At 44.0% G+C, this 144,179-nt stretch overlaps 1 protein-coding gene across 1 annotated transcript; it reads right to left on the reverse strand.

Annotated features, from left to right (window-relative positions):
* Positions 1-25,467: 25,467 nt before the first annotated feature.
* LOC137375659 (uncharacterized) lies at positions 25,468-73,801 on the reverse strand. The gene is made up of 8 exons (XM_068043047.1): positions 73,701-73,801; positions 62,075-62,407; positions 51,661-51,927; positions 41,940-42,293; positions 41,589-41,861; positions 38,278-38,616; positions 27,741-27,844; positions 25,468-26,984 (listed from the first exon to the last, which is right to left on the reverse strand). The coding sequence occupies exons 1-8, from the start codon at positions 73,759-73,761 to the stop codon at positions 26,928-26,930; spliced, it is 1,788 nt and encodes a 595-aa protein (XP_067899148.1). The 5' UTR covers positions 73,762-73,801; the 3' UTR covers positions 25,468-26,927.
* Positions 73,802-144,179: the final 70,378 nt, after the last annotated feature.

Genomic DNA, 144,179 nt, shown 5'->3' on the forward strand with positions numbered 1-144,179 from the left:
CCAAATCATCATGGGCAGAACTGCACAAGCATTGCTGTGGTGAGCATCTCATTTATTTTGGGGGGGGAGGGAATAATTCAGGTTGTTTTTCACAATCAAATTCAGTAGTACCATTGCTCATATGGATTGAGTTCTGCTCACAAATACCTTGCTGCCACCACATTATGTCTTGCGGTTCCCAGAGCTCCAAAATAATCACACTTCTCAACACATGTACTGGAGCTTGCACCTCTTACACTTTACACAGCTCTGTATGTGTGGCAGAATGATACAATGTGTTTTGGTACTGTCAAGCTTACAAGAACTGCAACAACGAAAAAATACAGTATCAAACTTGAGGTCTAATAATGTGACTCTACCTTTTTAAAAAGTGAACAATATGTTCCAAAATGGCCATGAGAAGTTAAAGACAAGGCCTTTGTATATTCAAACTGTCTGACAGAGATAAAGGAATACCTTTTGAGCTGGGAGGAGTCAATTACACCCATCCTGAAGCATTCCTGAATTGAATGGGTTCTTCGGAAACAAAGAAGTTGTGAAGACTCCTCAGATACTGAAGCAGTCCATGTAGAAATGCAGCAAGACCTGGACAATATCCAGGCTTGGGCTGATAAGTGGCGAGTAACATTCACGCCATTCAAATGCCAGGCAATGACCATCTCCAACAAGAGAGAATCTAACCATCTCCCCTTGACATTCAATGGCATTACCATCGCTGAATCCCCCACTATCAACATCCTAGGAGCTACCATTGACCAGAAACTGAACTGGAGTAGCCATATAAATACCGTGGCTACAAGAGCAGGTCAGAGGCTAGGAATCCTGCGGCAAGTAACTCACCTCCTGACTCCCCAAAGCCTGTCCACCATCTACAAGGCACAAGTCAGGAATGTGATGGAATACTCTCCACTTGCCTGGATGGGTGCAGCTCCAACAACACTCAAGAAGCTCGACACCATCCAGGACAAAGCAGCCCGCTTGATTGGCACCCCATCTACAAACATTCACTCCCTTCACCACCAACACACAATGGCAGCAGTGTGTACCATCTACAAGATGCACTGCAGCAATGCACCAAGGCTCCTCAGACAGCACCTTCCAAACCCACGACCTCTACCAACTGGAAGGACAAGTGCAGCAAATACATGGGAACACCACCACCTGCAAGTTCCCCTCCAAGACACACACCATCCTGACCTGGAACTATAGCGCCGTTCCTTCACTGTCGCTGGGTCAAAATCCTGAAACTCCCTTCCTAACAGCACTGTGGGTATACCTACCTCAAATGGACTGCAGCGGTTCAAGAAGGCAGCTCACCACCACCTTCTCAAGGGCAATTAGGGATGGGCAATAAATGCTGGTGTGGCCAGTGACGCCCACATCCCATGAAGGAATTTTTAAAAAAGAGGACATGAGTAGGCTACAAAGGGATATAGGTAGACTAAGGAGTATAATGTGGGAAAATGTGAATTTGTCCATTTTAGCAGGAAGAATAAAAAAGAAGCATATTATCTAAATTGTGAGAGATTGCAGAGTTCTGAAATGCAGAGGGATCTGGGTGCCCTAGCGCACGAGTCACAAAAGGTTAGCATGTAGGTACAGCAAGTAATTAGGAAAGTTGATAGAATTTTTTTTTAATTCATTCATGGGATGTGGGCATTATTGGCTAGGCCAGCATTTATTGCCCATCCCTAATTACCCTTGAGAAGGTGGTGGTGAGCTGCCTTCTTGAACCGCTGCAGTCCATGTGAGGTAGGTACACCCAGAGTGCTATTAGGAAATGAGTTCCAGGATCTTGACCCAGCGACAGTGAAGGAACGGCGACATAGTTCCAAGTCAGGATGGTGTGTGACTTGGAGGGGAACTTGCTGGTGGTGGTGTTCCCATGCATTTGCTGTCCTTGTCCTTCTAGTTGCAAGAGGTGGCGGGTTTGGAAGGTGATGTCAAAGGAGCCTTGGTGCATTGCATCTTGTACGTGGTACACAGTGCTTCCACTGTGCGTCGGTGGTGGAGGGAGTGAATGTTTGTAGATGGGTTGCCAATCAAGCGGGCTGCTTGCTCCTGGATGGTCGAGCTTCTTGAGTGTTGTTGGAGCTGCACCCATCCAGGCAAGTGGAGATTTTTCCATCACACTCCTGACATGGGCCTTGAAGATGGTGGACAGGCTTTGGGGAGTCAGGAGGTGAGTTATTCGCCGCAGGATTCCAAGCCTCTGACATGCTCTTGTAACCACAGTATTTGTATTGCTACTCTAGTTCAGATTCTGGTCAATGGTAACCCCCCAGGATGTTGATAGTGGGGGAGCCAGCTATCACAATGCCATTGAATGTCAGGGGAGATGGTTCGATTCTCTCTTGCTGGAAATGGTCATTGCCTGGCACCTGTGCAGCATGAATGTTACTTGCCACCTATCAGCCCAAGCTTCGATATTGTCTCGGTCTTGTTAACTTTCTACACAGACTCCTTCAGTATCTGAGGAGTCGCAAATGGTGCTGAACATTGTATAATCATCAGCAAACATCCCTACTTCTGACCTTATGTTTAAGACAGGTCATTGATGAAGCAGCTGAAGATGATTGGGCCTAGGACACTACTCTGAGAAACTCCTGAAGTGATGTTCTGGAGCTGTGAACAACCGCAACCAACCACCAACAACCACCACTATCTTCCTTTGAGCTAGTAATGACTCCAATCAGTGGAGAGTTTTCTTCCCGATTCCCATTGACTTCAGTTTTGCTACGGCTTGATGCCATACTCGGTCAAATACTGCATTGTTGTCAAGGGCAGTCACTCTCACTCTCACCTCACCTCTTGAGTTCGGCTCTTTTGTCCATGTTTGAACCAAGGCTGGAATGAGGTCAGTGCTGAGTGGCCCTGGCGGAACCCAAATTGAGCGTCAGCATTACTGTTAAGCAAGTGCCGCTTGACCTGTTGCTTGACTAATCTGTGGGATAGCTGTCACAACTTTGGCACAAGCCCCCAGATGTTAGTAAGGAGGACTTCACAGGGTGACAGGGCTGGGTTTGCCCTTGTCGTTTCCGGTGCCTTGGTCGATGCTGTGAGGTTCGTCTGGTTTCATTTTGTTTTATTGACTTTGTAGCAGTTAGGTACATCTGAGTGGCTTGCTAGGCATTTTCAGAGGGCATTTAAGAGTCAACCACATTGCTGTGGGTCTGGAGTCACATGTAGGCCAGACCAGCAGATTTCCTTCCCTGAAGAACATTAGTGAACCAGATGGGTTTTTACAACAATCAACAATGGATTCATGGCCATCATTAGACTATTTTTTAATTCCAGATTTATTAATTGAATTCAAATTCCACCTTCTGCTGTGGTGAGATAAGAACCCATGTCCCCAGAGAAATACCCTGTGTCTCTGGGTTTCTAGTCCAGTAGCAATACCACTACGCCCCTGTTTCCCCTGATTATTGTAAGGGGAAATGAATATAAAAGTAGGAAGGTTATGCTTCAAGTATACAGGGCATTGGTGAGACCACATCTGGAGTACTGTAAACAGTATTGGTCTCTTTATTTAAGCAAGGATGTAAATGTATTGGAAGCAGTTGAGAGAAGGTTTACTGGACTCATACCTGGAATGGGGGATTGTCTTATAAGGAAAGGTTGGACAGACTAGGCTTGTATCCACTGGAGTTTAGAAGAGTAAGAGGCAACTTGATTGAAACATGTAAGATCCTGAGAGGCCTTGACAGGATGGATGTGGAAAGGATGTTTCCTCTTGTGAGAGAATCTAGAACTAGGGGTCACAGTTGAAAATGAACCATTTAAGACAGAGATGAGGAGAATTTATTTCTCTCAGAGGGTCATGAGTCTTTGGAGCTCTCTTCCCCAAAAGGCCGTGGAAGCAAAGTTTTGAATATTTTTAAAGCAGAGGTAGATAGATTCTTGATAATCGAGAGGGTGAAACGTTATTGGGAGTAAGCAGGAATGTGGAGTTGAGGTTACAATCAGATCAGCCATGATCTTATTGAATGGCGGAGCAGGCTTAAGGGGCCGAGTGACCTACTCCTGCTCCCAATTTGTCTGTTCATATGCTCGTATGTAAGGTATAATGTGGAAACATCATAACTGGATTATTCTCATCCTGAATTTATCAAGAGACACTTTTGAATTGAATGGTTTCTTCTGAAACAAAGACAATGTGAAGAAACCACATCTTAGGTCAGTGTTGGTCACCACAGGGAGGGAGATCCACATCTCCCAGCAGAGACAAACCATTTGTGGTCTTAAAGGTAGCATCCTGAAGAGAAAGAGAGAGAGAGAGACACCCAGAAAGAAGCATCACCAATAAGCTTGTTTCCAGCTAAGGGACTGGGAGAAATCCAGCAAGTCAGAAGGGAAGTGACCTGCTGTAAAATTCTATCTCTTTACTGATGCAACAGTGAATGAGAAGTGATCCACTATCTTCAACTGAGCTTTTCAACCAATAGAGAAACCTACAAACACCTCAGGCCTGCAACCAATGAGATTTTGACTTCTGAGAGAATTCAACAGGATTACTATGATATCGAAAACTATCCCACTTGAAACCACTTACCCCTTTTCCTCCCTATCATTCTCTCCTTGTGTGTGTGTGTGCGCGAGTGAATGCATGAGTGGATGTGGTTGTGACAATTTCAGGATAAGGCATATTTTTCAATAAATAATTAATCTTCTGTTTTAAACCTACAAAAACACCTGTTGCTGCCTATTTATTTGACAAAGAAAACACAAAGGGATTAAACACTAATAACAAAAAAACACTTGCTGCTTTCAGGTGGGAGTTGAACAGTGGGAACCACTCACACCCCTCACCATGTGACCGTAACAGTACACAGACTGTAGTGCAGTAGTGGTTGATGTGGTATTGTGGTTATATATGTATACATACACATAAACAATATCGATCCTAAATCATTTTGGGATAATTTAACAATGTAACAGAAGGGTATTCCAGAGCTTGGGGACAAGGCAATGGAAGGCACAGCCACCAATGGTGGAATGATTAAAATCAGGGATGCTTGAGGCCAGAATTAGCGGAGTGCAGATATCTTGGAGGGTTTTGGGGCTGGAGGAGATTACAGAGATAGTGAGGACAGGGCCATGGAGGCATTTGAAAATAAGGAAGAGAATTTTAAAATCACAATGTTGGTTGATTAGGAGCCAATGTAGGTCAGTGAGCACAGGGGTGATAGGGGAATGGGACTTGGTACGAGTTGAGACATGGTGTTACAGAGGGACAAATAGGTGGTCTCAATGATGGCACAAATATGAGGTCAGAGGCTCATCCTAGGGTCAAATGTGACACCAAGGTTGTCAAAAGACTGGTTTAATCACAAATAGTTGCCTGGGAGAGAGATGGAGTCAGTTGCTAGAGAACAGAGTATGGAGCAGGGACCAAAAACAATGGCTTCAGTGTTCCCAATATTTAATTGGAGGAAATTTCTGCTCATTCAGTACTGGATGTCAGATAAGCAACAGTGAAGGAGTCGAGAGATGTTAGGTACAGTGGTTAGGTACAGCATACATATAAAATCTGACAATGTGCTTTCAAATAATGTCACCGAGCAGCTGCATGCAGATCAGAATTAGGAGGGAGCCAAGGATAGATCCTTGGGGGACACCAGAGGTAATGACATTGGAGTAGGAAGAGAAGCCATTGCAAGTAATTCTCTGGCTATGATTAATTAGATAAGAATGGAACCAGTGAGACCAGTCCCACCCAGCTGTCGGAGAGTGGACAGGTCTTGGAGGAGGATGGTGTGGTCAACCATGTCAAAGGCTGCAGCCAGTCGAGAAGGATGAGGAGGGAAAGTTTACCTTTGTAAGAGTCACATAGGATGTCATTTGTGGCTTTGATAAGGGCTGTTTTGGTCCTGAGGCAGGGGCACAAACCTCATTTGAGGAATTCAAAGATGGAGGTCCTGGAAAGATGGCAATGGATTCGGGAGGCGACAACACAGTCAAAGACTTTGGAGAGGAAAAGGAGGTTGGAAATGGGACAGCTTGAAAGGGCATTGGTGTTAAGTGTTAGTTTTGTGAGGAGAGGGGTGATGATGGCAGATTTAAAGGAGAGAGGGACAACACCTGAAGAGAAAGAAACATTTATAGTATCGATGATTTTTAAATGTGAAATTACAAATCACACATATCATACCAACTCTGGAACACAAAATACATTTTTTTTTCAGATCTTTAAAGTTTTGCACAAAATCATCATGAATTTCTTTAACTGGTCCTGACTTTGGTCACATGACTAACCGATTGCAGTAAATGGTTATCTTTGTGTCACAGTTTTAGATGAACCACATCTACATCCTTCCACCATCCGCCCAATGCCAAAATGTGGTTCACCTCAAACTGTGACCGTAGATAAACATCTACTGCTTTGGGTTACTAACAAGACCAAAGTCAAAAGCAGTTAGGCAAACCCATGAAAATGCCATTATTTTCCAACACTTTCACTACTGATTTTTCTGCAAGAAATTTTTAACTAAATTAAGCATCACTTATTAGTGAAACAACTGAATTGCCAACAGAATTTTGAAGGACAATGAAAACCTCAAACAGAACCAAAGCATCACTTGGGAAACCAGAAAAACCAAATTGAGTTCAAGATGAATCATTTTATTTTGACCAGGCAACCAGCAAGAAATCTTAAAATATGTAAAACAGCAGATGGCAGTCATTGAATTGTAAAAATCCTCCTTTTGGAGTTTTATGAAAAAGATGAAAACTTGTTTTGTCTAAAGAGGAACAGGGTGCAACAGAAAAACTGATTTGAAAGAGTAAAAGATCAGAAAGTACATCTTTCAGCAATGTGTTCAGTGACTCAAACCACATTTAAACAAATCCTTTAAAAAGATTATGATTGCAGTAAGATTGCCCACCTTGTTGGAAGAGACTGGTGAAGAAGTCCAGAGACAAATCAGCAAAGCTCCCAGCACAGAGAAACACAACAAACTGAAGTTCTCAGTCATTAAGTCGCACAAAGTAATTGACGTCGTCTCTTGTGAAAGTAACACAGGTGAGCTTCCTCTTCCTATTCAGCTCAGGGTTCAGACATCATTAACGTTGTGCACGTTCGACCTGAGACAGAAAATGGCTCAAAATAGAAACCACAGGGTAGCTCAAAATGGCAACTTAACAGGAACAAAAAAACATGTTGTGTTGGGCAAAAGGATCAGTTTTGGGATCTGTTAATTGACATTTCCTGGAGCACCTCAAATGCCAGAGCCTGGAGTTAATCAGAGAATCTATTGTTTTATCCTAAAAGGATTGTTAAACCATGAAGTACCAGGGTCAATATACTGGAGTTCCAGCTCCACTGCAGAATTGAGACAGAGTGGGACTCCTTGCTGCCTCTGACCATGAACACTGACACAATCCCAAATCCCAGGGATGGGTTCATTAGCATGTTTCGGTGATTGTATCACAGCCGTAAGGTTAATCAGTGATGCCCCTGATCCACTCCAGGACAAAGGATCGGGAGACGACCACTCCAGATAACAGAAGATGAGAGAGAGCAAACCAGGAACAATATAACCGGATTCTGAAGTACTTATATCTTACAGCTAAAAATTTATGAAACACTGAGTGGAATCCTTTCTACACCACTGAGCACAGCTTTGCAAAAGATTTTATTGCCTTTGTAAGATTCCAAAGATGAGCAACAAAAATAATTCTGCAGATTCAGGGTGTGAATTTGGTTTTCCCCGCGCTGCTGGAGATGGCGCTGTCAGAACATAGGAGCAGGAGTAGGCCATTCAGCCCATCGAACCGGCTCTGCCATTCAATACGATCATGGCTGATCATCCACTTCAATGCCTTTTTCCCACACTATACCCATACCCCTTTATGTCATTGGTATTTAGAAATTGATCAATCTCTGTTTTAAACATACTCAATGACTGAGCTTCCACAGCCCTCTGGGGTAGAGAATTCCAAAGATTCACAACCCTCTGTGTAAAAAATTTCTCCTCATCTCTGTCCTCAGTGGCTTCCCCCTTATTTTGAAATTGTGCCCCCGGTTCTAAAATCCCCAACCAGAGGAAGCATCTTACCTGCATCTACCCTGTCTGATCCTTTAAGTATTTTGTAGGTTTCAATGAGATCACCTCTCATTCCTCGAAACTCTAGAGAATACAGGCTCAGTTTCCCCAATCTCTCTTCATAGGACAGTCCCGACATGTCGGGAACAAGTCTGATGAACCTTTGTTGCACTCCCTCTTCGGCAATAATATCCTTGCTAAGGTATGGAGACCAAAACTGCAAATAGTTCTCCAGGTGCAGTCTAACCAAGGATCTATACAATTGAAGCAAGATTTCACTACACCTGTACTCAAATCCTCTTGCGACAAAGGCTAACATACCATTAGCCTTCCTAATTTCTTGCTGCACCTGCATGTTAGCTTTCAGTGACTTATTGACAAGGGCATCCAGGTCCCTCTGTACATCTATACTTTCTAATCTCTTACTATTTAAGAAATACGCTGCACAACTATTCCTCCTACCATAGTGGATAACCTCACATTTTTCCACATAATATTCCATCTGCCATGTTCTTGCCCACTGTTCAAATCCCCTTGAAGCCACTTTGCATCTTTCTCACAACACACATTCCCACTTAGTTTTGTGTCATCTGCAAACTTGGAAATATTACATTTGGTCCCCACATCCAAATCATTTGTATATATTGTGAACAGCTAGGGCCAAGTACTGACCCTTGCAGTACCCAACTAGTCACAGCTTGCCAATGCTAGAATGACCCATTTATTCCTACTCTCTGTTTTCTGCCTGTTAACCAATCCTCAATCCATGCCAGTATATTACCTCCTATCCCATGTGCTTTAATTTTGCTAACTAACCTCCTGTGGGGGACTTTATCAAAAGCCTTCAGAAAATCCAAGGATACTATGCCACTGACTCCCCTTATTCTATTAGTAGCATCCTCAAAAATCTCCAACAGGTTCGTCAAACATGATTCATAAATCCATGTTGATGATGCCAATCAGATCATTATTATCCAAGTGTCCATTTATCACATCCTTTTGTCATAAGAGTTTTGCTGCTATAAAAACTGGGAGGTCTATGTGCCTTTAAGACCTATTTTTATTTTCTGAATGTTGTCATTTGGTATTTGGAGTGCAAGCTGTAAACTTGTATCCAAACAACTAGAAACGTTTATGACTATCGTGTGACTTCTGTTAAAAAATACCTGTTAGTTTCAGTTCTGCAGTGAAACAGAACAGAGAGAGAGCTGTGATAAACAAAAACAAGAAATGCTGGAAATACCCAGCAGGTCTGGCAGCATCTGTGGAGAGAGAAGTAGAGCTAATGTTTCAGGTCAATGACCCTTCTTCAGAACTGTTCTGAGAGGAAGAGACCCATAGAAAAGAGGAATTGCTACACTCTGTCGAGAACACTGCTTTGGAGAAAGGGAGTCTGTATTTATACCAACATAAGAATTAGGAGCAGGAGTGTTTCGGGTGTGGCAAGTTGCAGTTGCCTCCAGTCAAGAGTCCCTGCCTGAAGAATAAGTTCTGTGGAGAAGGCTTCTTTACTGAGAGTAAGACCTGTTGATTTTGTGTTGTTGGAAGTTTCTGAACTCTCAAAAATGTTTCTACTGTTTGAATGCTACTTTAAAATTTAAATAGACCTGTTGCTACAACCTGTTTCTGAAAAAGATCTGTGTGTACTTGCTGCAGACGAATTGCCTTGACCACCCACCCATCACAGACTTTTTATGAAATTTGCCTGGAGAGACTTCAAGTAGCATCTGACTATTCGACTCTGGGACACCGCACTAAACCAGAAATAACCCACCAGAAGTTACAACCCAGTTATTTTATTATCCTAAAGAAAATGTTATAAAGTCAAATTCTTTTCCCTGGTTAACCGTTGGTAATTGAACGTATGTGTATGCATGAGAGTTAGGAAGATTAGGAGTTATGAAATCTTTTCAAACATATAGATTCATCTCATTATCATTTAAAACTTGGTTTATTAATAAATAGTTAATGTTATTGTTGTTTAAAGAAACCTGCTTCAGCGTGCTTTATTCTGGGAATAAATAAAGTGTTCAATTTGGCTATTTTTCCAGTAGGAGGGAAACTTTACTGATATGCTGTGACCTGTGCAATAGAAGCAGTAAATTAACAGTGCATTACTCCTGCCTAGAAGAGTGTCTGCAGAGACTCATCGACAGGTTTGCGGCTGCCTGCAATGAATTTGGCCTAACCATCAGCCTCAAGAAAACGAACATCATGGGACAGGACATCAGAAATGCCCCATCTATCAATATCGGCGACCACACTCTGGATGTGGTTCAAGTGTTCACCTACCTAGGCTCATCTATCACCAGTAACCTGTCTCCGATGCAGAATTAAACAAGCGCATGGTAAAGGCTTCCTCTGCTATGTCCAGACTGGCCAATAAAGTGTGGGAAAATGGCGCACTGACACAGAACACAAAAGTCCAAGTGTATCAAGCCTGTGTCCTCAGTACTTTGCTCTACGGCAGCGAGGCCTGGACAACGTATGTCAGCCAAGAGCGACGTCTCAATTCATTCCATCTTCGCTGCCTCCGGAGAATACTTGGCATCAGGTGGCAGGACCGTATCTCCAACACAGAAGTCCTCGAGGCGGCCAACATCCCCAGCATATACACCTTACTAAACCAGCGGCGCCTGAGATGGCTTGGCCATGTGAGCCGCATGGAAGATGGCAGGATCCCCAAGTACACATTGTAGAGCGAGCTCGTCACTGGTACCAGACCCACCGGCCGTCCATGGCTCTACTTTAAAGACGTCTGCAAATGCGACATGACGTCCTGTGACATTGACCACAAGTCGTGGGAGTCGGTTGCCAGCGATCGCCAGAGCTGGCGGGCAACCATAATGGTGGGGCTAAAGTGTGGCGAGTCGAAGAGACTTAGCAGTTGGCAGGAAAAAAGACAGAAGCGCCAGGAGAGAGCCAACTGTGTAACAGCCCCGACAACCAATTTTATCTGCAGCACCTGTGGACGAGTCTGTCACTCTAGAATTGGCCTTTATAGCCACTCCAGGCGCTGCTGCACAAACCACTGACTACCTCCAGGCGCTTACCCATTGTCTCTCGAGACAAGGAGGCCAAAGAAGAAGAAGAAGAAGACTCCTGCCTAGATTCCAACATTTTCCCTAGTACTAATGTAGGGCTACCAGGTCTGTAATTCCCTGCTTTCTCTCTCCCTCCCTTCTTAAACAGTGGGGTGACATTTGCTACCTTCCAATCTGCAGGTATCATTCCAGAATCTATAGAATTTTGGAAGATGATCACCAATGCATCCATCAGCTCCATAGCTACCTCTTTCAACAATCTGGGATGTAGAATATCAGGTCCTGAGGACTTATCAACCTTCAGCCACATTAATTTATCCAACACAACCTTCTTACTAATACTAATTTCCTTCAATTCCTCATTCTCCCTAATGCCTTGAATCTCCAATTCTGGGAGATTTCATGTATCTTCCTCAGACATAAAGTAATCATTTAGTTTCTCAGCCATTTCCCTATCCTCCATTATAAATACGGACTCTGCCTGTAATAGACCCACATTTGTCTTAGCTAAACATTTCCTTTTAACGTACTTATAGAAGATTTTACAGTCCATTTTTATGTTTTTTGCTAGTTTACATTCATATTCTATTATCCCTTTCTTTATCAGTTTCTTGCTTCTCCTTCGCTGTATTCGAAAAACCTCTTAATCCTCAGGTTTACTACTATTTCTGGCAACTTTATAGGCCTTTTCTTTTAATATTATACAATCCTTAACTTCCTTTGTTAGTTACAGTTGACTGCCTTTTCTTTTGGGGTTTTTATGCCTTGAAGGAATGTATAGTTGCTGTAAACTATGTAATATTTCTTTAAAGACTATCTATTGCCTATGGACTCACAGAATCACAGAATAATACAGTGCAGAAGAGGCCCTTCGGCCCATCGAGTCTGCACCGATGCATTAAAGACACCTGACCTGTCTACCTAATCCCATTTACCAGCGTTTGGCCCATAGCCTTGAATGTTATGACATGCCAAGTGCTCATCCAGGTACTTTTTAAAGGAAGTGAGGCAACCCGCCTCTACCACCCTCCCAGGAAGTGCATTCCACCCTCTGGGTAAAAAAATTCTTCCTCAAATCCCCCTTAAACCTCCTGCCCCTCACCTTAAACTTGTGTCCCCTCGTAACTGACCCTTCAACTAAGGGGAACAGCTGCTCCCTATCCACCCTGTCCATTCCCCTCATAATCTTGTACACCTCGATCAGGTCACCCCTCAGTCTTCTCTGCTCCAGCAAAAACAACCCAAGCCTATCCAACGTCACTTCATAGCTTAAATGTTCCATCCCAGACAACATCCTGGTGAATCGCCTCTGCACCCCCTCCAGTGCAATCACATCCTTCCTATAATGTGGCGACCAGAATTGCACAAAGTATTCCAGCTGTGGCCTTACCAAAGTTCTATACAACTCCAACATGACCTCCCTGCTTTTGTAATCTATGCCTCGATTGATAAAGGCAATTGTCCCATATGCCTTTTTCACCACCCTATTAACCTGCCCTTCTGCCTTCAGAGATCGATGGATGAACACGCCAAGGTCCCTTTGTTCCTCAGAACTTCCCAGTGTCAGGCCATTCATTGAATACTTCCATGTCACATTACTCCTTCCAAAGTGTATCACCTCACACTTTTCAGGGTTAAATTCCATCTGCCACATTTCTGCCCATTTGACCATCCCGTTTATATTTTTCTGTAACCCAAGACACTCAACCTCACTGTTAACCACTTGGCCAATCTTTGTGTCATCCGCAAACTTACTGATCCTACCCCCCACATAGTCATCTATGTCGTTTACATAAATGACAAAAATAGGGGACCCAGCACAGATCCCTGTGGTACTGGACACTGGCTTCAAGTCACTAAAACAGCCATCTGTCATCACTCTCTACCTCCTACAGCTAAGCCAATTTTGAATCCACCTTATCAAGTTTCCCTGTATCCCATGTGCATTTGCTTTCCTGATAAGTCTCCCATGTGGGACCTTGTCAAAGGCTTTGCTGAAATCCATGTAAACTACATTAACTGCACTACACTCATCTACACACCTGGTCACATGCTCAAAAAATTCAATCAAATTTGTTCGGCATGACCTCCCTCTGACAAAGCCATGCTGACTATTCCTAATCAAATTCTGCCTCTCCAAGTGGAGATAGATTTTCTCCTTCAGAATTTTCTCCAATAGTTTCCCTACCACTGACGTAAGATTCACTGGTCTGTCGTTCCATGGCTTATCTCGACAACCTTTCTTAAATAGTGGGACCACATTCGCTGTTCTCCAGTCCTCTGGCACCTCCCCCGTGGCCAGAGAGAAATTAAAAATTTGGGTCAGAGCCCCTGCAATCTCCACCCTCACCTCCCACGGCATCCTGGCATACAAATCGTCCGGACCTGGAGATTTGTCCACTTTTAAGCCTGCCAAAACCTCCAATACCTTGTCGCTCCCTATGGCAATTTGCTCAAGAACCTCAAAGTCACTCTCTCTGGGTTCCATATCTACATCCTCATTCTCTTGGGTGAAGACAGATGTGAAGTATTCGTTCAAGACCCTACCAATGTCCTCTGGCTCCCCCCACAGATTTCCCCCTTGGTCCCTAATGGATCCTACTCTTTCCCTGGTTATCCTCTTCCCATTGATATACTTATAGAATATCTTGGGATTTTCCCTACTTTTACCAGCCAGAACTTTCTCATATGCCCTCTTTGCTCTCCTAATTGCTTTCTTAAGCTCCATCCTACACTTTCTGTACTCCACTAATGCTTCCCTTGATTTGCTCTCCTTGTATTTGCTAAAAGCCTCTCTTTTCCTTCTGTTATACCTTTTAATGTATTTTCCCAATCCACCTCAGCCAATTTGCCCGTCATACCTTCAGAATTTCCTTTGTTCAAATTTAACACCCTGGCTTCAGATTGAACTACTTCACTTTGTATAGTTCTGTCACCGCACTATGGGAAGGATGTGATTGCACAGGAGAAGGTGCAGAGGAGATTCACCAGGATGTTGCCTGGGCTGGAGCATTTCAGCTACGTAGAGAGACTGGATAGACTAGGGTTGTTTTCCTTAGAGCAGAGAAAGCTGAGGGGGGGCCTGATTGAGGTGTACAAAATTATGAGGGGCATAGATAGGATACTTAGGAAGAAACATTTTCTCTTAGCGGAGGGGTCAATAACCAGGGGGCATGGATTTAAGGTCAGGGGCAGGAGGTTTAGAGGGGATTTGAGGAAACATTTTTTCACCCAGAGGGTGATTGGAATCTGGAACACACTGCCTGAAGAGGTGGTAGAGGTAGGAACCCTCACAACATTTAAGAAGTATTTAGATGAGCACTTGAAATGCCATAGCATACAGGGCTATGGGTCAAGTGCTGAAAGATGGGATTAGAATAGATAGGTGCTTGATGGCCGACACAGACACGATGGGCCGAAGGACCTGTTTCTGTGCTGTATAACTCTATAACTCTATGACTGAGTGAAATGACGACCATCTACCAAATTTGGACCAGGCAGGTGCATTGGATGAATTTGCGCATTACTCCATAAATATCAAGTGTTTAGCTGCAAGATAGGCCTTGCACCATGGCAATTGAAAGAACCATTCAACAAGCTGCAGTGAGGTGCTTTTAATTTACTTTTGCTTAACCTGAGTTTGTGGAAGCACTGTGCTGTGTTGTTGTAGTTCACAGAATTTTTACAGCGCAGAAGGCGGCATTTGGCCCATTGCATCTACACTGGATTTCTGAATGAGCAATTCACTTAGTGCCATTCTCCGAGTAACCCTGAACATTCTTTCTTTCATATAACAGTCAAATTCCCTTTTGAATGCTTTAATTGAACCTACCTCCACCACAATCTCAGGCAGTGTATTCCAGACCTTAACCTGTCATTGCTTTAAAACGTTTTTCCTCATGTCACTTTTGCTTCTTTTACCAATTACTTTAAATCTGTGCCTTCTCGTTCACAATCCTTTCATAAGTGGGAACAGCTTTTCCCTCGCTAACCTGTCCAGACCCCTCATAATTTTCAATACCTCTATCAAATCACATCTCAGCCTTCTTTTCTCCAAGGAAAAAAGTCCTAACTTCTACAATCTATCTTCATAACTGAAGGTCCTCATCCCTGGAAACATTCTTGTGAATCTTTTCAGCACTCTCTCCAATGTCCTCACAACTTTCCTAAAGTGTGGCACCCAGAAATGGATGTAGTACTTCAGCTGAGGCAGAACTATTGCCTCATACAAGTTCAATGTAACTTCCTTTCTCTTGTACTCTCTGCCCCTAATAATAAAGTCCAGGATACTATAAGCTTTATTAACTGCTTTCTCAATCTGCCCTTCCATATTCAATGATTTATGCACATATACACCCAGGTCCCTCAACTCCTGAGTTGGACCTTTTATTTTATATTGTCTCTCCATGTTCTTCCTATCAAAATGAATCACTTCACCTTTCTCTGCATTGAACTTCATCTGCCACCTGCCCAGCCTTCCATCCACCATCTTGTCTATACCCTTTTGATTGTTTTGTTTAATTTAAATTCCATCAAGTGTTCTAGTAGGATTTGAATCTGTGTCCCAAGGGCATTAGTGTGGGCCTCTGCATTGCTAGTTCAGTGATGTTACCACTATGCCACCATCTCCCTTTAGTGCGATCAGAGATAGAGCAGGTCAGGGTAACCGTGTCTCCCTCAGTCACTGCATCAGATGGTTCAGCTGTGACTGTGGAAGCAAGAAAATCATTTACATTTTAAACAATGACTTGACCATTGAAAACAATGGCAACATTCTGTCTCCTACCTTGAATAGTTTAATGTCACAAGTTTATGTAATCCCACAGAACCTTCTACATTCAGTTTTCTGAATATATATCATTAATACATCATCATAACAAAATGTAATAAAAATAAAAAGAGACATAATGTTTAATTCCATGTTACAGAAAATAAATACTTTAAATATCCTTGCAACTCCTGGTCAACAGGGGGATTATCAGGGTGGACAGCAGCTATGAGATAGGAACTGGGCAGGATTGACAGTTCTCCACCCTCTGGTGACATTGGATACTTCATTCAGTCAATAGTTCATCGTTACCTTTCCCTGAACTGTACTTCCACCTTTGAACCATCCTGTGCCTTCCTTTCAAGGATAACAGTTAAGTAATACTCAATGGATAGTCAAGAGTAAAGTACATTTTCATAATGGAACTTACCTAAAGTATTAAATCTCATATGTCTGTGAATCTTGATAAAATAGCAACTCTCATCACCATTACAAAAAATGACTGTGCACCCGGTATTCACGGTAAAATTTAAATAGAGCATTTGGACAATAAATTAGAATTATATAGAATTTATAGTACAGAAATAGGCCATTTGGCCCAAGCTGTGTCTGCTGGCCACCTATTCAAGCTAGGTGGGGGCAGATGCACTAACCTCCTAAGCTCCACCCACCTCAAGAAACCACACAATAGGGAGAAAACATATCTGGCTTCTGTTAATTGTATATTGATTGTGTTTAATTGTATGCAGGTGGTGGGCATTAACTGGTGATTTACCTGATGTCCTATAAATAGACACAGATTGCAACTGTAGTTGTTGGGTTAGGAGGTGTATGCTTGTACTATGTAACTGTAAATAACTACAAGAGTGTGTAAAGATTAACTCGAGTCTATCCTTCACCAACCAACTTTTTGGAACATAACACGATAGCAAAGAATGGTATTACAGCAGAAGACAGAAATAGAACAGCAAGAATAGGCAAATGAATCCCAGGAATTCCCACAGAACAGTTAATAGGTGCTTCCGATGTGACTTGAAGTACCATTATGTGATGAACTGCCCAAGGTGGAGAGGCAGGGTCCTCAAAATAACACATGATAAAAATAATTTGTTTCAAAAAAGTATGAAAATAAGGATGAATCTCTACAAAGTGTACTGTTTTAGTCCTGTGATGAATGTTTCAATCAAGAACTTGTTAACTGTGCAATGCTGGATAGTGCTTGCGCTTCAACAATATGTCAAATAGTTTGATGAAATGTTCTCTTGATTCACAAAGTAGTGAGAATCAATGCACAAGTAAGGACTATAAAAGAAGTACTTGCTTTAGATTTGGTAATGAATATTGTTATGAGGGTTTCCTTTTTTTGTTAAAACTTGAGAATCTTGAAGAAAGTGAACTTTGGGTGTTTTTTTTAAAAGAAGGTTTGGACTGAGTGTGGAACTGTAAACAGTTACTGGAAGGCAACTGTTTTCCAAGAACGCATCTGGGTGTTGTGTTTTGACCTGAAGGGATGATTGCAGAGAAGTGACAAGCCAAGATTTATAGATGGCACAGGACTTGCTTCTGGAAAAGCTTTGGTTTCATTTTGAACTGTTAAAAAAAAAGCCAGTTGGTGTTTGGCCTGAAACAGAAGAAGTTGGCTTATTGACCTGCTAGGAAAACAGAAAAGATTCAGCCAGCCCATCTTTCTGTTGAGAAGAAATTCTGCATCTTTGAAGAAGTCTTATATTGAATGTATGAAACTAAAACCTTGTTGCTGCATTTCCTGCTGTAAGACTTTTTGGAGCCTTTGTAGCTGCATCTCTTGGAAAGTCTGCCCAAACTGACCTTCAACATCCCTTGCAAGGAACTGTTCTGGGAAGATCCTAGTGACAGCCACCTATTCACATTTGGGAAACCTCACCAAAACGAATGACTTCCTTCCATCCCTTTTTTTTCCCCTTCTATTTCTTTGTAACAGCTGTAAACGAAAATCCCTTTATTTTTCCTCAGCTAAGCAGTTTGTATGTATGTGTTTGTGCATGAGGGCGAGGATAAGTACGGACTTTAATATTTCAGTTTGTGTGCATGTTTACTTCCTTATTGGTAAAAACTTGATTTATAATAAACGGATAATTTTGCAGTTTATTAAAGAAACCTGGTTGGCGTGCCTTATTCTGGGTAAAATTAGAGTATCTGATTGTTTTGATAAGTGGAAAAATTTAAATGTATGTTGTGACCTGTGGAGAAGTGGGACTAAATTATCAGTGCACTCCTCCATCCTTGGTCCTTACACAATGAGGTCACTAAAGAGATTTGTAATTCCATGTAAAATAGTTGGAGTAAGCCATTTTACAAGTGCTGATGCAGTCTCTGGTGAGATACAGTGGCCAGTGGCTACTTCTAGCATCCAAGAGCACCAGGAAAAGGCTGGGGCAGACCGAGCAGGAGAAGATGGGGTGACTCCTTCATGGGAATATATATCAAACAACAGAGAAGTTACATTTGTGCAGGGTGACACTTTTCAGAGAGAAGAGTTTCTGAAATCGCCCAAAGAGGAAGCAGATGCAGAAGGCAAACTGTGGGAAATAAATAAATTCATCTGAGGCCTGAATGATGCTTCCAGGGTGAGATTTGTTTTGCTGAAAATCAGATGTGTTCAACTAAAAGCAGATCTCCCAGTGTTTTATTGCTTTCATAAAGGAAAATTTTCAGGCATCTTCTTGATGCATGTTGATGATTTCTTCTGGGGTGATACTGCAGAATTTGACTAATGTGCTATGGATAAGAATACCGTGGAATTTAAAATTGGGAGTCAAGCTTGTGGGCTTTAAATACATTGGTTTAGATAACCTTAAATCAACAAGCCTCTTTAGAGAAGGTTACTTCCATCTCAGTTAGTCATACTGGGCCCTCACAGAAAAATTATGTTATATGTAGAGACAGAGAAATTGTGACTGTAGGAACATAGGAGCAGGAGTAGGCCATTCAGCCTATCATGCCTATTCCACCAATCAATACGATCATGACTGATCATCCACTTCAATAACTTTTTCCCAAACTATCCTCATATCCCTTTATGCCATTTGTATTTAGAAATCTGGCAATCTCTGCTTTAAACTTACTCAATGACTGCTCTGGGGTAGAGAATTCCAAAGATTCACAGCTCTCTATCTAAATAAATTTCGACTCATGTCTGTCCTAAGTGGCTTCCCCCTTATTTTGAAATTGTGTCCCCTGGTTTGAGACTCCCCAACCAGGGGAAACATCATACATGCATGTACCCTGTCTATCCCTTTAAGTATTTTGTAGGTTTCAATGAGATCACTTCTCATTCTTTGAAACTCTAAAGAATACAGGCCCAGTTTTCCCAATATCTCTTCAAAGGACAGTTCCCGCCATCCTGGGAACAAGTCTGGTAAACCTTTGTTGCACTCCCTCTATGACAATAATATCCTTGCTAAGGTAAGGGGACCAAAACTGCACACAGTACTCCAGGTATGGTCTAATCAAGGTGCTATAGAATTGAAGCAAGACTTCCCTACTCCTGTATTCAAATCCTCTTACGGTGAAGGCTAACATACAATTAGTCTTCCTAATTACTTGCTTCAAGCTTAATTGATCAGTTGAACAAATTGGGCACTCAGACTAGACCAGATGTTAGCTTTGATCTGTGGAAGTTAAGTACTATGATGAAACAACCTAGATTCAAGAAGCTTTTAGGGCTGAATGAAACAGTAAAAAATAAATTTGGTAAAATGCTTACTTTAGGTTCTACCCTTGGATGACATGAAACGAGTCATTTTTAGCAATGCTTCATGATGGGTATTTCAGTGCCGCTGATTTCATAAGATTTCTGATAAGTGAAAATGGGAAGTGCTTCAGTTTAGGAAGCCAAGAAAATAAAAAGGTTATTAAAAGTACTTTGGCTGCTGAAACACTAGCCAGAATTCTACTTTCGTCGGACGGGAGCCGTCCACTGACTGAAAAGTCGGCGGTGATCCTGCCTCTGCCTGGCCTGGGGATCCAGACTGCATTTTACGGTCGCCAGGCCCTTAATTACTCTGAGGCAGGACTTTCACCTCATTGAGGCAGGAACTCCTGCCTAATGGAGCTGCCAGCTAATCAGCCGGCCGGCAGCACTTAGTCCCAGCAGTGCCACCAGGAATGGTGGCCATTACTGGGACTGCGACCCAGCATCAACAAGAAGAGGAAGGATAGCCTGGGGCAAGGTAAGATTTTGGGTCTTGCTGGGGCCAATTAGTCATGCCCTGGTGAGGTAAGGGTGGTTGATTGGGGGACAGGGTGCACGTTGGGTGGTTGGGCGTGGTTGGGGCTTCGGGGGCAGCACTCCATTAGGTGCAGGGTGCCTAATCATGAGGGCTCCCTACCCCTTCCAGGCCATCAGAAAGTTGCCTGCTTTTGTCAGGTTTCTTTTCTCAGGCCTGGGGTGCTTGACTGGCCAAAGGTAAAATCCCTGTGGCAGTGAGCGGAGGCCCTTAAGGGGCTGTTAACTAGCCACTTACGGGCCTTGATTGGCCTTGGGCAGGCATGCTGGTTTTCACCCCCGCTGCCCCACGTAAAATGGCAGCAGAGATGGGAGCCAGTCAGGAAGGGCCCTTCGAGCCTCCCGCTCCATTTGCACCCCCCCCCGCCACCGACCCCGCCACCATCCCGATCTTTGTTAGGGAGGGGCTATAAAATTCCGGCCACTGGCTCTTGTGGAGGCAATGGATATGGGATTCTATTTGTCAAATATTTCAAGAGCGATTCTGTATGATTGGCATACTGAATATAATATATCTATTCAATGTTATGTCCATAACCGTTAATTATGGGATAATGTACTCTCCAAGAGACGTGTGAGTGAGAAAAGGATACAATTGACCTTGGTGGCTTGAAACAAATGTTGGAAAGAAAATCTCAAAAATTAAATGGGTGGATGCAAGTGATTTCTTTACAAAAAGAAATGCACGTAGGAAAAAGATTCTTAGAGTTCCGGGAGGAAGAGCATCTCACAATGTCTTGGCCTGTACAGAATATGGAGGTTTCTGACTAATTTGTTTTGAAATTTTGGTTGTACATGTAAACCTCAATTTTTATTTAAAGAGAGAAGGGAATCAGTTAATTGCAGGTTAATGGCCTGCCCGTCCCAGGCCAATTGAGGCCTGTAACTAGCCAATTAACTGCCACTTAAGGGCCTCCTCCCACCCTCGCTGGTATTTTACCAGCAGCAGTCGGGCACTTCAGCAGCTGAGGAGGCCGCCTAGTAATACCTGGTGGCCTCCTTGCAGATTGGGGGTGACCCTCATGATCGGACACCTGTGCCCCACGAAGGGCCCACCCAGCAGCACAGGCCGCCCTGTTAAAATTACCTTCCCTGCCCTGCTCGCCAACCCACAGGTCCCTCCCCAGCCCCTTGCCAGAGCAAAGATGATTCTCTCCCATTCCCACTGACCTGCTCCAAGGTCAGCGTCCATCATGGCTTCTCTCGCTGTGTGCAGTCCCAGCAGTGACCACCACTCCCAGTGACACTGCTGGAACTGAAGAGCTACTGGTCCTCTGATTGGCTGGCTGCTCTCAGAGGCGGGACATCCTGCCTCAGAGGAGCAGAAATCTCAACCAAAGCCAATTAAGGGCCTGGGCTGCGCAAAAAGGCAATTAAGGATGGGCAATGAATGGTGGCCTAGCCAGCAAAACCCACATCCCATGAACAAATAATTTTTTAAAAAGCAGCAGCACTTCCAGGCCCGGCAGAGGTGGGCTCGCCCACAACTTTTCAGCCAGTGGGTGGAGCCACTGCCTTAATTTTAAATTCCGGCCTGTGGTTGTTGGGTTAGGAGGTGTATGCTTGTAATGTGTAACTCTGTAAATAAATGTAAAATATTTAAAGATTGGCACCAGTTCTATCCTTCACCAACCAGCTTTCTGGAGTGTAACAGCTTCCCCATAAGTGAATTTATGCTACTCATCTTAACTACTCCATTTGGTAGCAAGGTCCACATCCTAACCATTCTCTAGGTAAAGAAGTTTCTCCAGAATTCCTTAGAGCATTTATTAGTGACTCGTTTATAATAATGACCCCAAATTTTGAACTCTCCCACAAATGGAAACATCTTCTACCCTATCGAGTGCCTTCATAATTTTAAAGAACTCAGTTGGGTCACCCCTTGCTGCATGAAAGAAAAGATATAAAGATGGATAAATTAATAGGTAGATTGGGAAAAGCAATGAGAAATTGGATGACAGTTTTCATTTGATTAAATTGTTCCATTGTTGTAATTTGAAAAGTGAATTCCCACATCTTGTTGAAAGGAGCTTGGATATGGAAATAAAGACCTTTCCTCCTTTCCTCTTCGAATCATATAGAATCATCGAATGGTTGCAGCACAGAAGGAGGCCATTTGGCCCATTTTGTCTGTGCCAACCTCTGCAAGAGCAACTCACTTAATTCCACTCCCCCGGCTTTTGCCTATGGCCTGCAAATATTTCCTCTTCTGATAATTATCCAATTCTCTTTGAAGGAACCTATTGAATCTGCTTCCATCACACTCTTAGGCAGTGCATTCCAGATAGTGTGTAAGTAATTTCATTGAACACTGTAATAAAGTAAAACAATATTGTTGAGGTTTTTTTTTAATCTGTTCAGCATCTGCATTACAGCAGTGACTACACTTCAAAAAGTGCTTCATTGGATGTAAAGCACTTTGAGACATCCAGTGGTCATAGATCATGCAAATCTTTTTCTTTTTTTTTGACTGTAACATATTTGACTTTCTATTAGTTCGTGGAATAAAGTTTGTATCAGGCTTGTTAAACTTCTTGACGCCATTAGCTTTTACAAATGGTTTCAGAGATCCGATTTTACTGAACTGTTGCTCTAAGCTTTCTCTCAGGGGTTCTGCCCCCCCATAATGTATTTTCGTAGTAAATAGTGCTACTTTTGACATTGCTTTCTGTAGTATCACACCACATCCTGAAATGAAGTGTGGTGGTTAACCACAGCATATTTCTCTTTCACATAGGTATCCTTCTCAGCTAACAAGTCTTAGATGTTCCTTACAAGGAGGTTGCTTTATCTGCAGTAAATCTACATTCAGGTTGTGACAGAAATCAACTCTTCATGTTCTGCTTGTCAGGTTTATTTCTAAGTCATCTTGGCCTACAGTTTTAGGAACAAACCTGATAAAAGGGATGTGAAGGAGAAGGGCAATTGACCCACAAAAGTGGGATGTCCCGATTAAATTTGGACATTTGAGTAGAATGCACAGCAAAGTGGAACCACATTTATCGCTTTATCAAGGAAGTAGTAGGAATAACCTTGTCATTGATTGAGAGTATGGAGAAGCTGTGAGAACTTGCAAGATCAAATGAGTGGCCAATGAAATGGCTAGTTGCAATTCAGGGAGGATAGGAATGTCGGAAATTGAAAGGCGAGGAAGTCTGCGAGAGATTAAGTGAATTTTCAACATAAATTGGTGATTATTGTTTCATTGTATGGACCTAGAAAAATGAGCAAGTGGGTGGGAGGTGCTGGGTTCAACCCTTCAATTGATTGGGGAGGTCTGAAGCAGTCTTGATGTTGGGCTTTGGGCTCATTTTTATGAAATGTGTGAGCTGCGGAGAGTAAGAGGCTGCTCTCCTGGTGAAGTGGCTTTGAAGATCGGGCCTCTGCGATATGACAGGTTGCCCCCAGGTAAGTGAAGAAGAGAAACGATGGTGGAGTGTGGATCGAGGGCTGGCAGTGGGGGTCATGTCAATGGGTGTTGGGTCAGGGGATAGTTAGTAGCAGATAGGGGGAGATTGGCCCTTAGGCTAGGGTGTGGGGGTGTGGAGTGCTGCGGGGCTGGAGGTAGCAGCAATCTGGGTGGGAGGGCAGGGGCAATTAGTTGCCTGGTCAGGGGACGTCATGCTGATTGGTGATGGGGGACAGTGGAAATTGATGCAGATCAGGAACAGTGATGCCATTCAGGGAAAGCAATGGCAATTGGGACTGAAGGAATAGCCCGTCTTCTTTTAATATGAAGAGTTGTGGCATTCGGAAATTGAGAATAGGCCCTGCAAAATGCATCATGGGCTCCTGCCTCTAGCGCAACCATATTATCCAGAACAGCGAGCGGTTCAATTCTGGCTGGAAATGTGGTCTTGCTTCCTGACCGCCATTTTGGAGCAGTAGGCCAAAAACCAGGTGCTGCACAGCTGCAATTCCAAACCATGATTTGTTATCAGTAAATGGACGACAACAATAGATATATTTATATTTCAATAATAGTAAAACTTGATCAATTTGACTTATCCTATTAAAGATGTATTTCCTGCTGTCCAAACAATAATGTCTAGTGATAATTACCATGTGTTGGATTACTGCCAATCGCACCCATTACTATTTTTGTTATTCACATGTAAATTGTTGTTTTTGCTGTTTGATGCCTTTAAGCAAGAAATTTTAGTAATCCTGGATTCGAGATCGGAGACAAGTATTCCACCCTCCTCTTTAACCAGTCATCTTGACCAATGCTTTCCTCTCAGGTTAATCTCACCAATCTCCACCCCATTCTGCTCAACCTTCCCACCACCAGCATCCCATACCCTGCCGGTAGATTAGCAATCACAGGTCAGATCTGTATTTCCTTCCCTGAGGCTATGATGATCTCACTAACATCCTGGCACTGAGCAGAAACATGGTAAATGGACAGGAACCACGGCACCCTAACAAAAGCTTTTGCACCTGACTGCACGTTACACCCTGTAACTACAGTAGTAGTGGTATGCAGCTCATTTCTAAGTAACAACTTGGCCTTCTTCTCCACTACTCCATCTCCTTCTCCTCCAATCAGCATCCAGGCCCTTCCAGCATTGTGTCTTTCATTTAAAAGCTTAAATATTTATTGTGCTCTCCCATATCAATTGCCAACTTTGATTCAGAGATGTCCTCCCATCTCACTTCCTCTGCACTGAGTGTCTCCTCCTTTACTATGACTGCCATCACAAAGTCTGCCTATTTCCACCTCCCTCACATCATTGATGCCACCTCTGCCTCATCCATGCCTTTGTTACCTCTAGAATTAACTATTTCAGTGCACTCCTGGCCAGCCTAGAATTCATGCTTGGAATTCCTTCTCTAAATCCCTCCACTTCTCCATCTCTTTTGAAACACATTTCTTTGAGAAAGAGTTTGGCCACCCCTCTTTGTTGCACTTTGGAAGGTTTCTCTATTTGAACATTGTTATATAAACATAAGTTTTTTTGGTATTGCTGATAAACTCATCAAACTAGTGTGGAAACCTCAATCAATTATTTCTGATCTAAATCTCACCAAAGTGAGTAGATGTTTCGGTGATCACAGAAGGTTTTCACAGAGAATAATCTCTGATTTTTGCAGATGTTATCATATACTGGGCTGGATTTGAAGCTCTTTATCAAATACACAGATCCATGGCCTTAGATATATTTTCATGACTGGCTAGGAGACTAGAATTCAAAACAAAAGGTACTCTTCATTAGAGTGCAGCTCAATGAGAAACCGCATCCCATTCCATTCCAAACCAATCTCTTTATTACAATGGATAATAACTACAGTTAGCAAACAAATGACTAGCAAGACTTTTAAAATTTGTTCCAAACATAAATTCATCATGAAAAGTTGTTAAACAAAACCTGATAATATTACCAAAGCTGTAAAATGAAAAGGAAGATGAGGAGAAATTTCTTCACCTAGAGAGTGGTGAGCCTGTGGAATTCACTACCACAGAAAGCAGTTGAGGCCAAAACATTGTACATTTTCAAGAAGGAGTTAGATATAGCTCTTGAGTCTAAAGGGATCAAAGGGTATGGGGCGAAAGCAAGAACAGGCTACTGAGTTGGATGATCAGCCACGATCATAATGAATGGCAGAGCAGGCTCGAAGGGCTGAATGGCCTAGTCCTGCTCCTATTTTCTATGTTTCTATGTTTCTATGAAAGAATTTGCATTGATACAGTGCCTTTCAGAATATCCCAAAGGGCTCCACAGCCAATTTAGAAGTGGTGTCATTTTTGTTATGCAAGAGATGCAGCAACCAATTTGCTCACAGAAAGGTCCCACAAGCAACAATGAGATAAAAGACCAGATTATCTTCTTTTTTAGTGATGTTTGTTGAGGGATAGATATTGGCCAGAACACAAGGAAAAACCTCCCTGCTCTTGCTCAAAATACTGCCAGGAGATTGTTTACAGCAAACAGGGCCTCATCAACATATCAATAGTTACATTTTGTAGCAAATGTTTGAGGGGAGATTTTCCTTGGACTGTTCTGAGGAGCACTGTGTGGTGGGAATTTCAGACAGTCAGACCGGTTCATTTTTGGGCGACACTCCAATTAAAGTGATAGTCACAACAACCAGGTGGCTGCAGTGCCCTTGGGCACCAACCCAGGAAAATCTCCCCTTTGTTCTTTTTGGGATCTTCACCATCACAAATATTGATGAACAAGCACCTTCTCCCGAGCCTCATTCTGCGATCAGATGGCAGGTGGCGCAGGAGGGCCCCAAGGAAATTGGCCACAGTTTATTCCCTGTCTCTATTCAACTGCTTAGTACAGAGTCCAGTTAAGATGAGAACACATATGAAGATAATTTAAACTTTCACCAATACTGCAAATGGGAAATGTCAAAACGATCTTCCATTATACATATCATCCGATCTTCATTTTCATGGACAGTTCAGTCTGAGATCAGCCATTTTACACCATCTGCGAAAGGTAAAATCATCCCCACTGTGTGAGTTAGCACAGGTACAAATCCCACCACTTCAAACTGAACAAGCACCTACACCACTGGATCATCCTGAATCTCTGGAGTGCAAGTTAATACTTAAGAAATAAAATAAGAGATACATAAATGAGTAATTATTGAAATCAACACCTCAGAATACACAGATTTCATTCTACACACTATTCAAGCCATAGAGGAAATGTGGCAAAATAAATCCAGAATAGAAATAACCAAATTTACAATCTATTTGCAAAGTTTCCAAGTTGGACCAATCAGATTTCCAGCGACTGCAGGTTTCTGAACAGCATCAGAGTTCAGCTCTGTAACGCAGCAGCTTCTTATGAATCACTTGTTTCATTTCCTGTCACCTCGTGTAGATTCCGACAGTTTGATATCTGGCAAGAGGCAAGAAACGTGGTTTAAGTGAACAGTTCATCCTTCACTAACAAACGCTGGACCAGAATTGATCGATAAAGAGGATTCAATAAATGTTAATTCACTGAGCAAATTAATCTGGGCTGCATTCAGCATACAAATAAATAAACATTAATGAAATATCAATATTGGACTTAATATAAAAAACGAATAACTGCAGATGCTAGGAAATCAGAAGATGGTGGAAGCACTGAGAGGGTCAGTCAATATCTGTGGAGAGAGAACAGGTGAGTGAACATTTCCAATGAGGAGCCTTTGTCAGAACAACACAGGAAACACTAACTCATTTCCTCTCTTCACTGTTGTTGCCTGAGCTGTTGAACATTTCCAACATTTTCTGTTGTTATTTTGTATATTGGGCTCCTTGTCTGAACTGGATAGTAATGCCTGTGGAGTAATAATCAGGGCAACACAGAGATTTCCCCAATTCTTCCCACCACCACCACCACCATCATCAGCATCTTGTGGAAAGTGGGAGTAGGAAAGGTTTCATCATTCAAATCAGAAAACAAACTCTATCAATAAGATTTCACAGAATTGTAGCAGCAGTGGGCTTCAAACATATTATTGACACTCTAATTTCCAATATTTAAATTTAATACTACAGATCAAAGGCTTTAAAATGGTGCAAATCAGCTTTATAAATGTCAAGTGACATCTGTGCACTGGTTACTGATTTACTAAATGCAGAAAAAGATGTATTTTGAAATGCTTACTCTACTCAGTCCCCTCAAGTAGCAAATTAGTCCAATAGCAACGCTCAGCTTAACAAACAAGTATGCGGAAAGTGCCAGGATCCAAGTGTCCAGAAATGGTCTCACTGTGAAAGACAAAGTTCACATTTTCAGTTACCATCTCCATCGCATTTAGTATTTAACACTCACATCAGTCATTCTGAGGCCACCATATTGAGCTGATACAGTGCTCGGGTCGGGCGGTCTCTTGAGTACTGCTTTGAGTTCTCATCGTCAGAAAAGAAGAAAAGACACCCAATCCCTGGAAGTGGTGCAGACCTGGTTCACAGGGCTGATCTCTGGTGTCAGAGGATTGTGTGATGAGGAAATCTGAGAAGCTGCACTCATCTCAATATCCTGTTCCATTAAACCATGCAACAATAATTTCTAAGATTTACCTACCTGCGTTCACTAGAATTTAACTACAAGTATATATCGGAGCCGATAATATGATCGCATTGCCCCCCTCCCCAAGATAAATTGGGCCTAGAGTCTTGAGCCAGGGGTGCTCAGCACTTAACACTCTTACCAAAGCTTTCCCTCCACTTTTGTACTTGAGGTGCTAATCCATTTAAAAGAACATCTCAGGCAAAATGTTGTACCCTTTGAATAGGACGTGATGCAATGCCAGCATGAATCAGTATGTTGATCTGTCATTTGTGGGGCTTGAGTTTGAACAGTCTGGTAGGATAACAATATCCTTTTGCTTGCAACATATTATAGAATCCTACAGTACAAAGTAGGCCTGTGGCCTGTCATATCATTCTTTTGAAAGAGCTGTCCTATTAATCCCACTTCCTGTTCTTTCCCTACAGTCCGCATTTTTTTTCCTATTAATACATGTATCTAATCCTCGTTCGAAAGTTACTTTTGAAGTTCCTTCCATCACACTTTCAGGAATTTCATTCCAGATCAGAACTCACTGCATAAAATAAATTCTCCTCATCTCCCCTCTGATGTTAAACTATCTTCTAATGGGCATGGATCCACAACACAAAAAAGTGCAATAAGATGCAAGTTGACACTCTCCCAAGGAACCACAGACTGGATGTATGTTTTCTTATATTCTTGGGGTATGGGCATCATTAACAAGGCCAGCATATTTGTCGCCGAATGCTTGTTGCTTATGAGAAAATGGTGGTGAGCCACCTTCTTGAGCTGCTGCATTCCATGTGGTGAAGATACTCAAATTGAAATTGAAGTGTCATATGGATGGAGTAGCAAATGTTCCAATGAAGTTGACTAAAGGCACGCTTTTGGAACAGAGTGGAGGGAGCTATACTCTGTCCAAACCCCAAACTCTGCTTTTTCTGAACTGGTCTTTATGGACATGTGTGCTTGAAATGAAAAAGAAGTATTCATAATCTTGAGGGGCCTGGACAGAGTAGATGGACGGAAACTGCTCCCATTCCTGAAAGGATTGAGAACAAGTGGGCACAGATAGAACATAGAACATAGAACATAGAACATACAGCACAGAACAGGCCCTTCGGCCCACAATGTTGTGCCGATCCTTTGTCCTCTGTCAAGGACAATTTAATCTATACCCCATCATTCTCCTTTATCCATATACCTATCCAAAAGCCTTTTGAAAGTCCCTAAAGTTTCTGACTCAACAACTTCCCCGGGCAAGGCATTCCATGCCTCGACCACTCTCTGGGTAAAGAACCTTCCCCTGACATCCCCCTTATATCTCCCACCCTTCACCTTAAATTTATGACCCCTTGTAACGCTTTGCTCCACCCGGGGAAAAAGTTTCTGACTGTCTACCCTATCTATTCCCCTGATCATCTTATAAACCTCTATCATGTCACCCCTCATCCTTCTCCTTTCTAATGAGAAGAGGCCTAGAATGTTCAGCCTTTCCTCGTAAGACTTATTCTCCATTCCAGGCAACATCCTGGTAAATCTCCTCTGCACCCTCTCCAAGGCTTCCACATCCTTCCTAAAATGAGGCGACCAGAACTGCACACAGTACTCCAAATGAGGCCTTACCAAGGTCCTGTACAGCTGCATCATCACCTCACGGCTCTTAAATTCAATCCCTCTGCTAATGAACGCTAACACCCCATATGCCTTCTTCACAGCCCTATCCACTTGAGTTGCAACTTTCAATGATCTATGCACATAGACCCCAAGGTCTCTCTGCTCCTCCACATGCCCAAGAACCCTACCGTTAACCCAGTATTTTGCATTCATGTTTGTCCTTCCAAAATGGACGACCTCACACTTTTCAGGGTTAAACTCCATCTGCCACTTTTCAGCCCAGCACTGCAACCTATCCAAGTCCCTTTGCAGACGACAATAGCCCTCCTCGGTATCCACAACTCCACCAACCTTTGTATCATCTGCAAATTTACTGACCCACCCTTCGACTTCCTCATCCAAGTCGTTAATAAAAATCACAAACAGGAGAGGACCCAGAACTGATCCCTGCGGCACGCCACTGGTAACTGGGCTCCAGGCTGAGTATTTACCATCTAAGACCACTCTCTGCCTTCTATCAGTTAGCCAATTCTTAATCCAACTGGCCACATTCCCCACTATCCCATGCCTCCTGACTTTCTCCATAAGTCTACCATGGGGGACCTTATCAAATGCCTTACTAAAATCCATGTACACCACATCCACTGGTTTACCCTCATCCACTTGCTTGGTCACCTGCTCAAAGAATTCAATCAGGCTTGTGAGGCAAGACCTACCCCTCACAAAACCGTGCTGACTGTCCCGAATCAAGCAGTGTCTTTCCAGATGCTCAGAAATCCTATCCCTCAGCACCTTTTCCATCAACTTGCCTACCACCGAAGTAAGACTAACTGGCCTGTAATTCCCAGGGTTGTTCCTATTCCCTTTCTTGAACAGGGGCACAACATTTGCCACCCTCCAATCACCTGGTACCACCCCCGTCAGCAGAGAAGATGAAAAGATCATTGCCAGCGGCTCTGCAATTTCATCCCTTGCTTCCCATAACATCCTTGGATATACCCCGTCAGGCCCGGGAGACTTGTCTATCTTCAAGTTATTCAAAAACCCCAACACATCTTCCCTCCTAACGAGCACTTCCTCGAGCTTACCAGTCTGTTTCACACCGTCCTCTTCAGTAATACACCCCTTCTCATTCGTAAATACCGAAGAGAAGTACTCATTCAAAACCTCACTTATCTCTTCCGGCTCAACACACAGTCTCCCGCTATTGTCCTTGACCGGACCTACGGTCCCCCTAGTCATCCTCATATTTCTGACATACGCGTAAAAGGCCTTGGGGTTTTCTTTTATCCTATCCGCCAAGCATTTTTCATGCCCTCTCTTAGCTCTCCTAATCCCTTTCTTCAGATCCTTCCTGGCCATCTTGTATCCCTCCAGAGCTATGCCTGTGCCCTTTTTCCTCAACTTTATATACGCATCCTTCTTCTTCCTAACAAGACTCTCAACCTCTCTTGTCAACCACGGTTCCCTCACATGACCATCCCTTCCCTGTCTGACAGGGACATGCTTATCAATGGCCCCTACTATCTGCTCCTTGAAAAAGTTCCACATTTCGACCGTGCCCTTCCCTGCCAGCATATGCTCCCAACTTATGCTCCTCAGTTCCTGCCTGACAGCATCATATCTACCCTTCCCCCAATTGTAAACCTTGCCCTGTTGCACATACCTATCCCTCTCCATTACCACAGTGAATGCTACAGAATTGTGATCACTATCTCCAAAGTGCTCGCCCACCAACAGCTCTATCACTTGCCCTGGTTCATTACCTAGTACCAAATCCAATATTGCCTCCCCTCTGGTCGGGCAGTCTACATACTGAGTCAGAAAAGCTTCCTGGACATACTGCACAAACACTACCCCATCCAAACTATTCGATCTAAAGAGTTGCCAATCAATATTTGGGAAGTTGAAATCCCCCATAATTACTACCCTGTGACTTCTGCTCCTTTCCAAAATCTGTTTCCCAATCTGCTCTTCCACCTCCCTGCTGCTATTGGGGGGCCTATAGAAAACTCCCATCAAGGTGACTGCTCCTTTCCTGTTCCTGACCTCAACCCACAGTGCCTCAGTCGGCAGATCCTCCTCGAAAATTCTTTCAGCAGTTGTTACACTATTTCTAACTAACAATGCCACCCCCCCACCTCTTTTACCACCATTCCTAATCTTATGAAAACATCTATAACCAGGTACCTCCAAAAACCATTCCTCCCCCTCACCTATCCACGTTTCAGTGATGGCCACAACATCGTAGTCCCAAGTGCCCATCCACGCCTTCAATTCACTCACCTTATTCCTGATGCTTCTTGCGTTGAAGTATACGCACTTTAACCCTTCTCCGTGCCCATCTGTCCTCTGCGACAGTGCTACCTTCCCCAATACCTCACTACACTCTTTGTCTTTCTGAGTGGACCCACTGGTCCCTGGATTACAAGTCCGGTTCCCATCCCCCTCCCAAACTAGTTTAAACCCTCCCGAACAGTACTAGCAAACCTCCCTCCCAGGATATTGGTGCCCCTCTGGTTCAGATGCAGCCCGTCCTGTTTGAACAGATCCCATCTTCCCCAGAATGCAGTCCAATTATCCAAGAACTGGAAGCCCTCCCTCCTACACCATTCCTGCAGCCACGTGTTCAGCTGTGCTCTCTCCCTATTCCTAGCCTCACTATCACGTGGCGCCGGCAACAAACCAGAGATAACAACTCTGTCCGTCCGAGCTTTCAGCTTCCAGCCTAACTCCCTAAACTCACTTCTAACATCTGTGCCACCCTTCCTTCCTACGTCGTTGGTGCCAATGTGCACCACGACCTCTGGCTGCTCCCCCTCCCCTTTAAGGATCCTGAAGACGCGATCACAAACATCACGGACCCTGGCACCAGGGAGGCAACAAACCATCCGTGCGTCTCGCCTGCGCCCACAGAACCGCCTGTCCGTACTCCTCACCATCGAGTCCCCGATGACTAGTGCTCTCCCATTCTCCCTCCTTCCCTTCTGAGCCACAGTGCAGGACCCCGTGCCAGAGGCCCGGTCACTGCAGCCTGCCCCCGATAGGCCGTCCCCCCCAACAGTATCTAAAACTGTATACTTGTTGTTGAGGGGAACGACCACAGGAGATCCCTGCACTGACCTCTTCCCACCTCTAACTGTTACCCAGCTGCCTTTGATTTGTGGAGTAACGACCTCCTTTTAAAGTAAAGTAAAGTAAAGTAAAGTAATTGGTAAAAGGAGCAAAAACAACATGACGAAAAACTTTTTCCTGCAGCAAGTGGTTAAGGTCTGGAATGCACTGCTTGAGAGTGTGGTGGAGACAGGTTCAACTGAAGCATTCAAAGGAGAATTAGACAGTTATCTGAAAAGGAAGAATGTGCAGGGTTACGGGGAGAAGGTGAGGGAGTGGCACTAGGTGAAATGCTCATTAGGAGTGTTATGAACAGGTGAGGAAGGTGTCTAGGGGCCCCTCTCAGCCTTTACCTGGTCTTACCGTAACAGTGTTTAATTTTAAGCACACTGTGTTTTTAGCTCCCCTTGGTGAATCCTTGTTCACTGCTTTCCAATCATAAGGAAAGAAACCAGCACAAACAGGTTTTCTTAGGTTTAAAGAAGAAAGGTTGAAATGTATTAAACTTAAATAACTCTAAATCGGTTAACACCTATGGATACACGACCCGCCCACACTAGCATGCATACGCGTTGCACACATGCAAATAGAGAAAGAGCAGAAGAAAAATAAAGTGGAAAAAGTTAGAGGCAATATCTGAAGAGTTTTTGTTACGGTTCTTTGAGCTCACTGTAGAGTCCTTGATTGTAGGTAGATCTTGCTTTTCATTGGGGTCCAGTATTCTTCTTAAACCTTGTTCACTGTAGGAGACTTTTCTCTCTTGGGATTCATGTGTCTTCAGTGGATTCAGAGGCTTGTGAGAAAGAGATGGGAGCAGACAAGAGAGATCTTCTATGTCCAGGAGTAAACAGTCTTTCTGAGTTCAAACTCTATGGCTAGTTCAAAAAAACCCTGGAACAGCCTGTTAGTCATGTGATAAGCTGGTTCAACCAGTCCTGGCCCCTGTGGATTGCATCATCCCAACAGGCCCTGGAATGCACTTTCCCACCTGGTGATCACATCCATTGTGGGGTGAATGTGTCAGAGAATAGTCCTTTGGCTACATAAGCACCATCTGTTAGTATGCAAATGTTTTTCCAGCCAAGGCTGATCTGTTCAACAAGTTATTTCCTCGTTCCAGCAACAGTTCCAAATCAACATTCATATGTCAAAACCAATGTGCCTCAGTCTTGGCAGGTGGGGGTCTGCATGACACCTCCACACTCAGCGGAATGAAATGTGATTTGAGAAAAGCGCATTTCATTAAAAGGGTCGAGAGAAAATATAAGATACAGAAAAAACATGCATTGCTCTCATTCATTCCCATTCATTCATAAATCCTAAAACTTATTACAGCCTGTCTTTTCTTGGTGCCAGTGCTACTTTAATTGCCCCCTTTTTGTCATCCCAATAAACATGTGGTTTTGTGGGGAAGTTTTTCTTCAGTTTGCCCATTTCCATGGCTGCCTTGAGATGGTTAGGTTTAGCCCTGAGTTGGAATTTTTTTTTCAGGAGAGTCAGTAGTGGGCGGGTCTATCCTGAACCCTCTTTCAGTGCTTTGCTGAGTCATGCAAAGGCTTTTGACTTCAGGGGACTAACAGACCATAAGCATATTAAAGCTGAGACAGTGCTGGTGATAAAGATTTAGGAACCTGTTTCAAGGTGTCGTGGAGATAAGTTATGATGTCCTTATTCTGATATGTTTGCTGGACTGTTTGTGTCAATTAAAGCAGGAAACTTAGCTGGTAGCTGAAAGGGAGCTGAATGTTTTTTAGCCTACAATAGAATTGTTTCAGCTGTTCTATCATGGAAAACAACAAATGGGAAAGCTGAACCACATTTCTGTATTATACCATAGCATTGTCAGCCGTGACTCAATTGGTAGCACTCTGTTAGAAGCCCCACTCCAGAGACATTGTACACATAATCTAGGTTGACACTGGGCAGTGCGGTACTGAGGGAGTGCTGCATTAGCAGGTTTCCTGTCTTTGAGATGAAATGTTAAACAGAAGACTTCTCTGGTGGATGTAAAAGATTCAATGGGATGGGCAACAAATCCTGGCCTTGACAGCGATGCCCATATCCCACGAAAGAATAAAAACAAGGTACAATCTGAAGAGCAGCAGCTGAGTTCTTCCTGGTGCCCTGAGCAATATTTATACCTCATCCATCAATAAAATCAGATTATCGGGTCAGTATTTCATTCTTCTTTGAAGAACTTCACTGTGTGCACATTGCCTTTTCCTACGTTACAACAGTCACAACATTTCAAAGGTCCTTCTTTGTCTGGAAAGCATTAGGAATAGGCTAAGGTCATGAAAAGTGTTTCTTTATATATCTAGAATGTGAACACACATTCACTACAGACACAAAATACTAATATACAGATCGATATTGTTCAAGAAAAATATTGGAATTATTAATGAAGTAATAGAGGTTTCATGGCATCAGGTCAAATATGGGCAAGGAAATCTCCTGTTGTCTACCACCTACTGCCCTCCCTCAGCTGATGAATCAGTACTCCGCCACATTGAACACCACTTGGAAGAAGCACTGGGTGTAGGAAGGGCACAGAATGTACTCTTGGTGGAGAACTTCAATGTCCATCACCAAGAGTGGCTCAGTAGCACCACGGTTGACTGAATTGGCTGATTGCTAAAGGGCATATCTGCCAGACTGGTCCTGTGACATGTGGTGAGAGAAACAACAAGAGGGAAACACCTACCCTCACCAATTTACCCATCGCAGATGCATCTGTCCATGACAGTATTGGTAGGAGTGACCATCGCATAGTCCTTGTGGAGACAAAGTCCTGTCTTCACACTAAGGATACTCTCCATTGCGTTGTGTGGCACTACCTCCATGCTAAATGGGATAGATTCAGAACAGATTTAGCAGCTCAAAACTCAGCATCCATGAGGTGCTATGGGCCATAAGCAGCAGCAGAATTGCATTCAACCACAATCTGTAACCTCATGGTCCAGCATATCCCATGCTCTATCATTACCATCAAGCCAGGGGATCAACCCTGGTTTAATGAGGAGTGCAGGAGGGCATGCCAGGCTAGCACTAGGCATACCAAAAAATGAGGTGCAAACCTGGTGAAGCTACAAAACAGATATGCATGCATACTAAACAGCAGAAGCAGCGTGCGATAGACAGAGCAAGGCAATCCTATGACCAACAGATCAGATAAAAGGTTTACAGTTCTGCCACATCTAGTCATGAATGGTGGTGGATAATTAAATAACTAACCAGAGGAGAAGGCTCCACAAACATCCTCATCCTCAATGATGGCAGAGTCCAGCACATTAGTGCAAAAGACAAGACTAAAACGTTCGCAACATTCTTCAGCCAGAAGTGCCATGTGGGTGATCCACCCCGGCCTCCTCCTAAGGTTCCCATGATCACAGTTACCAGTCTTTGGCCAATTTGATTAATTTTACATGATATCAAGAAACAGCTGAAGGCACTGGATACTGCAAAGGCTATGGGCCCTGACAATATCCTGGCTATAGTGCTGAAGAAGTCTGCTGCAGAACTAGCCATGCCCCTAGCCAAGGTGTTCCAGTACAGCTACAACACTGACATGTACACGACAATGTGAAAAATTGCCCGGGTATCTCCTGCCCACAAAAAGCATGACAAATCCAATCCGGTCACTTACCGTCCCATTCAGTCTGCTCCTGATCATCAGCAAAGTGATGGAAGGGGTTGTCGACAGTGCTATCAACGACACTCATTCAGCAATAACCTGCTCACTGACGCTCAGTTTGCGTTCCGCCAGGGCCACTCAGCTCCTGACCTCATTACTGTCTTGGTTCAAACATGGACAAAAGAGCTGAACTCAAGAGGTGAGGTGAGAGTGACTGCCCTTGACATCAAGGCAGTATTTGACTGAGTGTAGCATCAAGGAGCCCTAGCAAAATTGAAGTCAATGGGAATTGGGGGAAAACTCTCCATTGGTTGGAGTCATACCTAGCACCAAGGAAGATGTTTGTGGTTGTTGGAGGCCAATCATCTCAGTCCCCAGGACATCACTGCAGAAGTTCCTCTGGTTAGTGTCCTAGGCCCAACCATCTTTAACTGCTCCATCAATGACCTTCCCTCTTGTGTAACTGAGTTCTCAACTCAAATGTACCAAACACTCTGAGGATTTATGGTAAGTTCAATGAAGGGTTCTTTATTACAAAATAACAGAATTACAGGAGCACTCTAAGATGCCTTGCTGACTCTTGACCAACACTGCTCCAACTACTATATCACATGTTGGCTTCATAGCTTCCTGTGATGCTGTATACTAAACTATTTATGTATTCAACAGTATGCTAACTAATACTCAAGCAGTTAAAGCAATATCACAACACCCTCCATCATAAGATCAGAAGTAGGGATGTTTGCCGATGATTGCACAGTGTTCAGTACCATTTGTAACTCCTCAGATACCAAAACAGTCCATTTCTGCATGCAAAAAAGACCTGGACAACATTCAGGCTGATAAGTGGCAAGTAATATTTGCACCACACAAGTGCCAGGCAATGACCATCTCCAACAAGAGAGAATCTAACCATCTCCCCTTGACGTTCAATGGCATTACCATCACTGAATCCCCCACCATCAGCATTCTGGGTGTTATCATTGACCAGAAGCTTAACTGGACCAGACATATAAATACTGTGGCTACAAGAACAGGTCAGAGGCTGGGAATTCTGAGGTAACTCACCTCCTGATTTCCCAAAGCCTGTCCACCATCTACAAGGCACAAATTAGAAGTGTGTTGGAGTACTGTCCACTTGCCAGGACGCAGCAACTCCAACAACACTCAAGTAGCTCATCCAGGACAAAGAAGCCCACTTGATCGGCACCCCAACAACCACCTTAAACATTCACTCCCTCCACTGCCAGCGCACAGTGACAGCAGTGTGTACCATATACAAAATGCACTGCAGCAACTTGCCAAGGCTCCTTCAACAGCATTTTCCAAACCTGCAACCTCCACCACCTAGAAGGATAAGTCATCAGATGCATGGGAACACCACCACCTGCAAATTCCCCTTCAAGCCACACACCATCCTGCCTTGGAATTATAATCACGTTCCTTCACAGTCACTGGGTCAAAATCCTGGAACTTCCTTCCTAACAGCACTGTGGGTGTACCCATACCACATGGACTGCACCGGTTCAAGACGACAGCTCAGCACCATCTTCTCAATGGTAATTAGAAATGGTTAATAAATGCTAGCCTTGCCAGTGATGCTCACATCCGAGGGGAAAAAATGCATCTAGTTCTATTTTGCAGGCAATAAATTAGTGTGCACACCATGCTACACTATTGGCTGTTTTTAATGAGAGCTGTGCATTGGATGGTACAACTGTTGAATCATTACATCTTTGGAACAACTATCATAATTGTATCTGTAGTAACACTTGTTGCTCTCACCTTTGATCGCAAACACTTCGTACTCTTTTAGGATTGTTTTATTGGGCTGTGTCTGTCGGCAGCTGAACAATCCTGCTAGCTCAAATCCGGGTTTTGTAATCCTCAGATTATGAGTACCATTGACCTGATCCACCTTGTCGTAAATGCTTTGTGTATCATTGTGCTCCTTGCTCCATTGTACCTTCCATCCTGTGCCATCTCTGTGGAAAATACCCAACTGCTTTGTGGTTTGTTGTCCAGAATGTGGTTTCCATTCCCAGATGACAGGGCTGTTTCCAGGATTGACTGACCCATTTAATATGAGGTCACTAGTGTTATCTAAAAAATAGACAGAATCTTCTGCAAGAAATAAACATAAAATAAATATTTTGAAAATCAAACAGCAGCTCAATAATCAAATGAGTTCAAAACTGTATGTAATCAATCTATGGGAGCCACAGTGGCGCAGTGGTTAGCACCGCAGCCTCACAGCTCTAGTGACGCGGGTTCGATTCTGGGTACTGTCTGTGCGGAGTTTGCAAATTCTTCCTGTGTCTGCGTGGGTTTCCGCCGAGTGCTCCAGTTTCCTCCCACCTCCAAAGACTTGCAGGTTGATAGGTAAATTGGCCATTATAAATTGCCCCTAGTGTAGGTAGGTGGTAGGAGAATGGTAGGGATGTGGTAGAAAACATGGGGTTAATGTAAGATTAGTATAAATGGGTGGTTGTTGGTCGGCACAGACTCGGTGGGCCGAAGGGCCTGTTTCAGTGCTGTATCTCTAAATAAATACAATTTGCAGTTAAATTTTTAATTCATTCAAAAGAGCACAGGAGTTATCACATTGTTGTTTGTGGAAGCTTGCTATACACAAATTGGCTCCTGCATTTCTTAATTAAATAATAACAACAAGTTATATTTATATAGCGCCTTTAATGTAATAAAGTATCCCAAGGTGCTTTACAAGAGCATTATCAAACAAAGTATGACACTGAGCCACAAAAGGAGATATCAGGTCAGATGACCAAAAGCTTAGTCAAAGGGGTAAGTTTTAAGGAGTGTCTCAAAGGAGGAAAGCGAGGTGGAGAGGTCTCGGGAGGGTATTCCAGAGCTTAGGGCCTAGGCAACTGAAGGTGTGGCCATCGATGTTGGAGCAATTAAAATCAGAGATGAACAAGAGACCAGATTTAGAGAAGCAAAGTATATCTTGGAAGGTTGTGGGGCTGGAGGAGATTACTGAAATAGAGTGGAGCAAGGCCATGCAGGGGTTTGAAAACAAGGATATGAACGTTAAAATCAAGATGTTGCTTGACCAAAGGCCAATATAGGTCAGTGAGCACAGGGGCGATAGGGGAACGGGACTTTGTCCCCGTTAAGACACGGGCAGCAGAGTTTTGGATGACCTCAAGAGTACGGAGAATAGAATATAGGAGACCAGCCAGCAGTGTCAAATCGAGAGGTAATGAAGGCATGAACGAGGGTTTCAGCAGCAAATGAGCTGAGACAGGGGTGAAGTTGGGAGATGTTACAGAGGTGGAAATAGGTTGTCTTAGTGATGGTGTGAATGTGAGGTCAGAGAGTCATCTTGGGATCAAATGTGACACCAAGTTTGCGAACAGTCTGGTTTATTCCCAGACTGTTGCCTAGGAGAGGAATGGAGTCCGGTAGCTAGGGAACAGAGTTGTGAGTGGGGACCGAAAACAATGGCTTCAGTCTTCCCAATATTTAATTGGAGGAAATTTCTGCTCATCCAGAACTGGATGTCAGATAAGCAGTCTGATAATGTGGCAACAGTGGAGGAGTCGAGAGAAGTGGTGGTAAGGTAGACCTGAGTGTCGTCAGCATACATGTGAAAACTAACTCTGTGCTTTCAGATGATGTCGCCGAGGGGCAGCATGTAGATGAGAAATAGGAAGGGGGACAAGGATAGATCCTTGGGGGACGCCAGAGGTAACAAGAAGCCATTGCAAGTGACTCTCTGGCTTTGATTAAATAGATAAGAATGGAACCAGGTGAGAGTAGTCCCACCAGCTGGATGACAGTGGAAAGGCATTGGAGGAGGATGGTGTCATCAACCATGTCAAAGGCTGCAGACAGATCAACAGTAACCACAGTTCAAAAAAAAACTTCAATGGCTCTAAATCACTTTGGCACTCCCTGAGGTCATGCAAGGTACTATAGAAATGGAAGTCTCTCTTCCTTACTTTCAATCTGTCCCACTCCCCCATTCTTTCCTCAGAGTCTGCGTTTCTTGTTTCCTTTCCACGCATATATCCATTAGTCCAGTCTGGTGTTTTAAAATCAATGGCTAAGCAATGAAAATCAGGAATGCACAAGAGGCCAGATTTGGAGGAATGCAAGGATCTCGGGGGTTGGTAGGGCTGGAGAGGTTATAGAGAGAGAGAGGCATGAGGCCATGAAGGAATTTGAACATGATGAAAATTTTAAATTTGAGAATTAAACAGTGGGACTCTGATTTCATGTGGTTTAATAATCTATACAGGGCCGCTTGTGATATATCACCACAATATTTTAGATATCCACTTGCACCAGGCTTACTCATCCCAAATGTTTAATCCAGGTCCTCATTGGCAAGGACATTGGCAAAGAAATGTATTCAAGGTGAAGCTAACCCCTCCTCCAAGACAATCAGAGATAGATACAGAATTCTCCATCTACAGTCAGCCATGTCTCAGTGGTAGCACTCTCACCTGTGAGTCAGGTTGTAATAGGAATAATTCCCACTCCAGTAACTTAATAAAGGGGCACATCAACTAGGCAAGCACTTTGCTGCTGTATTGAGAGTGTGCTACGCGACCCAATGTACTGTCCTTCTGATGAGATGTTGACATGAAGTGTTATCTTTCCTGTGACTGTGGAAGATACAGCAGTATTTGAAGAGCAGAGGGGTTATCTCTCTGCTTTGGCAACATTTATCCCTCAACCAAAACTTAAAACATATGGTCAGGTCATTGCTGTTTGCAGGAGCTTACTTTGCTTGAATTGGCTGTCATTAGTTACATTACAAAACTGACTACACTTGAAACGTATTTAATTGCTTGTACAGTGATTTGGGACATGCTGATGTTGTGAAAGGCACTGTATAGATGCAACTATCTCTTTCTTTTCCCTCCAGCCAATTGTCCATTTTGGCCAAAGATTCACTTCACACCTTGGTCCTGGATCTCACATAGAGGCCAAAGGAAGCCCTTCTATTGCTTCATTGGGATAAAACATTTAGAGCTAATCCTAAGTAACAGATCTTCTGTTATAGTACAGCGCAAAGAAATACATTTCATTCAGTTACACTGTCTATTCTGCATCATTTTACTTACTTGTGATTTCCAGATAGTACGGGACTAAAACCTTAGGTCTGTTTTGATATAACAAAGCACATATCCAGTTCCCTTTGCCTCTGTCAGCTTTCTGAATAATCAGTCTCAATGATTTCTCTTCCCCATTCCATCCATTGAATGTTTTCTCTTCAACAGTTTTGCCATCACTGTTAATCCAAACAAGTCTCATTGATTCCGTGACATCAGAGACAGAGCAGGTCAGGGTAACAGGGACACATCCCTCAGTCACTGCATCAGATAGTTCAGTTGTCACTGTGGAAACAAGAAAATCATTTAGATTTTAAACAATAACATGATCATTGAAAACAATGGAAACATTCTGTCTCCTACCTTTAACTGTGATTAATTTAATGGTCACAAGTTTTTCTGAATTGACAGTCAATGTGTAATCTCCTGCGTCATCAAACAGCACGGGGACAATATGTACAGCAGTGTAGCGTCTGTAAGAGTATATCGTAGAATGCATTATTCGATTGCCAAAGTATGTCCCATTTAAATCGATTAGGGGAAACCTGATAAAAGAAGCTATCTGTTTTTCTTGATTCGGAGAGAAATGTGGCTTCCAAATCCAGGCCTTGTGACGGTATCTCCAGAAATAATGAAAATTGGAAATCAGGTGAAGTTCACTGTGAACTGTACTCGACCGATAACATGTGTAGGCAGTCTGGTAAAAATAATTTCTAGCTGTAATAGGAAAAGAAGATTTTGATTTTCACACTATGACACATCAAAAATGGTGTAACAGGTAAGATGGTAATCAGGTCTGTTTTACCTACGAACATACGAACTAAGAGCAGGAGTAGGCTATTTGGCCCCTCAAGCCTGCTCCACCATTCTATAACATCATGGCTGATCTGTTTATGGACTCAACTCCACTTTCCTACCTACAATACCCTTTGACCCCTTTGTTTGTGAAGAGTCTGTCTACCACTGCCTTGAAAATATTCAATGATCCTGCCTCCACCACTCTCTGGGGAAGAGAGTTCCACAGATTCCCGATCCTCTGACAGAAAAAAATTCTCTACATCTCTGTCTTAAATGTGAGACCCCTTATTTTTAAACTGCGCTCCCTAGTTTTAGTCTCTCCCACAAGGGGAAACATCCTTTCAACATCCACCCTGTCAAGTTCCCTCAGGACCTTATATGTTTCAATAAGATCACCTCTCATCCTTCTAAACTCCAATGAATTCAGACCCAACTAGTCCAACTTTTCCTCATGAGATAACCCTCTCATCCAAGGAATCAGTCGAGTTAACCTTCTCTGAACTGCTTCCAATGCAATTATATCCTTTCTTAAGTAAGGATACCAAAACTGTACACAATACTCTAGATGTGGTCTCACCAATGTCCTGTTCAACTGTAGCAAAACATCTATACTTTTATATTCCATTCCCCTTGCAATAAATGACAACATTGCATTTGCCTTCTTAATTACTTACTATACCTACACACTAACATTTTGTGTTTCGTGCAGGGAGGTTTGCTAGTGCTGTTGCGGTGGGTTTAAACTAATTTGGCAGGGGGATGGGATACAGAGTGGAGATACGGTAGGGGGTGATGCACAGTCAAATATAGAAGAGAAATTAAGTCAGTCTGGAAGGCAGAGAAAATTTAGACCTGTTGAGCCACAAGTGAAAAATGCAAGGCTGGATTGCATCTATTTTAATGCAAAGAGTCTTACCAGTAAGGCAGATGAATTGAGGGTGTAGATCAGCACATGGCATTATGATATTATTGCTATCACAAAGACATAGTTGAGGGAGGGGCAGGACTGGCAGCTCAATATTCCAAGGTATAGAATCTTCAGACGTGATAGGGGAGGGAGTAAAAGAGGAGGTGGCATTGCATTTTGATCAAGGTGTCAATTACTGCAGTAAGGAGGGATGATATCTTAGAAGGTTCCTCAAATGAGGCCATATGGGTAGAACATAAAAACAAAAATGGGGCAATCACTTAGCTGGGAGTGTACTACAGACCTCCAAACAGTCAGGGAGAGATAGAGGAGCAGATATGCAGGCAAATCTCAGAGAGGTGTAAAAATAATAGGGTAATAATAGTAGGGGATTTCAACTTCCCCAACATCAACTGGGATAGTCTTAGTGCAAAAGGCTCGAAGGGGGCGGAATTCTTAAAATGCATACAGGAGAGCTTTTTGAGCCAGTACATAGAAAGTCCGACAAGAGAAGGGGCAGTACTGAACCTAATCCTAGGGAATGAAGCCAGACAAGTGGTAGAAGTGTCAGTGGGGGAGCATTTAGGGACAGTGACCATAACTATGTAAGATTTAAGGTGGTTGTGGAAAAGGACAAAGAGGGACCAGAAATAAAGGTACTGAATTGAGGGAAGGCCCTAGAGGAGTATAGAAAGTGTGGGGGTACTTAAAAAAGTAATTAGGAGAGTGAAGACGGGACATGAAAAAGCACTGGTGGGCAAGATAAAGGAAAATCCTAATGCATTTTATAAGTATATTAAGGGCAAGAGGATAACCAGGGAAAGAGTAGAGCCCATTAAGGGCCAAAGTGGTAATATGTGTGTGGAGCCAGAGGATATAGGTAAGGTTTTAAATGATTACTTTTCATCTGTATTCACTATGGAGAAGGACGATGTAGGTGTAGAGATCAGGGAGGGGGGCTGTGATAAACTTGAACATATTAGGATTGAAAGGGAGGAAGTATTAGTTGTTTTAGTGGGCTCAAAAGTGGATAAATCCCCAGGCCCAGATGAGATGTATCCCAGGCTGTTAAGTGAGGCAAGGGAGGAGATTGCAGGGGCTCTGACACAAATTTTCCAATCCTCTCTGGCCACAGGAGAGGTATCAGAGGACTGGAGGACAGCGAATATGGTACCATTATTCAAGAAGGATAGCATGGATAAATAAGGTAATTACAGGCCAGTGAGTCGAACATCAGTGGTTGGGAAACTATTGGAAAAAATTCTGATAGACAGGATTAATCTCCACTTGGAGAGGCAGGGATTAATCAGGGATAGTCAGCTTGGCTTTGTCAGGGGGAGATCGTGTCTAACTAAGTTGATTGAATTTTTCGCGGAAGTGACTAGGTGTGCAGATGAGGGTAAAGCAGTTGATGTAGTCTACATGGACTTCAGTAAGGCTTTTGATAAGGTCCCGCATGGGAGATTGGCTAAGAAGGTAAGAACCCATGGGATGCAGGGCAATTTGGCAAATTGGATCCAAAATTGGCTTAGTGGCAGGAGGCAGAGGGTAACGGTCGAGGGTTGTTTTTGCGATTGGATGGCTGTGACCAGTGGTGTACCGCAGGGATCCGTGCTGGGTCCTTGCTGTTTGTAGTGTACATTAATGATTTAGACGTGAATATAGGAGGTATGATCAGTAAGTTCGCAGATGGCATGAAAATTTTTGGTGTTGTAAATAGTGAGGAGGAAAGCCTTAGATTATAGGATGATATAGAAGGGCTGGTAAGATGGGTGGAGCTGTGGCAAATGGAATTTAATCCTGAGAAGTTTGAGGTGATGCATTTTGGGAGGACTAACAAGGCAAGGGAATATACAATGGGTGGTAGGACCCTAGGAAGTACAGAGGGTCAGAGGGACCTTGTTGTACTTGTCCATAGATCACTGAAGGCAGCAGCACAGATAGATAAGGTGGTTAGGAAGGCATATGGGATACTTGCCTTTATTAGCCGAGGCATAGACTATAAGAGCAGGGAGGTTATGATGGAGCTGTATAAAATGCTAGTTAGGCCATAGCTGGAGTACTGTGTACAGTTCTGGGCACCACACTATAGGAAGGATGTGATTGCACTGGAGAGGGTGCAGAGGAGATTCACCAGGATGTTGCCTGGGCTGGAGCATTTCAGCTATGAAGAGAGACTGAAAAGGTTAGGGTTGTTTTCTTTCGAGCAGAGATGAGAGGGAGATATAATTGAGGTATACAAAATTATGAGGGGCATTGATAGGTGAGATAGGAAGAATTTTTTTCCCTTAGTGGAGGGGTCAATAACCAGGGGGCATAGATTTAAGGTAAGGGGCAGGAGGTTTAGAGGGGATTTGAGGAAAAGTTTTTTTCACCCAGAGGTTGGTTGGAATCTGGAACGCACTACCTGAAGAGTTGGTAGAGGTAGGAACCTTCACAACATTTAAGAAGTATTTAGATGAGCACTTGAAATGCCATAGTATACAAGGCTATGGGCCAAGAGCTGGAAAATGGGATTAGAATATTTTATTTTATTTATTTTATTTTATTTTATATTATATTTTATATTTAAATAAATAAATAAAATAAAGAGCTGGAAAATGGGATTAGAATAGTTAGGTGCTTGATGGCCAGCACAGGCACGATGGGCCGAAGGGCCTGTTTCTGTGCTGTATAACTCAATGACTCTAAGTGTACTAGGACACCCAGATCCCTCTGCATCTCACAATTCTGCAATCTCTCTCTATTTAAATAATATATTGCATTTCGATTCTTCTGGCCAAAATAGACAAGTTCCCACTTTCCCACATTATACTCCATCTGCCTTATCTTTGCCCACTCACTTAACCACTTCACCTATTATATATCCCTTTGCCGACTCCTGATGACCTCTTCACAACTTACTCACTTACCTATCTTTGAGTCATCAGCCAATTTAGCAACCATATATTCAGTCCCTTCATTCAAGACATTGATAGAAATTGCAAATAGTTGAGGCCCCAACACTGATCCTTGTGGCATCCCAGGAGTTACAGCTTGCCAACCTGAAAACAACCCATTTATGCCTACTCTTTGTTTCCTGTTAGCTAACCAATCCTCTGTCCATGCTCATATGTAACCCTCCACCATGGGCTCTTATTTTATTTGGTAACTTTTGATGGATTTCCCTTTCACAAAACCATGTTGACTCTGCCTGATTGAATTAAGATTTTCTAAATGACTGCTGCAACCTCCTTAATAATAGATTCCAGCATTTTTCCCATGACAATCGTTAAGCTAACTGGCCTGTAGTTTGCTGCTTTCTGTCTTCCTTCTTTCGTAATTGGCAGAGTTGCATTTGTTATTTTCCCATCTGATGGGACCTTTCCAGAATCTAGGGAATTTTGGAAAATGAAACTAAGATTCTAGGATGAATTACATCAGGACCTGGGGGCTTGTCAGGTTTTAGTTCTAATAGTTTTCTCAGTACCCTTTCGCTGGTGTTGGTAATTGTTTTAAATTCCTTGCCTCCCTTTCAACTCTGATTCACTACTATTTTTAAGATGTTATTTGTATCCTCTACAGTGAAGACAGTGGCAAAAAATCTGTTCAATTCCTCTGCCATTTCCTTATTTCCCATTATTAACTCCCCAGACTCACTCTCTAGAGGACCAAGACTCACTTTACTTACTCTTCTCCACTTAAACTACCTGTAGAAACTCTTACTATCTGTTTTTATATTTCTAGCTAGCCTTCTCTCATGCTCTAATTTCTCTATTTATTATTCTTTTAGTCATTCTTTGCTGTTTTTTTATATTCTGTCCAATATTCTGACCTGCCACTACTCTTCACTGAATTGTATGTTTTTTTCTTTCAATTTGATACTATCTTTAACTTCCTTAGTTAGCCACGGATGGTGTGTCCTTCCCCTAGAGTCTTTCTTTCTCACTGGAATGTATCTTTGCTGAGTGTTATAAAATATCTCTTAAATATCTGCCACTGCATCTCTACTGACCTATCCCTTAACCTAATTTCCCAGTTTACTTTAGCCAGCTCTGTTTTCAACCCTCATAATTATCCTTATTTAAGTTTAAAACACTAGTCTTAGATCCACTCTTCTCAGCCTCAAACTGAATGTGAAATTCAATCATATTGTGATCACTGATACCTAGGGGTGCCTTTACTATGTGGGAGGGGGATGGGAACCTAATGAGGAAGTCAGTGGACAGTAAGGAGGTAGTAACTAAAGCCTGTAAGGAACTAGATAATGAAGTCAGCGTGACTAAGGGAAAGAGTAGGCAGGGAGCAGATGATGTACGCAAAGGGACTGGTGGTCTGAGGTGCATTTGTTTTAATGCAAGGAGTGTAGTAGGTAAGGCAGATGAACTTGGGGCTTGGATTAGTACCTGGGAGTATGATGTCATTGCTATTACTAAGACTTGGTTGAGGGAAGGGCACAATTGGCAACTAAATATCCCAGGATATCGATGCTTCAGGCGGGATAGAGAGGGAGGTAAAAGGGGTGGAGGAGTTGCATTACTGGTCAAAGAGGATATCACAGCTGTGCTGAAGGAGGGCACTATGGAGGACTCGAGCAGTGAGGCAATATGGGCAGAACTCAGAAATAGGAAGGGTGCGGTAACAATGTTGGGGCTGTACTACAGGCGTCCCAACAGCGAGCGTGAGATAGAGGTACAAATATGTAAACAGATTATGGAAAGATGAAGGAGCAACAGGCTGGTGGTGATAGGAGATTTTAATTTTCCCAACATTGACTGGGATTCACTTAGTGTTAGAGGTCTAGATGGAGCAGAATTTGTAAGGAGCATCCAGAAGGGTTTTCTAGAGCAGTATGTAAATAGTCCAACTCGAGAAGGGGCCATACTGGACCTGGTGTTGGGGAATGAGCCCGGCCAGGTGGTTGAAGTTTCAGTAGGGGACTACTTTGGGAATAGTGATCACAATTCCGTAAGTTTTAGAATACTCATGGACAAAGACGAGAGTGGTCCGAAAGGAAGAGTGCTAAATTGGGGGAAGGCCAACTATACCAAAATTCGGCAGGAGCTGGGGAATGTAGATTGGGAGCAGCTGTTTGAAGATAAATCCACATTTGATATGTGGGAGGCTTTTAAAGAGAGGTTGATTAGCGTGCAGGAGAGACATGTTCCTGTGAAAATGAGGGATAGAAATGGCAAGATTAGGGAACCATGGATGACAGGTGAAATTGTGAAACTAGCTAAGAGGAAAAAGGAAGCATACATAAGGTCTAGGAGGCTGAAGAAAGACGAAGCTTTGAAAGAATATCGGAAATGTAGGACCAATCTAAAACGAGGAATCAAGAGGGCTAAAAGGGGTCATGAAATATCTTTAGCAAACAGGGTTAAGGAAAATCCCAAAGCTTTTTATTCATATATAAGGAGCAAGAGGGTAACTAGAGAAAGGATTGGCCCACTCAAGGACAAAGGAGGAAAGTTATGCGTGGAGTCAGAGAAAATGGGTGAGATTCTAAACGAGTACTTTGCATCGGTATTCACCGAGGCGAGGGACATGACGGATGTTGAGGTTAGGGATAGATGTTTGATTACTGTAGGTCAAGTCGGCATAAGGAGGGAGGAAGTGTTGGGTATTCTAAAAGGCATTAAGGTGGACAAGTCCCCAGGTCCGGCTGGGATCTATCCCAGGTTACTGAGGGAAGCGAGAGAGGAAATAGCTGGGGCCTTAACAGATATCTTTGCAGCATCCTTAAACACGGGTGAGGTCCTGGAGGACTGGAGAATTGCTAATGTTGTCCCCTTGTTCAAGAATGGTAGCAGGGAAAATCCAGGTAATTATAGACCGGTGAGCCTGACGTCAGTGGTAGGGAAGCTTCTGGAGAAGATACTGAGGGATAGGATCTATTCCCATTTGGAAGAAAATGGGCTTATCCGTGATAGGCAACATGGTTTTGTGCAGGGAAGGTCATGTCTTACCAACTTAATAGAATTTTTTGAGGAAGTGACAAAGTTGATTGATGAGGGAAGGGCTGTAGATGTCATATACATGGACTTCAGTAAGGCGTTTGATAAGGTTCCCCATGGTAGGCTGGTGGAGAAAGTGAAGGCGCATGGGGTCCATGGTGTACTAGCTAGATGGATAAAGAACTGGCTGGGCAACAGGAGACAGAGAGTAGTAGTGGAAGGGAGTTTCTCAAAATGGAGACGTGTGACCAGTGGTGTTCCACAGGGATCCGTGCTGGGACCACCGTTGTTTGTGATATACATAAATGATTTGGAGGAAAATATAGGTGGTCTGATCAGCAAGTTTGCAGACGACACTAAGATTGGTGGAGTAGCAGATAGTGAAGGGGACTGTCAGAGAATACAGCAGAATATAGATAGATTGGAGAGTTGGGCAGAGAAATGGCAGATGGAGATCAATCAGGGCAAATGCGAGGTGATGCATTTTGGAAGATCCAATTCAAGAGTGAACTATACAGTAAGTGGAAAAGTCCTGGGGAAAATTGATGTACAGGGAGATTTGGGTGTTCAGGTCCATTGTTCCCTGAAGGTGGCAACGCAGGTCAATAGAGTGGTCAAGAAGGCATACGGCATGCTTTCCTTCATCGGACAGGGTATTGAGTACAAGAGTTGGCAGGTCATGTTACAGTTGTATAAGACTTTGGTTCGGCCACATTTGGAATACTGCGTGCAGTTCTGGTCGCCACATTACCAAAAGGATATGGATGCTTTGGAGAGGGTGCAGAGGAGGTTCACCAGGATGTTGCCTGGTATGGAGGGCGCTAGCTATGAAGAGAGGTTGAGTAGATTAGGATTATTTTCATTAGAAAGACGGAGATTGAGGGGGGACCTGATTGAGGTGTACAAAATCATGAGAGGTATAGACAGGGTGGATAGCAAGAAGCTTTTTCCCAGAGTGGGGGATTCAATTACTAGGGGTCACGAGTTCAAAGTGAGAGGGGAAAAGTTTAGGGGGGATATGCGTGGAAAGTTCTTTACGCAGAGGGTGGTGGGTGCCTGGAACGCGTTGCCAGCGGAGGTGGTAGACGCGGGCACGATAGCGTCTTTTAAGATGTATCTAGACAGATACATGAATGGGCAGGAAGCAAAGAGATACAGACCCTTAGAAAATAGGCGGCAGGTTTAGATAGAGGATCTGGATCGGCGCAGGCTTGAAGGGCCGAAGGGCCTGTTCCTGTGCTGTAATTTTCTTTGTTCTTTGTTCTTATGAGGTCATTAATAAATCCTGTCACATTCCCAGATCCAGAGTAGCCTGCTCTCTGGTTGGCTCTAGAATGTGCTGCTCTAAGAAACTCCCAAAAACACTCCAAGAACTCATGTTCCAGGCTACCTTTGATAAACTGATTTGTCCAATCTCTATCTGTCGATTAAAATCACCCATGATTGTTTTTCATTTTTCATAAATTCCCTCAAAAATGCATTATCACTGATTGATATTTCCCCCCATTCTAAAAGGGCTGCTATGTGAATAATAACAGTGGCAAAAACTTTGTTTAAGAGGTCATTACCTACTTGCTACTTTTGGGAATGCACTTGTTACACTTGCTTCCATGTAAACAGTTGATGTTTTACTAAACTTAGAAAAAGGCTCGGTTTGAACCAAACCCGCTTAGCAGAAACTGTGTTGGGGCGTGTTGGCAATTCAGATAACAAGAGTCACTTATCCCCAGTGATCCTGGTTCCTTCTGCTGTGTCCCCAAATTTATCTAATCTTCTAAGCAGGCGAGCAGGCAGCATAGGAAGGCAATGGGTGAGATGACATCATCTGCAATTTCAAACAGAGGCCTGAGCAAGTAGGGGGTGGGGTTGGAGGGAGGTTTATGAGGGTGAGGGGGTGAGTGTTTTGGGGGATGGGCATTTGGGGGCAGGGAGTTGGGGAGTTGGGGTGGGAGTGAGGAGCAATATCAGCTCCTTCATCAGGCAAAAGCTCCTGGAAGCCAGTTCCTGAGCCAGGAGAAGTAAACCGTAAATCAGTTTCACAGATTTCTTTGTGGGCCAGTAGAGAGAGGATTGCGCCTTCAACCCTCACAAGGAAGCCTTGAGCTTCCCTTACACTGGGCTCCAAACCCTTCCCCACCAATCATGAAAAGACCCCTTACCCTAATTGTGGCTAGATACCCACCCTTCCTCCAATCATGGCCACTTCTTCTGGTTGGTATCTCACGATCTATTTAAGAGCATTTTTAGCCTCACCCTGTTTACTTTGCTTTGGAATCTAATGACATCTGCCCTTCACTCCAAACTTTCATTTCCACAGATCCTGCCAGGAGAATATTGTGCCCACAATCCCCACAGCAACCATTGGTTCCCGATGCTGATCTGGTAACACTTGAAGACTAGTTTTCTTCTTTTAATTCCCACTCTAAGGTAGATTTGGACTTACCTGGATGCACCATTCTGTTCCCAGTAATTACAGTGGTGCCATTTTCCTGCACTTCACATGTATACAGATTCACATAGTCTACTCCAATATTTCTGACTATCAGATAGACTGTGTTATTCAGATGGATCTCATCAGTGTTGTTCCTCCTGTTCTGCTGAGATGAGTCTCTTGGTTTCCAGTGAAGACTGACTGTATCTGAGAGCCTGGAGATGGTACAGCTGAGGGTGATGTCACTGCCCATTACAGGCCTCTGTGAATCTGTCTCAACTGTAAAAACAGATAAATTCAAAAGCTGCATTCAGTAAATATAGCATTTTCTGAAACATTATATTCAGTTTCATTTTTGGTATGTCAATATACTGTGGATTGTCAAGAGTCCCTGATTAGTATGAAAAGTTGTTAGGGACACTATTCAGTAACATAAGAAGATAAGAAATAGGAGCAGGAGTATGCCATACAGAGGCTGGAGTCTGCTCGACTATTCAAAAAGATCATCATCGTCATCAGCAATCCCTCGAATCGAGTATGTTCTTCCATGTGATGGCTGGGTAGAAGTGAGATGTTAGTATTGGCTCTGAGTTCGCAGATGGCTTATAAGCCCTATCTTAGGCTTTCAGGTTCTCCTAAAGTGAGAACCCACTGCCAGTTGTCGGCAGATTGTTGGCATGTGCAGCTCCCCTCTCTTTCCGTCTGTCTCGCTGTTCTGTCTCAGTGGTTTTCTCATTGGAAGGTCTTCACACCATTTTCGATGATGGATCACCATTCTGGTCATGAGTGGGCTTCTGCTTCCAATTTGTTGATGTTAATAAAGCAGACCTTCTCGGAAGCTTTGAGATTGTCTTTGAAACGTTTCTTTCGGCTCCCGTGTGAATGGGCTCCCAGGCGTAGCTCTGAGTAGTGCACCTATTTGGGCAGTCTTGAGTCAAGCATTCTACCAACATATCCCATCCACGTCAGCTGATGTGAGATCATCATGGCCTCTATACTTGGTATATCTGTGTCGTGGAGGACACTTATGGTAGTTCTTTTGTCTCCCACTTGATACGTAGGACAATGTTGATGTTATCCTAGGGCCTTGAAATGACATGTATGTGTTGCGCAAGCTTCAGCAATGTAGAGAAGCGTGGGGAGAACCACTGCCCGATAGACTTTGAGTTTACTATCAGGTCTGATATCAGAATTCTCTAAAACCTGAGCATGTAATTTATCATAGGCTGAGCTAGCACACTAGATTAGGTGTTGTACCTCTTCATTAACGTCAGCTTTTTGGGATAGATAGTTTCCAAGATATGGGAAGTGAGGGACAATTTCCAATACTTCACCATGAATTTCAATTGAAGACATGGATTTGATACATTTGGTGTGGGTTGGTAGAGGACTTTGATCTTTCTGGTATTCAGGGCAAGTCCATGCTCTCATAGGCTTCTGTGAATACGTCAACTATCTGTTGTAGTTCTTCTTCAGAGTAAGCACTAACTTGTGCATCTTCAGCATATTGTAGTTCTATTACAGAAGTGGTTGTTGTCAATGAGATCACGGCTGGTCTTCTACATTAACTCCACGTTCACACCTTATTCCCATATCCATGATTCCCTTAGTGCACAGGAATATACTGATCCCAGTCGTGAACGTGCTCAACAATTGAGCATCCACAACCCTTCTAGGGTAGAAAATTCCAAAGATTCACAACCCTCTGAGTGAAGGAATTTCTCCTCATCTCAGTCCTAAATGGCTGATCCCTGATGCTGAGATTATATTGGTCAGATATTGTGGTCAGTGGCAAAGCAACAGCTCTTGTAGCTGACCTCGAAGAAAGCTGCCCACAAAGATCTAGCAATCTCTGTGGCATGGATTTCACCATTCTCAATGTTAATTTGAATCTGGGTCCTAGTCAAGGAGTTCGCCACACGTCCAGCAACAGTGATGTCATCAAGGAGCAAAAGAGCCAATCACATTGAAGAATTTTCACAGACAGCAACAAGGAAGTAAAAGGAAATAAAAAACAGAAAATGCTGAAAATACTCAGGTCTGGCAGCATCTGTTGATAGAGAAAGAGAGTTAACTTTTCAGGTCAATGACCTCTTGTCAGGACTGGAAGAACATAGAGATGTCAGTATAGTGTAGATTGTTAAGAGGACCTGATCAGTATGAGAAGTTGTTAGGGACACTATTCAGTAACATAAGAACATTAAAAAAAGGAGCAGAAGTAAGTCATACAGAGCCCGGAGCCTGGATAATAAGATCATCATCATCGTCAGCAAAGCATGAAAAGTGCGGAGGGGAGGAAAGAACGACAGGGAAGGTCTGTTCTAGGGTGAATGGCAGTAGAGATTAAAATGATAAAAAGGAATGGTGGTGCCAGTCAATAGGAGATGGTAATGGGACAAGTAAAGAAACAAAGGATGTGTCTAGAGGTACTGTAAATGTGAAAGGCAGAATCATCACCTGCAGCTGCTGTCGAAAAAAGGGACAGAGGTTATGATCTGAAATTGTTGAACTGAGTGTTAAGTCCAGAGGGCTGTAAAGTGCCTAGTCGAAAGATGAGGACCTGTACCTCAAACTTATGTTGAGCTTCATGGGGAAGGAGGTTTAGAGGGGATTTGAGGAAAAAATTTTTCACCCAGAGGGTGGTTGGAATCTGGAACACACTGCCTGAAGGGGTGGTAGAGGCAGGAACCCTCACAATATTTAAGAAGTACATAGATGAGCATTTGAAACATCATAGCATACCAGGCTACAGGCCAAGTGCTGGAAAATGGAATTAAAATAGATGGGTGCTTGATGGCCGGCACAGACACAATGGGCTCTATGAATCTATGGGGAATAGCGTAGGAGGCTGAGGACAAAGAGGTCAGAAGGGGAGTGGAGTAGAGAATTAAAATGAAGGCAACGGGAAGCTCAGGGCCACACTTACTGACTGAACGGAAGGGCTCTGCAATTAGTCTCCCCAATGTAAAGGAGACAGCATTGTGAGCAGCAAACACAGTATAGTAAATTGAAAGAAGTACAAGTAAATGGCTGTTTCACCTGGAAGAAGTGTTTGGGGTCTAAGGGACCCACTTTTACTTTCACTAATCTCTTCCTTTTTACATACCTGTAAAAGCTCTTACAATCTATTTTGATATTTCTTGCTCGTTTACTCCGTCTATTCTATTTTCTCTCTCTTTATCACTTGGTCATCCTTTGATGGTTTTTAAAACCCTCCCAATCGTCTGACATACTGCTCCTTTTGGTAATGTTTTAAGTCTTTTCTTTTAATCTAATACTATCCTTAACCTTCTCTAGCTAATCACAGTAGTACCATTTTTCCAGGGGAGTTTTTATTGCTCAGGGGAAGATGTCTACACACAACATTGATGCTCATAATTTTAACCTATGATGTGAAGAGAACACCACTCATTGATTTGAATAATGGGTTTGTCACTTCTCTTTCCTTCTTGCACTTGCTGCATTTAACCTTCTGCAATACTTGGAGAATTAAAAATACTGCCCTAGAGTTCCCTCAAAGTGAATTATACTGCTGTTACTCCATTGATGCTGTGATGCTGGGGGCCTTATCCTAAGGTCCCTGCCAGTCTTCAGCCAATCCGATTCACTCCATGTGATATCAAGAACTGGTTGAAGGCACTGGGTACTGCAAATGCTATGGGACCTGACAACATTCCGGCATTAGTACTGAAGACTTGTGCTCCAGAACAAGCCGCACCCCAAGCCAAGCTGTTCCAGTACAGCTACAACACTGGCATCTACCTGGCAATGTGGAAAATTGCCCTGGTATGTCCTGTCCACAAAAAGCAGGAAAAATCCAACCCAGCCAATTACAACCCTATCAGTCTACTCCTGATTATCAGCAAAGTGATGGAAGGGGTCATCAACAGTGCTATCAAGCAGCACTTGCTCAGCAATAACCTGCTGACTGATGCTCAGTTTGGGTTCGGCCAGGGCCACTTGGCTCCAGACCTCATTACAGCCTTGGTCCAAGCATGGACAAAAGAATTGAACTCCAAAGCTGAGGTGAGAGTGACTGCCCTTGACATCAAGGCAACATTTAACCGAGTATGACATTAAGGAGCCCAAGCAAAATTGGACTCAGTGGGAACTGGGGGAAAACTCTCTGCTGGTTGGAGTCATACCTCGCACAAAGGAAGATGGTTGTAGTTTTTGGAGGTCAATCATCTCAGTCCCAGGACATTGCTGCAGGAGTTCCTCAGGGGAGTGTCCAAGGCCCAACCATCTTCAGCTGCTTCATTAATGACCTTCCCTCCATCGTAAGATGGGGATGCTCTCTGATGACTGCACAATGTTTAGCACCATTCACGACTCCTCAGATATTGAAGCAACCCATGTCCATATGCATCAAGACCTGGACAACATCCAGGCTTGGGCTTATAAGTGGCAAGTAACATTCGCATCACACAAGTGCCAGGCAATGACCATCTCAAACAAGATAGAATCTAACCATCTCCCCTTGACATTCAATGGCATTACCATCGCTGAATCCCCACTATCAACATCCTGGGGGTCACCATTGACCAGAGACTGAACTGGACCAGCCACATAAATGCTGTTGCTACAAGAGCAGGTCAGAGGCTGTGAATTCTTGGTGAGTAACTCACCTCATGTCTCCCTAATGCCTTTCCACCATCTACAAGGTACAAGTCAGGAGTGTGATGGAATACTCTCCACTAGCTGGATGGGTGCAGCTCCAACAACTCTCAAGACGTTTGACGCCATCCAGGACAAAGCAGCCCGCTTGATTGACACCCCATCCACAACCTTCAACATTCACTCCCTCCACCACTGACACACAGCGGTAGCAGTGTGTACAATATACAAGATGCACTGCAGCAACTCACTAAGGCTCCTTTGACAGCACCTTCCAAACCCGCAGCCTCTACCACGTAGAAGGAAAAGGGCAGCAGATGCATGGGACACCATCAACTGCAAGTTCCCCTCCAAGCCACACACCATCCTGACTTGGAACTGTATTGCTGTTCCTTCACTGTTGCTGGGTCAAAATCCTGACAGCACTGTGGGTGTATCTACACCCCAAGGACTGCAGCAGTTCAAGAAGGCAGCTCACCATCACCTTCTCAAGGGCAATTAGGGATGGGCAGTAAATGCTGGGCCATACAGTGATGCCCACATCCCATAAGTGAATATAAAAAAAATTAAAACAAACATTTGCACTCACGCAACAGTGGCCTGCAGAAGGGGTTACATACAGGTTTCCTTGGTCTGCTCATTTGCATGCCCATTGGTGTAAAACAGATGTAAGCAACTGAACTGCCTTGACACATCTGTGCAGCCTTTAAATAAGACATTTCAGTCCACAATCTGCAGCAGCAGACTGAGGGAGAAACAGTTAAGAGAAGGACACTGCATGGCTCTTCCACTCTACTGCATGCCTCAGCAGTATGTGAATTACACTTGCATATAATGATGAATATCTGGACCCAGAGGGGAGCAGGGTATGGCAACAAGCCACAGAAGAACAATGCAGAACTTCGTGCACGAATCGCTGAAAACTAGCATGCAGGTTCAGCAGGTAATAAGGAAGGCAAATGGAATTTTGGCATTTCTCTCTCTTTCTTTTGGGCCTCCTTATCTCGAGAGACAATGTAGGGAAGTGTTGCTGCAAATGTACAAGGCATCAGTGAGACCACACCTGGAGTATTCTGTACAGTTCTGGTCCACTTACTTGAGGAGGGATGTAGTTCATTGGAAGCAGTTCACAGGAGGTTCACTAGATTGATTCCAGAGACGAGGGGTTTGTTTTATGAAGAGAGATTGAGCAGTTTAGGACTTTACTCTCTAGAGTTTAGAAGAATAAGAGGAGATCAAATTGAGGTATACAAGATGATTAAGGGGATTGACAAAGTAGACGTAGCAAGGATGTTTCCTCTTGTGGGGCAATCTAGACCGGAAGGTCATAGTTTTAAGATAAGGGGTAGCAGATTTTAAACAGAGATGAGGAGAAATTACTTCTCTCAAAGGGTCGTGAGTCTGTGGAATTCACTACCCCAGAGTGCGGTGGATGCCGGGACATTGATTAAACTTAAGGAGGAGATAGACAGATGTTTAATTAGTAAAGAGTTGAAGGGTTATGGAGAACGGGCAGGAAAGTGGAGTTGGAGCCGACATGAGATCAGCCATGATCGTATTGAATGGCGGAGCAGGCTCGAGGGGCTGAATTGCCTACTCCTGCTCCTAGTTCTTAAGTTCTTTATGTTCTTATGTTCACTGACAGTCAAGCCCTCCTTGAGGAAATAAAAGGTGAGAGGCACAGATTCTTAGATGCAGACGCAACCAAAACACTGAAAAATATACTTACACTGAGTGCCAACTCCCTGAGCCCTCAGAACAGTGTTGCAGACCTGGTAAGGTAACACTGAGCTCTATCCTCTTGTCTTCCTTTCCCCATCTGCCCCCTAGACTCTGGCACACTTCTAAAAGTCACAGTTCCACAACTAATCCTTTGCACTTTGCTCTGGTTAAAGACGGCTCTATCTCAGAATCTTGCACTATGGATACACAGCTCCTCTCATAAACATTACTTACATTCATAACCCAAAGCTGTTCATTCACTTTTGCAGCCTCATATCCCATATCTTCGTAATTCAGTTCTACCATTCCACTTGGCACATTTTCCACAATTGATAGCTTTACCCTGATTCACTTCATGTTCTTTCAAGTCAAACTGCCACACAAATGGTAGGCCACAAGAACAGACTCCCCACTTTTAAGCCCTTCACTCCTTCACTCCTTTTAAACTCCACATTTTGAGAGCTGGGGAGTTATGCAGTTCTTGTCGCTAGAAAATGGTGAGGTTGATGATACTTTTTTGGCAACAGGTGAGTAACTGAGCACTTATATTTCACTCCGGCATCACCCTGAAACACCACACAGACAGACTTTTTTAATTCTCTTTCTCTTCCTCCATTGTTTTGTTCACTTGTTCTCCTTCACTTTTTCCTCTTCTATTTTACATCACCTTCCTTCCTTTACTCTGTAATTTGCTTTAACTTCCTTTTTAGTTTAGTTTAGAGATACAGCACTGAAACAGGCCCTTCGGCCCACCAAGTCTGTGCCGACCATCAACCACCCATTTATACTAATCCTACACTAATCCCATATTCCTACCACATCCCCACCTGTCCCTATATTTTCCCTACCACCTACCTATACTAGGGGCAATTTCTAATGGCCAATTTACCTATCAACCTGCAAGTCTTTGGCATGTGGGAGGAAACCGGAGCACCCGGAGGAAACCCACGCAGACACAGGGAGAACTTGCAAACTCCACACAGGCAGTACCAGGAATTGAACCCGGGTCGCTGGAGCTGTGAGGCTGCGGTGCTAACCACTGCGCCACTGTGCCGCCCCACTTCCTACTTTTCACTTTCCAATCTTACCCTGTCTCCCCATTTATCTCTGTAATCATGAGCTGGAAAAGCACCAGCATTGGGATTGATGCAAGTGGGCAAGTGAAAGGAAGCTTCAGTGTTAGCTGATGTATCTGATGGTTTGTCAGCAGTGAGAAGATTCCTCATTGTTTAGAATATTTGCGAGTAAATACTCATAAGGGAGCAGTAGCACTAGGGACAGAGTGCTTAGAGGCATGGACAACAATGGGCATATTAGAACTGAGGCAGCACAGATGATAAAGACATTAGGAACCTGCTTCAAGGTGTTTTGGAGATATGCTATGATTTCCCTATTGTTACAAGGATTTCCATTTTTAGTTAAAACTTGAGAATCTACATTTTAAAAACCGAAAAGGATTCCATGAGTGCTAAAATTTTGAAGAATCTGAAATGTTGGTGTTTTTCTTAAAAGGAAGGTCAACAGAAGGTTGACCAGTGAACAAATCTTATTGGAAAGCATCTATTTGCAAATAACCCAGCAGGGTGTCTGTGCTTGTGACTCTGAAAAGGACGTTTACAAGGGAATGACAAACCAAGATTTATGGTTGCCATATGACTTGCCTCTGGAAAGATTTTTTTTTAAATTTTGAACTGTTAAAAAAGGCAGTGCGTGTTTTGCCAAGAACAAAAAGAAGTTTGCTTCCTGACCTGCAAGGAATAGACAGTTGATATCGTTCTTTCTTTGAAGAATCCCTGCACCTTTAAAGAATTCCTGCATCAAGGTGTACTGTTGCCTCCTGTATTTGAAGAAACTTGGCATGTTTGCAGAAACCTTGCATCTTTGAAGGAACTTTGCATCGAATGTGTGAGAATTGAAACCTTTGTTGCTGCACACCTGATGTAAGGCCTATGTGAAGCCTTCTGCATCTCTTGAAAGCCTACCCAGACGTTTTATCAACATCACCTGGAAAGAACTGTTCTTGGAAGATTAAGTGGGGCAGCCATCTATTTGCCTTTGGGACACCTCGCCAAAACAAAGGAGTTCCATACCTTCTCTTCAGTCTGTTTTTTTTTTATTTCTTCTATTCCTTTGTAACACCTGTCAACAAAAATCCTTTTCTTTTGCCCAGTTAACTGGTTTTGTATGTAAGTGTGTGAGGGCTAGGATAAAAATATGAGGCTTTAATATTTCAATTTGCATGTATGTTTACTTCATTATTGTTTAAGACTTGGTTTATAATAAACAGATAATTTTTTTTTGTTTATTAAAGAAACTTGTTTGGTGTGCTTTATTCCGGGGACAAATAGAGTATCTGATTGACAGTTTCGCTAAGTGGGAAAACTTAAATATATGTTGTGACCTGTGGAGAAATGGGACTGAATTAACAGTGCACTCCTCCTGCTGCGGTCATAACACTATTCTGATATGTTTGCGGACCTGTTTGTGTCAATCAAAGAGAAAATTCAATTGGTTGCTTAAAGGGAGATGATTGCATTTTCAGCCTACCATAGAATTGTTTCAGCTTTTCTATCGTGGAAAACACCCAATGAGAAAGCTCAACCATGAGCCTATACTAAACTAAAGCATTGTCAGCCATTGCTCAGTTGGCAGCACTCTCTTGCCTCCAGATCAAAAAGTTGGGTGTTCAAGTCCCACTCAGAGATCAAACCTAAGCTGGCACTTAAGTACAGTACAGAGTTGTATTGTACTGTCCAAAGTGTTGATTTTCAGATGAGACTTAAAATCAAGGCTCTGTCATATTCCTCTCCACTGCATGTAAGAGATACCACATGACTATTTAAAGGAGAACAAGGGAGTTCTGCCCAGTGTCCAGGTTAATATAAATCCCTCAACCAAGATCACTAAAACAGATTATCGGGTCAGTATTTCATTTCCCTTTGTAGAACCTCATTGTGGACAAATTGGCTTTTCCTATATCACAAGAATGATTACATTTCAAAAGTACTTCATTGGCTGTAAAGCACTTTGAGACATCAAGAGGTCATGAAAGGAGTTTTAAAACTGTAATTACTTTCATCCTTTAAAAACTAGAACTTGACCTTACTGTCACAACTGGCACTAAATACTAATATACAGGTAGATATTGTTCAAGAAAAATATTGGAATTATTGATGGAGTAACAGAATCAAATTCTATTTTGCAGACAATAGCCAGAATTTTATCAGTGCAGCGGGGGACCCAACAACCAGCCCAAAAGCCAGGGGCAACCTCGCCTCTGCCGCTTGTGGGACCTCTGGCCGCATTTTTCGGCTGTGCAGCAACTAATTAGCTGCTATCGGGGCTCCCGTCCCTTTTAAGGATGGCGTCTGCTCCTGAGTGCTGCTGGCCAATCAGAGGGCTGGCAGCTCAGCAGTCTCAGCAGCACAGTGGGCCCTGCTCGGACTGCACCTGGAATAGAGGACGCCATAGAAGCAGACTGCCTTCCCAACCAGGGAAGTAAGGTTTGGCGGGGTGGTGAGGCCAGTCAGGAAGCCCTGGCAAGTGGGTGGGGGTGGTTGGTGAGTGGCGGAGAGGGTGGGGTGTGTTGCTGCGGGGGCCCTCCTTGGGCTACAGAGTGCTCAAATAGGAGGGCTCCCAGAAGTTGGTAGGGAGGTCACCAGGGTTTACTAGGTGGTCTCCCTACATGGCGCAGGGCCCACCCACCACTGGTAAAATGGCAGCAGCAATGAGAAGAGGCCCTTAATTGGCCACTTAAGTGGCTCAATTGGCCTCTGGGTGGGGGAGGGGGGCCATCCTCCACCTTCGCCACTACTGGTAAATTGGCAAGGCAATGGAAAGCCAATGGGCACTCCACCCCTACCCCTGCCTCCCCTCGCCATTTTACTGCCACCCCCCTCCCCACCCCGCCTCCCAGGCCATCCCGAGACAACTGGTAAAATCCAGCCCAATAAATTGGTATGCACACCATGTGACACCAATGGCTATGGTTAATGAGAGCAGTGCATTGGATGATACAACTGTTGAATCATTACATCTTTGGAACAACTGTTATAATTGGACCTCTGCTAATACTTGTTGCTCTCACCTTTGATCCCAAACAGCTCATACTCTTGCAGGATTGTGTTGCTGAGCTGTGTCTGTCGGCAGCTGAACAATCCTGCCAGCTCAAATCCGGGTCTTGTAATCCTCAGATTACCATTGACCTGCTGCACCTTGTCATAAATGCTTTGTGTATCATTGTGCTCCTTGCTCCATTGTACCTTCCATCCTGTATCATCTCTGTGGAAAATACCCAACTGCTTTGTGGTTTGTTGCCCAGAATGTGGTTTCCATTCCCAGATAACAGGGCTGTTTCCAGGATTGACTGACCCATTTAATATGAAGTCACCGGTGTTATCTAAAAAATAGATAGAGTCTTCTGCGAGAAATAAACACAAAATAAATATGTTTAAAATCAAACAGCAGATCCTTAATTCAATGAGTTTAACTCAGCGGGTCAGGCAGCATCTGTAGAGAGAGAAACAAAGTTAATATTTAGGTTCAATGAACTTTTATCAGAAGTTGGAGAATAAACCTGACAATAATAAAGAAAAGAAATATTTCTGCCATGCTTCAACATGTCTCTCAGAAATGCCTCAGATGTTTTTCACATTTAGAGAATAAATCATTTTGAAATTGAGTGACTGTTCTAGTGAAAGCAGAAGCAGTAATATCCCACAAATAGCAATGAGATGAATGATCGTATAAGTTGCTTTTGGTGCATTGATAGACAGACCAAAGGCTGCTGAGGAGATTGGGAGAACTCCTTGCTTTCCTTCAAATAATGCCACACAGTTTAAAATTTACCTGAACTTTTGGAAACAGGGCCTTAGTTTGAGTACTCCATCAGGGATGGCATCTTGAATATCTGAGCATTCGATAAGTGCGGAGATTGTGGGCTAAAATTTCAATAAGGCCCATTAGCGAGCAAGGGATCGCGATGCTCAACTTCCCCATGCACGATTGAGATGATGCAGACAGCACCCAAACTTGTTTCTGCCTGCTCAAGTAAATGATTGTGCTGTGCACATGCTGCTGAGTGGCTGCAGGCTTAGCAGGGGGCCGAGGTGTCCATGCATGGCTAGCATGAGTCTTAAAGGCAGCCTGCCCCTCTTAAAGGGAAGCCGCATTCAGATTGCAGTCTTCTTTGGCCTCCTTGTCTCGAGAGACAATGGGTAAGCGCTTAGAGGTGGTCAGTGGTTTGTGGAGCAGCAACTACAGTGGCTATAAAGGCCAATTCTAGAGTGACAGACTCTTCCACATGCGCAGCAGATAAAATCCGTTGTCGGGGCTGTTACACAGTTGGCTCTCCTCTTGCGCTTCTGTCTTTTTTCCTGCCAACTGCTAAGTCTCTGCGACTCGCCACTCTTTAGCCCCGCCTTTATGGCTGCCCGCCAGCTCTGGCAATCGCTGGCAACTGACTCCCACGACTTGTGGTCAATGTAACAGGACTTCATGTCGCGTTTGCAGACGTCTTTAAAGCGGAGACATGGACGGCCGATGGGTCTAATACCAGTGACGAGCTCGCTGTACAATGCATCCTTGGGGATCCTGCCATCTTCCATGCGGCTCACATGGCCAAGCCATCTCAAGCGCCGCTGGCTCAATAGGATGTATATGCTGGGGATGTTGGTCGCCTCGAAGACTTCTGCATTGGAGATACGGTCTTGCCACCTGATGCCAAGGATTCTCTGGAGGCAGTGAAGATGGAATGAGTTGAGACGTCGCTTTTGGCTGACGTACGTTGTCCAGGCCTCGCAGCCGTAGAGCAGGGTACTGAGGACACAGGCTTGATGCACTCTGATTTTTGTGTTCTGTGTCAGTGCGCCATTTTCCCACACCCTCTTGGCCAGTCTGGACATAGCAGCGGATGCCTTTCCCATGCGCTTGTTGATTTCTCCATTGAGAGACAGATTACTGGTGATAGTTGAGCCTAGGTAGGTGAATTCTTGAACCCCTTCCAGAGCGTGGTCACCGATATTGATGGATGGAGCATTTCTGATGTCCTGTCCCATGATGTTCATTTTCTTGTTGCCGTACAAGCCCAGCTTGGTGCCATGCAGGCTCAGACTGCTGTCGTCATGGCTGCAGATACCAGTGCTCAAAGGGGTTTGCAGATTCTCACAGCAGTCCAACAATCAGTCCTCCAGCAGATTACCAAGACTGCTGAGGCATCACCTGGGGGCAGAGGCAACATGGAGCATGAACCTGCTTTCCTCTCTCAGGAGCATTCATGCTCCTACCACTGCCACTCCACCAATGTCCATGCAGGTGCCTCTCAGCCAGCCAGCCCAGATGGCAGCCATCCAGGCCAAGGTGTTGCAGTTCAAAGCCTGACCCTCAAGGCCCAGAGCTGATCGAGGTCATCCTGCAAGGCCATCTGCAGTCTCCCCCACTGAAAATCAGCAGCCTTCCCCCAGCTGTGCTGTAGCCACTGGGGTAGTGCTGTGTAGGAGCACTAGGACAGGCAAAGGCACCTGCAAGACAGGCACTAAGGGACTGTACCAAGAGTGAAAAGCTCAGTTTTGTATGGATTATTGGAAGTGTTGAGTAAAGTTGTTATGAATCTTTTTTTGTAGTGTCTTCTGTTTTAGGATTTTGTTCAAAAGGATCCTGTGATGGGATAGAAAGGTGATGAATTGTGGAAAAACGGTGATGTGGGAAAGAAATCGGGAAACTGTGGTCTGATTAACTTCTCATAGACTGTTCATTCAGAGCAATGGGATCCCGGATGCTTTCTCCCTTCCTCCTTCTTCCTTTCCTCCTGCTCCTCTTCCTCCACCTGAGGAGCTCGCTCTGGTGGCAAGGGCTGCATCCTCATGACTGCCAGCTTGTGTATAATGCAACGGGCCACCATGAGGATAAATTACATGCTCTTGTGAGTATTTTAGGTGTTACAACCAGGTGAGAAAGAGGTCGAGGATTCCCTTTCAGCCTTCATCTGGTCTTACTGTAACAGGGTTTAATTTTAAACACACTGTGTTTTTAGCTCCCCCTTGTTGAATCCTTGTTCACCGCTTTCCAATTATAAGGCAAAGAAACCAGCACACACGCAGGTTTTCTTAGGTTTAAAGAAGAAGATGGAATTTATTAAACTTAAACTTACACTCTAATTCAGTTAACGCCAACGGATACAGGACGCACCCACACTAGCCTGCATACGCGATACACACATGCAAATAGAGACAGAAAAGAGCAGAAGAAAAATAAAGTGGGAAAAGTTTGGGGCAATATCTGAAGAGTTGTTGCTCTGGTTCTTCCAGCTCACTGTAGAGTCCTGGATTGTAGGTAGATCTTGCTTTTCATTGGGACCCAGTATTCTTCTTGAACCTTATTCACTGTAGGAGATTTTTGTCTCTTGGGGTTCAGGGGTCTTCAGTAGGTTTTGGAGTTCTGTGAGAAAGAGATGGGAGCAGACAGGAGAGGCTGTGGCGAGTCAGCCAGGAGAGATCTTTTCAATCCAGGAGCAAACAGCTTTCTGCAGGCTCTCAGTTCAAACTGTACAACACAGAAAAGAAAACCCAGACTGCCAAGTAGGTTAGTCATGTGACTAACTGGTCTGACAATGTCTGTTTGTGGATTGTATTGGAACGGGGGATAACTCCTTTGTTCCAAACACTGTCAGTTAATATGCAAAAATGTCTTTCCAGCCAGGGGCCTGGCAACCCCTTGCTACAGGCCTTCTCTTCGTCCCAGCAACAATTTGAAATTTAATGTCCATGTTGCAAAATTAATGTGCCTCATTCTTGGCAGGTGGGGGCCTGCATGACATAGGGTTTCGCCCGAATGGTCCAAGCAGAGTAACCGTGGTTTTAGCATCCTGATGATCTGGTCCATGATGTTCCTCATGGCAGCATGACTCTCACTGTGCACGTGCAGTGCATTTGTGTTCAGGTGGTGCAGTGGATTCATGAACCATGTGTAGAGTCGGTAGCCTTTGAGACCAAGCAGCCACCCTCTGGTTCGTCATGGTGGCTCGAATATGGTGAAAACAACTGCCAGGCACAGGATACAAGCATTGTAGTTCTGCCAGGATAGCAGGTATTCACTGACATGATGGACTGTGCATGATCACACTGTAGCTGTGTGTTAAATTAGTGAAGTCCTTTGCGGTTGTGGTACATCTCCCCGTTGATACGTGGTGCCTGCAGAGCCATGTGTATTGATGGCTCCCTGTCTTTGGGGAATCCTGTTACCCTGTTAAAACTGCAGTGCTGTGCTGTGATCTTAAATCTTCATTAAATGATAAGCACAGGCTTTATATTTGGATTTAACACAAACACTATATATTGTCTTGCTTATCTACATTGCATGATCTCAGGTCCAGGTCTTTTCCTCACTGGTGCATGTTTGGTCTCTGCAAGCCATGTGTTGAGTGTGCCTCACAAAATGGTGTATCCTTTTATATGTATGATGATGTCATTAATTACATAAGTGGCCTGTTCTCTTAAAGGTGATGTTTCTTAAAAGTTAAGTCACCACTACACCACATTACAAAAGCCCACTCCTCTTGCTTCTGTCTGGTTAGAGAGAAGACTATGAAGTCCCATGTCCTGGCATACAGTGCCTCGGTTACCTCCCTGGTGCAGCAGCATATGGCAAACCATGAGATGTTGGTGATGTCACCAGCTTCAACCTGGAAACATCTGCTGGTGTAGAAATTGAGGGCAACGGTGACCTTGTCAGCCACTGGCAGCACCATTCTCATCCTGCTCTGTGGCAGTAGGTCGATTTAAAGGAAGTGACACAGTTGAGTGACCACCTTCTTGATGAAGCATAGCCACCTTAGACAATGCTCCTGGTTAAGGTGAAGGTAGGAGTAGTGCTGTCTGGAGACCTTAGATGGATACAGCCTTCTATTGAGAACCCTCCTCCTCCTCCCTCTGTGCATGGCTTCCCCTCTCTGCTGCCTGTACTCCATCTCTTTGTCATTCTGTAGCCCAAGATGGACTATAACCACAGCCCCATGAGGCTTTCTGCCGACAGGTCTTCAAAATCCACTGAATTCTTCGGAAAAGTCCAGTACCACTTCCTTCTGATTCCAATAACTTTTGAGAACTCCTCCAACAACACAGTGCACAGTACTTCCATTCACTCTGTAGCAGCAAAAGAAAGTCAAAAGCACCTCACCTGGGCATCCCATTCTGATGCCTTTAAGTAGTGCGAGTGGGAGCAAGTGGGGGGGAGGGGTGGGGGTCTCTCATGCACATGTTTACAAGAGGGCATTAACAGGACCTGCAAGTCCAAAATGGCTGTTGGGACACCAAATCAGAGTTAGACACTGATTGCGTCACAATTTGCCCATTCTGCATGTTTCTTTTGCTCATGCCAGCACATTTTCTAACATGGAAAGATACGGGGGCTGCATCAGAAGTGGCCTGCAGCAAATTGGCCACCATTTTCGGGATTCTGGGCTCCCGTTGCACCGATACATGTGGCACTGCTGAGCCGAATGTTGCAGTCTATGTTTTGACATGCATTTGAGTTTCTGAGCTTTCCTGCCACATCTCCCTCTTCTTGCAGCCTTTGGGCACCAAAAAGAAGGGGAATGCCAGAAAAACTGCCATCTGGGTTTGCATCATGACCAGAGGGTATTTAGGTGTCCTGGGAGCATCCCATATATACAACACGATGCTTTTCTCTCGCCTGCATGATCATTAGACCTCAGGGCTGTCTGGCTTGTTATCCAGCAACAACCATAAGGCTCCAAAGCCAGTAGCCTGTGGCAGATTAAGATTGAGCAATTGAACAAGGTAATGAAAAATCGCAGCTGCTCTTTCGCCTATAATCTATTCTGAGCCACTGGTCTGGATTTTACGACGGGCGGACGGGAGCTGGCCACCGACGTAAAAGTCAGTGGCGAACCCGCTTCTGCCCAGCCTGGGGTTCCGTCCCACATTTTACGGGTCCCCAGGCTTTAATTGTTCCGAGGTGGGACTTCCACCTGCTTAAGGGAGGAGGTCCCGCCTCATTGAGCTGCCGGCCAATCATCGGGCCGGTAGCTCTTAGACCCAGCAGCGTCACCGGAAGCAGTGGTCACTGCTGGGACTGCAGCCCAGCCAGGGGTAATCGTTCAGGCTCCGGTGAAGCAAGGGTGATCGTTTGGGGGGAAGGGGGGAGTCTTGGGTCCTGGGGGTGGTTGGAGAAGCAGGGGCGGCCCTCAATCAGGCACCCTGTGCCCGTATTTCAGGGGCCCCCCCCGGGGCTTTCACCAGGTGGCCTTTCCCAGCTCCAGGATGCCCACTTGCCACGGTAAAATCCCCGTGGAGGCGGGCGAAGGCCCTTAAGTGGCCGTTAATTGGCCACTTAAGGACCTTGATTGGTCTTGGGCGGGCATCCCGTTTATCACCGCCCCCCCCACACCACCCTCACCCTACGTAAAGTGGGGCGGAGGCAGGAGCGGGTCGGGTAGGCCTCCCGGAGCCTCCTGCTCCATTTTACGCCACCCTCCCCCACCCCACCACCACCCGGCTCACTGGGGTGGCGTAAAATTTCGGCCCTGCCTTTGGGAAAATTGAGATGCATGACGAATTTGCAGAGGATGATTAAAGGTATGGAAAAGGAATATAACTCATTCAATCCCAAACAGAAGCACTTAATGGCCATGTACAACTTGTAGCATTTTCATGAGAACTCATGTTGGTTGAGGCCTGGTACGAATGCCTTTGTGACCTTCGGAAGCCTCTAAATCTTCACGAAAGTAAGGTAATTTATCTTTTCTTCTCTAACTACAGAATGATTTAGATTTAGAGATACAGCACTGAAACAGGCCCTTCAACCCACCGAGTCTGTGCCGACCATTAACCACCCATTTATACTAATCCTACACTAATCCCATATTCCTACCACATCCTCACCTGTTTCTATATTCCCTACCACCTACCTATACTAGGGGCAATTTATAATGGCCAATTTACCTATCAACCTGCAAGTCTTTTTGGCTGTGGGAGGAAACCGGAGCACCCGGAGGAAACCCACGCAGACACAGGGAGAACTTGCAAACTCCACACAGGAGTTCCCCAATGAAACCAAAAACATTTTTCTGTGGGCCAGTTTAGCCTTGGAAGGCATCAGGCAACATGCAAGGCCACGCTCTGTCTTACAAAGTTAGGCCAAGGTGAGCACCAATGTGCCCTTGCCGTTGCTAGCAAGCTGCCTTAGCTATGCAAATGACTCCATCCCTGCGCCAAGGAAACCCAGGTCTCGCGTACAGCGTGCAGTGGCTCAGGTGCATGTTGAACATGTTATTCTACTGCACTTGTGCTGAAGAGCCAGAGCCCCAAAGACTTTGTGGTGCTTGTGTTGAGATTGAGTCCCTCATTGTCTCAGAGTGACACACTTGAAAGCATAGATGTCAATGTTTTATGCAGTCAAAATATGTGGCATAACTGCATCTGACTGGCTTGAATATCATACAAAACAGAAAGAAATACAAGTAAAGAAACAGCAAGTAGCTATGGAAACTATCAATCAGTAATCAAGAGGCAGGAATCAATAAAAGGTCTAGGAAGGGGGAGAAAGTTCCTGAAATTGCTCATCATTTTTCAAAAATGCTTTAAGTTGCCATTTTGTTTAGTTAGTAACTTAGTCACTGTTTTCGATTTTTGGCCAGAGCAATGCAAAGTTATTCTTTTATCCCCGCCCCCATAACCCAGTTTCTTCAACAGATTCAAATATTTTTATCTAATTTCCCCTTAAATGATCTCTGTCTCAATCATTCTTTGCAGCAAAGCTTTCCAAACTGTAATTATCCTCTGCATAAAGAAATTTCTCTCACCGCTCTCCCATGAACTTTAGTGAAAACTTTAAGTTGATGACCATTTATCACTAAGTCCCCAAACAGTCTGTCCCTACTAATGCTATTAAAATCCTTCTTAATTTCATTAGCTCGCAGGAGCACAGAGACAAGAAGAAACCATTCAGCCCCTCGAACCTCTTCCATAATTCAACTAGATTATGACTGATCTGTACATCATCTCCAATTTCCCACCTTAGCTCCATTTTCCTTGATATCATTATCTAACAAAATAAAAACTCTTACCCTTCTTTGATCCAATATAAATGGGCCTGATAAGCTGTGGCTCAGTTGCTAGCACTCGCCTTTGAGTCAGAGGTTCAAGTCCAGGGTTGTTGCACAAAAATGTAGACTGACACTCCAGTGCAGTACTCAGGGAGTGCTGCACTGTTGGAGGTGTTGTTGGCTGGGATTTTATGGACCCCCCTGCTGCAGGGGGGCACGAGGATTGTGATGGATGGCGGGGTGTGGAGGGCCCGTCACCAAGCGATCTTCCCCGAGGCAGGATAGTCTGATGATGGCCTTCCCACCCACAGGTCAGTTGAGGTCCTTAAGTTGCCTATTAACAGCCAATTAAGGGCCTCTTTCCACTGCTGCTGGGATCTTACCAACAGTGGAGATCGCCTTGTAATGTGAGTAGCCCTCCCTAGCATGGTGAGGGGGTGGTCCCTCCTCTGTAGGCAATCTGTGGCTCATGGAGGAACCCCACCGGGAACCATTTTATTCCCTGGGCCCCCTTCCCCCTGGACTGTACAACCACCCACAGCCCCCATCACCGGGGCCTTCTGGCCTGATCCCAGCGACACCACCTCACTTACCTGAAGTCCGGGGTTCCAGCACAGGGCCTGGGTCCAAGGCGCCTTCAGTACTGGCAGTGGCCACTGGGAATACTGCTAAGTTGCTGGCCCTGTGATTGGCCAGCAGCTCTTGGAGGCAGGAACCCCATCTTAAAAGGGACAGGGAGCCTGGCGCGGGACACTTGGGCAAAAAAAAGGAATATTACTCTGGCATGTGGGGAAGGGGCATGAAAAGGTAGCGGCATGCATTCTCCACCTTTTCAGCCTTGTGCCAAAAGCCATGCCTCCAGCACAAAATCCAGCCCTTTTACTTTGAATGAGACATTAAATCAAGGCCCTATCTGCCCAATCAGGTTGATGTAAAAGATTCCATGGGACTATTTCAAAGAAAAAGGGAGTTATCCCCAGTGACCTAATCAGTCTTTATCTCTCAAAGTCACTAAAACCGCTTATCGGGTCATTATCACATTGCTGTTAGTGGGGGCTTGCTGTGTACAAATTGGCTGCCATATTTCCTCCATGGCCTCACCCCTCCCTATCTCTGTAATATCCTGCAGGACCCACAACCCTCCAAGATATCTACGCTCCTCTAATTCTGGTCTCTTGTGCATCCCTGATTTTAATCACACCACCATAGGTGGCTGCACCCTCAGTTGCCTAGGCCCCGTGCTCGGAATACCCTTGCACACCTCTCCACCTCACTTTCCTCCTTTAAGATACTCCTTAAAACCAACTCTTTGACCAAGCTATTGGTCATCTGACCTCATGGCCGGAATTTTACGCTGGGCGGACGGGAGCCGGACTCCGACATAAATGTCGGTGCCGATCCCGCTCCCGCCCAGCCTGGGGATCCGTCCCGTATTTTACGGATCCCCAGGCTTTAACTGGCCCGAGGTGGGACTTTCACCCGCTTGAGGGAGGAAGTCCCGCCTCAGTGAGCTGCAGGCCAATCAGCGAGCCAGCAGCTCTTAGTCTCAGCAGCGCCACCGGGAGTGGTGGCCACTGCTGAAACTGCAGCCCAGCCGACCGAGGAGGACGCAATGGAACCCGGACAGATGGTAAGTTCGGGCAGCCTCACCAGGAGAATCAGTCCTGCCCTGGTGAGGCTAGGGTGGTCTTTTGGGGGGAGCGGGGCGTCTTGGATCCCGGGGTTGGGTTGGGAGGCGGGGGCGGCCCTCAATTGGGCACCCTGTGACCGATTGCCAGGCCCACCCCCCACCCGGGTGCAGAAAGGCCGGCAGCTAAACCTGGGTGGCCTTTCACGTCCCCGGCACACCCGCTTGCCATGGGTAAAATACCCGTGGAGGCAGACGAGGGCCCTTAAGTGGCTGTTAAGTGGCCACTTAAGGGTCTTGATTGGCCTCGGTGGGCGGGCCGTTTCTCACCCCCCGCCCCCCCACCAGACTTCCGTAAATTTGGTCGGAAACGGAATCGGGGCGGTTAGGCCTCCTGGAGCATGCTGCTCAATTTTATGCCACCCCCACACCACCATCCAACCCGCTGGGAGGCATAAAATTCCAGCCCATACTCCTTTTGTGGCTCGATTTCATACTTTGTTCTATAATGCTCCTATGAAGTGCCATGGGACATTTTATTATATTAAAGGTGCTATATATATATAAGTTGTTGTTGTAGAAATGTCAGTGGGATTGGAGAAGGGCAGCTCAGAAATTATAGAATGAGTTGGATAAAATATGTAAGTGCACAGTGACAAATAAAAAGTAATTCTGGCAAGTGTAAAGTATTGCTGATGCCCAAATAAGCCAAGAAATAGCTAAACAAGGGGTTAAGAGAGTCTCAGTGGGCTTGACCCTCAATAGATTCAATATTGCAAGCAGGAATCAACAAGGCAAATAGTTGGTTGAATTACATCACCAAAACGGTAAAGTATAAGTTCAAGGAAGTCATCGTCAAGCAGATCAGTTCTCCAGTCACCAGGAAACAAAGCAAATGTTCAGGCAATGAGAACAGTGCAGTGAAAAGCCAGGAGGTTTATTGTTGTCAGTGGATTGAATTATTCGGAAAGAGTGAAGAAGATTGGGCTTTAGGAAAGGTTTAATGAAAAGGAATATAAGGAAGATATATGAACAGCAATCAAAGCCGACTTTCCCCTTCTCGAAATTGTCAGGCACAGAAGTTGGTTGCAACACCCTGACACCCCCAAAAAAGCAGGGTTCAGTGAAAAGAGGAGGAGGCCATTCAGCCCATCAAGTTCATGCTAGCAATATAGACCAGTGATATAACCACTATGCTACCGTACTGTCCCTTTGAGAGTTAGTGCCCACTGAACCAGTTAGCAATGCAGTCCAGAGGCCCACACCTCTCTGGGGAAAGAAGAACGGCCCAACATCCAATCTATTCTTACTCTTGGCAAATCCCAGTTTGTCAAGTGGAATAATCGGATCAGCCGCTAACAAGGGCCTTACCCTCTGCTTTGGTCCCTCACACCAGCCTGCCTTGCTTAGAACAAGATACAGCCCAATGTGGTAAGGAAAATGGCTGAAACCTCCCTCACAGAAAACACTCTGAGTAACCAACTGAAGGAAGTTAACTCTTCAACTTCAATACCATCCCCTCCCGCCCTCAATCTTGATGGTCTTTCACCAGCAACATTGTTTGCATAAACCCTGTGCATAGTGTTTACAAATAATAAAAAGACAATCTATAACATAGGTACCATGTTTTTACATATTTGTTCTCACACTTGAACAAGATCATCCATCATTTACAACGAAGGGTAGAAAATTCTGACTGACAAAGTTTGTTTGCAACCACTTTGGTGTAGGTTATTTTTACACAGACACTAACCTGTTAGCACACATACATGGAATGTAATATGAATGCATTAAGCATAGAAAAGTGAACTTCACCAACTGGCATCTTTAGAGAGTATTTTAAGACGTATGGACCTCTACCAGTCACTCACCCCCAGGTCTATATATTAAGATAGTTGTTTTTTTACATTGATAAGTAAAATAGCTGCCTGGGAGCATTTTCTATTGGCCCAATACCATTTGGAACACTGTTTAGTTTGGATCTTTTACATGTGAAGAGTGTGATTTTTTTAAAAAGCTACTTACTATGTGCCAAAACAGACTGAAATAAGAAAACCGAGAAACTCAACATCAAACCAATGGACATGTTTCTCCAATAAATGCCGCACGCTGAGTCTTTCTGTCCCTTTGTGTGAGACTAATATAAAAATGGATTGCTACACATACACAGACACACTCACAAACTACTGTGAAACCACCAGAAGTAGAGATAGTACACATTTCCTCAATTTGTTTCTGAGAACAAAGGGAACATTTCCTTATTAAGAAATAAGTAGTTAAGTAAATGGCACCTTTATGTGAAATGTATTTAAAGGTAACGACTATCGGATCAAAATAACTAGCCAGTCTGTGTCTGTGCCAGCATCCACCTGAACCTTACGACTGAAGCTAAAATAATTTGAGGTGGGTGGAAAGAGAACAAATATCAGAAAGTGCATTTGTCAAAGATATTTAACAAAGCTCATTCTCGCTTTCTCTGGCCACCTCGGCTTGGCGTCGGAGGGCACTTAGCATCGCTTTAACTGCACGCCATCTAAGTCAGCCCTGGTGGTACAGTGGAGGAAAATTTATCAGCTACATCATGGGTAATAGTACACTCTGAGGCTCGTTCTGTTGCATGTTGAATCAGTTTATTGAATAGCACGAGTTCAAACCAACATTTACATTTTCTTTGACAATGTTTCTGATCTTTCAGTAAATGCACAAAATTAAATCAGCCAAACTCACTGGGAAGGCTGAAATAACCACTTAATAATACTAAAATGTAACTGTACCAGATTTACAAGAAAACAAAATCATGGACTATGCATTAGAGTTGAAAATGTCATGTTGTTGTAAAACTTGGACAAATCAACAAGGGCATAGTGTAGCATTCATGTATATTTTCTGCTTGCAGTCAGTTTACTCAACAGCTACACCTGGGGTGACTGACGAGTAGCGACACGTATGGCTTAAACCACTCGCTAGAATAGAGACACCATCATTTTACCTGAGTCTTATGTTTACGGCAAGTTTATTTAAATTGCCAGCTAACAATGTAAATCAAGGTGCTTTTATATTGGCTTGTATTCCCTGGAACGTGGAAGATTGAGGGGTAATCTGATCCAGGTGTTTAAAATGTTGAAAGATTTTGATATGGTACATACAAAGGGACATGATCTTAAAATTAGACCCAGGCCATCCAGGAGCAAAACTAGGAATCACTTTTTCCACAAAGGGTAGTGAGAAATCTGGGATTCTCTCCCCCAAAAGGTTGAGAGGCACAGTGAATTGGAGCCTTCAAGACTGAGGTTGATAGATTTTTGTTAGGTAAGGTATAAGGGGATATGAAGCTGAGGCAGCCATGATCTAACTGAATGGAAAAGCAGGCCAGAGGGGCTGAATGGCCCACTCCTGTTCCTAATAGGTTTTGCACTACACTAATGTCACCAGCTTCCAATGTAAATTTGTTAGGTTTCTGAAGGCTGACCACCAGAAATATCTAGTTAAAAAACTTCGGCCATGAGTGTTCCCACTCTGCCGCCCTAACTTTGCCGAAATGGCACTGGAACCTTTGTTTATGTATGTAAACATCTGGTGAGATTACAGTGGTAGAGTGGAAGAATGTCTGAGAAAATTGTTGCCTATGGCTGGCCTTAGTGAAACCAATAACTCTCCTTTGGAGTATTCAACAGTTGCACAAGCCCACATGTCAGGAACCTGTGGCATGAAGCCAATAATAAAAAGTGTTTATATTTGACACTACTTAGGACTTCCAACAAAATATCCTCGCCAAGGTAAACCACTGCTGCAGTGAAAAGATTGCAATGCAAACATCAATCAATAGCCAATGTGTTCAAAATCTTCCAGACAAGTGTATGCTTAAAAATGGCACAGAATTAAAAAAATAGAAAGTGTAGAAGATTGAACAAGCTGGACTTAAGGAGAGATCTGCATTACAGAAAACAAACCATTTGAAATACATTCCATGGAACTCTTGTACGCTCTGTTTCTCCATAGAATATTTACCGTATATCCACCATTCTTCCCCCGCCCCACGATTTTTAGACCCTTTTTTCTGTGAATTAATGGGCATACAAAGAACTTTGCCTGTTGACTAACTGATGTTAAGACCCAATATCCTTGTTCTCATTTTTTGAACGCTTTCCATTCATTCTACTTCTTTTAGTAAGTTTCATGTCACAAAACTAGCTACAAAAAGCGATTGCAGTCACACTTAGTGGTACAAATAAATATAGTTTTCTTTTAATATTAGGGCAGCTTTCTCACAGCTTGGGCTGATGTATGAAATAAGGAAGTAAGAATTTTGGCTTTTACTCTCTATTCAAAAGTAGCTTGAAACCAGGGGAATGGAAATGTTGTGCTTGCGCTCATGTTTTATAGATCTAGGAATCTATAGGATTTGGAATAAAATATAAATAATGACCAACACTTATGTAGTCCATTGGGATTTGATGTGTGATTTAGATAAAAGAACAATTAATGTTGCAGGTCATGCTGGTTAAAGCTCTATTTGAATGCTAGAAGATTTGCAAAGCTGATGAATGAAGCAACTTTCATCTACACCAAACCAATAGTCATATAAGAATGTGCCAAAGTCTTATTCAGACTCAAGCTTTCTGTGAATGTCAGTACTCAGTTCTGCAGGATTTTTTTTTCACAAACTGGTGAGGTTACGTGTTAGATCTGTTGATATTTGTCACCATAATTAGCATGAACTCCTGGACAGCATTGCATTAACCTCTTGCACTTGCTCATGCAACAGAATCATGGATAACATTCTAATCCTTCTCCTGTTCCCTCATGAAACAACTAGGGCTGGATCTAAACAGAGCTACGTCATCCACAAATGTGACAGAGAGGCAAAAGCTGGTACACGAATCAATGAAACTGGTCGAAAATAATGAAAATAGAAATAACATAGCTTTAAAAAGTTTCTAACAGTCTAACTTTGCAGTTGGTGTGGTGTTAGCTGCCCACGCAAGATTTAGCACTATCATTCACAGGTACGAATGTGCAGTCTATGCACATGTTTCCTCTAGTCCCTGTTTCAATCAAGACTTGTTGCACTAAAGCCTAATCTAACTCATTGTTTTCCAGTACTTCAAAACCATAGAACTCCTTATTTCCCTATTTTCCCATCTATATGTAGCATTTTGAAAATTGCATTGTGCATTTTGTCCACTAAGGCTACCGTACACACATACACCAGGGAGGATAGCTGTGGAAGAAAAAAGGAAGCCATGTTTTTAACAACATACAGCAGTTCTGTGTCTTTTATTAACTCTGGCTGAATCTTACTGTTAGTCCCAAGAACATCACAGTGGTGACGAGGATGGTGGAAAATAGGAAACAGTGCATTTAGGAACTTTTGGAAGGTGTTAGTTTACTTTCTACAAGCAGTTTTTTTTAAAGTTGGAGACTTACAGAGCACATGGAAGCTGTGTTAGACACAAACAGGAAGCTTGCCCAGCATATACACACACTGACCTCTCCAAGATAATCATCCAATCAAACAAAACCTCAGATCATCACAGAGAAGTTTTTCTTCAAAATAAACGTGATCCCAGGTCCCTGATCATGCACTATCACTGCGTTGCTGATCAATATGGTGTTGTGTAAGCCCAATCAACCACCTTTTGATGTGTATTCAGAAGCATCATCTGTATTCCACGTTGGCGAAAGTGGCTGCGATGTTTCGCAGGTGCAATGGCAGGTTTTTCAATCACAAATAACAAACAAGAAAAGGTCTTACGTCTCCGCTATGGAGGTGAAGAATTGGAGGATATCTTTGAGATACTTAAGCCTGAGCAAAATACCCACCATTCAGCAAAAAATGCATTACCAACTTACATCCGCCAAATAAAAATGCAATATATGAAACAGTCGTCTTCCAATGCAGTAAGCAAGAAGCAAATGATACAGTTGACCAATATTGCACATGCAGGTGCAGCAAGCAATTAAGAAGGCTAATGGTATGTTAACCTTTATCACAAAAGGATTTGAGTACAGGAGTAGTGAAGCCTCGCTTCAATTGTACAGAACCTTGGTTAGACCACACCTGGAGTACTGTGTGCAGTTTTGGTCTCCTTACCTTAGCAAGGATATTATTGCCATAGGGGGAATGCAACGAAGGTTCACCAGACTTGTTCCCTAGATGGTGGGACTGTTCTATGAAGAGGGATTGGGGAAACTGGGCCTGTATTCTCTAGAGTTTTGAAGAATGAGAGGTGATCGCATTGAAACCTACAAAATACAAAAAGGGTTAGACAGGGTAGATGCATGTAAGATGTCTCCCCTGATTGTGGAGTCTAGAACCAGGGGACACAATTTCAAAATAAGGGGGAAGCCACTTAGGACAGAAATGAGGAGAAATTTCTTTACTCAGAGGGTTGTGAATCTTTGAAATTCTCTACCCCAGAGGGCTGGGGAAGCTCAGTTATTGAGTATGTTTAAAGCAGAGATTGACAGATTTCTAAATACAAATGATGTAAGGGGATATGAGGATAATGTGGGAAAAAGGCATTGAAGTGGATGATCAGCCATGATAGTATTGAATGGTGGGACAGGCTCGATGGGCAGAATGGCCTACTTCTATGTTCCTATGATTGAGGCAACTCGCACCCAAATGTGACTTCAGTGATTTATTTATTTATTTAGAGATACAGCACTGAAACAGGCCCTTCAGCCCACCGAGTCTGTGCTGACCAACAACCGCCCATTTATACTAATCCTACATTAATCCCATATTCCCTACCACATCCCCACCATTCTCCTACCACCTATCTAGACTAGGGGCAATTTACAATGGCCAATTTACCTATCAACCTGCAAGTCTTTGGCTGTGGGAGGAAACCGGAGCACCTGGCAGAAACCCACGCAGTCATAGGGAGAACTTGCAAACTCCGCACAGGCAGTACCCAGAACTGAACCTGGGTCGCTGGAGCTGTGAGGCTACGGTGCTAATCACTGCGCCACTGTGCCACCCTACTGTGCCGCCCTACTGTGCCACTGTGCCGCCCTGATGTCAAATGGGAAATCAAAACACAGATAATCGAAGATTGTCTCTCAAATAAACTAGGCCAAAAAGCACTTGAGAAAGACACACTGTAGGTTTGAATTTATTATAATATTGGACTGTTAGAACTTAATTGTCATATCCTTAAGTATAATGGTTAAAATTATATTCCATATGTAACATTACCACAAAGCATGATATTAGCTGAAGTTCTGGACAAGTCATGACATATCGAGACCCTTTATTTAAAAGTCATTAGACTGTGGATATCCCAGGAAGACTGTTAGCTTTTTAACTTGTAAAATAACTGTGAACAATCTCTGTCTGAACATGAAGCTGTGAAATGAGATGAGCACATATAAATCCCATTCAGTGGTTGCTGTGGATGAATAACTAAAGCAGGACGGCACCAAATCAAGATATGACCTTTTGTAAAGGAATTCATATAGTCAAGGAAGGTCGAATCTGGAGGCCCACTCCTCCCCCTCACCCAACTGAATGACAATAAAAATGACTTAAACCAGGCTCGAAGTACCATCATGGAAGGGCAGTTAGGTAATGACTGGCCAATCAGATGAACAGAAATGGGGTTTTAACTAATGTGGCACAGAACCAAGCTGGGAAAGGTGTATAAAGTGAGAACTTGTAAGATCCCAAAAGCGCGCATCATCGTCCAAACGAAGACAGAAAATATACTTCGATCAAGAGACAAGCGCCACAGTTAACTGAACACAGTGTTCCATCGTGAACACAGCTGCTGACCTCTGCCCTTTGCTAAGTATCATGATTTTGTGCTTATTGTGGAAAACTTAATAAAGTCTGTGAAGTTTGTGAAAGCACCTTCGTACCCGTGAGGTTTTGTAGCTAGTCTGAACTATAAGTCCCTTTTAGATCTGCTCTCCCAACTTAGACTGTAATTGTAATTGACCTAAATCTCACAATTAATTAAAATAAAATTCCAGATCTTACAAGAAAGCTGTCAGAGCTGTTGGAGTTAGAAACATCATTACCACTCTCAGAGTCCAGAGCTACTGAAATTGAGGCTGCTAACAGTAACTACCACACTCCAAGCTCAACTCTTGTGAACACTGTTCATCGCTCATGCGCCAAAAAAACACCTGCAAAGCAACAACAGCAGTCTCAGACTTGTAACTTGTCCAAAGAATGTTTCCACAGTGGCAGTGCTTACCCACACCAGACAGAGTGTCCTGCTACTGGTAAAAAGTGAAAAGCTTGTGGAAAACCCAACCACTTTGCTTGTGTTTGTCACTCATCAGTAAATCAACTACTAAGACCAATACCAATAGAAGGGTGTCCTGTATGCTGTGCCACAACAAATGGGCAAGAGAATATAGCCAATGTTGAGGGGGTTGACCTTCAATATACTTATGAGCTCTCTCCTGGACACAGCAAACAGCTATGTGTGACAGTGACTATAGCTGCTAAGATGTTGATGCTCTCATAGACCCGGGAGCATCTGTCAATGTCATGGGAAACAAAATGTTCAATAAACTTCAGGATTGCCCCATTCACTGCAAACCAGGGAATACGAAAATTTTCCCTTACAACAGTGACAAATCACTGAAAGTTATGGGACTTTTGTAACTCCAGTCTCCAGAAAGGCACTAGAATGAATGCTGTGTTCTATGTCATATAGACTGTGACACACTTATCAGTTTCCACACAGGAACAGAGCTGCACTTGATGGCAGTCACCTGTGCGATTCCTACACTTAACAATAACATTCTTGAACTGTATACTGATCACTTCACTGGTATCAGCAAACTGAAAGGTGTTACATGCAAATTGCATGTAGACACTAACATGGCCCTAGTTGTGCATCAATGGCGATAAGCATAATTTCATGTCAGGAAGCAGACAAAGAAGCAACTTCAGCACCTACTTGACCTTGACATTATTGAGAAAGTTGGGGATGAGCCTACTCCTTCAGTCTCACCCATACAAGTCATCAAGAAACCCAAGAGCAAGAACCAGATTAGAATCTGCTTTGATATACAATCAACAATCCACACAATGAGAAACACGCTATACACTGACAATCAACAATACCGCAGAGACATTGTTTTATTCTTTTGTGGGATGTGGGCATCACTGGAAGGCCAGGATTTGTTGCCCGTCCCTAATTGCCCTTGACAATGAGTGGCTTTCTAGGCCATCTCAGAGGGCAATTAAAAGCCAATCACATTGCTGTGGATCTGGAGTCACATGTAGGCCAGACCAGGTAAGGACAGCAAATTTTCTTCCCTGAAGGACATAAGTGTATCAGATGGGTTTTTATGACAATTGATGGCACCATTACTGAGACTAGCTTTCAATTCCAGATTTTTATTAATTAATTGAAATTTAATTCCACCAGCTGCCATGGGGGATTTGAACTCATGTCCCGAGAGCATTAGCCTGGGTCTCTGGATTACAGTGACATGAATGGTGCTAAATACTTTACTAAACTTGACCTCAATGCAGCCTGCCATCAAATTGAGTTTGCAGAAGTATCAAGATAACTTATTGTATTCTCTACTCACATTGTATTTTTTCAATACAAAAGGCTCAACTTTGGAGACAATTCAGCAGCTGAAGTATTTCAGCATTCGATTCAATCTGCACTTCAAGGACTTGAAGGCAAGCTGAACATCAATAATGACATTCTCATCTACAGTCACACTAAAAGTGACCTGGAGACACGCCTACACGCACGCCTACAATGTCTCAGAGAATATAACCTCACCTTGAAAAAAGACAAGTGCTTGTTCAATGAAAGCAGAATTGAATTCTTCAATTATGTGTTCAGTGGTGGAGGAATGTCACCAGATTCACAGAAAATTGAAGTCATTGCAAATGCTGTGGAACCTACAAATGTGCAGGAAGTCTGGAGTCTGCTAGGATTCATCATGTACCATAGTCACTTCATTTCTGACCTTGCTCCGTTATCTGCCCCCCTACATGATCTGGCAAAAGAGACCACCAAGTGGGAGTGGACTAAATCACACATATAGGCAGTACACCAGATCAAATGATGGCTGTCAGCAAGATACACAACTGCCTATTTCAACCCTAAGAAAACCACCTGGCTAATCATGGATGCAAGCCCAGTTGGCTTAGGTGCTGTTCTCATTAAGAAAGATAAGACAGGTAACCCATCAATCATTGTGATTGCAAGCAGATCGCTAACACCTGCAGAGCAATGTTATTCACAAGCAGAGAGAGAGAAGCGCCCTCAATCACGTGGGGTATCTTACACATTCATCTCTACTTGTATGAAGTAAGTTTGAAGTAATAACCGATCATAGACGACTAGTAAGCTTGTTCAACAATCCAAATAGCAAACCATCGACTCGAATAGAACATTGGATACTCAAACTACAAGAGTACGAGTTCCAAGTTGTGTATCAGCCAGACAAGCTCAACCCAGCACACTATCTTTGGCAACATCTATTGCCGACAGCCAGTCCTACTAGTCGTGAGGGAAAGGTTACTGAACAACATCTTAATTACGTTAAGTCTAAATATGGTGCCAAAGTCGATAGAACTAGCTGACATCAAAGTGGCAACAAAAAAAGATGAGGCACTGCAACTATGTATGATGGCTATGGAATCATGAAACAGGAAAGATGTGATCATCAGAGCGTCTACAAACGAAATCGCTCACACTACATTGTCTTCACAATGTTCAAAATAAGCTCACTGTTACAAACACATCTGACCTCGTGTTACGGAACAACTGTTTTGTCATTCCACACTCATTGAAGGAAGGTGTTGTTGATATAACACATTAAAGTCACCAGGGAATTGTTAAAACTAACCAACTCCTAAGGTCACCAGGAATTGACTGCATCGTAGAGCACAAAATTAATCAGTATTTGCCATGTCAAGCAACCACAATGTTAAATCCTCGTGATCCTTTCAAGATGTCCGAACTACCTCCAGGACCATGGATTGAAGTCAGCGTTGATTTTGCAGATTTGCCCACTGGTGAACTCCTGCTTGTTATCACTGACAGCTACAGCAGTTTCCCAATCATGGAACTAGTCATGTCAACTTCAACAAAAGCTGCCATCCCAAAGCTTGACTTGATCTTTGCCTTGTTTGGAATCCCTCAAATGGTGAGAAGTGACAATGGACCCCATTCAACAGCGATGAGTTCAGAAATTTGCGCACTGCCTGGGATTCACTCATCAAAAAATCACACCCCATTGGGCAAGAACTAATAGAAAAGTTGAGAGATTTGTGCGTACCTTGAAAAAGGTGATAAGTACAGGTACAGCTAAGAGCAGGTAGTAGAAGCAAGAGTTGTATCGCTTTGTTTGTAATTACAGAGCAACTCTTCACTCCACTACTGGAAAATCTCCAGCTACACTCATCTTTGCACATATGTGTACAGATCTTCCTAAGCTACCCTGTGGAACTAATGATCAACATGGGCGTGAACGCGATCAGTAACAGAAGGATCAAATGAAAGAAAATGCAGAGCAAAACATGAAATTTACAGGTACACTGCCAAAGCCAGGAAATAAGTTCCTTGTGAAACGTGATGGTCATGTTGGAAAGTAAAAACCCTTAAGACATCCAACCGTTTGTTGTGATCAACACAAAAGGATCAATGATGGTTGCTAAGCGCAGTTCCCAAATCTTCATAAGAAACGCATTATTCTTCAAAGCATTGAAAACACCATGAGCATTGAATCTGATTCTGACATCAACATCTCAGATGAAAAACATGAGTCAAGTGAGACTACATCTGATTTCAGACAATATTCTACTCGTGAGAGAAAACCTCCACCATACTAGGTGATTATGTTACAAAGTGAACGACTGTCACATGGTGAACAAATCTTTCATCGAGTGCATTGTTAAATGAATGTGGAAGTTAGAATATGTCATAGTGTTGCTGGTGAGGTTGAATGTTCAAGTTATGCTTAAATTTATTGCTAACACTTTTGGAAACAACTAAAGAAGCATGCTATGTCTCTCATTTACTAAGAAGAGGAGGAAAGCAGGGCTGAATTTTACCAGCCCTCTGATGCGGGGGTCGTGGTGGGGGGCCCAGAAATTTCTTCCGGGAGAGCCCCGCCATGGCCCCCGACGCCAAGAAGGCTCCACCGCATATTACCGGTGGTGGAGCCTTCATTTACATATTTAAATAAATTTAAATAAATGCAAAAGAACCTACCTTGTTCCGACGACTGTCCCTCGCTGATACTCCGGGTGGTGGCCGGAACTCAGTCATAGAGTCATACAACATAGAAACAGGCCCTTCGGTCCACCGCGTCCATGCCGACCATAATGCCTATCTACACTGATCCTACTTGCCTGCATTAATTCCATATCGCTCTATGCCTTGCTCATTCAAGTACCTGTCCAGATGCCTCTTAAATCTTGCTACAGTTCCTGCCTCCACCAACTCCTCTGGCTGCTCATTCCAGATACCCATTATTCTTTGTGTGAAAAATTTACCCCTTTCATCCCCTTTAAACCTCCTCCCTCTCACCTTAAATCTATGCCCTCAAGTTTTAGTCACCCCTACCATGGGAAACAGACTCTGGCTATCTACCCTATCTATGCCTCTCATAATTTTATATACCTCTATCATGTCCCCTCTCAGCCTCCTTCGCTCCAGGGAAAACAGACCCAGCCGATCCAATCTCTCTTTATAACTCAAGCCCTCTGAATCAGGCAACAGCCTTGTGAATCTTTTCTGCACCCTCTCTAGCTTAATCACATCTTTCCTGTAGTGCGGCGACCAGAATTGCACACAGTACTCCAAATGCAGCCTAACAAACGATTTGTACAACTGTAACATGATGCCCCAACTCTTGTACTCAATGCCTTGGCCGATGAAGGCAAGCATGCCATATGCCTTCTTCACCATCCTGTCTACCTGTGTTGCCACTTTGAGGGAACTATGTACTTGCACCCCAAGGTCTCGCTGCTCAACAACACTCCCCAGGGCCCTGCCATTCACTGTATATGTTCTGCCCTGGTTTAACTTCCCAAAATGCATCACTTTGCACTTGTCTGCGTTAAATTCCATTTGACAATCCCTTGCCCACTTTTCCAGTTGATCTATATCCTGTTGTAACCTTAGACAACCTTCTTCACTGTCCACTATACCACCAATTTTGGTGTCATCTGCAAACTTACTAATCATGCCCCCTACATTCACATCCAAGTCATTAATATATATGACAAACAACAGAGGGCCCAGCATCGATCCCTATAGCACACCACTGGTCACCGGCCTCCAATCTGAAAAACAACCCTCCACTATCACTCTCTGCCTCCTATCACCAAGCCAATTTTGTATCCAATTGGCTAGCTCACCCTGGATCCCATGTGTTCAAACCTTCAGGACCAGCCTACCATGTGGGACCTTGTCAAAGGCCTTGCTAAAGTCCATGTAGACAACGTCCACCGCCCAGCCCTCGGCAATCCTCTTGGTCACCTCCTCAAAAAACTCAATCAAATTCGTGAGACATGATTTCCCACGCACAAAGCCATGTTGACTATCCCTAATCAGACCTTGCCTTTCCAAATGCATATAAATCCTGTCTCTCAGAATCCCTTCCAATAACTTTCCCACCACTGATGTAAGGCTCACCAGCCTGTAGTTCCCTGGCTTATCCCTGCTGCCCTTCTTAAATAAAGGCACAACATTAGCTATCTTCCGGTACCTCACCCGTGGCTAACAATGATACAAAAATCTCTGCCAGGGCCCCAGCAATTTCCTCCCTTGCTTCCCATAGCATCCTAGGATACACCTGGTCAGGCCCTGGGGATTTTTCCACCTTAATACGCTTCAAAATCTCCAACACCTCCTCCTTTGTAATGTTGATATGTTCAGAGATCTGAGGTGTGACACTGGTGGAGAGCGGGAGGAGTGAACTTTTCAGGGTGGGGGGAGCAGAGAAAACTGCTTCCATTGGCTGAGGGGATGGTGGGAAGGAGTTGAAGGGAAAAGGTGTTTAAGTTCGAGGGGGAAAGTTCAGCTAGCGAATAAAGTTTTGTTGGTGGGAAATGCCCAAAAGTAAAGTGTGTGGACATTGGGGGAGGGTGGGCTTTCAGCTTTTATTGAATTCTTTACAAGCAATGTGAAAGTAATGTTTAAAAATGTCGCCAGTGCCTGCATGTTGGCGCTGGACGCCATTGCCGGGGACGGAGTAGCCATCCCCGGTACATCATCGAGGTGGCCATTCCACCCCTCCATTTAAATGAGCCACCACATGAAATATCGCGGGGACTCAGTGACACACAAGTCGCACATGCACTGTGTCTTCTTTCAAGCTTGCCACCGAGAACGGTGGCGAGCTTATAAAATTCAGCCCATAGTGTTTTGAAAATTGCATTGTGCATTTTGTCCACTAACGGGTACCATACATATATATACCAGCGGAGGGTGATTGTAGAAGAAAAAAGGAATCGATGTTTTTAACAGCATGCAGCAGTTCTGTGTCTCTTCCTAACTCTGGCTGAATCTTACTGTTAGTCCCAAGAACATCAACACTATGTGCTTTTGAAATCCAGGGTCAGCCTCATCTAACTACTATTTCTTGACACATGTTGCCTTTTCTCCTACTGTTTCAACCATAGTGTCTTTTGCACTTAAGGGCCTTACTTTTTTCTCCTGGGTTTCCCAATTTGAAAAATAACTTAGCATTTTCACGTGAAGGACCAAACATTGCAGATAGCGTTGGGAACAGAATTGTCATTGCGCAGTTGGGAGAAGGGTTCTTCTCAGTATACGATGCTGGGAACTTCTCCAAAAAAGCATCACTATTGTTGGGCAGATTTCACACTGATAGGCAGGGCGGATCTGTGTCATTACTGATGTTGTGAACAGGATTGAGAGAGAACTGAAACCCAGTTCCCTTCCCTTTCTTGTTCCTAATCAGTGTGATTTTGACAAGGAGATGTGTTTTTCTTAACCCCTGAATGTGTGGCCAATTTAAATAACCAGCAGCACACTTTTCATGGGTCTAAATAACGAGGACTATTTTTATTTACACGTTCACCCTGAGAGTGTAGCACTACCATCATTCACCACTCACACACACACACACAAACACACTCGAGAAAGAAAACTGTTGAAGAGGATAGTGCACATTTGCCAATTGCAAACAAAGGAATAGTTCGTAAATCACATGATTTGGTTCATCTTGGGGGGAAAGGCATGCATTGCGGGCCCGGTGAAGAAGGCATTTTCACTCCTGAAGTGTAATTAGGTGGATTCGATAGCCAGAGTCGTATATCAAAGTTGTTGCAGGATTTTCTCAAAGAGGTGGATTTTCAGCAGCTCACGAAGTTAGTTGCTTGTAGTCTCATTACTTAGGAGGTCAGTTTCCTGTACTGGTGGACTTGAAAAGGAACAGGTTTGGAGACGTGCGGATGTTGTGGCATCCTATTATAAGGCACGATCATGTTCCGCGTTGCTGTCTCTCCAGCTGGTGGTTTGCAGACTGACCAGTTTTCTCCCTGGCGCCTGGAGTAATAAGATCTGTTATCTGTGTTTAGTTTTGATCATGTGACCACCTGATTAATACTCCTATTGTCCACCCAAAATAATTTTGAAGTTCGAAGCCATGGCTACACGATAGGGGATGGATGGTGGTCACTCACACTGTTTTTTCACAGTTCTCTTTGTTAAGTATTGAGCTCAGAAACATTGGGTTGGATTTTAAGGGTCCACTGTCGCTCTCGACAGCGGGCTCAAAAAAATGGCGGCCCGCACGCCGCAAAACCGCTGTGATCTCCCACGCAGTGGCTCATTTAAATTGTCGAGGCGGCCTGCCCTCCCCAATCATGTGCAGGGGATGGGCTGTCTGACAGAGCAATAGTGTCAGCTGCACGTGCATAGGCGCTGGCGCCCTTTATAAAGGGCAGTTAACCCTGCCAGAAAATTTTAATTTTTAAAGGTACATCCACCCAAAATTCATCAAATAAAATTCTAATGTCAAATATTTGCCCATTCCCTCCACCACCACCCCACCCCTCCCCCCGCAAAATACTTACCTTTTAAATCTGACGTATCCTCCCCACCCAGACTGCACAAAGTTGAAAGTTCACCCCTTCCCACCATCCCCTACACTCGTTATGTTTATTTGACCCCATCCCATTCCCCCCACACTGAAAATCTTAACTCCTACCATCCACCCTCCCCCCCCCCCCCCCCCCCCCACCAGCACCCTCACCAGTGTCACGCCTACTTTCCCCAGACAAGGAATTGAAGGTGCGGGAGTGCCGGCAGCTGCACTGAGGATCGCAGCAGGCCCAGAAGTTGGAGGGTAAGTTTATTTAAATGTATTCATGTCATTGATTTAAATATTGAAATTGAGGTTCCGTCACCCAGTGGCAGGGGGTCCGTCACGGAGCCTCGCCACCGCCGATGAGGATCAGGTTGGGCCCTCCCGGCGCCGGCCTCCATGGCGGATCTCTGCGGGAACCATCTTCCAGCCCCCACCCCCCTACCATGGAACCTGAAGTCGGAGGCCTGGTAAAATCCAACTCAGTGAGTCGAGGAGTCCATAGTCATTGAGATAGGAGGATTCTATAAATGGTTTCGTCTTGGTATAGCCATTCAAGGGAGGCACTCCACCCATGGTCATTCAGTTGCAAAAGTCATCTGGCCTTCGGCAGCCATCTTATTGCAGCATTTTAATGTCCATAGTGGTTCATTTAAAATAAAATTCAATTCCAGAAGATTCTTTGCTGAATACAGTCCATATTTAAAGTTATGAATAGAACATGCCTTTACTGGGCATGACAATTGGGAGGATATAAGAATTTCAAATGAAAGCTTTATTTGTGACAATCTTGCTGCTATGAGCAGAAAGGGAAAACATTAATTTAATCAAGGATTCTGGAAACTGAAATAGGACATTAAAAGGGTGTGTGCTTTGTTTTACATGATAGTTTTCTTTTCTCCTGAACACATTTTACTAGAAGCCCACAGTGTACAGATGTCAAGGAACTGTACTATAGGAATCTGTTTGGAAACTACTAAAGTACACAGTTTAGGTGACCATGAAATGTACATCAAATGCACATTATGTGTCCTATGCCAGACACTTAACACATCCATTAAAAGACTCAAAAGAACATAGAAGATAAGAAATAGGAACATATGCCCCTCAAGTATGCTCTGTCGTTCAATACAATCATGGCTGATCTTTGGCCTCAACTCCACCTTTCTGCCCATTCCCCATATCCCTTTATTCCCCGAGAGACCAAAAATCCATCTGACCCAGCCTTAAACATACTTAACGAAGTAGCATCCACAACCCTCTGGGGTTGATAATTACAAAGATTCTCAACCCATTAAATGAAGAAATTTCTCCTCATCTCAGTTCTAAAGGATCAGCCCTTATCCTCATACTCTATCCTAGATTCCCCAACCAGGGGAAACAACCTCTCAGTGTACACCCTGTCAAATCCCTTCAGAAACCTGTGTGTTTCAATAAGATCACCCTTCATTCTTGGAAACTCCAGAGAGTATAGGCCCAATTTACTCAGCGTCTCATCATAGGAGAATCCTCTCATCCCAGGAACCAATCTAATGAATCGTCTCTGTACTACCTTGAATGCAAGTATATCCTTCCTTAAATATGGAGAGAAAACTGCGCACATTACTCCAGGTTTGGTCTCACCAAAGCCCTGTACAATTGTAGCAAGACTTCCTTATTCTTGTACTCCAATCCCATTGCAATAAAGGCCAACATGTAATTTGCCTTCCTAATTTTTTGCTGTTAACTTCCTGTGTTCCTTGTATGAGTACAACCAAGTCTCTCTAAACATCAACATTTACAAGTTTCACAGCTTTTAAAAAATATTCTGCTTTTCTATTCTTACTACCAAAATGAATAACCTCACACTTTCCCACATTATACTCCATCTTCCACCTTTTTCCCATTTACTTAACCTGTCTACATCTCTTTGTAGTCTCTTTGGTCCTCCTCACAGCTTACATTCCCACCTAGTTTTGTATCATCAGCAACCTTAGATACATTACTCTCTATCTCTATGTCTAAGTCATTAAAAAAGATTGTAAATAGCTGAGTCCCCAGCACCGATCCTTGTGACACTCCACTAGTCACAGAATGCCAGCCCGAGGTCGGCAACGTGTCCATACACAAACATCAGTGTCCGGATGGTAAAAGATGTTGAGGTCCGTGACTGGTAATTTCAGAGACGAGAAATTTCCCATTGTTTTTTTCTTAATGGCAAGACCAACTTAAAAAAAAAATTAGGTGTCAGTTTCACAACTGACAGGTGCTGAGAGCAGGAACAGCAGTTTCTGAACTTTGGACAGATTTTCCCGACGGATTCCGATTTATTTTTAAACACCCATCTGAAACCAGTGTCCAACATAGTGTCGAGAAAGTAAATCAATAAATTAGTCTTCTCTTTTAAAGCTAATTCATAAAAATGCACATTTGATGTTGTTTTGATTAATTGTAAGCTTATTTTTTAATGCCTTTATCTTTCCAAAATTGTCTCAGCAGCCCCCTATGTAAGACAGAACTTGCATTGTGGATGCTTTAAGGTGTTCCTGAGCCACACCACAAACTGTCGTGAGCCTTTCCCAGAACACAGATACATAGTCTAGTATCAAAGATTCATTCTTTTGTTCCAAGAATCTGTCTTTTATAAGTTTTAGAGGACCTCTTACTTCATGTCTGTAAACCAATTCAAAAGTACTGAACTCTGTAGACTCATTCGGTGAGTCTCTGGTGGCAAATAAAAGAAAGTCTAGTCCTTTATCCCAGTCATGTGGATATTCATGACAGTATATTCCAATCATTGTTTTGAGAAGTTGGTGGAATCTCTCTAAAGCTCCCTGTGACTGTTGGTGATATGCTGACGATTTCAACTGTCTAATCCCCAAATTGCCATGAGATCTTGAAATATCTTAGACGTGAAATTAGAACCTTGATCCGATTGAACTTCAAGTGGTAACCCATATCTCGTAAAGAATTGGGTAACTTTTCTTCTACTATTTTAGCAGTAATTGTCCTCAAAGGAATGTCCTCTGGAAATCGAGTCGCCATATCCATGATAGTAAGTATTGTCATGCAGGCCCCCACCTGCCAAGAATGAGGCACATTAATTTCGCTATATGGACATTAAATTTCAAATTGTTGCTGGGAAGAAGAGAAGGCCTGTGACAAGGGGTTGCCAGGCCCCTGGCTGGAAAGACATTTTTGCATATTAACAGACAGTGCGTGAAACAGTGGAGCTATCCCCAGCTCCAATACAATCCACAAACTGACATGGTCAGACCAGTTAGTCACATGACTAACCTGCTTGGCAGTCTGGGTTTTTATCTGAATTGTAGAGTTTGAACTGAGAGTCTGCAAAAAGCTGTTTGCTCCTGGATTGAAAAGACCTCTCCTGGCTGGCTCACCACAGCCTCTCCTGTCTGCTCCCATCTCTTTCTCACGGAACTCCAAAACCCATTGAAGACAAATGAACCCCAAGAGAGAAAAGTCTCCCACAGTAAACAACTTTTAAGAAGAATACTAGGCCCCAATGAAAAGCAAATTCTACCTGTATTCCAGGACTCTACAGTGATCTCTAAGAACCTTAACAACAACTCTTCAGATATTGCCTCAAACGTTTCCACTTCATTTTTCTTCTGCTCTGTCTGTCCCTATCTGCATGTGTGTATCGCATATGCATGCTAGCATGGATGTGTTGTGTATCCATAGATGTTAACCGAATTAGAGTTTAAATTTAAGTTTAATAAATTTCACTTTTCTTCTTTAAACCTGAGTAAACCTGTTGTGCCGGTTTCTTTGGCTTATAATTGGAAAGCGGTGAACAAGGATTCACAAAGGGGGAGCTAAAAACACGGTGTGTTTAAAATTAAACCCTGATAGAGTAAGACCAGGTGAAGGCTGAAAGGGACCCCTAGATCTCTTTCTCACCTGTTCATAACAGTATGTATTGATGTCTCGCTATTGTTTTTGGCAAGGATCCTACACAGTCTGCTAATACCCTACTAAATGGTTCCTCAATCACTGGTCTGTAAACTAGTGGTGTTGGTTTTATGGTAGATTGCAGTTTTCCCACCATTTGACATGTATGACATGTCCTACAAAATTGTCTCACATCCTTTGTAAGACCTAGTCAGTAATAATGTTGGCTTATGCATGATTTGGTCTTCCGAATTCCCCTCTGTCCTACCAAAGGAATGTCATGTGCTGATCTTAATCATCCCTGATGATATTTAGGTGGTACCACTATCTGTTCAACAACTGTCCAGTGTTTGTCTGCAGGTCTATGATATGGTCTCCATTTCCTCCTCAAAACCCCATTTGCCATATAATAGCCTTCCGGAACTCCTTTCGCCTCAGCTTCTGTCAGAGTCATCTGTATCATTCCATATATCTCTGGATCAGCTTGCTGTGCTGCAATGATAGACAATCTGTTAATCATCTCATTTGGATTATCTAAATCCCCAAGTAAGGATCAGATACATGGCTATCTGTTTGTGGTGCCACTTTTACCTTCAACAATGGATCCTGTTTAGCCATTGCTCAGGTGACTACACATGCAAGAAATATTCCTGGAACTTGTTCCAGTAATTGCTTTTCTCCTTAATTTTGCTTGGTTCCTCTGTAATTATAGGAGAAACTGAGACTTTTCATCCTGCCAAATCATTTCCTAGGAATAGATCAATTCCCTCTACTGGCAAGCTGTGGGACAACTCCGACTGTTACTATCCTAATATTAAGTCACTCACTAGGTGTACTTTATATAAAGGTACGGGGTATATACTCCCCGCCAATTCCATGAACTAAAACTTTAGCATTTAAGGCGTTCTCTGGTGGAAACATTATATCTTTCCCTCGCAAGAGTGTTTGGGTTGGTCCTGTAATCCCTGAGTATAATGATAGGTTCTCCTGCCTCACATACAGGATATGGAGTTACTTTCCCCTTTGACAAAAATTCATTATAACTTTCGGGTATTTTATTCCTAACCTCTGCACTCCTCTTAATTTTAGTATCTGTTTTTACAGCTGTCGTTAAAGCTATAGCCGGGTCTGCTATAGTCTCAGTCAGAGTCTTTTCCTTTGCACTTGTTTTGCATATCTCGCAACGAAGATGACCCATTTTGTGACAATGATAACACTTTGGCTTGAGATCCTCACTTGTACCCTCAGCACCTTCCTTTCTGACCTGAGGAGATGATCCTGGGGCATTCCCCGCCGTTCCTTTTTGTCCCCGGCCACTTGCCTTCCTTTCATTCTCCCACTTTCTACCCTTCTTGGGTTTATGTGGGTGACGGACAAAAGGTTTTGGCTTATTCACAAGCTCAAATTCATCAGCAATTTCCACTGTTTGCCTAACTTTGAAAACGTTCAGGTTATCCACAAGAGTTCTCACTACTGAAGGAATAGAGTTTTAAAACACTACTAAGTGAATCAACTCTCGAAGGCTCTCATATGCGGTTTCCATCTTTAATGCCCGTATCCAATGGTCAAAAGTAATTTGCTTCACCCTCTCAAATTCTACAGATGTCTGCCCAGCCAATCATAAGTTCAGAAACTTCTGACGGTAAGCTTCAGGGATTAACTCATACGCAGTGAGAATAGCCTTTTTGCCATCTCATAATCTGCAGAAGCATCTTCAGGAAGCATGGCATAAACTTCATGAGCTCTGCCTTGCAACCTGCTTTGCATAAGCAGTGTTCAACTTTCCTTCAGCCATTTCATCTGTTTGGCAATTTTTAAAAAAGATATGAAAAATGCCTTTACGACCCTTTCCTCAAACTTAGGACTAGTCTGTATAAATTTAAACAGCTTTTTGCTGGATCCTTAGCTGAATTCAGATTCTTCCTGACCCGAACTTTCGCTGGAGTCAAGACCACCTCTTTGTCTTAGTTCCATCTCTTTTATCCTAAATTCGCTCTCTTCTCTTTCACTTTCTCACTGAAGTTCAAGTTTTCTTATTGCTATTGTTATTTCTTTTTCTTTTTCCCTTCACTCTTTTTCCAATTCATGTTTTTTTTTCTTTTCTAATTGAATTCTAGCCAAATCTACTGCATCACTCTGACTTATGTCCTTCTTCTAATTTCAGATATTGGGCTATTATGTCAATTATCTCGGCTTTTTTGGCACCTGATTTCAATTCTAACTCCAATTTTGCTGCCAATTCTTTTAGTTTGTTCTTAGATAAAGTTATCAAGTCACGGAGGGAAACATTCTGTTTCCCCAAAAAAATCTGCTGCAACCTCGAATGCTATTATTAAACAAGAATCCTGGTTCCTTTTGTTTTTCGTTGTTTGCATTAGATTTGGATTCCAACAATTGAGTTTCCAATTGATATGATCCCAGATGTAAGAGCAATTAATATGATGCCAGATGCAAGACTCCAATTTGTGTGATATCCCAGGGAAAGCAATTAATGATTCCAAACGCGCACCCTCCAAATTAGTCTGATTCTGATCCCAGAAACAAGCCGCTTAATTAAATATGATTCAACCACCAATGAGACCCAATTAAAATATATTACGACCGCACAGGACAAAGCCCCCAATTAAAATATATAATTCTGATTACGTTGGGAGCAACACACTGTTAGTTCAGTCCTGTCGCTCCACAGGTCACAGCATATTTCTTTAAGCTTTCCAAATCGGAAAAAGCAGCCAAATTGAACACTCTAGTAACCCCTGAATGAAACAGACCAAACCAAGCATCTTTAGACAACAATAAATTAACTACTTATTTAAAAAAAATAAAATTTTAAACACTATGAAGATAAACCAATGTCTAAAGACCTTAAAACTTCTTATTTAAAAATCTAACTCCCGCATTCGCATACATACACTAAAATTAACAGTAATGCAGTTTTTAATTCGCTGACCGAAAGAATAAAAAATGTCTTTGCAAGTTACATTCCTGACGAATGAAGTCTTCCAATGTAGAAACAGTCCAAGGTCACTTGAACTCTTCATAGTGGTCCGATGGAAAAACAAATGTTCGGTTGTTGTAGCATTAACTGTCCCTTCAGTGGTGAACACAGCAATACCGATACTTTGTTAAGAAAGAAAAGCTTTTCTTATTTCCTTAAGGAATTAATTTGGCTGTTGCTCGGTCGAATCTTGAGAGAGAAAACAGAGCTTCGCTTTGTAACATTTTGAGAGAGAAATAACACAGCTCCTTCAGTTCAAATCGCATCAGATCTCTCTCTCAGCTCAAACCAGTCTGTGCCAGCTAGTTTTCAAAAGTCAAATTGCAACATTGAATCACGTGACCTTTCTCTTGCTGCTGTTGCTTGGAAACCAGAATGTATTCTGGCAGACTGAGTCTCTGGAACTTTCTGTCTTAAAGGTGCACTGATCTTTTTGCAGTCTTAAAGTCACACACTATATTTCCAAGGAGCAAAAAACAAGACTGTGACAGGTATTACATATGTTAACTTCTAATCCACTGGGACCATCCTAGAATCTAGGAAATTTTGGAAAATCATAACCAGAGCCTCCACTATCTCTGCAGCTACCTCTTTTAGTATCCTTAAATGTAGGCCATCAGGTGTGGGGTGGGTGGGGGGGTTGTCATACTTTAGTCCCTTAAGTTTCTCCAATACTTTTTCTCTGCTGATATTAATTACCTTAGGTTAGTCACTCTTATTGGCCCCATATCTCTGCCATTTCCTCATTCTCCATGATAATTTCTCCTGTCTCTGCCTCTAAGGGATCAAAATTTACTTTAGTTACTCTCCTCTATTTCATTTTTTTTTTATTCATACGTCAGTTGTGGGCATCACTGGCTAGGCCAGTATTTATTGCCCATCCCTAATTGCCCTTGAGAGGGAGGTGGTGAGCTGCCTTCTTGAACCGCTGCAATCTTTGGGGTGTAGATAAGCCAACAGTGCTGTTAGGAAGAGAGGTCCAGGATTTTGACCCGGTGACAGTGACGGAACGGCAATATAGTTCCAAATCAGGATGATGTGTGGCTTGGAGGGAACTTGTAGGTAGTGACGTTTCCCTGCATCTGCTGCTCTTGATCGTCTAGGTGTAGAGGTCACAATTTGGAAGGTGCTGTTGAAAGAGCCTTGGTGACTTGCTGCAATGCATCTTGTATATGGTACACACTGCTGCCACTGTGCATTGGTGGTGAAGGGATTGAATGTTGAAGGTGGTGAACGGTGTGCCAATCAAGTGGGTTCTTTGTCCTGGATGGTGTTGAGCTTCTTATGTGTTGTTGGAACTGCACCCATCCAGGCAAATGGAGAGTATTCCATCACACTCCTGACTTATGCCTTGTAGATGGTGGACAGGCATTGGGGAGACAGGAGGTGAGTTACTCACTGCAGAATTCCCAGTCCCTGATCTGCTCTTGTAGCCACAGCATTTATGTGGCTGGTCCAGTTTAGTTTCTGGTCAATGGTAAGATGGGTAGATTCTCTCTTGTTTGTGATGTTGATTGCCTGGCACCTGTGTGGCATGAATATTACTTGCCACTTATCATCCAAAGCCTGGATGTTGCCCAGGTCTTGCTGCAACAGGATGTGGACTGCTTGAGTATCTGAGGAGTCGCAAATGGTGCTCAACATTGTGCAATCATCAGCAAACATCCCCACTTCTGATCTTTTGTCGGAGGGAAGGTCGTTGATGAAGCACCTAGAACATGACCCTGAGGAACTCCTGCAGTGATGTCCTGGGACTGAGATGATTGACCTCCAACAATCACATCCATCTTCCATGGTGCGAGGCATGATTCCAACTATACTTGTACATAAACTTACAACTCCTTACAACAGCACTTTCCAGCTGCGGGCTACAAGCTGAATAGTTAAGAAAAGGATGAAATACACTGGGTGAAAGTTGACAGGGGATGCAGAAATTTCCAGCAGAAACTCTGAAGATTTTCTTTCTGTACTAGGTACAGCAATTTAATCTCTTTCAAGAAGTATATTATTGGTAATTATAGCACATTGTGCTGAGTGTCATGCTAGACCCCACATGCCAAGAATGAGGCACATTAATTTTGTTATGAACATTGATTTTTAACTGTTGTTGGAGCGAGGAAATGACCTGTTAAACAGATCGGCCGTGGCTGGAAAAAAACATTTACATACTAACAGACATTGAAGGTGGGAAAGTGCATTCCAGGGCCTGTTAAGGAGCATACATTGCACAAGGGCCAGGACTGTTTAGACCAGCTGGTCACATGACTAACTGGCTGTTCCAGGGTTTTCTTTTGAACTGGCCACAGAGAGTTTGAATTCAGAAAAACTGTTTGCTCCTGGACTGAAAAGATCTTTCCTGTCTGCTCCCATCTATTTCTCAGAAGCCTCTGACCCCACACATGAACACCAAGAGAGAAAAGTCTCCTACAATGAACAAGGTTGAAGAAGAATACTGGACCCCAATGAAAAGCAAGATCTACCTACAATCAAGGACTCTTCAGTGAGCTCAAAGAACCGTAACAAAAACTCTTCAGATATTGCCTCAAACTTTTTCCACTTTATTTCTTCTGCTCTTTTCTCTCTCTATTTACATGTGTGTATCGTGTATGCATGCTAGCGTGGACGTGTCGTGTATCCGTAGGCATCAACCAAATTAGAGTTTAAGTTTAATAAATTTCAACTTTTCTTCTTTAAACCTAAGAAAGCCTGTTTGTGCTGGTTTCTTTGCCTTATAATTGGAAAGCAGCGAACAAGGATTCACCAAGGGGGAGCTAAAAACATGGTGTGTTTAAAATTAAACCCTGTTATGGTAAGACCAGGTGAAGGCTGAGAGGGACCCCTAGACACCTTTCTCACCTGTAACAGAAATTTGGGTGCCAGCATCCAGAATTGACCCACAGACAAACGAGAGAAATTGGAAGTGGGAAGTGGGAAGCCAAATCGTTCCCAATCAAAAGGAGCAAGATTTCACTATAGGTTTTCATGTGGTTGCGTGTGCTAGAATTCAAACATGTCTGCAACTGAAACTAATGGCTCCCAAGCCAGAGTCAAATAACTTGGGATAAGTTAAAAGCTCTGTCCACGAAGGAGCTGAGAAAAATGGATCACTTTACGTGGCAAGGCTAGGAAGTCTGAACTCCTAGGAAAGTGGTCAACCGTTTTCCCCTTGAATCTGAAGAAGCAGAAACAGGGTTAGAAGCAGACTCTGAGAGGGTATTGTTAGCAAAGATACAATTTGAACAGAGGAAACTTGAATTTGAGGAAAGAGAGAGAGAAAGAGAGAGACAGGAGAGGGAGAAAGTGAAAGCCTTCCAGAAGGCACGTGAAGAGAAACAAAGACAGGAGAAGGAATGAGAGAGAGAGGAGAGAGATAGAGAAAGAATATTCCAGCAAGAATGTGAAGAAAGGGAGCTAAGGTGGCTTGAGTTAACTAGGGGGTGACAGAGTAACCCCAGTGAAAGCATGACCAATATGGAGGAGCATAATTCAGGGCTGGGTACAGAATTGTTACAAATAGCTCAACTAATTCCAAGATTCAATGAGGAGGATGTAGAAATATTCTTTGTGTCCTTTAAGTAACTGGCAAGGCAGCTAAAATGGCCAGAAGGGACCTGGCCTCTTTTATTACAAAGCAAGCTAACCAGAAAAGCCCATGAGGTTTATTCCCTATTGCCAGATGAGAGTTCATCAAATTATAATCTGACCAAAAATTGCTATCCTCGGGGCATATGAATTAGTACCCGAAGCCTATCGCCAAAAGTTTAGAACCCTCAAGAAGCAAGCTAATCAAACTTATCTGGAGTTTGAAAGAAGTAAGCAGCTGGCTTTTGACCAGTGACTGAGGGCTTTTAAGGTACAGCTCAGCTATGAGAATCTCAGAAAAGTAATTCTGTTAGAGGAATTTAAATACTTTCTCCCAATCTCCATAAAGACCCATGTAGAGGAGCAGCAGGTTCAAAGAGCCCGGCAAGCGGCCGATCTGAACAAAGAACAAAGAACAAACAACAGTACAGTACAGGAACAGGCCATTCGGCCCTCCAAGCCTGCGCCAATCTTGATGCCTGCCTAAACTAAAACCTTCTGCACTTCCGGGGTCCGTATCCCTCTATTCCCATCCTATTCATGTATTTGTCAAGATGCCTCTTAAACGTCTCTATGGTACCTGCTTCCACCACCTCCCCTGGCAACAAGTTCCAGGCACTCACCACCCTCTGTGTAAAGAACTTGCCTCGCACATCCCCTCTAAACTTTGCCCCTCTCACCTTAAACCTATGTCCCCTAGTAACTGACTCTTTCACCCTGGGAAAAAGCTTCTGACTATCTACTCTGTCCATGCCGCTTATAACTTTGTAAACCTCTATCATGTCGCCCCTCCACCTCCGTCGTTCCAGTGAAAACAATCCGAGTTTATCCAACCTCTCCTCATAGCTAATGCCCTCCAGACCAGGCAACATCCTGGTAAACCTCTTCTGTACCCTCTCCAAAGCCTCCACGTCCTTCTGGTAGTGTGGCGACCAGAATTGCAAGCAATATTCTAAGTGTGGCCGAACTAAAGTTCTGTACAGCTGCAGTATGACTTGCCTATTTTTATACTCTATGCCCTGACCGATGAAGGCAAGCATGCCGTATGCCTTCTTGACTACCTTATCCACCTGCGTTGCCACTTTCAGTGACCTGTGGACCTGTACGCCCAGATCTCTCTGCCTGTCAATACTCCAAAGGGTTCTGCCATTTACTGTATACTTCCCACCTGCATTAGACCTTCCAAAATGCATTACCTCACATTTGTCCGAATTAAACTCCATCTGCCATTTCTCCGCCCAAGTCTCCAACCGATCTATATCCTGCTGTATCCTCTGACAATTCTCATCACTGTCCGCAACTCCACCAACCTTTGTGTCGTCCGCAAACTTACTAATCAGACCAGCTACATTTTTCTCCAAATCATTTATATATACTACAAACAGCAAAGGTCCCAGCACTGATCCCTGCGGAACACCACTAGTCACATTCCGCCTTTCAGAAAAGCACCCTTCCACTGCTACCCTCTGTCTTCTATGACCGAGCCAGTTCTGTATCCATCTTGCCAGCTCCCCTCTGTGACTTCACCTTTTGTATCAGTCTGCCATGAGGGACCTTGTCAAAGGCTTTACTGAAGTCCATATAGATAACATCCACTGCCCTTCCTTCATCAATCATCTTTGTCACTTCCTCAAAAAACTCAATCAAATTAGTGAGACACGACCTCCCCTTCACAAAACCATGCTGATTCTCGCTAATAAGTCCATTTGTTTCCAAATGGGAGTAAATCCTGTCCCGAAGAATCCTCTCTAATAATTTCCCTACCACTGACGTAAGGCTCACCGGCCTATAATTTCCTGGATTATCCTTGCTACCCTTCTTCAACAAAGGTACAACATTGGCTATTCTCCAGTCCTCTGGGACCTCACCTGCAGCCAATGAGGATGCAAAGATTTCTGTCAAGGCCCCAGCAATTTCTTCCCTTGCTTCCCTAAGTATTCTGGGGTAGATCCCATCAGGTCCTCGGGACTTATCTACCTTAATGTTTAGTTTAGTTTAGAGATACAGCACTGAAACAGGCCCTTCGGCCCACCGAGTCTGTGCTGACCATCAACCACCCATTTATACTAATCCTACACTAATCCCATATTCCTACCACATCCCCACCTGTCCCTATATATTTCCCTACCACCTACCTATTCTAGGGGCAATTTATAATGGCCAATTTACCTACCAACCTGCAAGTCTTTTGGCTTGTGGGAGGAAACCGGAGCACCCGGAGAAAACCCACGCAGACACAGGGAGAACTTGCAAACTCCATACAGGCAGTACCCAGAATTGAACCCGGGTCGCTGGAGCTGTGAGGCTGCGGTGCTAACCACTGCGCCACTGTGCCGCCCAAGACACTTTGCAAGACACCCAACACCTCCTCCTTTTTGATAATGAGATGACTGAGACTATCTACACTCGCTTCCCTAGGCTCATCATCCACCAAGTCCTTCTCCTTGGTGAATACTGATGCAAAGTATTCATTTAGTACCTCGCCCATTTCCTCTGGCTCCACACATAGATTCCCATCTCTGTCCTTGAGTGGGCCAGCACTTTCCCTGGTTACCCTCTTGCTCTTTATATATGTATAAAAAGCCTTGGGATTTTCCTTAATCCTGTTTGCCAATGACTTCTCGTAACCCCTTTTAGTCCTCCTGACTCCTTGCTAAGTTCCTTCCTACTGTCTTTATATTCCTCAAGGGATTCGTCTGTTCCTAACCTTCCAGCCCTTATGAATGCTTCCTTTTTCTTTTTGACGAGGCTCACAATATCCCGCGTTATCCAAGGTGCCCGAAACTTGCCAAACTTATCCTTCTTCCTCACAGGAACATGCTGGTCCTGGATTCTAATCAACTGCCGTTTGAAAGACTCCCACATGTCAGATGTTGATTTACCCTCAAACAGCCGCCCCCAATCTGAATTCTTCAGTTCCTGCCTAATATTGTTATAATTAGCCTTCCCCCAATTTAGCACCTTCACCCGAGGACTACTCATATCCTTATCCACAAGTACCTTAAAACTTATGGAATTATGGTCACTGTTCCCGAAATGCTCCCCTACTGAAACTTCGCCCACCTGGCCGGGCTCATTCCCCAATACCAGATCCAGTACGGCCCCATCCCTAGTTGGACTATCTACGTATTGTTTCAAGAAGCCCTCCTGGATGGTCCTTACAAATTCAGCCCCATCCAAGCCCCTAGCACTAAGTGAGTCCCAGTCAATATAGGGGAAGTTAAAATCACCCACCACTACAACCCTGTTATCTTTACATCTTTCCAAAATCTGTCTACATATCTGCTCCTCTACCTCCCGCTGGCTGTTGGGAGGCCTGTAGTAAACCCCCAACATCGTGACTGCACCCTTCCTATTCCTGAGCTCCACCCATATTGCCTCGCTGCATGACCCCTCCGAGGTGTCCTCCCGCAGTACAGCTGTGATATTCTCCTTAACCAGTAATGCAACTCCCCCACCCCTTTTACATCCCCCTCTATCCCGCCTGAAGCTTCTAAATCCTGGAACATTTAGTTGCCAATCCTGTCCTTCCCTCAACCAAGTCTCTGTAATAGCAACAACATCATAGTTCCAAGTACTAATCCAAGCTTTAAGTTCATCTGCCTTACCTGTTATACTTCTTGCATTGAAACAAATGCACTTCAGACCACCAGTCCCGCAACATCTCCCTGCCTGCTCTTCCTCTTAGTCTTACTGGCCTTATTTACTAGTTCCCCTTCATTTATTTCACTTGCTGTCCTACTGATCTTGTTCCCACTCCCCTGCCACACTAGTTTAAACCCTCCCGAGTGACGCTAGCAAACCTCGCAGCCAGGATATTTGTGCCCCTCCAGTTTAGATGCAACCCGTCCTTCTTGTACAGGTCCCATCTGTCCCTGAAGAGATCCCAATGGTCCAGATATCTGAAACCCTCCCTTCTACACCAGCTGTTCAGCCACGTGTTTAGCTGCACTATCTTTCTATTTCTAGCCTCACTGGCACGTGGCACAGGGAGTAATCCTGAGATTACAACCCAGAGGTCCTGTTTTTTAACTTTCTACCTAACTCCCCTAAACTCCCCCTCATCGCTCTTCCTGCCTATGTCGTTGGTACCGATGTGTACCACAACCTCTGGCTGTCCACCCTCCCCCTTCAGAATGCTCCCTGTCCGTTCAGAGACATCCTTGACCCTGGCACCAGGGAGGCAACATACCATCCTGGAGTCTCTTTCACGTCCACAGAAGCGCCTATCTGTGCCCTGACTATAGAGTCCCCTATAACTATTGCTCTTCTGCGCTTTGTCCCTTCCTGCTGAACAACAGTGCCAGCCGTGGTGCCACTGCTCTGGCTGCTGCTGTTTTCCCCTGATAGGCCATCCCCCCCAACAGTATCCAAAAGGGTATACTTGTCAGAGAGGGGAATAGCCACAGGGGATTCCTGCACTGACTGCCTGCCCCTTCTAGCAGTCACCCATCTATCTGCCTGCACCCTGGGTGTAACCACTTCCCTAAAACTCCTGTCTGTGACACTTTCTGCCACTTGCATGCTCCTAAGTGCATCCAGTTGCCGCTCCGACCGATCCATGCGGTCTGTGAGGAGCTGCAACTGGGTACACTTCCTGCAGATGTAGTCGTCCTGAACACTGGAAGTGTCACGGACCTCCCACATCTCACAGGTGAAGCACTTCACCCCTCTAACTGTCATTTCTAGCACTAATTAGTTAATTAATATAAAATAAATAAATACTTATTAAATCCTTACTAAATTGTTATAATTAACTATATGGTCCCTTGTGCTAGATTTCTACTATAAATATTAAATGCTAACTAAATACAGTAATCTCCTCCCTCTGGTTTTGTTACTCTACTTATTAATTAGTTAATTAAGGGTTTTAATCAATTTTTACCAATGTTTTATTTTCAAATTCAGTACAGATTCCCTACCAGCCAATCAGGTCACAGCTTTCCTGTGACGTCACTTTTCAGTTTTTTTTTTAACAGAGGTAAGTTTTTTATACTTACCGGTCCGGAACTCCGCCCTCCGAGTCTGGTAGATGAGTTTGCTTTAATTTATAAATCGGTTTCCCAGGGAAGAACCTTTCCTAATCACCCCCATAAATCCGAAAAGGGACAAAGGGTGGGAAGGTGATGGGAGCCAACACAGTCCTGGGACAGAAAGGAAAACAGGAGACACTTGGAACCCTCCTCCAGCCAAAACGGAAGATGCTGTGAGCATGAGTGAGACCCGGAGACCTGAGTGCACTTCCATTGTAATAAAGCGGGGCATTTAAAATCTGACTGCTGGAAACTAAAGGGTTAACCCCTCTCGGGTTAATTAGGGTGCACCTGCTCAGTGAAGAAAGAAACCTGATGGAAAACACAGCAGAATAAGCTGTGGCTTTAACTGCATTAAGAGTGAGACCCAGGAGGCTTACATCTGCAAGTGAGGAAAATTTAATAGGATTCATAAAGGTTATCAGGGATTTGTGTCTGAAGGGAAAGTAGCCCATACCCCTTGAGTGGGGCAAGCAAGCTCATAGTAATTCTCAGGGACACAGGGGCCACGAGATCCTTTTTACTGGTAAAAGGCCTGACCTTTCCCCCGGAGAGTGCAGTGAACACCAGAATGGTGATGAATGGTATTGGAGGGCAGTGTACCCCTGTAGCTTTACATCGGGTACATCTGGCGTGCGACCTAGTTTCTGGACTGGTGACCGTAGGGATTCTCCCTGGTTTGCCTGTGGACAGGGTTGACCTGCTCATAGGTAATGATCTGGCGGAGGTGAAGGTGGTAGACCCCCCCAGTAGTGAAAGAAAGACCGCAGGAGGTCAGACAGACAGGGCCATGGCAGGAGATGGACCCCTGAATGTGTGGTGAATCAGGCCATGATCAAACCAGCTCCCCCAGAGCAGACAGAATTGGCACTGCAGGCAGATGACCAGGTCTGTCTGCTTGAGACTTTCTTTGGAAAGTTAGAACACCCAGGGAATGAGTTAAATGGATTTTCCCGAGCTGAGGCTCAGTGAGCAGACCCAGTTTTGCGAGAGTTAGCACAGGCTGCCCAGTCTGAAAGTGAAGCAGAGGGAGTCCCTGATTGCTACTATTTAAAGAATGAGGTACTGATGAAGAAATGGAGTTCTCCTCACAGACCTGAGAATAAGGAATTGACAGTAGATATTTCAGAGAGAAATATTAAGAAGCATCCACGAGACTACTGTGGCTGTAGTTCCAGGTCATTACCACTCGCTGCGTAAAAAAGTTTTTCCTCACATCCCCCCTACATCTCTTGCCTAAAATCTTCAAACTGTGTCCCCTAGTCCTTGTACAGATAACTGATGGGAACAGCTTTTCTTTGTCTGTCTGTCCTAATCTTGTACATCTAAATCAAATCTCCTCTCAATCACTTTTGCTCCAAGGAGAGCAACCGCTGGTTCTCCAACCTAACCTTGTAGCTAAAATCCCTCACCCCTGGAACCATTCTGGTAAATCTCCTCTGCACCCTCTCAAGGGCTCTTACATCTTTCCTAAAGTGTGGTGACCAGAACTGGATGCAATACCTCAGTTGTGGCCTACCCAGAGCTTTGTAAAGGTTCAACATAACTTCCCTGCTTTTGTAGTAAATACCTCTATTTATGAAGCCCAAGATCCCATTTGCTTTGCTAACTACTCTCTCAATATGTCCTGCCACCTTCAAAGATCTGTGCACATGAAGCCCCAGGTCCCTCTGGCCCTGCACATTCAGAACTGTGCCATTTAGTTGATTTTGCCTCTCCCTATCCCTTCTGCCAAAATGCAGCACCTCACACTTCTCAGTATTAAATTTCATCTGCCACTTCTCTGCTCATTCTGCTCCCCTATCTATGTCCTGTTGCAGTTGATTGGTATCATGCTCACTGTTTGCCACATCTCCAAGTTTGGTGTCATCAGCAAATTTTGAAATTTTACTCTGTATTCCAATATCCAAGTCATTTATATCTATCAAAAAAGTAGTGTGTCCTAAACACTAAGCCTTGGGGAACACCACTCTCTACCATCCTCCAATCTGAAAAACAATCATTTACCACAACTTGCTGTTTTCTGTCCTTCAGCCAATTTTTTTTATCCAAGCTGACACTGACCTTCCTACTCCATGAGCCTCAATTTTGTTAACCAGCCTTTTATGTGGTAAATTGTCAAACTTTTTCTTAATATCCATATAGACAACATCCATTGCATTCCCTTCATCAATCTGTTACTTCATTAAAAAATTTAATTAGATTGGTCAAGCACGATCTGCCTTTTACAAATCTGTGCTGGCTCTCCTTAATTAACTCAAACCTCTCCAAGTGCCTGTTGATTTTTTCCCTGATTATTGTTTCTAAAGCCTTCCCCACCATTGATGTTAAATTGACCAACCTATAGTTACAAAGAATGTCCTTACACCATTTCTTGAATAAGGGTCCCACATTTGCCATTCTCCAATCTTCTGGCACCTTCCCTATATCAAGGGAAGATTGGAGATCATGGCAAGCCCTTGCGTTATCTCCATCTCCACTTCTTTTAGCAACCTGGAATGACAGCCATCTGGATCTGGCAACATCCACTCTAAGCATTGCCAGCCTTTCCAATACATCCTGCCTATCATTTTTCACCCCATTCATTCGCTCTACCATCTCTGCTTCTATCGATATTTTGTCAGCATCCTCTTCCTTAGTAAACACTGACACAAAGTACTCATTAACTATTCTAGCCTTTCCCTGCCTCTAAGCATATATCACCTTCTTTGTTTCTAATAGGTCCCACCTCCTGCCCTGAAACCTTCAACGATATACCCCCAGGTACCTCTCCTTCTGCACCCACTTTATAATCGTATCTTATATTTTATATTGCCTCTCCTCATTCTTCCTACCAAAATGTATCACTTCACACTTCTCTGCATTAAAGTTCATCTGCCACATGCACACCCATTCCACCAGCTTATCTATGTCCCCTTGAAGTTTAATTCTGTCCTCTTCACAGATCACAATACTTTCAAGTTTTACGTCATCTGCAAATCTTGAAATTGTGCCCTGCACACCCAGGTCTTGGTCATTAATACAGATCAAGAAAAGCAGTGCTCTTAATACCGATCCCCAAAGGATCCCACTGTATTCCTTCCTCCAGTCCAAAATCACCATTATTCTCTGTTTTCTTTCCGTGCTGCCACTGTCCCTTTTGTGTCATGGCCTTTAACTTTTCTGACAAGCCTGTAACGTGGCCTTCATCAACCCCCTCTGTTACCTCTTCAAAACTCGAACAAGTTAGTTAAATGTGATTTGTGTTTACCAAAGCCATGCTGGCTTTCCTTAATTAATTCACATTTATCCAAGTAATTGTTAATTCTGTCAGATTATCATTTCTACAATCTTTCCCACCGCCAATGTTAAACTGACTGTCCTGTAGTTGTTGGGTTTATCGCTACCATTTTCAAACAAAGGTGTAGCATTTGCAGTTCTTCAGTCCACTGGCACCACCCCTGTGTCTAACGATGTTTGGAAGATTATGGCCAGTGCCTCTGCAATTTTCACCCTTTCTTTCCTCAGTATCCTTGCATGCATCCCATCCGGTCCTGGTGTCTTATTAACTTAAAGTACAGTCCTGCATTTACCCTGTCGAGCCCTGTAAGAATTTTGTATGCTTGAATAAGATAGTTTTTCCAAACTCCCGAGAATAATGGCGCAGTCTATTTAATCGTTCCTCATAGGACAATCCTTCCATCCCAGGAATTAGTTTGGTGAACCTTTGTTGCATTTCCTCTATGGCAAGTATATCTTTCCTTAGGTAAGGAGACCAAAACTGCACGCAATACACCAGGTGCAGAACAACCCAAGGTTGCAAGTCAAGAAGGTAGCATTCCAACAGCTCAAGGCTGATACCCAAAGGCAAATCCAGAAGATAAAGGAAAGGTGGTGGGAAGAGAAAGCCTGAGAGATCCAACAATAGGCTGACCATTATGACATGCAAAGCTTTTTTGAAGCCACCATGGTCATCTATAGACCAAGGTCAGATAGACAAAATCTCCTTCACTCACAGGATGGTGTCACTCTTCTTAAGGATAAGAATGCCATCCGTCAAAGCTAGAAAGAAAATTTTCAACAAGTTCTCTGCTGTGAATTTCAGTAGCAGCTGATACTCTCCAGGTTATCTCCCAGTACCCTGTGGTAGAATCCATTACGATCAATGGGAGAGCTGCAACAAGCAATCAAACGGATGAAAAACAACAAAGCCTACGGCTCGATGGTATTCCAGCTGAGGTCTTCAAAGCTAGTGGGCTTTTGTTCACATCAAGATTGCATGCACTCATCCCACAGATTTGGGAGGAAAAAGAACTCCCACCCCACCCCCGACTTCAGCAATGCGACTATTGTAACTATTTTCAAGAAGGGAGATAAATCATGCTGTGGAAACTATCGAGGTATTTCCCTCTTGTCCATAGCAGGGAAAATCCTGAAATACATTCTCCTGAATCGCCTCCTTCCTGTGACTGAGGAAATCCTCCCAAATACACATGTGGCTATAGACCTTCCAGAGAAACCTCCGACATGATCTTTGTTGCCAGACAAATCTGAGAAAAATGTTGAAAACAACACCAGGAACTCTTCATTGCATTCATCAACCTGACCCATGCATTTGACTCAGTAAATCACGAGGCTCTGTGGATGGTGCTCCAACAATTTGGTTGTCCAAGAAATTTCATCACGATCCTGCAATTGCTCCATGATGATACGACTGTAACTGCTGCCCTCTAGTGTGAGTATTAAATATCGCCTAAATGAAAAACTCTTTAACCTCAGTCGCCTCTGTACCAAACTAAACTGACCACCATAGACATACATGATCTACAGTTTGCAGATGACTGCAGTGTTGTTGCCCACTCTGCACCAGATTTGCAAGCCAATCTCAATCTCTTCAATTCTGCATACAAGAGACTTTGCCTGTCCTTGAATGTTGCTAAAAGAAAACTCATATATCAACCTACACCTGGTCAGCCTAATATTCCACCTCCTATATATGTTGAAGGAGAGACTTTGGAATATGTTGAGCACTTCCCATACCTTGGCATCCACTTCTCTCAAAAGGTCACCATTGACGAGAAGATCCAACACTGGATCAGCTACTCCAACTTAGCCTTCTACAAACTACAACAGCAAGTATTTGACAACAAAAACCACCTCAAGTCAACAAAAGTCCTAGTGTACAGAGCAGTTGTCGTCACCACACTCCTGTACTGCAGTGAGATCTGGACTGTGTATCAGCAACACATAAGAGTGCGAGAGAAGTTCCATCAACAATGCCTCCGCCATGTCCTCCGGATTCAATGGGAGGATCGTCAAACAAACGTTAGTGTCCTTCTTGAAGCCAGCTCCACAAGCATTCAGGCAAAACTCCTGAAAAATCAACTTTAATGGACTGGGCACTGTGTCCAGATGACCAAAAACCATCTCCTCCACCAGGTCCTATTTTCTCAGCTCGCTTATGGCCAGTGTTTCAGGGAGGACAAAGAAAACACTTCATTGACACTCTGAAGTTTTCTTTGAAGCGTGGCAGCATTGACATTGATGACTGGGAGGAGCAACAACTTGTCCATCAAGCTGCATCATGCTTCGAGTCCAAACACCTTAATGATGAGGCAGAGTGGTGGCAAAGAAGGAAAGAAAAGGAAGCAAATCCTGCACTCCGGATCCCACTATTTCATAGGACATCCTGCCCCATGTGCCCAAAGATATGCAGGTCAAGAATCAACCTGTTCAGTCACATGAAGCCCCATGATAGAAATGCACGACCCTGACTAGACGTCATCCTTGAATCAAGGGACAGCCGACAATGACGATTACCCCCAAAACCTTGAGCTCTTTTCTTGTGCAGTAATTTTTTATGTGGCTCCTAATCGAATGCCTTTTCAAAATCTAAATACACTACAGCAACTGGTTCCTCTTTATCCACCTTACTTGTTATACCTCAAAGAAATCTAATATATTTTTCAAAAACAATTTCCCTTTCATAAAACCATGCTGACTCTGTGTGGGTTATTATGATTTTCTAAATATCCTGTTACTACTTCCTTAATGATGGATTCTATCATTTTCGTAATGACAGATGTTAGGCTAACTGACCTATAGTTTCCTGTTTTCTGTCTCCCTCCTTTCTTGAATAGAGGTTTTACATTTGCAATTTTCCAATCCACTGGGACTTCTCCAGAATCTAGGGAATTTTGGAAGATTATAACCAATGCATCCACTTCTAGGATGAAGGCCATCAGGTCCAGGGGACTTGTCAACCTTTAGTCTCATTAGTTTTCCTAGTACTTTTTCTCTAGTGAAAGTGATTATTTTAGCTTCCTCCCAGTTGCCCTTTGATTTTCTACTATTTAGTTTAGTTTAGAGATACAGCACTGAAACAGGCCCTTCGGCCCACCAAGTTTGTGCCGACCATCAACCACCCATTTATACTAATCCTACACTAATTCCATATTCCTACCACATCCCCACCTGTCCCTATATTTTCCCTACCACCTACCTATACTAGGGGCAATTTCTAATGGCCAATTTACCTATCAACCTGCAAGTCTTTGGCATGTGGGAGAAAACCGGAGCACCCGGAGGAAACCCACACAGACACAGGGAGAACTTGCAAACTCCACACAGGCAGTACCTGGAATTGAACCCGGGTCGCTGGAGCTGTGAGGCTGCGGTGCTAACCACTGCGCCACTGTGCCGCCCATATTCTTGGGATTTTTTTTTGTGTCTTCTTCCATGAAGACAGATACAAAATACTTCACAGAATCACAAAATTGTTACAGCACTGAAGGACGCTACTCGACCCATCGTGTCTGCGCTGGTACTCCGAAGGAGCAATTTACCTAGTGCCACTGCCCACTTCTCCCCGTAGCCCTGCACATTCTTTCTTTTCAGATAACAATCCAATTCCCTCTTGAATGCCTCAATTGAGCCTGCCTCCACCACACTCTCAGGCAGTGCATTCCAGATCCTAATCACTCACTGCATGAAAAAGTTTTTCCTCATGTCCCCATTGCTTCTTTTAAAAATTACCTTAAATTTGTGCCCTCTTGTTCTCAATCCATCTACTAATGGGAAAGGGTTTTTCCCTGTCCAGACCCCTCATTATTTTGAATACTGTCATGAACACGTGCTATGCCAAATGATTATTTTAATCCATCAACTGGAAATCTGAATTAAACTTTAAAAAGAAAGCTGGAGACAACAATCTTGAATTAAACTTTTAAAAAGAAAGCGGCTGAAATGGCCACTGCGATTTGCATTGAAATGCCTCACATACCAAGGTATCAAGGTGGAGACAAATGTCTGGTTAATCTCCCACCAGCTTATGAATGGCTTATGGCTTTTTCATGGCTTATGAATTTTGAATAAGCTACTTGCCTTGCCTCTATTAACAAGACATTCAAAGCCATCTTGGAACATTAACACTGGTGGAGACAAACCTCAAATGGTTAAGCACTGGAACAATGAGACCCAAGAGAAAATTGAAATTCTTAGACTTGAACTAATTAAGATGCAAAAGAGAGAATACACTGGACAATCATGTGACAGTCTCTCCATTTGTATGAAAACTTGAAGTTTCTTTTTGCTGCAGCAGACAAGCACCTGAGTTTGACCCGTGCAGGACCCAAGTGGGGCTCTCTCTCTCTCCAGGCAACACTGTAAGTTCGAACCCTGCCTGTTGGCTGCAAAACATCCAAGCCTATCATTGCTGCAGATAGAGACTTGGGGAGAAAACCATCTACATCGCTGTCTCTAAGAAAACCCTGAACCAGGCCACCTCTACCAGCCAGAACCTTCAGGACCATGAGATCAACTGGAAGACCACTGAATGCCAGACTCCACAGACTGTATATTCTTTTATTTGTTCTGGACTATAACCCAACCAATCTACTCATCTTCACTCTGTAACTTATTTGTGTTTGTGCATGATTCTCATGTGTGTGTGTCTGTGTGTGTGTGTGTGTGTGTGTCTGTCTGTGTGTCTTTGAAGGTTGGAGCATTGTTTATCATTCTACTTAGATTTGATTTTGATTTTAAGTACAATAAACTGACCTCCTTCTTGTTTAAATGGAAGAAAACCTATCCAATTGGTTCTTTTATGATCATAGCACCTAAAAGGGTTAAACACTTACTGAATAGGGCGGCACAGTGGTGCAGTGGTTAGCACCGCAGCCTCACAGCTCCAGCAACCCAGGTTCAATTCCAGGTACTGCCTGTGTGGAGTTTGCAAGTTCTCCCTGTGTCTGCGTGGGTTTCCTCCGGGTGCTCCTGTTTCCTCCCACATGCCAAAGACTTGCAGGTTGATAGGTAAATTGGCCATTAGAAATTGCCCCTAGTATAGGTAGGTGGTAGGGAAAATATAGGGACAGGTGGGGATGTGGTAGGAATATGGAATTAGTGTAGGATTAGTATAAATGGGTGGTTAATGGTCGGCACAGACTCGGTGGGCCGAAGGGCCTGTTTCAGTGCTGTATCTCTAAACCAAACTAAATTGATGAGCATGTCCACTGTTTAAAAGAAATAAATCCTGTTGCAGTCAAATAAGGAGAAGGAAAGAGGGGAGCCTTTCGATCCCTCCTCACTTGATCATAACAATACTTCTATCAAATCTTTTCTCAACCTTCTATTCTCCAAAGAAAACAGTCCAACTTCTCCAATCTTATTCCTAACATGTGGCACCCAAAACAGAACACAATACTCCAGTTGAGGCTAGTGTCTAAGTTTAACTTGTTTTTTTTACTCATTGCCCCTATTAATAAAGCCTAGGATACTGTATGCTTTATTAATAGCTCTCTCAACCTGTCCTTCTACCTTCAATGTTTTATGGATATATACACCCAGTCCTTCTGCTCCTGTACCCCCTTTAGAATTGTACCCTTTATTTAATGTTGTCTCTCCACATTCTTCCTACCAAAATGAATCACTTCACACTTCTCTGCAATAAATATCAACTGCCACTTGTCCGCTCATTCACCAACCTATGTCCTTTTGAAGTTTAACATTATCCTCCTCACAGTTCACAATGCTTCCAAGCTTCATATCATCTGCAAATTTTGAGACTGTGCCCTGTACACCAAGGTCTAGGTCGTTAATGTATATCAGGAAGAGCAAGGATCCTAACACTGATCCATGGGGAACTTCACAGCAAACATTCCTCTAGTGCAAAACAAAATCCATTAACTACTACTCTCTATTTCTTGGCCCTCAGCCAATTTCATATCCATTGCTAACTAAGGAAGTTAACAATGGTATCAAATTGAAAGAAAAGGAGTACAAGGCTGTGAAGATTAGTGGTAGGCCAGAAGATTGGCAAAATGCTAGAAACCAGCAAAGAATGTCAAAAAAAGGGAGAAATTAGAATAAGAGAGTCAACTAGTAAAAGCTTCTACAGTATATAAAAAGTAAGAGAGTAGCTAAAGTTGCCACTGTTCCTTTTATTCCATAAGCTATAACTTTGCTCACAAGTCTGTTATGCGGCACTTTATCAAATGCCTTTTGTTCAAAGTCTCTGCCATTTCCTCGTTTCCCTTGTCTCATCCTTTAAGGGACTAACGTTTACTTTAGCTACTGTCTTACTTTTTATATACTTGTAGAAGCTCTTATTAGTGGACTCTCATTCTAATTTCTCCCTCCCTTTTTTTTAGACATCCTTTGCCGGTTTCCAAAATTTTGTCAATCTTCTGGCCTACCATTAATCGTCACAGCATTGAACTCCTTTTCTTTCAATTTGATACCATTGTTAACTTCCTTTGTTAGCAACAGATGGTACATTCTTCCCATAGAGTCATTCTTTCTCAATGGTATATATCTTTGTTGAGAGTTACAAAATACCTCCTTTAATGTCTGCCATTGCTTCGCTACTATCTTACCTTTTAGCTTATTTTCCCAGTCCACTGAAGCCAACTTTGACTTTTTACCTTTCCAATTGCCTTTGTTTACGTTTGAGACTCAGGTTTCAGGCCCACGTTTCTCACCCTCAAACTGAATGTGAAATTCTATTATGTTATGATCACTCTTGCCTAGAGGATCCTTTCTGATGAGGTCATTAATTAATCCTGTCTCATTACATATTACCTGATCTAGGTGAGGTGAGAGTGACTGCCCTTGACATCAAGGCAGTATTTGACCAAGTATGGCATCAAGGAGCCCCAGCAAAACTGGAGTCAATGGGAATCAGGGGGAAAACTCTCTGCTGGCAGGAGTCATACCACAAAGGAAGATGCTTGTGGTTATTGGAGGTCAATCATCTCAGCTCCAGGACATCACTGCAGAAGTTCCTCAGGGTAGTGTCCTAGGCACAACTATCTTCAGCTGCTTCATCTATGATCTTCCTTCAATCACAAGGTCAGAAGTGGGGATGTTCGCTGATAATTGCACAATGTTCAGTACCATTCACCACTCCTCAGATACTGAAGCAGTCCGTGCAGAAATGCAGCAAGACCTGGACAATATCAGGCTTGGGCTGATAAGTGGCAGTAACATTCGTGCCACACAAATTCCAGGCAATGACCATCTCCATCAAGAGAGAATCTAACCATCTCCTCTTGACATTCAATGGCATTATGATCGCTGAATCTCCCACTATCAACATCCTGGTGGTTACCATTGACCAGGAACTGAACTGGCGTAGCCGTATAAATACCATGGCTACAAGAGCAGGTCAGAGGCTAGGAATCCTGCGGTGAGTAACTCACCTCCTGACTGCCCAAAGCCTGTGCACCATCTTCAAGGCACAAGTCATGAGTGCGATGGAATACTCTCCACTTGCCTGGATGGGTGCAGCTCCAACAACACTCAAGAAACTCAACACCATCCAGGACAAAGCAGCTCGCTTGATTGGCACCCCATCCACAACATTCACTCCCTCCACCACCGCTGCACAGTGGCAGCAGTGTGTATCATCTACAAGATGCACTGCAGTAACTCACCAAGGATCCTTAGACAGCACCTTCCAAACCCGCAACCTCTACCACCTAGAAGGACAAGGGCAGCCAATGCATGGGAACACCACCCCCTGTAAGTTCCTCTCCAAGCTACACACCATCTTGACTTGGAACTATATCGCCGTTCCTTCACTGTCGCTGGGTCAAAATCTTCGAACTCCCTAACAGCACTGTGGGTTTACCTACTACACATGGACTGCAGTGGTTCAAGAACACAGCTCACCACCACCTTCTCAAGGGCAATTAGGGATGGGCAATAAATGTTCGCCTAGCCAGTGATGCCCACATCCCATGCACGAATAAAAAAAAATCTAGAATAGCCTGTTCTCTGGTTGGTTCCAGAATATATTGTTCTCAGAAATTGTCCCTAATACATTCTGAACTCATCTTCAAGGTTACCTTTGCCACTTTGAATAGTCCAATCCATATGAAGATTAAAATTGCCCTTGATTATTGCAGTACCATTCTTAAAAGCCTCCATTTTTTCTCAATTTATTCTCTGTCCTACAGGGTAGCCACTGTTAGGTGGCCTATACTCTCACCAGTGACTTCTTTCCCTTGCTATTTCCTATCTCTACCCAAACTGATTCTACATCTTGATCTTCCAAGCCAAGATCATTTCTCACTACTGTACTGATCTTATCATTTATTAACAGAGCTACACCACCTCATTTTCCTTTCTTCCTATCCTTCCAAAACATTAAGTACCCTTGATTATTCAGTTGCCAGCCTTGGTCACCTTGTAACCACATCCCTGTAATATCATATCATACCCACTTATTTCTATTTGTATTATCAATAAATTCATTTTGTTATGAATGCTGCTTGCATTCAGATAGAGAGTCTTTAATTCAGTATTTTTATCAATTTTCCCTAGTTTTACCCTATTTGTTGGTGCAGTCTTATCTTTGTACATCGGAACATAGGAGCAGGAGTAGGCCATTCAGCCCGTCGAGCCTGAACCACCAGTCAATACGATCATGGCTGATCATCCACTTCAACACCTTTTTCCCACACTGTCCCCATATCCCCTTATGCCATTTGTATTTAGAAATCTGTCTATCTCTGCTTTAAACATACTCAATGACTGAGCTTCCAAAGCCCTCTGGAATAGAGAATTCCAAAGATTCACAACCCTCTAACTAAAGAAATTTCTCCTCATCTCGGTCCTAAGTGGCTTCCCCTGTAATTTTGAAATTGTGTCCCCTGGTTCCAGACTCCCCAACCAGGTGAAACATCTTATCCAAATCTACCCTTTAAGTATTTTGTAGGTTTCAATGAGATCACCTCTCATTCTTTGAAACTCTAGAGAATACAGGCCCAATTTCCCTAATCTCTCTTCATAGGATGCTCTGTCCCTCCCTGCCACACTCTGGCTAACATTATCCATATCACTATTTCCTAGTCCTTTCTCATTAACTTTCTAAATCTCCCCTCATGTGAACACTTCTCTCCACTATTTACAGCCCTGGTTATACAACTCACCAGGACACTGGTCCCAGCGCGGTTCGGGTGAAGCCCATCCCAACAGAACAGCTTCCTCTTTCTCCAGCACCGGTGCCAATGCCTCATGATTTGAAACCCATTTCTCCCACACCAAACTTTGAGCCATGAATTCAACTTTCTGATCTTATTTCCCCTGTGCCAATTTGCTCGTGGCTCAGGTAGCAATCCAGAGATCATTACCTTCGTGGCTCTATTTTTTAATTTTGCCACTAGCCGCTCATACTCCCTTAGCAGAACCTCTCTCATGGTCCTACCTGTGCATTGCTCCACATGACAACTGGATCCTTCCCCTGCCACTTCAAGTTCCTTTTCAGCCCCAAGGAGGTGTCCTTCACCCTGGCACTGGCCAGGCAACACAGCCTTCGAGACTCACACTCTTGGCTGCAGAGAACACTATTTATACCTCTAACTATACTCTCCCATACCACTACTACATTCCCCATTTGAATGGTCCCCTGCACCAGGGTGCCGAGGTCATTTTGCTCATCCACCCTGCAGTTCCTGCTCTTGTCCATACAGGCTGCAAGAACCTCGAACCTACTGGAACAAGTGCAAGGGCTGAGTGTCCTCCAGTGCTACCTTCTTGATCCCCATACCTGCCTCACTCATAGTCACACCCTTCTGACCCTGGCCACAAACCAAATCTGAAGTATCTAACATAAGGGGTGTGACTGCCTCCTGGAACAAAGTGTCCAGGAAACTTTCTCCCTCCCTGATGCATCTCACTGTCCAAAGCTCAGACTCCAGCTCATCAAACCTGATTTGAGGTTCCTTGAGCTGCAGACACTTACTGGAGATGTGGTTACAGTGGATCACACTGGTGTCCACCAGTTTCCTCATGCTACTGCTGCAACACATCACCTGCCCTGCCCTCTCTATTGTATTTTGTTAAGCTAATTATGATTTCAAGTTTAGAAATAGCACCCAATGATAATTTGTAATTATATTAAGTAGTTTAACTAGCTAAGCTATCAATTTAATGCCGTGCTTATGCCTCCCCAGTACTAGTTCAAACTACTGCCCCAGAAACTAAAAGAAACCTTAAAACTCACCGACCAATCACCTACCTGGAATTCAGCTCTCAGGTCTCATTGTGTCTTGCCATCTCTCTCGGACCATTTCTTGTTCTGTCAAAGAATAGAACAGCACCTTTTCCCTCACTACGCCAAATTGCCATACTCACCAAATTCCTGACTTAAGCACTCAGTCAAAGAAGTGGATTTCGTGCTCCTCCTTCTTATGTTCTTATGTTCTTTCCTTAACAAATCCATGCTGACAATCTTTGATGAATTTGTGCCTTTCTAAATTATATAATTTATATTAATTTATACTGTCACTCTTTTTTTTCCAATAATTTGCCCACCACTGAGGTTAGACTGACTGGCCTATAACTATTTAATCTATCCCTTCTCTTTTTAAGCCAAAGTATAATGTTAGCACTCCTCCAGTCTTTCAGCGCCATGCCTGTAGCCAGATAGGATTGGAAAATGGTGATCAGATCCTCTGCTATTTCCGTTATTTCCTCCCTTGCTTCTCTTTAGCAACCTAGGATTTCATCAGGGCCTGGTAAATTATCTGCTTTTAAAGATGCTTATACCATAATATTTCTTCTCTCTTTGTGTTTATAAGAGGTATGGAGAGATATAGGTGGAATTGGGAAGGCGTAAGGCCATGAAGTAATTTAAAACTAAGGATAACAATTTTAAGCCAATGAGAAGCAAGGTTCTGGGGCGGCACAGTGGCGCAGTGGTTAGCACCGCAACCTCGCAGCTCCAGCGACCCGGGTTCGATACTAGGTACTGCCTGTGTGGAGTTTGCAAGTTTTCCCTGTGACCGAGTGGGTTTTCGCTGGGTGCTTTGGTTTCCTCCCACATCCAGGTTGATAGGTAAATTGGCCATTATAAGTTGCCCCTAGTATAGGTAGGTGGTAGGGGAATTGAGGGAAGGTGGGGATGTGAGAGGGTAATGGGATCAATGTAGGATTAGTATAGATGGGTGGTTGATGGTCAGCACAGACTCAGTAGGCCAAAGGACCTGTTTCAGTGCTGTATCTCTAAATAAAAATAAAATAAATAAATAGAATCGGTGAAGATGATTGCTATACAGGACTTGGTGAGAGCTGGACATGGACAGATAGGTTTTGGACCAGTGACGTTGATGAAAGGTAAATGTTGGATGGTCAGTTAGGAGTGAACTGAAAGAATGAAGTTAAGAGGTGGCACAATTCTAGATAAACATCTGCAATACAATAATGGAGAGAGGAATGTCAATAGGACACGTTCAATGCCCATTCCCTAATATCAACCACAGTAATTTCTAGGTTGCAATCCTGAATGATGCCTTTAACTGTCCCTGTGACAGAGACTCAAAGTTCATATTTTAACTAGGAAACTGCAGGAACAGTGTGAAATGGGACTGTTTGTGCCCCTGAATTCAGTATACGCTGCTGAGAAACTGTTAACATTTATAATTGAATTGGCAGAAGTGAACACAGTACAATTATATGAAAACCTTAAATAAAACCACTCACAATTGTGGGATCATTCATGTATGAGTATAGCTTTCAGTTCAATTCTAACAGTGGTCTAACTAAGATAATATTCTTGACTTTGAGTTGTTTGTGTTGTATCTACCACATTATTTACATCAGAGTCAAAGCTCCTGATGTAATATGTTTGTTCAAGTGAGTGTAACTAATAGCAATGATCTGGGGTATAACCGTGTCAGTGGAGACTTCTCCCCAGTATAAATCAGGGCCTATTAGAATAGATCAGCTCAGAGCGTCTGCCAGAGCAACGGGTTCCAGACCAACACAAGTCACTGTTTCTCACAGAAATGGTTTATAACCTAATCTTTCAGATAGAACGCATTTATTATCCTATTCTTGCAGCTGTTGGAGTTCCTGGTAAGTTGTTATCTCAGCTGTTAATGGTGTAAATTTAAGTTAACTGTGCTGCTGTACTCTATTATTTCTCAAGGTATGCTTTATACAGCCCCCTGTTCTGTTCCAGTAGTTGAATGATGGAAGGTTCTCAGATTCTGCTCTTTCAGTCTTGTAGGAGTTTTACCATATCTGAAATGGCATTGTTAATGGATTCTTCTCTGTGTTGCATATATTGGAATCAGGTGCCTGGAATAAGAACAGGAAACAGATCAACAGGAGCTGTTAAGCTGTCGAACAAACATGTCTTGGAATATTTTTATGATTGTGTTTTCAGTGATTGATAATGAGACAGCTCACAGTTTCAGTGTTACAAAGAGGCAGCTCAATATCCTTCCTCCCCAATAACATGGTTCAGTTTAACCAGATTTCAACGTATGTATTGGTTGTCACTGTTATGAAATATTATTTCATTTTTTGTGTGTCTGGCACTGCTTCAGAGGTCTGGCTACTGAACTAAGTTTGCTGCTGACCCTTTCATATCTCCTTTTCTGCTTCAATATGGAAAAATTCACTGTCCCTGGACTACATTGTAAAGCAAATTGTGTTGATGTGCTGTTGCATCAGTTTACATTGTATCTAATGGAATTATAAATCCTTCTATTTATCTGTAGATTATAAGTAGCAGCGGTGATGTTGGTGGTTTGTTAATTGAACAATCCTGCCATCTAATGCTCTACTTCATAATTCCATCAGAACGAATTTCAATTATTGTGGGGTGTATCTGGAAGAAGCTTTCAATTCTGTTCATTTCATGTATTGCAGAAGTGAAAAGTGTGGGTGAACAGGTGAAGATTTGGGAGTAACCTCTAGAAACATTGAACTATCCACTGAGGTCTCACCATTGAACAAACTGTCTCTGAGAATAGGATCATCGAACATGGGGCTGGGGAACAGAATACAGGCATAGGATATTAGGATTGAATTGGATGGGTAAAGTATCATTGAGATAAAGAGTAGAGATAGGGAGAAGCAATAAAGAAAGAAACTGAGAAGGAAAACTGGAGGAGGGTGAGAAGGCATATAGGAAGAGAGAGAGGCAGCAGTGTGAATCATTCATCAGAATGAACCATTGACACTTCCAGTACAATTATAATGAGGAAATGTGAGTTGAAGGTGTTATTAGGATGTTGTCAGATTGTGAGAGTCTTATTGTTCTGGCGGAGTATGTTTTATTGCTATCAGAGCCTTAATCTGTTTTGGTGAAGGTTCAATTTTCATAATTACTGACTGAATAAATGTATTATAGAACAGACTCAATAATTTCTTGATTGTAATGAATTATTTGGATATTATATTTTAAAAGCATTTTAATTTAATTTAAATGGAATGTCCCATTAAGTTATTGAATATATTTTATATCCATGAGCTGTTCTCTAACACCAGTAACCAGAGATTAATGGTTGAATGTGTTAATGGATCTATAGATTAGATTTCCTTTAACACACTGCTGCTGTCTCTCCCTCAGCCTCTCCTCTCACTGCATTAAATCCTCTAACTACTTATCCATTGCTTCAGCTTATCTACTTTCCTAAATCATCTGCTCCCGCCTCCCTTCCAGCTCCTACATGTTCTTTTCCTGTCTCCCCCCAATCTCACTCACTGCCTCAGCCTCCAGTGCCTCTTCCAATCCATTCTGAAACATAAAACTCACCACCGTGGCTCTCAGCCTTTTTCTATTTTGTACCAGCTCCTGTCGGGTCTCTTAGCCCAGAACAACAAAGCAGCTGCATCTCTCCCTGTCCCCAGACCTTCCTAGCTAGAGCCCAAATCCTAACTTAACTATTGGGTTCTTTCTCTGTAAAACCCCTTCTCCCTTCCCCACTGGCACTGCACCTTCACTTGGCCCTTCCTGTGGATCGGTGCTGACTGCATTCACTTTCTTTATCAATTTCCCAATTCATTATTGGTAATTATGTTGCAAATATTTATCTATCAGAAAGCACTGCCCAGCTCAATGAATCAGTTTGCACCGTTCGATGCAGCAACAAAGCTTGAAATCTCACCCCAGATCCTGTCAAACTGCTGCTATGGTTCCAGGTCTGGTCAGAAATTTCACAGCTTCCTTTTCTCTCTCTTCCAGTTAACTTGGTGGCGATTGTGATCCTGTCCCGAGGAAAGTGCGGTCTCTCCAAATGTATCACTTACTACCTGGTGGGAATGGCCGCAGCCGATCTCATGGTCATTGTCACTGATCCCATATTGAGCTGGATTGTTCTGATTTATTTCCCAGGTTCATTCCTGCAGATTACTGACGTATGTCGTGTCGTTTACTTCCTGGTTTATACAGCCACAAATATTTCGGTTTGGCTCACAGTCACCTTCACCTTTGATCGATTTGTGGCCATTTGTTGTGAGAAGCTGAAAACAAAATATTGTACCAAGAAAACGGTGGCTGTGGTTTTGGGAACAGTTAGTGTACTGAGCTGTTCAGTGTCTCTCCCCTGGTACTTTGTATATGAATCTTACTATATAGTTGATAATGTTCACTGGGGCTGTATCAGTAAACAGGACTTCTATGCTTCTTCTGCATGGGTTGCATTTCACATGTTTTGTCTCATTTTAACCCCTTGTGTCCCGTTCTTTCTGATTTTGCTGCTCAATCTTCTGACCGTCAGACATATTTTAATGGCCAGCAATGTTCGCAGGGGACTCCGGGGCTGCAGCAATGGAGAGAATCATAAGGACCCAGAGATGGAGAACCGAAGGAAATCCATCATTTTACTCTTCAGTATATCCAGCAGTTTTATACTGCTATGGATGGTACAGGTCCTGTATAATATTTACCGGCGAACTGCAGATATTCAGTCTTATTCTTCTCCCAATGACCCTCTTTATATCACAGATTATGCATCAGTAATGCTGCAGCTTCTCAGCACCTGCACGAACACGTTTATTTATGTTGTGACCCAGGCTAAATTCAGACAGGAGCTGAAGAATGCAGTAAAATTCCCATTCAATCTCATTGTTAAATTAATTAAATCATAGAAAGAGCTGAAGAACTTTAAGCACTCAAACAAAATCCCATTTCGTACTGCATTCCCAACACTCCCCATGGGATGGAAAGTATTATATTAGCAGCGCCGAGCTCTGAAATGATCTTAAATCTGATTCTGATATATTTTTTGATAATATGGCCGATTGAGGCAAGACTTGCTCTGCAGACGATTCATGAATTGTTTCTGAAAAAGGTGGCAGTAAAGAACTTAGCTGGACTTCAACTAAACCTGCCCTGGATCCACTGAAAAAAGGGCAAGGCTGCCAATCACAGTCACTGCTAATCAGAATGGGAGCACTTAACATCAATAGAGAGAGACAGGGGCAGAGACAAACAGGCAGAAAGACAGACCGGCAGATGACACACTGTAAGCCCCCAGCACCTGATTAGGTACCAGATCGCAATGTCTGTTCCTCTGTTTCACTGCCTTTCTCCCTCTCCATAACTGTCTGTCTGTCTGTCTCTCTCTTTCTCTCCATGTCTGTCACTGTTCTATTTCTCTCTCCTGAACCATATCTGGCCCTATGTCTCTGTCATCTCCATATGTCTGTCTGCCTGCCCCTCTGAGTCTCTCTCTCCCTGTCTCTTCCTCTGTCCATCTCTGCCCCTCTCTCTCTTTTCATCTCTGCCCTGTGTGTCTCTCTCACTTCATCTCTGTCCTCTCTCTCTTCATGTCTTGTCCCTTTCTCTCACTCCCTATCCATGTCTTTCTCTCTCTCTTTCTCCATGTCTGTCACTTTGTGACATACACCATGCCTATCAAGTGTCTCTCCCACTCCGTATCTGTTTATCTCTCTCTTGCCATGACTGTTATATTTTCTGTCTCCATCACTGCCCCCTGTCACTCTCTCTTTTCTTGTCTGTCTCTCTGTTTCCCCTTGTCTGTTTGCATTGCTGTCTCTGTTTCCTCTCTCCATGCCTGCCCGTGTAGTTCTCTCACTCCTGCACCATGACTGTCTCTCATGTAATTTCTTTTCTCTCTCTCCCGCTCTTTCTCATATAACAGAGTACAATTTGTGTAACAAAGAAATGGAGGGAAAGGTGTGAAAAGAGATGGAGATGTCGAGAGGGAGCAATGGGAGTTACATTGAGAGAGCACTGGCGGATATTCAACCTTGGAGTCCCTCGCAGCCCGACTGGCAACTGTAACTGAATAGTCTTTCACTTGCCAGTTTCACCTGTCCCCTCCTTGAGATCCAAGTGTACGCAGGGAAGGGGAATGGGCAGATTTGTATTAGTTTCAGTGGGAACTGTAGCTTTTAATTCTGAGTGGAACTGCCCTATGGGATCAGAATTTGCCCAATGCCGAGGGGATCCAGACCAATCAGATTCTAGCATCGCTTGGCATTGTGGGTTTAAACAGCGAGATAATGGGCTGAAATTTATGAGAATGCCTCTGTCGGTGGTCTTCAGGCACTGATGCACTGTTGCTGAGCCCCCGCGATATTTTGCATGGGGGGTTCATTTAAATGGATGGGGCAGAGCGGCGTTTCCAATGACATAGAGGGGGTGGCCACTCCGTCACCGGCAACAGCGTCCGGCGCCACCATACAGGCGCCATTTTTAAAGGGCTTCAAGCTCTTCGAAGAAATTTTAATTTATAAAGGGAACGACGTGATAAAATTTAAGTTTCATATGACACAACATCTTCACACTCCTCACCCATACCCCCAAGAAATTTTCAAATCATTAATGGTCCATTCCCCCAAAAAAACATTGATTCGGATCGCAGCCTCCCCCCCACCAAACTATAATAACTTTAACCTCAACCCCTTCACACCATCCCCACCCACCAATCCAAAGAGTTTTCCCTGCTTGTCCCCCCCACCATCCACCTTCCAACCTGAGAATCTCACTCCTCCCCCCTCCCCACTGGTGTCACGCCTTGGAGTTCCAGCCGGCAGCCAGAGTCTCAGTGTGGGATGGCCATCGCTACAAGTTAGTTAACTATTCCTTAATTGTAATATGGTTTGAATATTAAGATGAAGGCCCCGCCACTTGGCATCGTGGGGAGGGGAGGGACACCAAGGTCTTACCGCCGCCAGTAAAATACGGCGGGGCCTTCTTGGTGCCAGAGGTGTGGCAGGCCTCTCCTGGAAGACCTTTCTGGGCACCCGCACTACGAACCCCAATGCAGGAGGGCTCAGAAAATTCAGCCCAATGTTTCAAATTACAGGTCTTTGTAACGCGCACCCCCCACCGCCCCCACTCCCCAGATTAGGACAATCTGTAACCAATGATTGTCATCAGTGCTCCAGCCAGCCACATCTGGACACATCTCACAGACACAGACCTAGTCTGTCCCGATAACTGTCAGAAGCTGTAGGACACCAGATTGCGAGATCATTACATTTTACTCCCAGCTGAACTCACACCATACTCACTGGGGTGGTGGTATTAAAACTGGGGGGTTGTTCTATATAATCAGAAAGAGGGACAGAGAAGATCAGAACACAGGTTAAAGTTTACCGTTCTCGATCTGTCACTCTCTCTGACTCACTTGATGCATCCTCTGATTTGTATGCATCTCTGTCAGTGAGAAGTTGGACTGGGTTACAAGCGTCCCTGTGCATGTCTCTCCCATTGAGGAGTCGGACTCTGTAACAAGTGTGCCTGTGTAGAGTGCATATGCCTCAGTGAGGAGTCAGACTCTGTTATAAGTGTTCCTGTGCTGTTTTAATAACACATGACAGCTTGCTTCATCTCGGACCTGATCTCCTCATTCCTGTTTAAAATATGGTGTTATTGTTTTAGATGTTGAATAAATGTTTCCTTGACCAGCTTCCCATACCCGATCATTCTGTCTATTCAAGCAGGTCTCAAAACAATGTCTCACTTCCTGACTCAAAACATTATCGTCTCCCAATTCAAGGAACAAAACATAATGGCGACCAGAATCTTCATCAAAATGGTGCTCCACTACCGGATGCAAAACAAAATGGTGGCCCAACATCTTAATCAAAATGGCATCTCATTATGTGACACAGAGCAAACTAGGGGCACAGGATCTAAAACAAAATGGTGCTATGTCTTTGCAAGAAAAGTTCTCTAGCCTCAAAAAAAAACTAAATGTGCTGCCTACTTGAAGCAGATGAGACTGAGTTGCTTTTTGCTGTTGAAAAGTAATCTGAAATAACGCAAACTAATCAAAATGGTGTCCCGCTATGTGACGCAAAACAAAATGGCGACCCAGTATCTGACACAAAATTTCTCTGTTTCATCAAATCGTCGCACTGCCTCGAAGCACCAGCTTTAGTGTGAAATAATATCGAAGCCTGTGCACAGGTTCATGTTTCGGAGTTCTATGACCTCTCGGTCCCTGTTAATCAAGTGCTGGTTAATATGTTTGTGCAGGGCATGCTGCTTTAACCAACGTTCCCTCTAGGTTTTATTTTTGGAGTGTGCAGATAATTTATTAAAGTGTGCAGCTCCTTTGAATATTTTTGTGTGCACAGCCACGCCCATGCAGTGATTTAATGGGGCTGATTTCTGCACAGCCTGTGCGGGGACTTTCGGGTTGTTGCTTGCCCATGCAGCTTAGAGGGAACATTGGCTTTAACCCCAGGCTTTAAACTATTTAAGTTATAAGGGCCCAGCGAGGATTGGTGGGAAGCTAATCATACCGCACGGACACATTCCCCACACTGCATTCTCTCTCTCCCTCCCGAAAATTAGCACAGGAAATTGACAGCCTAACACAAAACTGTTAAGCAAGAACATGAACTCAGAGTTCAGAGAGAAAGTTAAATTCTGGGGTGGAAAAAAAGGGACACAACTCCAATGGGTCCTGTTGGGTGCAGCCTACAGAGAAGGCGTCAATCCATCCACTCTGGAGAGAGAGTGCCTTGTCCAGCGATTCCTCATCCCACAGAGTCCTCTATCAATGCATCTTCTCATTGTAGCATTTCGACAAAGTGAAATTCCTCAGGAGAGAGCGAGAAAGGAATTAATACAGTGACTAAAAAGGCACAGTAAGAGCCCAAGTTTTGCTCACACTCATTCTGTTACAGGGACAATCACTCAGCAACACCATTTACAAAGTAAATCCCAGTCATATAAGAAAAAACAGAGAATCTAAAGAGGAGAGAATAAAATTGTGCGAGACAGAAAGACCTGATAAAGGCTGAACAGCACTGGCTGAGTGAACATATACTGAGTGAATAGAGACTGAGTGAACACGTAATAAATGAGCACAGAACTAAAGAGCATGGAGTGAGTGAGCACGGATTGAGTGAACACGAACTAACGAGCAGAGACTGACTGAGCACGGCTGAGTGAGCACAGACTGAGAGAGAAGTGTCATCTACCCTGGAGAGAAAGGAGGATGTGTTTAAGTTGGGACACTCCCTCCTCCCCACCCACCCCCCCCCCCCCCCCCCCCCAGGTAAGCGGTTTGTAGGCTGCAGGGTGAAGCAGTTTCACTGAGCCTTTGCCCAGGTCGGGATGGGTCTGCCTGCCTTGATCTCCCAAGGCTAAAGCCCTGTCCTGTGTAATAATCCAGGTTCCCCAGGGTGGGCTGAAGGAGGACTGGATTGTGCAGGAACACCAGGGGTCCTGTTGATGTGATGGCATTCCACAGAACTGTTTATTCTGGTTTCAAAAATGTTGACTCTCTTTATTCTTTGTCAAGAATATCGGGGAGGCTCCACAAATATCCCCATCCTCAATGAAGGCAGAGTCCAGCACATCAGTTCAAAAGGCAAGATGGAAGCATGTGCAACTATCTTCAGCCAGAAGTGCCGAGTGGATGTTCCATCTCAGCCTCCTCCTGAGGTCCCCATCACAGATGCCAGTCTTCAGACAATTCGATTCACTCCATGTGATATCAAGAAATGGCTACAGACCCTGAAAATACTCGGGCTGTAGTGCTGAAGACTTGTGCTCCAGTACTAGCTCTGCCCCTAACCAAGCTGTCCCAGTACAGCTACAGTACACTGGTACTGACCCAACAATGTGGAAAATCACCCAGGAATATCCCACCCACAAAAAAAAGCAGGACAAATCCAATCCGGCACATTACTGCCCCATCAGTCTACTCTCAATCATCAGCAAAGTCATGCAAGGTGTCATCAACAGTGCTATCAAGCCGCACTTACACAGCAATAACCTGTTCATCGATGCTCAGTTTGGGTTCCGCCAGAGCCACTCGGCTCCTGACCTCATTACAGCCTTGCTCCAAAAATGGAAAAAAATAGCTGAATTCAAGGGATGAGGTGAGAGTGAGTGCCCTTGACATCAAGGCAGCATCTGACCAAGTCTGGAATCAAGGAGCCCCAGCGAAATAAAGTCAATGGAAAGTGGAGGGGAAAACTCTCCACTGGCTAAAGTCATACCTGGCACCAAGAAAGATTGTTGTGGTTGTTGGAGGCCAAACATCTAGGCCCCAGGATATCACTGCAGAAATTCCTCAGGGTAGTGTCCTAGGCCCAACCATCTTCAGCTGCTTCATCAATGTCCTTTTCTCCAACATGAGGTCAGAAATGGGGATGTTCGCTGATGATTGCACAATGTTCAGTACAACTCGTGATTCCTCAGATACTGAAGCAGTCCCTGTACTTATGCAGTAAGACCTGGACATAATTCCGGCTTGGACTGATAAGTGGCAAGCAATGCTCGTGCCACACAAGTGCCAGGCAACAAGAGAGAATTTAACCACCTTTCCCTGATTTTCAATGGCATTACCATTGCTGAATCTCCAACCATCAACATCCTGAGGGTTACCATTGACCAGAAACTGAACTGACCCAGCCATATAAATGCCGTGGCTACAAGAGCAGATCAGAGGCTGGGAATTCTGCGGCGAGTAACTCACCTCCTGACTCCTCAAAGCCTGTCCACCATCTACAAGGTACAAGTCAGGAGTGTAACGGATTACTCTCCACTTGCCTGGATGACTGCAGCTCCAACAACACTCAGGAAGCTCGACACCATCCAGGACAAAGCAACCCACTTGATTGGCACCCCATCCACAGACATTTACTCCCTTCACCACTGATGCACAGTAGCAGCAATATGTACCATACAAAAGATGCACTGCAGTAACTCACCAAGTTTCCTTCAAGAACCTTCCAAACCCGCGACCTCTACCACCGAGAAGGACAAGGACAGTAGTTATACGGGAACACCAACACCTGCAAGTTCCCCTCCAAGCCACATACTATCCTGACTTGGAACTGTATCGCCATGACTTCACTGTCACTGGGTCAAAACCTGGAACTCCCTCCCTAACAGCAGTGTGAGTGTACCTACCCCACATTGACTGCAGTGGTTCAAGAATAGGGCTCACCGCCACCTTTTCGAGGGCAATTAGGAATGGGCATGCCAGCAATGTTCACATCTCATGAAAGATTATATAAACACTGAGCTCACTTTCCCCTTGAAACAACTTATCAACAGGGCTTGTGGGAAAAGAACAGACCTCAAAGAAAGAAAATGATTGGAGCCATAGCTCACACCACATGCCTACAGAGGGGCTGGAAGGACAAAAGAGTGGACATGGAATGCACTTCTTCAACACATCCCTCCCTTCCCTCCCCTCCTTCTACATCCCTCTGTCCCCTCCACCCTCACATCCCCTCCCTCCTCTTCTCTCCACTTCCCTCCCCTCATCTCCTCCCACCCCTCTTTTCCCATCTCACCCAGCTCTCCCTTCCGGCAACCCCATCCTCTGCGTTTTCCAACTCTGGGGACATCCCCTCCCTCCATCCCTCCATCCCTTCCAGGAAAGAATTGTACTTCCCCCTTAAACTGGGTATTAACCTGCTGATGCATTTAGGGCAGTTTTGTTTTAAAACCTTCTTGTAGATGGTGCACATTGCTGCCATTTTACATCGATGGCGGAGGGAGTGAATGATTAAGGTGGTGGATGGGGTTTTGATCAAGCAGGCTGCTTTGTCCTGGATGGTATCGAGATTCTTGGGTGTTGTTGGAGCTGCACTCATCCAGGCAGGTGGAGAGTATTCCATCTCACTCCTGACTTGTGCCTTGTAGATGTTGAAAAGTCTCTGGGGAGGCAAGAGGTGAGTTACTCACCACAGTCTACCCAGCCTCTGGCCTGCAGTATTTATTAGATTTTTTTTTAGATTAGAGATACAGCACTGAAACAGGCCCTTCGGCCCACCGAGTCTGTGCCGAACATCAACCACCCATTTATACTAATCCTATATTCCTACCAAACATCCCCACCTGTCCCTATATTTCCCTACCACCTACCTATACTAGTGACAATTTATAATGGCCAATTTACCTGTCAACCTGCAAGTCTTTTGGCTTGTGGGAGGAAACCGGAGCACCCGGAGAAAACCCACGCAGACACAGGGAGAACTTGCAAACTCCACACAGGCAGCACCCGGAATTGAACCCGGGTCCCTGGAGCTGTGAGGCTGCAGTGCTAACCACTGCGCCACTGTGCAGTTATGTTATGTGACTGTGCAGTTAGTTTTCAGATCAATGGTAACCCCCAGGATGTTGACAGTAGGGGATTCAGAAACTGTAATGCCATTGAATTAGAAGAGGCAATGGTTAGATTCTCTCTTGTCGATGATGGTTATTGCCTGGCACTTGTAAGGTGCGAATGTTACTTGCCACTGATCACCCCAAGCCTTAATGTTGCCCAGGTCTTACTGCAAAGGGACACGAACTGCTTCAGTATCTGAGGAGTCATGAGTTCTACTGAACATTGTTCAATCATCAGTGAAAATCCCCACTTCTGACCTTATGACGGTCATTGATGAAGCAGCTGAAGATTGTTGGGCCTAGGACACTACCCTGAGGAACTCCTGCAGCGATATTCTGGGGCTGAGGTGTTTGGTGTCCAACAACACAACCTTTTGTCCTTGGTATGACTCCAGCCAGTGGAGAGTCTTTCCTCTCCGATTCACATTGAGTTTAATTTTGCTAGGGCTCCATCATGCCACACTCAGTCAAATTCTGCCTTGATGTCAAGGACACTCACTCTCCACTCTGTTACCTCTGGAATTTAACTCGTTTGTCCATGTTTGAACCAAGGCTGTAATGAGGGCTGAAGCTGAGGGGCCCTGGTGGAATGTGAACTGAGCATCAGTGGGCAGGTTATTGGTGAGTCATTACCACTTGTTAGCACTTTCAACAACAATTCAGTCAGTTTGGTGATGATTGAGAGTGGACTGATGGGCCCCTTCTATCTTGCTAGCTTCTGTGATTATATTGACCCTTGTTGCATAAAAACTTGCAAGAGAGAACAGGGCCATTCAGCCCATCGAGCTTGTGCTGATTCTTTGGGGGAGTAGTTGTGCTTAGGCTCACATCCATTCTTAGGTCCACATTCCACTTTAATCCTGTTCAATCTTGTGTGGCCCCACTACTCCCAGCACACCAATCACTGTTAAGGCCATCTTTGATCATTGCCTTGTACTGCTCTCCACCCAAATCCTCCTTCCTGCTCCTAACCCTACTTCCTTCTGTGACTGCCCCTGCAAAAAAAACTCTCTCCCAATTAACTTACAACTGCACTTTCAAAATTCCAACTGTCCCGCCTATGGCTCTCCATTCACCATGCCATTCCTGCAGCTACCAGTCTGCTTAACCACACCCACACCTCTTCCTTCGATGCCTATTACTTTCTCTTACACCTTGGCCATTCCCCCTCATTTCCACTCCCTTAAGTCCAAGGGATGTTAACTTGAACAGATAAGACACACAACGAGTTTAGCCATCTACCGCCAGATCTGGCTGGACCACGTAATGCACTATTGTGTCCTGCTGTCGTCTGCTCAAACTACTTTCCTATTCCAGGATCATCCTGGAATGCAAAGTTAACCACCGGCTTTTCTCCTCGACTGAAAATCATTTTCTTAAACCCCTCTCCCCTGTCCCCACCACCCTATGCGAGGAGCTCATGGACTTTGTCACGAAGATTAAGGCAATCCAATCAGCTGCCTCTTCTAATTCTCCCTCTTCCCTTCGCCCATCAGGCCAAACTTTCTCTAACTACCCCCCTGCTCAAACCATGAATTTGTAACTTTCTCCTCTTTCTTCCTATCATCCCACAAACCCTGTCCAAGTCCATGAGACCCACCTCCTGCTGCTTCGATCCGATTCCCACTAAATTGCTAACCTCCCAACTTCCCCACCTGGTCCTGATGTTAGTTGATATTTTTAATGGTTCTCTCCATTCAGGTGTTGTCCGTCTCTCCTTCAAATCTACCATCATCATTAATCACCTCAAAAAAAAAAACCCTTGACCTCCTCCGTCCTTGCAAACCATCATTTTTCTTCTTCTTCTCTTCTTCTTTGGCCTCCTTGTCTCGCGAGACAATGGGTAAGCGCCTGGGGGTGGTCAGTGGTTTGTGAAGCAGTGCCTGGAGTGGCTATAAAGGCCAATTCTAGAGTGACAGACTCTTCCACAGGTGCTGCAGATAAAATTGATTGTCGGGGCTGTTACACAGTTGGCTCTCCCCTTGCGCTTCTGTTTTCTTCCTGCCAACTGCTAAGTCTCTTCGACACGCCACACTTTAGCCCCGCTTTTATGGCTGCCCGCCAGCTCTGACAATCACTGGCAACTGACTCCCACGGCTTGTGATCAATGCGTGCAGGACTTCATGTCGCGTTTGCAGACGTCTTTAAAGCGGAGACATGGACGGCCGGTGGGTCTGATACCAGTGATGAGCTCGCTGTACAATGTGTCCTTGGGGATCCTGCCATCTTCCATGCGGCTCACATGGCCAAGCCATCTCAAGCGCCGCAGGCTCAGTAGCGTGTATATGCTGGGGATGTTGGCTGCCTCGAGAACTTCTGTGTTGGAGATACGGTCCTGCCACCTGATGCCAAGGATTCTTCGGAGGCAGCGAAGATGGAATGAATTGAGACGTCGCTCTTGGCTGACATACATTGCCCAGGCTTCACTGCCGTAGGGCAAGGTACTGAGGACACAGGCTTGATACACTCGGACTTTTGTGTTCTGTGTCAGTACGCCATTTTCCCACACTCTCTTGGCCAGTCTGGACATAGCAGTGGAAGCCTTTCCCATGCGCTTGTTGATTTCTGCATCGAGAGACAGGTTACTGGTGATAGTTGAGCCTAGGTAGGTGAACTCTTGAACCACTTCCAGAGCGTGGTCGCCAATATCGATGGATGGAGCATTTCTGACGTACTGTCCCATGATGTTCGTTTTCTTGAGGCTGATGGTTAGGCCAAATTCGTTGCAGGCAGCCGCAATCCTGTTGATGAGCCGCTGCAGACACTCTTCAGTGTGAGATGTTAATACAGCATTGTCAGCAAAGAGGAGTTCCCTGATGAGGACCTTACATACTTTGGTCTTTGCTCTTAGACGGGCAAGGTTGAACAACCTGCCACCTGATCTTGTGTGGAGGAAAATTCCTTCTTCTGAAGACTTGAACGCATGTGAGGGCAGCAGGGAGAAGAATATCCCAAACAGTGTAGGTGCGAGAACACAGCCTTGTTTTGCACCACTCAGGATAGGAAAGGGGTCTGATGAGGTGCCGCTATGCTGAATTGTGCCTTTCATATTGACATGGAATGAGGTGATAATACTTAGTAGCTTTGGTGGACATCTGATCTTTTCTAGTAGTTTGAAGAGACCACGTCTGCTGACGAGGTCAAAGGCTTTGGTGAGATCAATGAAAGCAATGTAAAGGGGCATCTGTTGTTCGCTGCATTTCTCCTGTAGCTGACGAAGGGAGAACAGCATGTCAATGGTCGATCTCACTGCACGAAAGCCACACTGTGCCTCAGGGTAATCACGCTCAGCCAGCGTCTGGAGCCTGTTTAAAGAGACTCGAGCGAAGACTTTCCCCACTATGCTGAGCAGGGAGATTCCACGGTAGTTGTTGCAGTCACCGCGGTCACCCTTGTTCTTATAGAGGGTGATGATATTGGCATCGCGCATGTCCTATGGTACTGCTCCCTCGCCCCAGCACAGGCAAAGCAATTCGTAGAGTGCTGAAAGTATAGCAGGCTTATTTCAGGGGTAGTGCCGTCCTTCCCAGGGGCTTTTCCGCTGGCTAGAGAATCAATGGCATCACTGAGTTCCGATTTTGTTGGCTGTATGTCCAGCTCATCCATGACTGGCAGAGACTGGGCTGCATTGAGGGCGGTCTCAGTGACAACATTTTCCCTGGAGTACAGTCCTAGGTAGTGCTCCACCCAGCGGTCCATTTGCTTGCGTTGGTCAGTGATTTTGTCCCCTGATTTAGATTTGAAGTGGGGGGGTGCGATCTTCTTGATGGTTGGCCCAAAAGTTCTATTAATGCCATCATACATACCTCTGATGTTTCCGGTGTCAAAGACCAGCTGAATATGACTGCATAGGTGTTGCCAGTAGTCATTTGCGCAGCGCCTGGCTGTTCTTTGTGCAACACTTCTGGCTGCTTTAAGTGCTACGGATGTTAACTCGCTGGGGGTTTTCTTGTAGTTCAACAGTGCAGTGTGCTTAGCGGCTATGACAGGTTCCAGCTCTTCAAAGTGAGATTGAAACCAGTCTGCATTCCGCTTCACACGATTGCCATAGGTGGTCATAGCTGAGTCATAAATGGCGTCTCTGATGTGGCCCACTTGGTCTCTGCATCCCCTGTGGGAGTGGTTTGAAGGGGTTTTTCAAGTGAATTTAAAGACTTTGAAGCTGTGGCCGAGGAGCTGTTCCGCGATGGAGTCAACTGGGGCCGGGTCGTGGCTTTTTTCGTGTTCGGGGGCATCTTTTTTCTCAATAGTTCCCCTGCGTACTGACCTTATTTCCCTTGGGTTCTGCTGCTCCTTCCTCTCTGCACTAAAATTACTGCATGCCGTGGCCGCGGACGCTCTGGACGATGTAGACAACAGGATAGAAGATCAGAGCCATCATCATCATTGTTAGGGTTGGGCAATAAATACTGGCCTGGCCAGCGGTACCCAAATCCCATGAATGAATTTTTAAAAATCATCTACAACTCCCTATCCTTTCCAAAGTCCTTGAACATATTATTGCCTCCCCAAATCTGTGTCCAACTTTCCTGCAACTCCTTGTTTGAATCCCTCCAATCAGGTTTCCGCTCCTGCCACTGTATCGAGACGGCTCTTAACAAAGTCACAAATGACATCCTGTATGACTGTGACAAGGATAAGCTATCCCTCCTCATCCCGCTTGATCTGTCTGCAGCCTTTGGCGCAGTTCATCACACTATCCTCCTCCAATGCTTCTCCACCATCATTCAACCAGGTAGGACTACAATCATCTGGTTTCATTATTATCTACCTACAAATTTCCAGAATATCACCTGCACTGGCTTCTCTTCCTGCTCCTGCACCGTTACCTCTGGTGTCCCCCAAGGATCTATCCATGGCCCCCTCCTTTTTCTTATCTATATGCTGGCCCTCGCCGACAGGATTAGTTCACACATATGTTGACGACACCTAGCTCTACCTCACCATTACATCTTTTGACTCCTCCACTGTCTAAATTGTCAGACTGTTTGTCTTTTTCCGAATGGCAGGCAGTGACTAGTGGAGTACCGCAGGGATCGATGCTAGGACCCCAGCTATTTACAATATATATTAATGATTTAGATGAGGGAACTAAATGTAATATCTCCAAATTTGCAGATGACACAAAACTGGGTGGGAGGGTGAGTTGTGAGGAGGATGCAGAGAGGCTTCAGGATGATTTGGACAAGTTAAGTGAGTGGGAAAATGCATGGCAGATGCAGTATAATGTGGATAAATGTGAGGTTATCCACTTTGGTAGCAAAAACAGGAAGTCAGATTATTATCTGAATGGCTATAGACTGAGAGAGGGGAATATGCAACGAGACCTGAGTGTTCTCGTACACCAGTCACTGAAGGTAATCATGCAGGTGCAACAGGCGGTAAAAAGGGCAAATGGTATGTTGGCCTTCATAGCGAGAGGATTCGAGTACAGGAGCAAACTGGGTGGTTTTATTTTAATAAAAAAAAGTCAACAGATGAAACTCTCCGCCGAACTCCTGTACTCCTGCAATTATACAGGACGTTGGTGAGGCCACACCTGGAATATTGTGTGCAGTTTTGGTCTCCTTATCTGAGGAAGGATGTTCTTGCTATAGAGGGAGTGCAGCGAAGGTTTACCAGACTGATTCCTGGGATGGTGGGACTGACGTATGAGGAGAGATTGAGTCGGTTAGGATTACATTCACTGCTCTTCAGAAGAGTGAGGGGGGATCTCATAGAAACCTATAAAATTCTAACAGGACTTGACAGGATAGATGCAGGAAGGATGTTCCCGATGAGTCCAGAACCAGGGGTCATATTCTAAGGATACAGGGTAAACCATTCAGGACTGAGATGAGGAGAAATTTCTTCACCCAGAGAGTGGTGAGCCTGTGGAATTCGTTATCACAGAAAGCAGTTGAGACCAAAACATCGTATGTTTTCAAGAACGAGTTAGATATCGCTCTTGGGGCGAAAGGGATCAAAGGATATGGGGAGGGAAGCGGAAACAGGTTACTGAGTTGGATGATCAGCCATGATCATAATGAATGGCGGAGCATGCTCAAAGGGCCGAATGGCCTACTCCTGATCCTATTTTCTATGTTTCTATCCAGTACTGGGTGAGCAGAAATTTCCTGCAGCTAAACATTGGGAAGACTGAAGGCATTGATTTTGGCCCCTGCCATGAATTCCATTCCCTAGCCATTGATTCCATCCCTCTCCCTGGTAACTGGCTGTTCACAACCTTGATGTCATATTTAACCCTGAGTTGAGCTTCCAACCACATATCCACTCCATCAGTAAGACTGCCTATGTCCAACGTAGTAATATTGTCTGATTTCACCCCTGCCTCGGCTCATCTGCTGCAGAAACCCTCAACCATTCCTTTGTTATCTCTAGACTTGACTATTCTAATAAACCCCTGGGTTAGCCTTCGATATTACGTAAACTCGAGATCATCCAATACCCTGCTGTCCATGTCCTAACTCGCACCAAGTCTCGTTCACCCATCAGCCCTGTGCTCTCTGATTACATTGGCTCCCGGTTAAGAAAGGCCTTGATTTTAAAATTCTCATCCCTGTTTTCAAATCCTTCCATGGCCTCACCCCTCCCTATCTCTATCACCAGACCTACAATCCTCCAGGATATCTGCTTTCCTGTAATTCTGGCCTCTTGAGCATTGCCGGTTGTAATCGCTCCACCATTAGCAGCCCTGCCTTCAGCTGCCCGGGTCCTAAACTCTATGATTCCCTCCCTAAACCTCTCCGTCAATCTTTCCTTCTTTAAGACGCTCCTTAGAAGTATCACTTTGAGTAAGTCTTTGACCACCTGCCCTAATAGCTCCTTTCTAGCTCGGTGTCATATTTTGCTTTATAATGCCCCTGTGACGCGCCTTGGGACATTACATTAAATGTGCTATATAAATACAAGTTGTTGTTGTATGTTCCTCATTCTCCGGTACCTGTCCAATTGCGGTAAAATCCCTAAATAACAACAAAATGAAATGCAGAAAATGAAATGAAGTTTTTAAACTGAACATATTAGCATAGTAGCAACATTGTTGATGGCTTTGAGACAGGCGGGTAAGTTATGTCCAATGCTATGCATTATGCAGTTTGGAAGCATCCCGTACAGACCTGTATGCACCTAGCAGAACCAGTGGATGGCACTGTAGCATTACCAAAAAAATGCAGGCTACCCTCTCACCCCGCCCCCCACCCCACCCCTTTTTTAAAATACACCTAAAAACAGACAAAACACCCTTTTGTGAACTCTGAGAGCAGTCTGGCCTCCGATGGGAGGAGACAAAGTCCTTCACTACTGACATATAACAGAAGAGGAGGCAGCCTTTTCTTTCAGGAACTTCCAAGGACAACTCTTCCTATTGTCCCTGATAAAGTTGTTGCAAACAGCGAAACTAGTCCGAGAGAATGTTTCCAAGCGAGAAAGTGAACTGAACTACACATCCACTTCCGTGGTAGGTTTGTGGTTGCGAGTCGGAATCTCACAGTAACATCTTATCAGCCTCTTTCGTTCCCTCTACACCAAGAGAACGAATGACAATGTGTGCACCCCAAACAAATATGAGGGACAATTACCCTACTGTCGGATGCCTTACTCTACCCTAATTTGAGCCTAACCCTAGCCCTATCCTATTCCTAAACCACCTCTCATTATAATCCTTAATCCCAGCCCAACCAAGGGTAACCCTAACACCTCATCCTAACTGACTAGCCCCAACCCTAAACCTAAATCTATTCCTAACGTTAATCTTGAATTCTAATCCTAATCTAAAACAATCTACCTAAGGTACCTTCAACCTTTTCTTGATTTTAAACATGACTGCGCTTTCAACTAGATATACCCTCTTGTAAGAAATTAACGCATGCCTTGAACCCCAACTCTAACCTCAGGTAGGGATTATAATAACAGGTAATACTGGGTAAAAGCAGTGGAAACAGTGAGCCAAACAAAGGTACAGTGAAACAATAAAAAATACTCAAGTAACAAGAATATAAGTAGAAGAGGGGACAATTCTCCTCATGCCTCCCCTAACCCTCAACTCCTAAAGCAAGCTGTTTAGCGGTGATGATGTAGCGGTAATGCCACTGAACTAGTATTCCAGAGGGCCAGGCTAATAAGTTGGGGCATGGGTTCAAATCCCACCATGGTAGCTGATGGAATTTAAATTCAATTAATTAATAAAAATCTGGAATTGAAAGCTAGTCACAATAATGGTGACCATGAAACAGCCATTGATTGTTATAAAAAAACTCATCTGGTTCACTAATGTCCTTCAGGGAAGGAAACCTGCTGGCCTTACCTGGTCTGGCCGACATGTGACTCCAGACACACAGCAATGTGGTTGACTCTTAACTGCCCTCGGAAATGACCCAGCAAGCCACTCAGTTGTCAGGGGCAACAAATGCTGGTCTTGTCAGTGGTGCCCACATCCCATGAAAGAATTTTTTAAAAATCCTAAACCTAACTTTAACCTGTAATTTCTAAACCTAATGCACTGTACCCTAAACCTTTGGTGCACATTTTATGCTCTAGTGCTCCTATACAATGCTACCACAATGGCTGCAGCATGGTTGGTGGAAGGCTGCTGACTTTCGGTGGGGTAGGCTGCAGATGGCCTTGGAGGAGAGCTTTGAGCAGCTCTTGGCCTAGAAGGCCCAGTTTTATACCGCACCATCTCCACATCAGGGGGCAGTGTCTTGGCTGGCTGACTAACGGCAACAGCAAGGGCACTGGTGTAGTGGCAGAGGTGGGAGAATGAATGCTCTCATTCTGAGAGAGGACAGCAGGTTCATGCTCCATGGAGCCACTGTTACTCACCCCGGGTGACACCTCAACAATTCTAGTAATCTATTGGAGGACAGATGGCTGGACTGCTGTCCAACTTGCAAGCAAGTTTAAATGCAAGTATCCACAGCCATTCTGACAGCAGCCTGAACTTGCATCACATAAAACTGACCTTGTGTGACCCAAGTCTGAGCTTTCACTGCAGCACATTGTGTGGCTTCTGTTTGTGCTGCAGTGAAAGTTGAAACATTGGCCATCAGACGCTGCATCATGGTTGGGTCCACAAATGTACTGATGGAATTGTCCACCACTTCCATGCTGGAAAGGATGGGCTCCAAGCTCTGCACAAAGCTCTGTGCAAAGTTGATACCAGACTCCTTGACATTGCACACAGAGGGGTGAATTATGTCAGTGCAATGGGGATCTTGACACCGGCTGGAAAGTTGGGGGCACCACTACCTTGGCCGTTTGGGGGACACCTGACTGGATTTTTTGGCGCTCAGGCAATTAACAGCTTGGTATTGGAGCTCCCGCCCCTTTAAAAGACAGGGGCCAGCCTCCAAGAGCTGTCAGGCAATCGGAGCGCCAGCAGCGCTGCTGTTTCAGCAGCGCCACTGGAAGTGATGGCCACTGCTGGAACTGCAGCTGTCAAAGATGGACACCAACCTCCCCACGAGGTATGGTGGTAGTGGGATGGTGGTGAGGGCGGGGGGGGGTGTTTCCGCAGAGTAGCTCTTGCCAGTGGGGGGCCTGTCCGTGGGCAATGGAGTACCCGATCAGAAGGGCCGTCTCCTACCACCACCCACCACCCCCACCACCACCACCCCCCCCCCCACCCCCGAGCCCACAGGGAAGCTGCCAAGTTTTACTGGGCAGTCTCGCCATGTGGCGGAGGGCGAGTAAAATGCCAGCGGTGACGGAAAGAGTCCTTTAAGTGCCCCGTAGTTGGCCACTGAAGGGCCTCAATTGGCCTCTGGGCAGGAAGGCCACCCTCCAGCTTGCCTGCCACTAACAAAATCACTGATAAAATTCCATGACGTTGGGAAGGCAATGGGCAGTCCACCTCCCGCCTTCCTGACACCATTTTATGACCATCCCCACCTTGCAGCCCATTCCTACAGATCCCATAAAATTCAGCCTGTTCTAGAATTTCCTAGATTCGGTCGCTATGAATTGGAATATAGCAAATGTAACCCTGCTGTTCAATAAAACAGAGAGTAAACAGGAAACTATAGACCAGTTAGACTGACATAACAACATGAATAAGATCAGGAGTAGGCCTTTCAGCCCTTGGAGCCTGCTTCTCCATTCATTAAGATCATGGCTGATCTTCTACCTCAACTTCACCATCCTGCACTGTCCCCATATCCCATGATTTCCTTCGATCCAAACATCTATCAATCTCTACCCGGAATATACTCAATGACTCTGGGGATAGAGCATTCCAAAAATTCACAACCTACTGAGTGAATACATTTTTCCTTATATCCGTCCTAAATAGCCCACTCCTTATTTTGCGACTATGATCTCATGTTCTAGACTCCTCAGTCAAGGGAAACATCTCCTAGCTGTTACCCTGTCAAAGTCTCACAGAATCATAAATGTTTCAATGGGATCATTTCTGATTCTCCTAAATGTTCAGGAATACAGGCTCAGTCAACCTAATTGCTTCTCATAGGACAATCCCCTCATCCCAGGAATCATTCTAGTGAACCTTTATTGCGCTCCTTTCAAGGCAAGTACATCCTTTCTTAGGTAAGGGAACCAAAACTATACACAGTTCATCAGGTGTGATCTCACCAAAGCCCCATTTCATTGGAGGTAGACTTTTTCACTGCAGAAGTTGGATGCATAGCACCATTTTCTGAGAGCTCCAAATGGCCTCAGAGGTCCAAAATAGCATCCCATGATTGTGCACACACTTCTGGTATGAGTCACATCAGACGCCAATTGGTGTGGATGTTAACGCATACACAGTGCGCGTCTGTCGGACGTCTGCAAAGTAGTCAGATCATGATGTCAATCAGCATATAATGCTGATTTGATGTCAACGCTGCCATTTTGAAGCTCAGTGCTCCAGCTAATGCTATCTCTTAATCACACACAGTTAAACATGCATTCAGCAGCAGAAAGGCCCCCCAACTAGCATGATTTAAAGGCATCAACTACTTTCCGGTTAGTTAAGGAATTACTACTACTGGCTGTTGCTATGATTGTACAATTGTTGGGTGGTTTCTAGAGTCCTCTAAAGATTTTAAAGTCTACAGAGAGTGGTATGGCAGGTGCTGAAGGATGTAGTCCTGGCTTTTAAGGCTTTTGTACTCTCAAACATAGTTGCAGTAGTAGGCACTTCCCTTGGAATAGAGGTGACACAGAGCAGGACAAGCTGCAAGAAGAGGGAGGAGCAAGAAGGGAAGAAGGTCTCTCAACAGTAGGTCATATCCACCCAGGGAGTTCAGGTAGCTGTTCTCCTACCTAAACCTCAGCAAGGAACAATATGTCAGATGTCAGTAAGGATGACCTAATTGATGCCTGCCACCTGCTGCAGCCACAACTGCAACCAAAGCAGGGCGAGGACTGCATTGTCAGCGGCTTTGACAGTTACCATAGCCATAAACTTTTATGAGTCAAGCTCTTTCCAGGATTGAGCTGGAGATATTTGCAACATCATAGTAGGGAATAAGGAATGACAGAGACATTAAACAAATACTTTGGGCCTCGACTTTAACTCTGTGCAAAAGGATAGGTTTTGAGTGAGTTAAAATCTCTCCCAATTTGTATCTGCCTTCATGATAAAAGACACAAAAAATTCCAGGAATAATAGGAAATCAAGGATCTGGTGAGAATGAGGATCCTAAAGAAATACAAATTACAGTAAAAAAATTAGTACTGGAGAAATTAATAGGACTAAAAGCGAACAAATCACCTGGACCTAGATGGCTACATCTGAGGGATTTTAAAGAGGTGGCTGCAGAAATTGGCTTTGATCATCCAGAATTCCCTAGATTCTCGAATGATCCCTATGGATTGGAAGGCAGCAAACGTAACCTTGCTGATCAAGAAAGGACTCGGAGAGAGGAAATAACTATAAGCCAGTTAGCCTGACATCAGCAGTAAGGAAAATTCTAGGATCTATTATTAAGGACATGGTAACAGAGCACTGAATCTTAATATGATTAGGCAGAGTCAATGCAGATTTGAGATTGTAACTAACAGTAGATAAGGGGGAACCAGTGGATGTAGTGTATTTGGATTTTCAAAAGGTATTTGATGAAATAATTCAGGTGCCAGCTCCTTGGAGGGTAAGGCTGTGTTTCCTGCCCAATGCCAGGTTTAAGGACATCTCCTCAGGGCTAGAGAGGAACTTGGAGTGGGAGGAGAACGATCCTGTTGTCATGGTCCACCTGCGTACCAATGACATAGGTAGGACTAAGAGAAAGGTTCAGCCGAGGGAGTATGAGCAGCTAGGGGCTAAATTTAAAAAGCAAAACCTCAAAGGTAATAATTTCTGGATTACTACTTGAGCCACACGCAAATTGGCATAGGTAAATAAGATCAGAGAGTTCAATGCATGGCTCAAAGATTGGTGTGGGAGAAGTGAATTTCAATTCATGGGGCACTGGCACCATTGCTAGGGAAGAGTATGCTGTTCCATTAGGATGGGATTCACTTGAACCACGCTGGGACCAGCGTCCTGGTGAATCGTATAACTAGGGCTGTAAAGAGGGCTTTAAACTAAATAGTGGGGGGAGGGTTCAGGTGAGGGGAAATTTAGAAAGTTAAAGAGAAAGGACAAGGCAATAGTGCAGGGTAGCGATATGGGTAATGATAATCAGAGTGTGACAGGAAGGGACAGAGCGTACAAACACAAGAGTGCACCAGCAAATAGGGTCAGAGTTGGGAAAAATGATAAAAAGACAAAATTAACGACTCTTTGCCTGAATGCTTGCAGCAATCATAGATGAATTGATGACACAAATAGAAATAACTGGGGCCCTGCAGTACCAAAGAAGGAGAAGACCCCGGAACAGGTAAGTAGGGTCGGGATTGCCGGGGCCTAAAGAGTTGTTGGGGGGGGTATGTTAGTGAAGGTAGAGAATGGTCTTCCTGGGGGGGTGGGGCGGGTGTGGCCCTGGATTGCCGCCAAAGGTGGAACCCTACCCCAACAATACTAGGAGAGCACCAGGTTTTACCTGGCAGCTTCTCCCCGTGGTGGCGGCCCCTCTGTCTTCAGAAAAATTGAAGTGGAGCTGGTAAGAGGCCAGTATAGATGCAGACATATCCATGAAATACACAAAGATGTGAGTGAAACAGAGGGCAGTGGAGGTGAGCAAGCCTTTCACACAGTATTAGTTGCACACCAAGTAGATGAGGTTGTACAGCAAATAGCATTCACCACCATTGGCATCATATGCCCAGAGAAGAGTGGTCAGCACAAACTGTGATCATGATCGATACAAGGGCAAGTGCAAATATTTTGCCACTGAGAATCTTGTACAACATATACCTGGCGATATGGAAGCCAGGATATGACCCAAAAAGGCAAGACTTACTGCATACAATGGGTCGCCAAACAACTGTTTGGGAACAGTAATGTTAGAATGTAGATATGGAAGCTCTAACTGGTCACAACAAATATTCTAGATAGTGGATACCAATGGTCCAGCAGCTGTAGGGCTACCAGCATGTAGCGAGCTTCGAATCATAACAATCCATGAGATCAGCAGTGTGCCAAGGACACACGGCCAAAATAGGTCTGATCCCATTGAGTCCATCAATGATTTGCAATGAGTGTACCCAAATTGTTTTGATACTGTGGGAAGTTTCAAATGAGATGCTACTCTACATTTGAGAGACGACATCACTCCTTCTATTGACCCACCAAGGAAATGTAGCGTCCATGTTAAGGACAAGTTCAAAGCCGAACTGGGTACTATGGCTTGGCCATGTGAGCCGCATGGAAGATGGCAGGATCCCCAAAGACACATTGTACAGCGAGCTCGCCACTGGTATCAGACCCACCGGCCGTCCATGTCTCCGTTATAAAGACGTCTGCAAACGCGACATGAAATCGTGTGACATTGATCACAAGTCGTGGGAGTCAGTTGCCAGCATTCGCCAGAGCTGGCGGGCAGCCATAAAGACAGGGCTAAATTGTGGCGAGTCGAAGAGACTTAGTAGTTGGCAGGAAAAAAGACAGAGGCGCAAGGGGAGAGCCAACTGTGCAACAGCCCCGACAAACAAATTTCTCTGCAGCACCTGTGGAAGAGCCTGTCACTCCAGAATTGGCCTTTATAGCCACTCCAGGCGCTGCTTCACAAACCACTGACCACCTCCAGGCGCATATCCATTGTCTCTCGAGATAAGGAGGCCCAAAAGAACTATGGAGAGGCAAGGAATTATCTGGTATGCCCAGCAGCACACAGATTGGTGCAGTTCCAAAACAGTTGTGATCAAAATAAGACTGCAATATTAGGGTATGTTTAGACCCCAGAAGGCTGAACCAGGCGTTAAAGTGATGTCCTCATAAAATCCCCACCTTGGAGGAATTAAATCCAAAGTTTGCCAAAGCCAGATTCTTTTCGAAACTGGATGCAAAACATAGATACTGGTCACTCCATCTCTCTGTAAGTTTGCAAGAGCTGACGGCTTTTAGGACTCTGTTTGGAAGATATTTTATTCTGCACCTACCATCTGGTTTATCAGTAAGCCAAGATTTATTTCAACAAATGGATCATATCACAGAAAATGTGCCAGTGTTTGCAGACGATATTGCAGTGTTGGGCAACACAAAAGAGGAACACGACATGAATCTGCACATCCTAATGCAAACAGCTATAAAGAAAGGTCTTGTATGCAACAGCAAGAAATTGTCATTATCGCAAGTCACGTCAATTTTTTGGCTCGATCCGCTCCGATACAGGCATAAGACCAGATCCCAGAAAGGTCGGGGATATTCAGTCCTAGCCCACAAGATAAGGAAGACCTACGGAGATTTCTTGGTTTATTTAATTTCCTAGCTGCCTACATCCCAAATTTTGCTGAGAGGTCTTCATCTCTACGGAGCTCCTCAAAAAGAATACACTGCATCTGTGGCTCAAAGACCACCAGCATGTATTTGACTTGCTGAAGCAATCATTGTCGACAGAAACATGTTTATAGTATTACAACCCAAGTAAGGATACTGTTCTTGAAGTAGATGCTTTGTTGAAAGGTCTTGGAGCATGTTTGTTGCAAGAAGGTGATCCAATTTCTTTTGGTTCGAAAAGCTTATCGCCCACACAGGCCAACTATTCCAACATAGGAAGGGAAACACTAGCACTGGA

The sequence above is a fragment of the Heterodontus francisci genome, chromosome 12 (genome assembly GCF_036365525.1).
Source record: "Heterodontus francisci isolate sHetFra1 chromosome 12, sHetFra1.hap1, whole genome shotgun sequence".
In the NCBI taxonomy this organism is placed as follows: domain Eukaryota; kingdom Metazoa; phylum Chordata; class Chondrichthyes; order Heterodontiformes; family Heterodontidae; genus Heterodontus; species Heterodontus francisci.

Coding starts and splice junctions, on each gene's coding strand:
- LOC137375659 (XM_068043047.1), bottom strand. CDS start 73,761: ATGTCCATTGGTTTGATGTTGAGTTTCTCGGTTTTCTTATTTCAGTCT. Junction 62,408..73,700: donor TCAGTCTGTTTTGGCACATA/GTAAGTAGCTTT, acceptor TATTTCTCGCAG/AAGACTCTATCTATTTTTTA. Junction 38,617..41,588: donor GTACTATCTGGAAATCACAA/GTAAGTAAAATG, acceptor TATTTCTTGCAG/AAGATTCTGTCTATTTTTTA.